Source organism: Pogona vitticeps, chromosome 6, assembly GCF_051106095.1.
Source record: "Pogona vitticeps strain Pit_001003342236 chromosome 6, PviZW2.1, whole genome shotgun sequence".
Taxonomy (NCBI): domain Eukaryota; kingdom Metazoa; phylum Chordata; class Lepidosauria; order Squamata; family Agamidae; genus Pogona; species Pogona vitticeps.
Window position 1 is genome coordinate 10,512,777 of NC_135788.1, and position 144,179 is coordinate 10,656,955.

A 144,179-nucleotide genomic window follows, 5' to 3' on the forward strand; every position below is an offset into this window, starting at 1 on the left:
CTCCAGCGTGACAACCTCTTTGGAAATGACAACACCAGTGGATAATAAGAGAGGAGAAAGACTGTAACGGGCAGCCATGACCTCCCCTGTCCGTCACAGCTGGGCAGTGAATCATCAGCCAATGGTGTGACGGAGGGTGGAACTGAAGGGGAGGAGCTGGTATAAAAAGGGGGGAGGAAGAGTGTGTGAGGTAGATTGATAGAGTGTTAGAGTGAGATCTGGAGAAATCTAGTGTGAGAGTGAAAGAGGCCTGCGTGCCTGAGGTGTCAGTGAGGGAAAGTCTATGTGTTATTGGTTAAATAAGTAGAAGTGAGTTACATTGTGATTATCTTCCAGTGATTTACCTATTTTATTTTTGTAATCAATAAACCAAGTTTTCTTTTTGAATGAAATCCTTGTCCTTTTTATTTAAAGGAAAGGTTGGTGGCAGCAAGTTTGTGAAGTGGTGTGGTGACCACTCTCTGAGGCCTGAGTTAGCAGAGGCTTGAGAGTGGCCAGCCGCGTTACAAAGACATTTTACAATAATCTGCATTTACTAGAACATTTTGTATAGGAACTGGAAGAACATCGAGCTCACCAAGAGCTCTAGTAATTATTAGGGAGGTACGTAGCTGATGCTTAATGGACATCCAAAAAAAAAAACCTCAGCAGCTTACACTGTGATCACTCTAAACCAGTTATATACTCAATGTCGCAAATCTAGCTAAGGATACAAATGCAGGACTTCGCTTCTTTCATCGGATTTCTATTTTAGCTGTGCATTTTTTTCCCCAGGCATTGTAATCCAAAAACATAAATATGCATACCTCTAATTTCCACCAGCTCTCTGCCAGTTTAAGATTAATTTATCTGTCTTGAGGTGTAGCTGTTGGTACTGCTTTGCTATTATGCTCCCTACCCACCCACTGCTGTAAGAGGTAATAATTCACAGTTCATGCTCTTATATATAGGATATTTTAATAGTTTAAAGAACAGAAACAGGAGGTAAAAATTCAGTCTTACAAAGAGGAAAAGCGGTTCTATTTACACTCGGATAAGTAAATATCATAAATCTGTACATTTTGTAAAAAACCAACAACATTCAAATAGACAGCAATCATTTACATCATGGTTTACTGTATTTGTCTTGGACAGGGTAATGGTGGGGAGAGGGTTGGCAGAAGATCAAAGATAACATCATAACCATCTTTACTTATGAGATTACTACTGAAAACCTGGCAGGGAATATTCACTTCAATGCGTCTTGTACAGAGATACAGCCTTAGTATGTTCAAATGCATATTGTAATGATCTGTACCAGTAGTCTTTGGATTTAGCACTAAGCAATCAAAATTGTCTGATCATAAAAGTTTTGTCAAAGATGCCCACAATCAGAAGCTAGATAAAAACTCACCCAGGAAATGCCATTTGAAACTCTGAACCAGGAGTTGGGAACACATGGACCTCCATATATTACTTGACTTCCATCAGCCTCAGCAAGCATGTTCAGTGGGGATGATGAGAGGTGCTGTCGGGTGACATCCCATGGGGAACACCCGTGTTCCCCATTCCTGCCCTGAACCCTGAATGTATTTATTTTCTTTTCAACTATTGTAGAACATCCTCTACTAGTAAACAAGCAAATCAATATTCTGACTTCCTTTGCAACCTTACATATTAGTACATTTTCGGTACATACTGAATAAGGTCATGGAATTCATATTGTAGAGAACACAGGCATTAGCTAATGTTCTATCAGCAAACGTTCTGGGTAGTGTTAGGTTCTTCATTGACATAACGCCATTTAAAAACTCTCGACTATCCAAGCTAGCTAGTGTGGGAGTTGAAGATTACTATGTTTGGAAATTCCCAGGTTAGGAAAGGTTGAGTTGTATCGTTAGGGTCACAGAATAGATATATGAGTTTCTATCTCTCTTCTGTAGGGTTTTTTTAAAAAATAAAACCACTTTAAATAGTACCTATATAGGGATGGGATGAGACTGATATAGACAAATGGCTATATCAGAACAGGGGAATAGATCAGAACCTTTCCTCTATGCTGTTTTCCAGATTTCCCTTCTGAATCCTAGAGTAAACAGAAGCTTTGAAAGAAGCGTTTTTGATTTGAGAAGTGGGATATGAGAAAAGGCTTTTCCTTTAGCAACAAATGTGTTTGCTGCTGGAGCTATGAGTTAAGGGCCCCCCCCACCTGTTTGTTGCAACCGTCTTTAAAAGAATTCTTCAGGAAATGATGACTCTTGCATGTGACACTGAGTTTGCCCTTTAGAAGCTGTAGTCAGGGTATATTTCTCCATGAAAGTACTCATGTGTGTCCTTAAATCATTCTCAACACTACACGTGAACACTCAAGCATAAAGGACCAAGGCAGGAACACAGTGAGCCAGCAGCTTCACAATTAGACATGGAACTGCCTTAGGAAAGAAGGAAGGTCTGTTTTCTTCCAATTTTTTTTTTTTTGCAGCTATGTAAGTTGCAAATTAGCTTGCTTTTGTGGGTAACATTTCATCAGCAGGTAAACATGGGGCTTTGTTTGAATGCTGACATTACAGCTATGGAAATAATGAAGAATATTGAAGTGTAACATTTCCTTCCCTTCTGACTATCGAGCTGCAATCTCATTTGTTTCTGCTCTGAGCAAGCCACTTACTCTCTGAGATAAATTAGGTGTTTATAGAATTAATGGGATTTTTTAAAAATATAAATCCCATCCTTGGGAAAGCCTAGAGGTGGCATTTAAATATTTCCTACACTGCTGCAATCCCAGCAAAACTCACCTCTTCAAAGTTTATACTTGCATTTCAAGCATATGTACTCAGTGGTACCAGTTCAAATAGGAAAGGCTTAAATATTTTCTCAATGCAAACAACTGCTCCTGAGCACAGGCTGGAATGTCTTTAAAAGGAATTAGTCACATACTTGGCCAGCTGACTTGTTTGATAGCGTGAAAAAGAAGAAGAGAAAACAATTGTTGAAATTATGGAAGAGCTAAAACAGGTAACAACTACAGCAAAGAAAACTGAAAGATACGAGGGACGCTTGAAACAATATACGGAAAACACGCAGTTCCGAAATAACCGATTCTTTTATAAATCGCTAGGAAAAAATGCAGAGCAAAGGAAATTAGGCCAATGCTAGGGGTTTGTGGATTCAAATCTTTTTATCTTGTTTTATCCCAAATTGATTTCTTGCAAATAATAAACCTGCATTTCTCCCTTTACCTCATGACAGGCCTCCTGAATGGCAGCTCCTAATTTAGAGCTGTAAGTCACCCGCTAGCCAACATGATCACCACAATTTCCTCACAAAGCCTATCCCATCTAGAGTGTGCTGGTTTGGGGGAAGGTTTCCTCGCCAGCTGTAGGGGCCAAAGATGTTGTGCAGATCACTTTATCCTAATCTGGTTTCACCTCTCAGCCAGACTCGCTTCAAATAAAAGTACTTGGAAGTAGGAATGGAATGATGTTATATTAATTAAAATGGTTATAGAAATGTGACTTGAGGTGGGGTGTCGATTTTTCAAAAGTACTGGGCTTGTAGGCAAGATTGGTACAAACCCATGCTGGCAAGAAAAAACACATGCCTATTGAATGTTATGAGAGTTATAAAGTTGTAAAAATGTTGACAAAATTAAAATGGGGGAAGGGAAGAAAAAAAGGCAGGAGCTTGGGAAAAAGGGAGAAAAATGACAAAAATATTGTGGCACTTTAAAGACTAACAGATTTGTTTTGGTGCGAGTTTTTGTGAATCAAAATCTTCTTCTGACAGTCAAGCAGATATTTGATCCATGAACGTTCACACTGGATTTTTTTTTGTTAGTCTTTAACAAAACAATGGTGTTGGTTTTGGAAATATTTCGATTCTCCCCAAAGGTTCTCTGAGGCTCCCTTGGGACCTTTTCCATTGTGAGGAAGCCATTGGGGTGCTACAAGGTGGATTGGGGAGCCTTTAATTTCCAAAACTCTGCTGCAGCTGAAGTCATCATCCTTTCGCAGCATAAAGCTGCGCAACAGGATTTCCGCCATAGTTTAGGAGATAACCCAGAAGGGAAAGGAGAGGTTAGGCATTTACACCCTCACACACAAACACAAAAGCAAGCCAACTAGCCAAAGACTGTACTGTTCTGAACAAAAATAAACAGGAAGTGACAGAAATGTTATTAAACTAGAGTTACCTGAGGTAATATTGTTGCAGCTCTAATTAGTACTACCCAGCACAGCTAATAGTGTGGGATGGTGGGCACTAAAGAGGAATAAAGTCCAGCAACATCTGGAGGGCTGTATATTCCCTGAGGGACAACTGGAAGGACCTATGGGTCAAGGGCAAGTTTGGTCTTCCAGATGTTTACTGGACCACAGCTTCCAGCATGCTTACCATGGGCTAGGCTGGCTAGGACGGATGGGAGATAAAGTTCAGCCATATCTTGAGGGCTCCACTTTGCTTATCCCTGGCCTAAGGCTTTGAAGGCATCTTTCTCCTGGACTGATAGGAGAGCCAAGTAAAATGAAGAAGCAACTTGTATGCATCCTTCAATCTCGAGAGACAATGGTAACGTGCTCTGTATGGAGGACTTGAAACAGCATCTAGTGTGGCTGAGAAGGCAATTTGAGAGTGACCATCCTTTCCACACTGAAGATGAATACAATCTGTCCCCTGTCCAGCTCCCTGGTTTTGCTGGTTTTAGGACTGCCTCTTGGCCTCGGCCTGCTGGACAAGGGTTTCTTCAAATTGGGAGAGGCCGCAATGCACCGCCTGCCTCCAGGCTGAATGCTCAGCTGTCAGGGTTTCCCATCTGTTGAGGTCCATTCCCAAGGCCTTCAGATCCCGCTTGCAGATGTCCTTGTATTGCAGCTGTGGTCTCCCTCTGGGGCAGTTTCCCTGCACTAATTCTCCATACAGGAGATATTTTGGAATCCGACCATCAGCCATTCTCACGACATGCCCAAGCCAATGTAGACGTCGCTGTTTCAGTAATGTATACATGCTAAAAATTCCAGCTCGTTCTAGGACTACTCTGTTTGGAACTTTGTACTGCCAGGATACCAAAAATGTGTCGGAGACAACGCATATGAAACGTGTTCATCTTCCTCTCCTGCCGTGAACAAGGGGACCAGGACTCACTGCAGTACAGGAGTGTGCTCAGGACACAGGCTCTATAGACCTGGATCTTGGTAGATGCCGTCAGCTTAAGGAACCAGAAAAGAATATGCCTCTTTCATGTCTTGTGGGATAAGGGAGACAAAGATGTGATGGAACTGCTGTCCTCCCTCAAAACCTAATTACTGAGCACCAGTTTGCTTTTGTGGGAGTATGTTTCAAAAAAGATTGAGTAACTCTGAAATCATGGCATGACATATATCAGGGGTGGACTGAACTAACAGCAGTTGAGGAACACTCATGGTAGCTTAATTAAACACGTCACTGTATGAGGAAAAATTGCTTATTTGGCAATCCATAGGGGCTGTGGTATCATTAAATGGCTTCAGTAATCTGTCCCATGCTTGTGTGCTAAAGATTCACATAAGGTGAACTTAGACATATGGACTGTGTCAAGTTTTTTTCTTACACAACCCAGGGGGCTATGCTTAAATCTTATGAGAACCTGCTTGCTGTCATTTTTTAGTTAAAGGGTCTCTAATCTGCTCCCTGAACAAATGGAATTTTGAACTAGTTTTCTAGAAAGTTCTGCCTGTGCTGTTTTGCTAACACTTCAGTTTATGAGGTAAAAGGAAAAAAAAAGGGTCCTTGTGGAAGAAGAACACAGCAGCATTCTCATTTATTATTTAGAAAATATGTGGTCAGAGGCGACGACAGAAGTAAACACAGCTATGTTTCCTTCTTTACAGATTGCAGGCATGGCACTTTTATATTTATAAGAACCTGTCAGCATCGTGTCTTTCCCTGTGCAATGGCTGCACAAGGACAGGAGGTTAAAATAAAAAAGCCCCGTTCAGTTTATGCCTTTTATGGCGATTAAAAAGGGGATCACATGAGGGCTTTTTTCCTTCTCTTTTGGCCTTGTTAGGTCTGAAGCTGTAGTGAGCAGCCCACAGATATGAAGTGGTATTATGGTAAAAGTATTTACACAGCCCATTAAGCTTGAGCAATATTTATAATTTGATGCGGTTAGATATTTGGTGCTGAACATTTATGAAGCATTTTGAGGGGAAAACCCTATACAAAACCACTTTTTTAAAAACATGAGCTCAAAAATCACTGGTATTGATTGCATGACAACTTCTGAATGTCAGTTTGCTTTAAATGTTGCCATTTGATGTGATGGAAAAATAAAACAAAAAAACAATACAGAATCTTGTTGATATCATGCAGTGTAAACCAGGGATTGCATGACCGGTGTGTCTGATTTTAATCTTTTTTACACCTGCTGACATGCCCAGATTGTGGAGCAGGCCCTGCATTTGGTTGTATGTCCAGTTGCATAATGAACAGCTAGCAAAATGCAAAACATTTGTGCAATTGCTCTTATGCAATTCCTCTTGCTCCTTATAAGAGATGGGGGTATTCGTATTTGAATATCCCCGCACAGGTGGAAATAATGAGGGTTTGGCCCCATGGGTCCACTTATGATTTCCCCACTGGCGCTGGCTCTGCAGAGGCTTGTCATCCCGCCTCCTGCCAGGAGTGGGTAATCGATTGCAGATAATGGCATGATAGGAAGCCTCTGCAGAGCTGGCGGCAGCAGCAAAATCATGAGTGGACAGTCCAGCCCCATGGGGCCGGACCCTTGTTATTTCCACCTGTGCAGGAATATTTGTATACAAATACCCCCATCTCTACTCCTTACGTAGCATTTTCAGAAGACAAGAGGGACTACGGGGAATTGGGAAAGTTGCTTCCACCAACTTACATAAGCAGACCTATATTTAGATCCAACTAAATATAGGTCTGCTATATTTATAACATTGTGAAAAGTTCACAATATTCAGAAGGCATGGTGCTTTTCACCCTCTTCTTTCTCATACTTTGCTTTGTACAAATGGATTTAAGTATGAGCACAGTGGAAAAGACAGCTAGGTAAAAGGGAAATTATAAAAAGAAGAATATTCAAAGTGCATTAGAATAGTTGTTGCATCAAGAAGGGGTATCACTAAAGCACTACGGATGCAAACCAAAATTCTGCTTTTATTGTAAGTTCATTTTAAAAAAAACACCTCACTTGTGCAAGCCATGTTCTTTGATCTGGAAAACATGATCTTATTCTCAACCTGTTTTGAAGGTGATCTGCAGCTACATATTAATAGAAATTCACTTTGAATATAAGGAAATGCTGTCATACAACAATTGTGATACCATGTATACACAATAGGGTGTATCTCCAAGTAAATATGCACGACACTAGTGTGAGAAACTGAGCTGTGAATTGAGAAAATAATAATTTAACACAAATGCACAAAATAGACTTAACAACATTGCTTCTTCCTCTCAGTTCTCAATCAGTAATGTGGGGGGGGGGTCCCACAGGACTGTGTAAAAATCCCAGAGAAGATGTAGAAGAAAAGTTCTAAATACTGGAAAGCACTATCAAACTACTATTATTATTACAATTATTATTACTGTCTGCTTGAAGGTGGCATGTGAGAAGGAAATGGGGTGCCCTCGAAAATTTTGGGAGGTCCTGGTCCATCCTAATCTGTGATTGCTCACAAAACTTGTCTAGCTGAATCAAACTCACAAACACGTAAGCTGACAAAAAGGCAAACTTAAATCATGAAAAAGAAATTAGACATAGAGTATAACGGTATGATGAAGTCAACTGAAAATGAATATTATAAATTGTTATCGAATAGAATTATCAAATTGGCACTGAAAATAGACAAAATTAGAATTTCAGGGTTTTCCCCGCCACATAATTTAAAAAATATCAACACAATCACTCCAAACACAACTAACTGCAAATGCTACTGTGTTCTATTGTGGGTGCCCGATATGTGAGTGACGGTAGTCTTAGTGGTAACCTATAATATTCCCAACAAGAGGTTGGTTCTTTGGTCAATTTAAGGCCTAATATTTTCACCACATACCTACGTCCCACGGACTTTCTCATGGTTAGTAACCATTTGATGGAAACAGTAGGGCTATTTGCATAGTTACAGCTAAATGATAGGAAGAAGACGGGAAAATGTTCCAAGCAGGGAGTAAGCATGTACGTCTGGTCCTTCTCACAAATTTGGACTAGATGACAATCTTTCTCTTTAGACCTGCTTTCCCTTTAGTGACTGACTTGAGAGGGCATTTTAAACAGAAGGTTGTGCCTTGTTGCTTTGAATCTGGTTTTGGCGTTGATATGTTTACCATTTTTTTCTTGTGGTATTTGATTCTTTTTAAAATATCCGCATAATACTGTTGTTTTTTAGTTTTTAAACATTGTCTTTTAATGCTGTAAGCCACCTTGGGCCCTTTTTAGGGAGAAAGGGTAGGGTAAAATATTTTAAATAAATAAATAAATAAATCATAAGAACTCCTTGTCAAACCTATGAATCCTTCTTCAGCTTTTCACTCAATACGTGGAAGCTTAAATGGTGGATCTAGCAGGCATGACCCTGTTCTCCTCACCATGTTAGTGTTAACTAACCAAGAGTGAATGCTGGCGGGGGGAGGTATACAAAGCTAAGCATCCAAACATGTGTTCCTTCAACTGGAAACAATTCTGTACAGTACGAGAACAACTTAACAGAGGGACAGATCATGCCTTCGGTCCATGAGATGTACGTGTCTTACACCCTCTCCCCTTACTTTTCATACAGAATGTTCTTTTTAACGGAAAAATCCTTTATGACCACTAATAGCTTTATTTTATTTTATTTTTAGTGCTCCAGCCGTGGCAAAATTGGACCATGTCACAAGTGAACTTTTCAGATTTTATTTTAAAGGGAGGGAATTCAACCATCTTCTTTGAGTTGTGAAGGGATGCATGTTGCCCATCCTGACCCACTGCTTTAGAAAGCTTCAGAAAGATTTGGGATATTGCTTTCCTTACAAAACATCACTTATTTTGTGAAGGGACCACAGAAGCCACAAAATAATAAATTCATTCAGAGGTGGAATTCAGCCCCTGGGTCACAAGATATCACTATGATTACTTCTGTAAGATCTCATGGAGCAAGGCTAGTCCAGCTTCTATAAGAAAAGTAAACTTGGCGTGAAGAAGCTGGTAAAAGCTAGGATCCTGGCTGCCACTGCTTCCTGAAGTCTTAGAAACAGCACCTCCTCCAAAGGACCAGCACATATTGTAAGAGGGCAGATCTTTTCAGCTAATGTATGAAACTGATTGCATGTTTACAAACGAATCACCCCGCAGATAAGATAAACTCAGAAAGCTTGCAACATTTTTCCCTTTTAAATTTGTATATATTTGTATATTTGTTTTGGCAGACGTTCTTCTATACAGTTAGCAAAATCATTTGCAAATTAAAAGTGCGAACAATAAATAAATAGGGACAGATGGCAAATTGTTGGCGTAGAGAAATACAAGGGTGTATCGTTCTGCACACAGAAAGTCAAAATGCATAGTTGAGTTAGATCACACTCATTTCTTCCTCTTTCTCCCGATGTGCAGATCTTTCAAAGCTAGTGCCTGACACAGTAAACAAATAAATATAGCTATGCTTATCCCAGGGACCAATTACAAGACAAAAGCAAGCTAATTTGTAGACTGAGGCAAGCTGATGTTGGAATAAACAGTGTTTTACCTCTTAAGGGAGATCTGTTTTCAATCGCAAGGTAACTGTGCTTTCTAGTTTGATCCTAACACAAGCTAAATGCTGCAACTAAGTGTTGTGGAAGAAGCTCATATTTATTTTTTATTTCTTTGAGCTGCAAGAAGGATTAGTATTTGAAACTGGACTTGTACTTCAATCAGAAAGGTTGTATTACCTAGCCCAACTACTTGCTTCTTAAATTTTACTAGCTTTTTGTCTATTTACTAGACAATGGACAAAATGGCATTCTCTCCACACTATATACTCAAATGCTGACTGGATCTTATTTAAGCTCTGGAGACGGTACAGTATCTTACATCACACCTGGGACAGCAGCATCATTCAGAACCCCGGGACATACAGCAGGGAACTAGAGAGGGAGGTGAGAGGAATAACTACGTAGCATCCCTCTTGTCACGTCACTCTGCCCAGTGGTAAGGGCTGTTCACCAAATTTGAAGCTCTCTCCACATTCCAGAGCTTACCTGTTACAAATGCTTCCAAAGCCTTGACCTGCAGTCCTCTAACAATGGCAATTATAGCTGAGGACGAGGGCTAGCCTGTCCCTGTAAGGTTGTTACAATGGCCTGTCTCAACCCAACTGGGCAGGTCTCAGGTTTATGATGTTTCACAGTGGCATCATTCAGATGTAGAATCATCGGCAGACATAACCCGGAAATAATCTGGGTTCTGGATAGTAAAGAACGACATACCCACCGATACAACTGTGTGTTAGCAGCTGCACCCCTAGATGCTAGAATCCTGTTGGCAAACATGGACAAGATTCTGTTCAGAGTGCTCAAAGTTTGCCCTGGTGACCTGTGGCTTTCAGTTACGCAATCCAGAGATCACCCTGTTAAAAACAAGATGGATTTCCACTTGATCAAGGAGTTAATGGATTCTTCCATGCACAAGCAATGAGGAAGATCTGGGCACAATTCATTAAGCAACAGGATACTGGTATCGAAGTTAGTTCAAGGGTGGTACCCTATACACTTCTGTTGCACACCTAGTTGTTCAATCTTTATGCTGAATGGTGCACAACAGAAGAATGCAATACAGCTGTTCTAGTGGGATTTTAATTCTCCTAATGTTACACCAAATTTAGGCCAATATGTATACTGGGCACCTAGAAGAATCGTCCACATGTATTCCACAAAGTAACTTGTCAGACTGAATGCCAGGAGATACAAAGAATTTCTTCTTCACACATTACAGTGGCACTAACTTTATAGGGCATTAAACAAATGGAGGGATGATATCATAATGTGTCTAGACATAATGGCTAAGCACAGGCATCCGGTGCAGAAGCAATATATTTTGAGATTATCATTAAAAGGAAGAGGACTCTTAGTGAGGCTTACCAGAGGCATCTCTAGTCAACCACCAAAGCGTTTCCCATATTCTTAATCCAGTCAATCCCCATTATTTTTCAGACAGAAACTGGCAAAGGGAGGGCAACCCGTGGACACACTAGGTGTACATTTCATACATTTCAAGGATGAATCCCTGTACTTGGAAATAAATTCTACAGTTAAACTCAAAGGATACATTGCACAGCACTAGGCGATCCCTGCTTCTTGACATGTGGGGCGGGGGAAAGAGTACAAACTTTGCCAAGTTAGAAAATATCACATTGACTGGGCTACACACATAAGTGATATTGCCCAAAGTCTTCTGTAGCCTCCTTGAACGCTTATATCACTGTGGTTTCTGTCTGGACAGAAAACTGAGTTGCTGAATTGCGATGCAACTGACAGATGCTTTCCGAGCCATTTCGAGAAATAGAGGAGCTGTGAAGTCTGTAATCTCGGCCCATTCTTTGGTTCAAACACCAGCTCCGCCATTTTCTTTTCAGTTCGCCTTGTACCTAAATGTAAACAAAGCAAACCAGCGTGCAAATTCTTAGCACTGTATCAGGAGAAGTGAGCATCAAAGTGCAGGCTACCAAAAAACTCCAGGATGTTGATGGTGTGTTTGCTTTCTAAGCCAAGTTTGAACACAGAGCACAAATGTTTACCTTTTCATACCCCACATTTCTATTAAAAATAGTGCTCAGCTATTTCTTTAATAGTTCCTTTTTTAGAACGCCAACTTAAACACACAACATTAACAGTAGATCTGATCCCTGAGCAGGGGCTTCTTGATGTCTGAAGGAAATATGGTGACCTTGGCTAAGAAGGACATCTAGAATTACTAGATGATGGGTTATGGAAAGAAGCAGCATAGTTGAAAAAGGGCTACTGGCTGAGTCTCCTTTTTATTCCACTTTCTCAATTAAACGATGCTCTTGTGTGGGTATCAGGAAGGGAATAAAAAGATGGTTGGTATGCTGGCTGTAATTGCCAAGCACTTTTTACCTAAAATATATACTGAAGCTGCACTAAGCAGGCAAACATGCTACTTTTTTACTCTGCCTCTGATTCTATAGCATTGGGGTGAAATAGAAGTCCAACGTCACAAGAAGTTTTTTTTAATGTATATGTAATTGCCTTGCTTTCATTAAATATAAATATGTAAGGAACGGTAAAAAGTAATAAATACAAACTTACTTCACTGTTCAGAAAGCAATATAAGACTGCAACAACCAGACCCTAGAAGTAGGAAATACATCAACAATTTAAAACAGAATAATCAACTCTATGAGAGGCAGTGTGACATAGCAGACAGGATGTCAGGCTAGGACTCAGGAGACCTGGGTTCAAATCCCTGCCTGACCATGGAAATTCATAGTGAACATCTTACACACCTTGGAAATGTACTAGGGTGACCCTAAGATGGAATCAATGCGGCAGCACGTAATACAATGAAGTACAGAATTGGAAATAATATTAAACTTGGAAACACGTTACCTGAAAAGATCCGAGACATAACTCAAAAATGATCTGGTAGTTACTGGAAATGGAAATAGGAAGTATAGCAAACACCATGTAGTGAACTCCAAACAGTGGAATGAGCAGCAGTGTTGATTTTGCGAGTCTCCTTTAATTAAAGAAAACAAGACAGAAAACATTTACACAGAATCAGAAGATTACCCTCCCAATTATTTACTTTCCCCTCACAATCCCCAGTCAAAAGTAACATGCATGGACTTTGCATGATGTTTTCACTCACTTGTAGTGGCACTGGTCGTTGCCTCCAACATCTGGTGACCTCAGCTTTTGTAGTAAAATTCTCATAATACTAATGAAAAGTAAAAAATTCACCTGCAAAAGAACCAATATGACCATTGATAAGTCTAGTTTTCTGTTGCCCAGATAATTCACTACTCAGTTAAGCAGTTATGTTTAGAACCAGAGAGAAGACCTCCTACAGAGAAATCTTGAACATTTTTATTAAAAAGGAGGGTTTTTATTAATGAGCTGGTACCGTTTACTGCCTGTAAAATGCAGCAAATACTGTCCTTCCTTCAAAGTCAAAGAGATATATGTAGGTCCCAAGCCAATCAAATCATTTTAACATCTGGGGGGGGGGAAGCCCTGGATCATCTCTGCAAGACTGCTACATCCGATATTTGTATTACTGTACAAAACCTATATAATAAAAGCGTTGTTGGGCTCTTTCATGATATAAAATGTGTCCTCACTCCCACTTTGACCAACTTTGGTCTGGTAAACCCACAGACGTTTTCTACAACCATCCAGCAAGCTTTATAGCTAAGTGAAGATGCAATTTTTGAAAACTTTCTTTAACATTTTTAGGGCCAGGGAACATTCCAACTGTAGCACATTTCTCACCAAGAAAACATCTACATCATAATCAATATATTTCAAGGCAGCGTCAATATGAGGGTTTTGGACAAAACAAAAAGCCAGTCACAGTTTAACAGAAATTAAATGATTTGCTAGTGAGAATTGCACATCCCCACAAAATTTGTTCATGTTTGTTCTCACAAATCAAGCTGCAACATTTTTTAAGAGAGAGCAACATTTAGAATAAAAAGTCAATCTTTTTCTCAACTATGTCAGTGGTTCTCAGACTGGGGTTCCCAGATGTTCTTCGACTACAACTTCCAGAAGCCTTCACCACTTGCTGTGCTGGCCAGGATTTCTGGAAGTTGCAGCCGAAGAACACCTGGAGAAACAAGTCAGAGAACTATTGAACTATGCTACAAATACGATCAGACCAAGACTTTACTGTCTAGCTTTCCCAAACAACATACAAGTTTATCTGTACCATTTCAGACCCTTAGCAGGTACTTAAATCATGAAACCCTCTCCCACTGTGAGCAAATATCACCGACAACATCCATCCACAAAGAAAATTTGGATTTTTTGGGGGGAAACTCAGGATCTTTACAGGAGCTTACTGAAGAACGAAAATGCTTTCCTTTTTTGTTCAAGTTAAATTTGCCACCTCATTTGTTGTTTATGAGTGAAAGTGATGCGCAAGGGCCCTACAACTGGAGATGAGAACTGCTAGTTTTTTGGAATGACAAAAAATCATTGGCCTGCATCGCCAATACTTATGGGTTTGGATAAAAAAAAACAATGCTCCCCACCTCTGCCTGCAATGCAGTCCTGAAACAGATATGAAGAAGGAAATTCTTAACTAATATACATATTTGAATGTCACAGCAGAAGAATGCCACGCTCACCATGTGGGTGATTGGTCTTCATAATTTAAGCATGAGCTTCCTTTGAAGCCTGATTTTACAAACACAAAAGTACTGCCTTAATCACTTATTTGTTTTCATTTCTAATTGTGAGCTATCTCTGATGGCTGTCCCTCGTTCATTCCTAATTTTAGCATCCATCTGTCACAGGTAGCCATCACCCAGTTCTGCAGCCCAATCTAGTAGCCTTCTAATGAAGCATGCCACATGCGTCACTCTTTGGGCCATCTGAGGGGCCAACGAGCACCCGGGGTGGCCATGGTAAAGTAATTATTAGCTTGAGTAAATGATGAAACAGTGCTCCACTACACTTGTAGTGCAGTGGCTAAACTGCAATACTGCAGTGAAGGCTCTGCTTATGACCCAAGTACAATACTGGGCTCAGGTAGCCAGCTTGGATGTTGACACAACCTTCCATCCTTCTGAGGTCAGCAAGCTGAATAACAAGTTTGCTGGAGGGGACAACGTCTAACCTGCATCATTAAACTGTAAACACTATGGGGCGGTATATAAGCAGCACACTTTATCATCATCCCTTCCTCAACACCAGCCACCTGGCTGGGAGGGGAGGGAAGCTATAAAAGCAAGAAGCCGGTGCCAGGGCCCTCTGAGAGCAACGTTCCTGTCGTTGGGGGAGTCGCTGGTAACATCTGCCGTCCCCAGGCACTGGGTGAGAGACAGTGCCTGGGAGTATTTCTGGCCTGCACTCCCCTACCCTTCAGGACCGGGACCCTGCTGCTGCTGCTGCTGCTTTGGGCTACCCCACCCCTTCTGCAACACCGGCCATCTGGCTGGGAGGGGAGAAGGGGCATTAGAAGGGTGTGTGGGTTTGTTTTGTTTGTTTTTAACTATCATTGAGTTGCATAGAGACCCACAGTGGACCTGATGGAACAGGAAGGGGGGAGGGCGTTGGAGGGGGCAGCCATTGAGGTGGTGCTGGGTAGGGGAAGGAATGGCGGTGGGGGTAGAACATGCCCGCGTAGGAGAAGAGAGGTTAGATATCTTACATCTATCCCCTCTTCTAGTCCTACCTCCAACCAGATGGTATCAGGCGACCATATCAGCAAACCCTCGAGCCACACGGTGCTGTTGATGAACGCCAGGTCAGTACAAAACAAAACTGCCCTCATCCATGATGTAATTCTGGATGGGGGGGCTGACCTGGCGTGCATTACTGAGACCTGGGTGGGAGAGGAAGGTGGTGTCCCCCTCTCCCAGCTGTGTCCTCCTGGGTACTCAGTCCAGCACCAGTGTCGCTCAGAGGGTCGGGGAGGGGGAGTTGCTATAGTCTATAGGAGTTCTATCTCCTTGACCAGGCTTCCTATCCCTTTGAGAGGAGGTCTTGAGGGCCTGTATTGTGTGTTGGGCTCACGAGACAGATTAGGGATTCTGTTGGTGTACCGCCCACCCTGCTGCGTACCAACAGTCTCCCTACCTGAGCTGATGGAGGCAGTCTCGGACCTGGTGTTGAGGACTCCCAGGCTGCTGGTGCTGGGGGACCTCAACATCCATGCTGAGGCTGCCTTGACTGGGGCGGCTCAGGACTTCATGGCCGCCATGACAACCATGGGGCTGTCTCAATGTGTCATCGGCCCGACACATGAGAAGGGCCATACCTTGGACCTGGTTTTCACAACGGGACTGGAAGGTGGTGGTTTGGATGTGGAGGGGCTGGTCGTGACCCCATTGTCATGGTCAGACCACTTCCTGGTCAAATTCAGTCTATTAGCTTCTTCTTCCCTCTGCAAGGGTGGGGGATCGATTAAGATGATCCGCCCCCGGAGACTAATGGATCCGGATGGTTTCCTGAATGCTCTGGGGGAGTATCCGTCTGATATGGTTGGCGCTCCTGTCGAAGCTCAGGTCACCCTATGGAATAGGGAGATGACCCGGGCGGTTGACACGATTGTGCCTAAGCGCCCTCTCCCTGCTCGCCGAGCCCAGACAGCTCCCTGGTATACTTCTGAACTGCGGGCGATGAAGCGAGAGGGGAGACGGCTGGAGCGCAGGTGGAGGAAGTCCCGCTGGGAATCCGATCGAACACGACTTAGAGCCCATTATCGGGCCTATTTCGTGGCAATACGGCTGGCGAAACGGCAATATTTCTCCAGCCGTATTGCTTCCTCAGAATGTCGTCCAGCAGAGCTGTTTCGGGTGGTCCGGGATCTTCTTCAACCGGGAAACCCGGTGGAGGTCCCGGACTGCTCATCAGCTCGCTGTGATGAGTTTGCTATTCATTTTGAGGAAAAAATCGCTCAGATTCGCAGTGGGCTGGACTCCACTGTTACTGCAAAATCGGAAGATGTGTCCAGTGTGCCGTGCTTAGGTCAAACTTTAATGGATGAGTTTCAATTGTTGAGACCCGAGGATGTGGACAGGGTGCTTGGATCTGTCCGTTCTACCACCACGCCGCTCGACCCTTGCCCATCTTGGCTAATTGGAAGATCTGCCAGGGGGGTTCGCACTTGGGTCCAGGAGGCCGTGAACGCCTCTCTGAGAGAGGGAGTGGTCCCTACCACCTTGAAAGAGGCGGTAATTCGACCACTCCTTAAAAAGCCTAACCTGGACCCAAGGCTGGTGGTCAACTACCGACCAGTGGCGAACCTCCCTTATTTGGGCAAGGTGTTGGAGCGGGTTGTGGCCGGGCAACTCCAGGCGCTGCTGGATGAAACGGATTTTCTGGATCCATTTCAATCGGGTTTCAGGCCGGGTTTTGGTACAGAGACAGCCTTGGTCGCCCTGTATGATGACCTTTGCCAGGAGAGAGACAGGGGGAGTGTGACCCTGTTGATACTCCTGGACCTCTCAGCGGCTTTCGACACCATCGACCATGGTGTCCTTCTGGATAGGCTGGCTGGGTTAGGAGTTGGGGGCACTGTTTTACGGTGGTTCCGCTCCTTCCTAGCTGACCGTATCCAGAGGGTGGTGCTGGGGGACAGTTGCTCTGCCCCATGGCATTTATGTCATGGGGTTCCTCAGGGCTCGATACTGTCCCCCATGCTGTTTAACATCTACATGAAACCGCTGGGAGAGGTCATCAGGAGGTTTGGGCTGAGGAGTCAGCAATATGCTGACGACACTCAGCTCTACCTCTCGTTTTCCACCAATCCAGGTGAGGCGGTTTCTGTACTGAACTCGTGTCTGGACCTGAAATGGACTGGATGAGGGTTAATAAATTGAAACTCAATCCAGACAAGACAGAAGTGCTGTTAGTGGGTGCTTCGCCGGCCAGGTTGGAGGGCCACTTCCCTGTCCTGAATGGGGTTACACTCCCCCTAAGGGACAGGGTCCGCAGCTTGGGGGTGCTCCTGGACCCCAGTCTAACACTGGAAGCCCAGGTGGACTCGGTGGCCAGGGGCGCCTTCCTCCAGCTGCGGAAATTATACCAGCTACGGCCCTACCTGGACGAGCGGAGTCTCATGACAGTTACACATGCACTGGTAACATCTCGTATTGATTATTGCAATGCGCTCTACGTGGGGCTGCCTTTGAAGACGGTCCGGCGACTGCAACTGGTCCAGAATCGAGCTGCGCGGCTGGTGAGTGGTGGGGCCGCCAGAGAGCACATCAAGCCGATTCTGTATAATTTACACTGGTTACCAGTTGCTGTCCGGGCCCAATTCAAAGTGCTTGTTTTGACATATAAAGCCCTAAACGGCTTGGGCCCTGGATACTTGAAGGACCGCCTCCTTCCATATGAGCCTACCTGGCTGTTAAGATCTTGCCAGGGGGCCCTTTTGAAAGAGCCATCCCTCAAGGAGGTAAGAGGGATGGCTTGTAGACAAAGGGCCTTCTCGGCAGCTGCCCCCAGACTATGGAACGCCCTCCCAACTGAAATTCGCCTGGCGCCGACACTGATGATATTTCGGCGCCAGGTCAAAACCTTCCTGTTCCAGAAGGCTTTTAATTGAAATAACATTAACTGTGGGTCTTAACGATGGCAATTTTAATTGTATTTTTTAATTGTATTTTAATTGTATTTTAACTGTATTTTAATCATTTTATTTTACTGCACTGAATTTTAATTGTTGTAAGCCGCCCAGAGACCTTTGGGTAGAGTGGGCGGCATATAAATTAAATAAATAAATAAATAAATAAATAAATAAATAAATAAATAAATAAATAAATAAATCATCGTTATCGTTATTAATATTATTCTAGTTATCTTGTGGGGAAAAAGAGGTAATTTAACTAGATGTCTTTCTGTGTAACATATACCGAATTTTTCCGTGTATAAAGCAAACCTTTTAATAAAATAATTAGAGGAAAAATGGAGTGTCGTTTTATACACGGAAGGAGGCAGTCACACGTGTGCTCAGGCACCTCTTGGTGCCGCTACCCAAATGCCTCTTCCAGAGCTTACGGCTTGTCCCGTCTGGTGGCCAAGGCAGCAGCAGCAGCAGGAGGCAGAGATGGAGGCAAAGGAGCATTCACATGTGCTCGGGCGCCTCTTGCTACTGCCTCCCCCGCCCGCCTGATCACCACCTCCAGTGGGACTGATGGGACTCTGCTCACGTCGCTGCCTTGTCCCCTCTGGTGGCAGAGGCAGCAGGAGGCAGAGGTGGAGGCAAGCAAGCACTCACGCACGCTCGGGAGCCTCTTCTTGCTGCCGCTGCTGGATCACCTCCTCCAGATTGTCTCCTTAGGGCAGGGGACAAGGCGATGAGGTGAGCTGAAGGTGAGCCCCAGCAGTCGCACTGGAGGAGGTGATCGGACGGGCAGTGGAGACAGCAGCAGCAGGAGCGATGGAGGTAGAGGAGCAGTTGCCCATTAACTGCTCCTCCACCTCCATCAAGGGTCAAAATTAGGGGGTTATTTTAGACACTGGGGGGTCGTATACATGGAAAAATACGGTACTTGCTATTTATCATTAATCTGAACTTAGGTTTTGCCCTTAAGATTCGTGAAGTAAACAAAGCTCATTGATCTGTGAGTAGAAAGGAGGATTTATAGACTCAACGCCTATGGTTTGGGGACAGTCTGGAGTTCTGCCACTTTAGGCAAACTATTTACTTTTACCATTTTTACTGTTATATTTGTTTGATTCTTTTTGAAATATTTGTGTACACACTTTTTGGCTTTTAAATATTGCCTTTTAATGACGTAAGATGCCCCGGGTGCTTTTTTAAGGAGAACGGCAGGATAAAAATATTTTAAAATTGATAAATAAATTCATTTGTGAGTGGCATAACGCAAGTGGGTCATTTTCATGAAATGACAGCTACTGCCAACAAGTGTGGTAGCTGGCACAGGAAAACTGTCATTCTGGGTTAGTCGATCCTATGAAGTTATTTTGTAAAGAGGAATTCACTCATATATCTCTATCTAAGTGTTTAGAAACTAAGTTATGTCTGTCTATTTTGAAAATAATTTCAGAACTGAACCTGGCAGAGATAGGGCTGTTGGATTTCCTTGTTGCTCTTTAGGGGCTTTGTGGAAAGTTAGAACAGTGCTGCCCCTAGTGTTCGGCAGAGTGTAACACAGCTCCCTCAGGCAGGACATACAGGTACGGGGAGGAGATTGGTCTGCTGCGGCGGTGCCACGAAGAGTTAAGAGCAGGATAGTTCCTTTTCATCTTAAGCACTGAGTTTACTTACCAAAATAGAAATTATGATTGGTAATCTTATAACACACCAAGGAACACTGTGATCATTTGTATCCCAGCAACTGTCAGGAAAGGGAGGGAAAAGCACTGTTACTATTATTCCTATCAGGCAAAGCTATCAAAAAAACCCCACATTATTTATATACCGCCCAACTGACAAGTACGTGAAATTATGAATATTAAAAGAACAATACATAGAATCACAAATGAATGCTCAGCAAAAATGCCAAATAAATTAGGAACGGTGGCAGGGCAGGCGGCTAAAATCACTGGAGGGTTGAGGCAGGCAATGCTTTTACATTTTTCTTCTGGAAAATCAGCACAGAATGAGCCTGCAGCAGCTATGACAGCAGAAATCATGAAAACTTAGGCAACCTCTCCCCTTTTAAACAGGTTCTGTTTACTGGGAAGTTGGGGTTGCCCAACTGTTGCCTCCTTAAACCCCAGTTGCTCCCCTATGAAGCAAAACAAAGACCCATAGGCATGTCCAGCCAACGGTATCAGGGGACACTGCTCAGTTTAATACATCATCCAAGCCAACACACATCTTTGTGTTAAGAAGGGGAGAGAAGGTTGTATTGGTTTGATTTTGCCCAAACAAAATTTGTATAATATTAAAGGTTTAACATTCATTAAAAACACGAATCTATCATTTTCTACTCTCTGCCTGCCCCGATATTAAGGTGTCTCTGGGGTTGGGAATGGGTTCATGATAAATTTTATACTTCTGAGCCTGCTAGCTGTCCATGAATTGGCAACCTTGGACAGAATGCAGCCACAAAAGCAGCTCTCTAGTGAAGCATGCAAGCATAAAGTTCGCTCTTCTTTTGTCCCTTACCCTGTATCTTCAAAATAGACCCTGGATATGATCCACATTACAGTGAAAACTGTAGGAATTCCTGTGGGGGGAAAAAGACATAGCAGAGAAAGAAAAAAGAGAATGCTATGAAATATATGACTTAAAAGAAACTCTTGCAATTATCCCATTAAAAATCCATAATAGACCAAACAATGCAAGAACTAACTGTAAAGAAAGCACTATCCAACCACACTAAGATGAAACATGCATTTCCAGTTTCTCAGGGGTAAACCAGATGGTTTTTTTCCCCAGGCAGGTCTGCCAGATGTTACTTGGAGAAAACTAGTTGGGCAAGGAGATAAAGGGAAGTGATGGGTCAAGATTAGAGATGGGCATGAATTGCTGGTTCGGCAGTTTGTGCATTTGGCGTCTGAACAGGTGCCTTTTGGAGCTTCCTAGCTCTGTCTCCTCCAGCAGGAGCCCACTCAGAGGCAGCATCCCAGTGCTGAGTGTGTGCTTGCCAGAGGAGGCAGGGCTGGGAAGTGTTCAGACACTAAATGAACTGGCATGAACCACCGAACCAGTGGCTCATGACCATCTCTAGTAAGGACGGGAATAAGCATTTTCTTCCTGCTCCATCCTTCTCATTGCAAGAACTTTGGAAGCTTCTATGAGAAAAAATACCATATTTTTCAGTGTATAAGTGGGGCTTAGCAAATGTAGGGGGAAAGGGATCAAAGCACTGCAGGATCGCTTTGATCCCTGCTTTCCCCTCCACTTCTTTTTGTTCTCTCCTCAGCTTACTTCCGTGTATAAGATGACCCTCAATTTTTAATCTAAAGATTTTAGACAAAAGTATAGTCTTATACATGGAAAATATGGTATATGTTTTGTTCTGTGTGAGGTTATTTTTATATTATTATTATAAAATAACCTCCTTACATGCCAGTTCGTTTATGAGCTGAACAGGTGCTCAGCATTTCAAAGCTCTGCCTCCTCCAGCAGGTGCCCACTTGGAGGCAGCAGCCTGGCTTCTCTGCCCCGCCTCCTCCAGGTGCTGCCTCTGAGTGGGTGCTTGCTGGAGAAGGCAGGGCTTTCAAGTATCAAACTGTTCAGCTGATAAAACCCCCCGACACAAACTGCCAAACCAGTAGTTTGTGCCCATTTCTAGTTTCTAGGCTAACTTGGGGATTCTGCACCCCATCCCTAGGACAATGGTTCCCAACATTGGGTCCCCAGATATTCATGGACTAAAACCCCCACAAGCCTTCATGATCAGTGGTGCTGGCTAGGATTTCTGGGAGTTGTAGTTCAAGAATATCTAAGAACCCATGGCTGAGAGGCACTGCTGTATGGTAATAAACTAAGGGTGGGAAGGTAAGCCAACAACACCCAACTCTGGAAATTCTTAGCATTCTTACCCAATCCTTTTGGAATCTAAGTCAGACCTGAACACTGCCACCCATCAAAATAACTTTCAAGCTCTGATATGATCCACAGGGGGTCACCACCTTTCCACTTTTTTTGCTACCTGTATAGAACTGCAAAAATAATACATTTAACGTGTGTTTAGTGTGTTGGATTTCATGTTGTGGACATCTGATTTGGGGCTACCATACAAGGTAGCCAAACTCTGGGAGGCAGTGGAAGACAGGAGAGCCTGGCGTGCTCTGGTCCATGGGGGTCACGAAGAGTCGGACACGACTTAACGACTAAACAACAACATACAAGGACCCAGTATAGTATAGTAGTGAAAATGAGAAGAAGAAAAAAACAAGATTGTATAGATGTTCTTACCCCATCCCATAAGGAGATATAAGGTGAAGTGTCTGTTAGGAGAAAATATGACCATGAGGAGGATGTGGAGATAAAGTCCTTCAACTAAGAGCCAATAAAAGTTGGCCATTACAGAGTAATGGAAAAATATCATGCTAGCCTTGCAGCCGACCTAGAAAGTTACAAACCAAGGATGAAACATTTGTGCAAATGAATGACTGTAACACAGTAAATGGCTTCCTTTGTTGAAAACCCTTTTTGATAGATACAAGCTCTGACATAAGAGACTTTCCCTGCCATGAACTTCTCTCCTGGAAACTTGAATGGCCTCTTTCTATTGTTCAGACCGATTTCAAAATATAACGTTTTAAAATAATAAATAGGAACAAATTACAAATGCTTCTCTAAACTAGGTCCAAGGATGATGTATTTGCTAGATGTCTGTCCTCCTAAAACTATTGTGTGTGTATAAAGTATTTATTTCCTACCAAATCACTGTCTTTTCCCCTCTTGCTTTTCAAGGCCAAACATTCCAGGGGGAAAAAATTAGCACCATCAGTGAGGTTAAGATGGAGCAGGGAGATTATATTCAGGACCACCAGTTAACCAGAAGTAATTTATTTTACAGAACATGGATCATCTTTTTTTTTAAAAAAAGCTAGTTTATTCTATAACAGCTGTGCCAACAGCAAAAAATAACTCTGTGGAATGTGTAACGCCAAGGAGAAGCTCAAAGTGCTTCCTAACTGTTATGTAACTAAATTGGGATATGCAGAAGCAGCAGAAGCAATTCTTTCCTGCAGATATTACATCACCTGGATAACCCTGAAGCATTTTGATTTACATCAGTGTAACCGCACTGATGCCAGCTGTTTCGATCTTTGGACGGATAGACAGAAAGAGCATGTCCTAGATCAGCCGGACAGAACAAAAATAAATATAGTCCTTCCAACCTGAATTTGCAACCCCAAAACTGCATACAGTGGGGTCTCTACTTAAGAACTTAATCCGTATTGGAAGGTGGTTCTCAAGTTGAAAAGTTCTTATGTTGAATCCGCATTTCCCATAGGAATGCATTGAAAACCATTTAATCCGTATCTGCTCTTTTCCGTCCATAGAAACTACAGTGGAACCTCTACTTAAGAACTTAATCTGTTTTGGAATGGTGTTCTTAAGTTGAAACGTTCTTAAGTTGAAGCAAAATTTCCCATAGGAATGGACTGAAAACCAATTAATCCGTTCTGGTTGTTTTTTTGTTATGTAGAGGTGCGTTCGTACATTGAAGCATTAGTTCCCATAGGAACTGATGCAAAGCTGGTTAATACGTACTCTACCACTAGGGGGAGAATTTTTTTTAACCTAAGATGACCTAAGGTTAAAAAAAGAGCAGGAAAGGTTTTTTTCCCTGTTCTTATCTTGGATTTCTGTTCTCAAGTAGAAGCAAAATTTAGCAAATGGAGCTGTTCTTAAGTTGGATTGTTCTTAAGTAGGGACGTTCTTAAGTAGAGACCCCACTGTAGTGACAAAAGACATCTGTTCTCTATGGCAGTTCTCTGTCACTGAGAATTTTTCTGGGAGGATTATGAGTCTATCCATTACAAAATTACTCTGTTCACTGGCTAAGGTGAATAGAGTAGAATCTTCAACGCTGGAGAAATGAAAACATCCTCAAATCAGAGAGTTCCATAGTATCAGTTACGCACAGAAAGTGACATGCTGCAAGTGATGCCATGTTAATACTGTCAGACCATTGGCTCCTTTAATTCAGACATCCCCATCTCTGCTGATCCTCGCAATGCTACATGGGATTTATTTTGCAGGAGACAGCAGATGTGCCTGCATTCACCAAGTCATGCTCACAAATACCCCAACTACAGTCTAGTTCTCTCTCTCTCTCCCCCTCTTCCTGTGTCTGTAGATATGCGTGGACATCCCTCTGTCGTAAACAGAGATTATTTCCAATTACGCGTGCTTAGAAACATGGCCTTTATTTCGCAAGAGAATGGTAATAGGCAGACATTCTAAATTCTGCTCATACATCTTCATAGAGTTATTTCATGAGTATACAAGTAAGTGTCAGAGTTCATCTTTCATGCCCTGAAGGCCCTTCCCAATCGATGTTGTATATTTACGATAGACTGTGAAATTCAGAAAGTGCATCACAATTGTACTGACCGTCCAAACTCTTTGACAGAATTGTGATGAAGACTGAATGCCCGTCCAGGGTATGGAGCGTTTTCATCCTGGCCGATGCCTCACCCCCCTCACCCAGTCGTACTCCAGCTAGCTAGGCACCCCAATGAATGAACTCTCAGAGCTGTGAAAGTCACCGACACCATGAGGCATTCTGTAACGATGCCTGGGGCCAGCCTCCTCATCTCCCATACCCTGCTGCCAGGCTACAAACAAGACTTTGTGATAAGTCAGTGGGCCCTCGCTTATGCTGACATGGGATACGATAGGTCATCATTATTTCAGTGAAGAAATGGATTCGCCCAAAGCTGCAGAATGAGTATATGGTCAAAGAGAAAGCTGAACATGTGTCTTCTAGATCCCATTTCAAGTTCTGTCTTCTTATAGCCTCCTTCCTCCCCTTTCATTTTAACATTCCAGAAACCCTGAGTGCCTGGTTATAGTTGTCATGATGTTCTGAGGCCTGGTCTATCATCTGGCATGAATCAGAAATCTAATCTTATGTGTGCTGAATCCTAACGGGTTCAGATTAGAGATGGGGGTATTTGTATTTGTATATCCCCCCCACAGGTGCAGATAACGAGGGTCCGGTCCCCTGTTGCCAGACTGACCATTCCCCATTCCCGCCACTGCTGCAGGCTCCTTGCTCCGTTGCTGGCGATGGATCAGCCACTCCTGGCAGAAGGCTCGTCTGCCAGGTCACAGAGTGGCTAATCCATCGCCAGCAACGGAGCGATAGAAAGGCACTGTGGAGCTTGCGGCAGTAGTGGAATCGTGAGTCGTTGGTCTGGTCCCTTGCCTTCTTCTACCAGCTCGCTAGACATCTCTCTTTCCTGTGTCCACCTTAGAGCCTCAATATCTCAAGGCCAAATCAGTCTTTATGCAATGTGTCTACTACCCACATAACGAGTTGTATCCCAAACCATCTGTCCACCAGCAGAACCAAAACTGGGTGGCAGAATGGATTTTGCTTCCTTTCCAGCACCCTTCAAATCTGAATCAGGTTTTGGGGGTGTGGGGGTTCAGGATGGAGGACACCACAATAAGAAAGCAAATCTGCGGCCAGATGGAGCACAAGGTTTCCCTGTCCTCTATCACAGCAAAAAGTATAGCAAACACAAAAAGTACATAGTAATATCACTGCATTCACCTACCCAGGATGGATGGTCCTTAGAGCACTTATCTGTGTTAGGGTTGGAATAAAGGATATCATCCTTAATTAAGACAGAGATTGCTTTAAGGATGAAAGACAGGAACAAGTTCAAATGTATGTAGTTCCGAGTGCAATGAAGTTTCCTACAGATGGTAAAAGAGACACTGTCATTTCTGAAACAAAAGGGCATCTGAAGATTCTTCCAGTTTATTTATTTATTCGCACTTTGCAAGAATCTCTGTGAATTAATCAGTTAATCTTAGTTTGTCTCCTAAACCAGTCAAGGCATCCTGAGATTTCCTCTTCCAATGGCCCTTGAGATCTTTTTGCAAAAACTGCAACACTTCTCTTGTCTCTCCTGCAAATCCTGAGTGGTGTTGGAAGATAACAGGCTAAAAGTCAAAGGACTTTGAACAAATCAGTAGTTATGTACACGCTCACCACTTCTGCATGATGAGATGTTTCAAAGGTATGGTTGACTTGTTACTTAGTATAGAGAGTTCCACTTGAATAAAGTATTAGAGCTCTATGGAATTTGGGTGGAATTTTATTTGTCAAGACCCAACTGGTAATTTTGGTGTGTGCAAATTAAACTTCACAACTTGCTATAGCAGATTGCCACTAATTAACAAGATGCAAGTCACATCACTGGACATGCATCTTTTGGGCAGGCACCTTGTAATGTGTACTTGTTAGTTAACGGTAATTCATTGTGCTGAATTATGAAATGTAACATACACACCTGCAAACTGACCAATGTGTAAAATCTATTATTTATTTACACTCACACATTTAAAGGGTGTATCTATCCTAGCAGAATAACACTATTTTACCCATTATGGCTTCAATATTAGAGAATTCAGCTTCTCTTGCACAAAATTCTAAGTCCTTTACTAAACTACAAATCTCAGAATCCTGGGGATGGCACTATGACAATTAAATTAGCTTCAAAATGCTGTGTAATGTAGACACACTCGTATAAGGTGAAAGGAGATGAGGATTTCATTCTAATATCTGCTACTTCTCAATTGGGCTTTGAGATGTCTGTTGCCCTCTTAACATCTTTCCAGAGTTGTAAAACCAACGTCTTCTTACTATGTTCAACTACTAACAGTTGCTCACAATTTACACAGACGAATTAGCACATTCATCAGGGAAGAAGAATATGAAGGAGAGGTATTCTTTCTGATACTCCCGACCATTAAGAGACACAAGTGCAACTCCCGCCCCTAGAAAAAGAGGAGGAGAATGTGGTGCCCCTCCAAAGGAAAGCTTATACTTAAATAAAAAGAAAAAAGGGATGATGAAGAGGACCAGGAGGTACTGCAGTTTCATTTCCTAACACACATTAATAAGTTCACATCTAAACTTCAGTGCTCTCCAAATGATGATGCCCTAGTGCACAGCCCAACTGTAGTTATAGCTCTGCATGCCATTATATTCATGGTCCTTAACAGTCATTTTCTTTGTTTTGCCTGAAAAGTCATCTTGATCCCCATCCCCATCTCATAACATTATTGTTGACCAAGTGAATTATTGAGAAGACAATCACATATGCGTGAGGCTAACAGAAGGAGATAGCAGTGGCAGTGAGTCATCACTGACCTTGGCTCCAGGTTCAGCTGAGATCCCACTCCCTCCAGCACTTTTGAGGTCACCAGAGGGACAGGAAGCATCAGCCCCTTCTATATTAGGCTTAGCTCCAGCTCCACAACCTGTTCATTTCTTACCTGAAGGGCTTTTCCAGAGAGGAAAGGAAATCAACTGAGAAACTATACTCGGGAAGCAAGGCTGTGAGAGATGCCTTCAGACTATAACGGCCCTCAGCCCTAGTCAGCATAACCAATGGTGAGTACTGTTGGGAGCTTTACTCCCAACAACATCTGAAGGACCACATTTTACACAGCCCTAGTGTAGGATAATTGCATAGAACCGGGGCAGGGACAGACAGCAACTGTGATCTGTCATCACTAGTTTTTATTCCCACTATTACTATTCCCACTGATTTGATTTTAGCTTTATATTTACTTGACTGCATGTTATAAGCTAATGGGGAGGTTTTCAATAAATTCCATTTGCTCTCTTTATTTGACATGTTCTTCTTTGATTAATTTAGGAAAACTCACCTGAAAAGGCAGAGAATGATGCTGCCTGTAGTGAGGGCAATGAGAGATGCGCTGTGCCCGAAGGTGTAAATGGCTTTCACCAGAACATAGAACATCTACAAAGAAAACATTTCCATTTGTCAGCTATCATAAGAGGTCATGAATAAAACATTTGCTAGCAGGGCATTATTTTAATTAATGCTCTGAAATTAGACACAGAATGACATCTGCACCTCCCATATACAGGCTTAAGTGTCCCTCCACTCTCTAATACATGATATACAGACAACACTCTTTTAAATTACTATTATGATGGTAAACAAAAAAGAATGTTCCTGAAGTAGATACAACTTGGATGTTTGCTCCAAGATATCTTCCAGTGGGTCCAGGCATATATTTTCAACCAACATTATTATGGTATTGTGCGTTAATGATCGTGTGTTGGAACTGTGGTCAGTATTTTTTCTGCCACTTTGAGCATCTGTTGAAGGATCTAGTTTTCTCTTCAGGCTGTGAAAGCAAAAAGCATAAGCCAGTGACTCTTCCTCCACTTCCTTCTTCCTGCTCTCTGATATTTTGTTAACACTGGCCCAGTCGTTCTCCTTGACTTGAAGCAACTGTCTCCTACTAGTAAAATTCATGGATGAACCACATGTCATGCAACCCCACTTGCTTACCAGCAACAGCACAGTGGAGCTAGACCTTGTGGTGGCGAAGCCCTGGGAGTTTTTCAGTAGCGGGAATGATGAGATTACTTGCCCCTGCTCTCTCGCCACCCGCTCCCACACAAACTCAGGCTTCTCTGCTCCCTCTGGACGTAACCGTAATCTCAACAGTAACTGGTAAGAAATGAATTTCCCCAGGAATAGCATATTGTTGCAAGCTTTTCCTTTTGTAACATGGTACAAAAGTCCCAACCACAAAAGGGTGGTTTGGTCTTTAACAGCAATTAAGGACCATAAACTTTATAAAAGACCTGTTCCTCAGTGCCTACATTTCTGGCGTCTCCAGCAGGGAGGGTGGAGGACTGGCTATGAGGCCTGATGTGATGAGCACCGCCACTTCCAAATTTAGTATTACACTGCTGCTCACCAAGAAGAGCAGTACCTACTGCTCTCTTTCACTTTCTATCTCTCATCCTGATTAGGCATCCTTCAGAGACTATGGTATTGTGCTCTGTATGGAGGACTCCGAAAAGTGTCTAGTGTGGCTGAGGAGGCCAATTCGAGAGTGACAATCCCTTCCACACTGAAGACAAATACAGTCTGTCCCCTGTCCAGCTCCCTGATTTTGCTGCTTTCGGGACTCCCTCTTTGCCTTGGCCTGCTGGACAAGGGTCTCTTCAAATTGGGACAGGCATGTCCCACTTATCTCACCCTACGTTGAATTTTCACATCACGTCAGGTAATTCTCATGATTCATGAGCTTCACGACTAAAGGTAGAAAGATTAAAAAATCCGGCAGTGCCATGGCATGGGCTAAATGATCTGAATATTTAAGAATGTCATACCCCTATATGGGTTATAAATTCATCAGGATAGAAATCCATCTTTTGTTCCTAAAACATCTTGTAAGCTAATGGAAAAGGAAGGCAGTAGGATCACAAACGTTTTCATGAAAAATGGCAAGACATTCTGCAATTGTTGTTTGGCAGTGAGATCACAAACAGATGTTGACATGATCGTTCTATGGCCACGGTGTTGTTCCTGTGACATTTGAAGGGATCAGAACTCATCGGCAGGATCAATTTCACATGGCCCCAGCACTGTTAGACCTGGTTGCTTTTCAAGGAAGCAAAGAAGCTACTTTCTGGGGATGTTTCAGCTTATTGACACTGAGTTAACGAAGTGTAGTTACTGTGGTTTAGTCACTGGTGTGAAATGATCAAATACCCAAGGAAATGCAATGGCTGCAACTCTGGGCATTACTCTGTTCCTCCGTATATGGGTTCTTTCATATAATTGGCACTTATTGATCTGGAAGCTATTCTCAGCTGTTCAATACATTGTGGCCAATATACCTTTATTTTTAACTGCCAAACTTTTGCTTTAAAGATTATCTAATCAGAAAATGAGAGAATCTACTCCGGATTTCTATTAAAACACTTGCTGGCTATGATATGCTAAAGTGAGCTTGCTCAGGTTTTGTTTGATACTGTGCTCTTTCCACTTCAAAGCATATTTCTCATTTCAGTTTAACACAACAAAGAAGTTGCTAGGCAAAAGGCTAATTTGCTGCTGTTGGGGTGTGTGTCATGAAGCCTTTTGTAATCTGCCAGATGTTAACATTTTCCTTTCTGAAATAAATTGTCAAGTTTGAGGTTCAGAACACCAAGAACGGTCTGTTGGGTCAGAACAGACGTTGACTCCAACTCCTGCATCCCAGAAGCATATCAGCAAGACTTAACCAAGAACCTTCATTCCTCAAAAGATGGATGAACTACTATTCCCATTGTCCCCATCTACTATTCAGCTGTGTAGGAATGATGAGATGTTCAACAACAACTAGAAGGCTACAAGATTCCTACCAAGGTAACTGCAGTTCCCTGGACATTCATCCTCAGATAGCACTACAGTTCCACTAAACTTTCTATAGAACTATTGTGGCTATCAGCCATCATTAGAATAGTTTTCTTTCAAAGCCACCGAAACCGTAAACCATCACCACATTTTATGCCAGTAAAGCCCATGAATTAATCATGCACTGCATGAAGAATTTTCTCTGTCTGCCAGAAATTTACTGTCAAGTTTACTAGACAAACTCAAGTTATTAATATATTCAACATTAGTATGGTGGATGATTGTTATCTACCATATATCAGTGTTTTGTCTTTTAACAGAAAGCAAAGCTGTGTGATTTACAGAAAGCAAATATACTCTTAGTGTAGATGCACACCTGTCTCCCTCTAGAGTTTGTAACACAAGCTTTTTTACCCACACCTGTCTAAGGAAGTACAAAGTGGTACCTCCGTTTTTTGCTTATTATGTAGTAGAAACACTTCATGGTCTGTGCTTAGGGGTTGGAAGGATTAATCATTGAACTCTTTGTTTTCATTAATTTAGACTCCTTTGATCCAACCAAAAAAAAATTCAATGAGGAACTTTAAAGCTCTTTAAAACTAATTCCTCTTTTTTCCACCTTTAAGCTCTCTGTAATTTGTGTGGTTTGTATTATTTCCCTTCAGAAAGCAAAAGGTATCGGTGGAGGGGAGCACTTGTGTATGTATGTATTGAGTTTTTTATTTGTTAGTTTTATATTTTTGTGTATTTTAGAGTCAATAAAAAGAAATTTAAAAAGGAAGCAAAGTACACAGAAATGCACCAAGTGTAGAGGGACTAGCTGATTGGTAACAAAAAATGTGAACAACCTATCTAGTGCTTCAGATTATCAAATATAAAAGCAATCAACCTAGTTTTGGCCAATCTATGCAACTTGTGAGGACTTATATCCCAGGATGTGCAGACTGCAGAACGTGAGTGAATTTTATATGTTGCATTTCACAGGCATGTGTTTTGTTGACTTCCAAGATTTGGGTCCCAGCAGCTTCTCAATGTTGCTGCTTTCTGTAGCTAGCACAACTCTTAATTTCTCACATTTCTTATCTAAGATAATAATAACGTAGTGTCTTCGTTATGAAGCAATAGTAAGCACTTCCCACCTGTGCTGAATATTTTGGGTGGAAAAAAAGTTACTATCCCTTTGTAAGATTTCACAAATATACTGTATATATTTATACACACAAATATACATTATGTGTGTGTGTGTATACATAAGTATATCCTATTGGTAGTCGTAACCAGAGTAGACCTGTTGAATCCCAGAGATGTGCATATTGTGACTTACCATTCAACAACTGATTCAATGGGTCTACCCGTAAGAGACTGCCAATAAGTTTCTGGCTACAATATTTAAATATTTATTTATTGGGTGAGGAGGAACAGGGGATGGGATTTAAGAAGGCTAAAAAGTAAGACTGGTTAAAATAAATAAATAAATTAAAAGACAAAACAAATTCAAACATTAAAACAATTACATTAGAGACACAATTTTGAAAGATATCAATTAAGATCCTAGAACACCCATCTGGCAAAAGAATATTCTTCCTCAGCAACCAGCTGCAAAAGCCTACCTAAATAACAAGGATAAGGACTGATGGCAGAAAGACAAGTAAGAGGGGGACAGCCTAGTCTCCTTGGCAGGGAGCGCCCAAGGCTGGGAGCTGCCACCAACCCCACTCTCTTGTGCCCTCATTAGATGGTGAGACAGACAGATGGGACATCCACCAAAGATTTCAAAGCCACACATGCACATATGGCAATGTATAGTCTTTCAGACAGCTGGAATGCAAGTCTTCTGCAGCTTTATAGATCACAGTAATTTAATTATTACAAAACAATTTTCTTGTCTGGCCAACTGACATTTGTTTAGATTTTAAAAAAGAAAAATAATGAGCTGGTACCATGAACTTGAAGTGCACTCATGTTTATTTTCTATTGTTTTTTCCTAACTATACCTCATGTACGCCTTTTGTAATATCATAATTTATTGCCTGTTTCATCAGTTCTTCAAGTTAACCTTGATTCGTTTCTTGAGAATGCTTATTATATTATTTTATTACTATTATTTTATATCTTTAATGCTTGTTTATATGCACTTACATGACATGCCAAATACTGGTTTTTAAGACTGGTTTAATCTATGCTTTTGTGTACAGCCTGATTGGCTACAAAGCAATAAATTATTCGTAATGTGAATTCTTTAAAAAGTGATCAGGTCAAAAAAGTTGAAATGAAAATGTCCAAAGTATCACATGATGCAAGTGGACTAAAAATAGGGTTCTCTTATGTAACCCCCCTTTTGTGAGGGTATCCAGTTGAAACCTAGGCAGCTCCTGACAGTTAAATTGGATTGTTGATGTCACCCACACATGGCTATGTCTGGAACATCTCCTAATAAAGTTACTGAGGTATGGGCCAATCTATATGAACCAGATGGAGATATTAGGAAGCAGATGTTTGCATTCATAGGACACCCTGCTTGAGGTACATTGGAGGATAATTCAAAATAACAATAAAACAGCAAATGTGAAGGATATAAACTACATGCTGAGCCAAAGACAGCAATGGCCTCCCTTTTCTACCACTGCGAAGCATGTAGCATGATGCTGTCTTTCGGACACACACCCAGGACAGTTGTGTGGCTGTTATGCATGCTAACATTTCCACAATATCTCCACAATACCTCAAGTATTGCTGAACAGCAGGCACCTCTGGCCAGCCTGGCTACATGGCCCATGTGGCGAAGACTCTTGGGCAGACCTTATCCCCCAATAGGCCTGCAATGCCAAATCTAACCCTCTCATTCATCTGCCTTTCATATCCTAAGCCTATATGCCCGTCTTGCAAAGCAGTGGCTTCCTAACCTGCATGCTCAGTCAGGCAGAGGCTCATGGCTGCCTCTTTATACACCCTGGCTGCATGACACTGACCTATCAATGAGAAAGGGCACAATCCACTTAGAGGTTCTTCTCCATTACTTCTTTAAAATGCATGGAAACTACCATGCTATTGTCAGCAGTTCTTACCAGGGATGTGAGGGAAGCTCATTATATCTTTCAACAGGTTGAGACAACCTGCCAAGCATGTGCTGACCTATCATGGGATTCCTCACATCCAGCAAGAGAACAAGACGAATTGGCGAATTTCCTACCTTTAGCCTGTGTCTACAGAATTACTGCCTTTTTCATTTGGTGACTGTCAAGCATACACACGGAAAGTGAAGACGGTCTGGTTGTTGGATCCCTAAAAGGGACTCAAATAGCCTGTCAAATGCTTCTATTCTTTAAATATCCATGGAAAAAAAATAGAGGAATCAGGATGCCCAATGTGCACAAAAAGGTCACAAATGCACGAATTTGCACTGAAGGAGCAAATCTGCACCCAAGGCGGGGGGGAACGCAACCCCAAGACACAACTCCACTTTCTCACAGGATAGGAAAAAGATGTACGTTCTTTCTTGAATAAGGATATTTATCTTGAGTCCTTAAGTCCTTATTCATGTCTATCTATCCTTTTCAGGAGAAACTTCTTTTGAATTGAACTGCAATTCACTACAGCAGCAGCTCTGCACACAATAATATAATCTGATGCGCAACACGCAAAAGGCAGAAAACCTCCCACAGAGCAAGAACTATTCTGATAACTTTCATATCTCAGAAGAATATATATAGATAAACTGCCTTCCAGCTGGAAAACCCAAAATGTTTCCATTCTGTTTCCTTGAGAACTTTATATTGTTTAGTTTTTCAAAATCCCTTAATTAAAGAAACCCACATGAGATTCTTTTTATAAAGGCTCTCTCTCTGTGTGTGTAATTAGAATGTAGCTGTTCTTTAAAAGGGAAGAAAAGGCCTGCAGCTGCTATATACATATGCAAGATGCGCAAATATGGCTCTACAGATCAAAATGAGAAAGACCAGAAGTGACCTAATTATAGCCAAAACTCATAAGAAGAAACATAGCTGAAATTTCTGCCCAAAGGTCACTTTTGAAAGATATATTGAGCAAAGCATCACAGATATGTGACATGTGGGTAGGTTGCAAGCCTCCAGACTGGGGATACAAGGCTGTCTTATCATCATTCTGCACATTTTACAGAATGAGGGAACAGACTGTCGAGGTAGGAATATACTGAGAGAAAATATTTTGCAATGCTCCTGTATGTTAACGTAACAACAACTAGAGGTCTGCAGGTTTAGGCTTTTGGACTACAACACCCACCTTTTATTTATTTATTTTTGGCTAAGGCACCCTAGGGCTGTCAGCTGTCGTGAGGCAGAAGACTGAAGCGATGGAGCCCCCCCCCCGAAACACCTGAAAGCCTAGGGTCCCGGCCATGGATTAATTTGGCATCTCCACAGCCTCCTCCATGAGCTGCTGATTAAGAAATAAAAGATAGGTGGCATTATATGCCAACTGGGCTTAAGCTAGAAGCTGGCTTCTCCTCTCAGGCATTGTCAGGTCCTTCAGGAGCCAAGGCTGATGGAGTGGATATCCAGAGAAATTGCCTGGACAAAAATGGCACTGGTGATTTCTCTGGAGGCACCACTCATCTCTGCCTTACCTGGGAGAGCAGGAAAGAACAAGGGGGATCTAGTTTCAGCTTGTTGCCTTTCTTTCTCCATCAGTGGAACTGAATAAAGGTTGCGGAGCTGCTGCTACTAACCATAGAGCGTGTTGTACACCTGAATTTCAGGCACTTGGAACAGTATGAGGTAGCTGACTAGTGACAGACCTCCCAAGTAAAGGTTATTTACCTCCCGTAACACTCTGCCACCTGAGATCACAACGGCTTCAACATGGCTTCACTATTGCGACTGTAATTCTGAACAATAACTTTGGCCGTCTTACCGAGCTGTCTTCAACTTCTTTGTATCCACAAGCAAGGTAGACATGTGGAAATGTCTCTGACCAGCCATGACGTGTACAATTTCTGCTAATATTTCCTGGGGATAAAAGAAGAAGAAAGAGGAGAAAAACTCAGTTTTTCCTCACCAAAGTCTTTCCTTTTTTAAAAAAAATTTAAGTCACCACAACTCGTATTCTGGGTACTGGTCTCCACCAGTTTCCAACATCCCTGGACCACCAAAAGATTAATGGTTGCAAATGACTGGATTTGTAGTTCGATACACCTGGGTGATCCTTCATTTGGAGATGGCTGCAGCAAAAAGCTAGTCCTAAAGAGGAGGGCCAGGATCTGTTCTCAGTTATGCCAGAATTCAGGACACGTAATGATGGGCTCAAGCCAGATTTAGGCTTAATATTAGGGAAAACGTCTTAATTGTTAGAGCAGAACAACAATGGAATCAATTCCCTCAGGAGATGGTGAGTAATCCAGCACTGGAGGCATTCAAGAAAAAAGTGGACCATCATCTGTCAAATCTGCTTTGATCTGGATTCCTGCATTGAGCAGGGAGATGGACTTGATGGCCTTAAAAACTCCTTCCAACTCAATTATTCTGAGTCCATGATTTTACATCTATTCACAGTATTGTCCTAAAAGTTATTCTAACTCCAGAAAAGTATTATAACTTCTAAAAACACTAGATATTTATCTAAGTCACTACGGATAGTTCATCTCCAGCTGTCCAGGAAGACCTACAAAGCATCATTAAAAATCACTTGAAAAGTGTGTTATTATCTTCAAGTCTTTCAGAAGACTAATTGGGGACTATAAGTGTGTTTGATATGAGAATAACATGAATGAAATTGTCTTTGTAAAATCCTCTCATTACTCTACAACGTTGTTTAAAGTGATACTGAATGATCTGTGGCAGAGTTATTAAAACTATGAAGACTGGTAGCCACAAACAGCAACCGAGAGGAATCCACGTACCTCTGACACATCACAAATTCCAAATCTGTTTGTAATGAATTTTTTAAGCTTTTGTGCAATCAAGGATGACCAGCAGGAGAGAAGACAATGAGGAATTGAAGAGCTTTTCTACCAGCCTTTCAGAACAGATAAGGAAATTATTGCCTATTACTGAAATAGGCATCTGCTAATTGTGTAGTGCCTTCACAAGCTGATATATCTTTATTATGACATTCTGGGGGGAAAAAACCCTGTTGGGTCCACATTTAATTCCATGGGTTGCAAATCAGAAAAATCTCGTATGATCAATGGGCTTGGTCAGACAGTACTTGTCTTTTGCATGGAGTGGGGAGCAAGAGAACAATTTTCTCTCCTCCTCCTGCGCCTAATCATCATCTTAAGAACTGCAGAGCTGGAAGGGTGCCTATGGATCCCTGAGACCATCCCTTGTCAAGGAGATGTAAAGGGGAACTAAACTCCCAACTTCTGGTCTGGAAGCACTAAGCTATCCAGCAGGTTATAGGCATACCTGTTCTGCTTCAGATGTCAAGCTTGGAAATCAGTACATTTACGAGCTTGCAATCTAATCTGAACAGCAGTAAAAGGGCACATGAAATGCAAAAATCTGAAAAATGCCACCAAGCATCTTTATCCTCTAATGGGATAAAAATGCATCTATTTGGGGAAAATTTCACATCTGCACATACAAATATCCATGCGTATTAAAAAACACACCCTTGCAATCCAATATGGATCCGAGAACAACTTGCTGTTGCTTAGTCGTTAAGTCATGTCCGACTCTTCGTGACTCCATGGACCAGAGCACGCCAGGCCCTCCTGTCTTCCACTGCCTCCCAGAGTTGGGTCAGATTCATGTTGGTCACTTCGGTGTCACTGACCAACCATCTCGTCCTCTGTCGTCCCCTTCTCCTCTTGCATTCACACTTTCCCAACATCAGAGTCTATTCCAGGGAGTCTTCTCTTCCTATGAGATGGCCAAAGTATTGGAGCCTCAGCTTCAGGATCTGTCCTTCCAGTGAGCACTCAGGGTTGATTTCCTTCAAAATGGGTAGGTTTGTTTTCTTTGCACTCCTGGGGACCCTCAAGAGTCTCCTCTAGCACCACAATTCAAACTTAGAACAACCAGTGAGGTGGAAATCAAAGATTCTCAACAAGCTCACATTTTGATGAGTTGTACCTTTCTCAAACTTGCACAGTAGTTAATAAGATTTCAGCCAGTCCTCTGGGGTTTCCTGTATCCACATCAAAAGTTATGACTTTGTATACATTAGTGTTGGCACCAGACAAGAGAGGAAAGTGGCTTGGAGTGTTCTAGTGTGCCCAACAGACACACTCTTGTTGTGTGCCTTGCCTATGGGATGAGTAGGTATCACTAAATCGGACTTGCAACCCGTACAAAAGAAGGCTTGTATAACTTGCAGCTACTAGCCAAACGCTGTCCACCAACCATCTATTGTATGGAGTAGCAGCTGATGCGTCTGGTCTGTTTTGGAATTCCTGGACAGGTAGCCAAACCAGGCCTTACTACACAAGGCCAGCAAACTGTGTCTGTTTTGGTGGGTCATGTACTACACAGACAAAAACATTCCTAGAGAAAATGTCACAATCATAATAATTGGTCAGGATTACTATCTTAGACTGCATGGTCAGCCCATCTGAAATGGGAATTTTACTCATCTTGGGATACTAGCTTCAAAAGAATACCCTAAACTTTTACATTAATGTCCCTTTCCCTAGGTATGCTGATGGTCACCAGTTACGAAATAAGTTTGAAATAAGTTATTGACTTCTGGCTGTTTTTACTAGTGCTCAAGATCCCTAAATAAAGGTTTTAAAACCCACATAATTTTACTGATATTTCAAAAATAATCAAAATACCTGGTTTGCTGAAATAGTAGCTAAAGATTTTCGGACAAGGGACTGTCACCGTTTCTCCAATTTCTGCAGTGTGCCAGCACGTAAGGTTATCCCAGAGGCCAAGACATCCTGGAAAAATAAGCAGAAAGCATTTAATTTGAATCGCCTTGAGTGGTGTTAATCTTTCTAGTACAAAAATCAAGCTACTTGGGGTTAGAGGAAAGGTGCAATTTATGGAGGAATATCATTCTTCTTCCTCCTTCCCCACCCCCGTATCATTACGGCATTAAGGAAGCCTATTAATTTTTGGTTTTTGAACATACATGAAACAAATACTCTGAAAAGCAATCTTGCAAAATACACTGGCTTTCTTTTCCTTCTTCCCTTGGTTTAACCGAGTCATATATTCAATAGGAAGATAACAACCAAGTTGTACCAAAGAAAAAGCACAAAGCATATAATATCAGGCAGAAATATTCTTTCAAATACAGTACTCATGGAAGTGGGGTTAGAGACTTGTTTTGAATCTTTAGGGCTATGGTTCTTGCACTTTAAATAAACACTGCTGGATCAGTCCAAAGGTTTATACCATATTTTTCCGTATATAAGATGCCCCCATGTATAAGACCCCCCCACTTTTCTAACCCAAAATTAAGAAATCTAAGTGGGGCTTAGCAAGTGTAGGGGGAAAGGGATCAAAGCGCTGCAGGATCACTTTGATCCCTGCTTTCTCCCTTCGTGCTAAGCCCCGCGGGCTTAGCAACAGGAGGGGGAAAGGGATCAAAGCAATCCAGCAACTGCACGATCATTTTGATCCCTTTCCCCCTTATACAGCCATGGGATTGCTTTGATTCTTTTCGCCTTCCTTTTGTTAAGCCCCATGGGACTTAGCAAGCAGAGGGGAAAACAGGGATCAAAGCGATTCTGCAGTACTTTGATCCCTGCTTTCCTTTTGCAAAGGATTAGCAAGTGGAGGGGAAAGCAGGGATCAAAGCCCTGCATGAACAATTTGATCCCTGCTTTCCCCTCCACTTGTTTTTGTACTCTCCTCAGCTTACTTCCGTGTATAAGACAACTCTCAATTTTTAGTCTAAAAATTTTAGACAAAACTATAGTCTTATACACGGAAAAATGCAGTATATATAACCTAGCCTCCATGTTCCTAAAGGCTCATAAGCAGGATGTGAGCACATGAACACTAGAGCGCTCTCCCACTCTTGTTCTCCAGCAACTGGCATTCCGAGGACATTGCCTCCCAACCTGGAGACTTCATGTAACCATCATGATTACCACACACTAAAATCCTTTTCCTTCATGAACTTGTCTACTCCTCATCCTGCGGCCACTGAAATCATCCAAAAGGAGCCAGAGTCTTTCCACAGCAATGGACCAGAGCTTCAAATACGGAGATGGGAAGTATGTTCTTTTTGGATTACCATTCCCAGAATCCCATACATAGCATGGCCAGCAACTTTGGTGGTTGTGGAATTTTGGGAACCATATTCCAAAAGAGAAACATTTCTCATCTCTGATTAAATGGTACCAATGCAGTAGGCTCAAATAAGTCCACTGAAGCTACGGACCCATTCACGGGCACTCCCTATGAATGAGTTCGAAGCACTTTCAATTTTCAGCTTCAATCTCTAATCTGCACATTAGGAAGAAGAACCGTCAGATTTACAGCATTATCTGATATGACAGGAAATCACATTGAGTAGAACATTCATCATCTTGCTGTATTTGTACATCCCAAAAGAGTGGCAATGTAAATGGCCAATGAACTGTTCTCTCCATCAAGAGCTGCCAGACTCCCTTCCTTGCAAAAATCCTCTGATCTCTCCGAAGGTCTGGCCACTGCAATGAGTGAAATCTAGAAATACCAAAACCCACAGGGCATTTTTAGGATACTCTGCCTCAAAGACCTTTCTCTTCAGGCAAGCCTTCCCTCAGTAATTAGCTACCTGTTTCTGATTTTTAGATAGATTTTTATGAATTTACTGCTTTGACTGGGATTTTAGTACTACTTCATTTTTGTATTTTCCATTTCTCAGGGTGGCACTTTTTTTCTTTTTAATATTTGTATACTTATTGGTCTTAGCTTTAATACTGCTTTTTTAATGATGTCAGATGCCTCTTTATACTCGTTACTTTTAGCTTTAAATATTGTATTTTAATTATGTAAAGCACTGTTGTATTCTAATGGTTTTCAGCTTTAAACATTGTCTTTTAATGTTTTAAGCTGCCTTGGGTCCTTTTCAAAAAGAAAGATGAGGTAAAAATATTTTAAACAAACAAACAAAAAACAGAAATTTACAGATGCTCCAAACCAGGGTGGATCCGATTTTTATTTTTGCAATTTAAATTTTAAAAAAATCAAAATTTAAAATTTAAATTGTGATTTAAATCAATTTAATTTTTTAAAAAAATCATTGATTTTATCTGCCCCGGTCCAAACATCTTCCTTTGCTAATTTTCCCATGCTTTTCCAACAGGTCTTTTTCATTAGAAGAAAAATCAAGGAGAAGTACCTTGGAAGTACCATTACAGGTTATGTTTAGTCAAACATAAGTCAACATTCCTTGAACTAACCTAGCAAAAATAAATAAACAAACCATTTTATTGACTGCTTACTTCAAAATTTAATTCCTGTAAATGCATCAACATTCAATAGACCTGATATTTCTGTCAGGAGAAATGGGAAGTACAGTATGGAGACCACAAGCAGATGACACATGCAAAATACAATGCAGGCAATGATAAGAAAGGTACACACCATTGTAGTTTTACACACAGAGACACTTACTTCCTCAAAACTCTTGAAAGCTAGTATAAGCTAATCCTACCTCCAATTTCCCTCTAAATTTGTTGGCCCTGCTGAATTCGATTTTAGACTGTAAGCTCTCTGAGGCAGAGTGTCCTCTTACTTTTTGTAATTTATATAACCACAGTGGTGCCTCGCAAGACAATTTTAATTCGTTCTGTGAAAACCATCTTGGAAAAAATCGTCTTGCGAGGTTCCCTATGCATCGGTCTCAAAAAAAGTATTGCGAAGCATGGTCATAGAAAAAAACATCTTGCGAGACACCATAATGATCGCAAAAACCAATCGTCTTGCGGGTTTTTTGTCCCACGAGGCAATCGTCTAGCGAGGCACCACTGCATATGCTTTCAAATCAATTCGGACTCATGACAACCCTTTTCAGAGTTTTCCAAGTAGAGAATACTGAGAAGTGGTTTGCTATTCCTTTCTTCTGGGGGACACCCTAGGACCGTGCGGCTTGCCCAAGGTCACACAGGCTGGCTTCTTTCCCAGGAGACACAGAAGGGAATCAAGATCCCAATCTCTGGCTCCACAGCCAGATACCTAAACTACCGAGCTAAAGTATCACACATACCAATGGAGCCATGACAACAATGAAAACAGTACATGCCGAGCTGTCCTCCTGTCAATAGGCAACTGTTGAGAAGAATAACAACAGGAAGAGAACAATGAGGCAGCGTCTCTCCCATACCCTGCTCTGCATCTTCTAAACAAACCTGCTGTCTTTAGATATCTTCAGGATTCAAACCACTTTCTGAGAGGTTCCCAGAGAATTCCCTTCCATTCTGAAGAATGCCTGCAGCCATAATGGACTGGAAACATTTAAAAACATATGCTCTCAGGATGCCAAATTTTGTGCTAGGTATCAAATTCTACAGCAAAATTCTGGATGCCAGAAGAAATTTAGTAAAGGTAAAGGTTCCCCTTGACATTTAGCCCAGTCATGTCCAATTCTGGGGGGCAGTGCTCATCCCCGTAGAGGAGCGTTTGTCCAAGCGGTAGAGCCAGCGTTTGTCCGAATACAGTCTCCGTGGTCATGTGGCCAGCATGACTAGGCACAGAACGCCGTTTCCTTCCCACCGAGGTGGTACCTATTTATCTACTTGCATTTACATGTTTTCGAATTGCTAGGCTGGCAGGAGCTGTGACAGGCGATGGATTCGATCTTACGACTGCTGGTCTTCTGACCCTCCAGCACATAGGCTTCTGCAGTTTAACCCATAGCGCCACCACATCCCCAGAATAGATTTACCTGCCTACAAATAATGTATCCATTGTAACGAGTGATCAGTGGAAAATCAATATATCCTCTCTCTTGAGCACCTAAAACTGTGATGGTGTTACACTGTTCATTATTGAGATTTCCAAACTCAATAATGAACAGCACTGGCTGCCTTATGTCCTATAGGACTTCTATATCAACAAATTAAGCAGTCTTTTATCTTTTCATAAGTATACTAATTAACAAGATACTTCGACAATCATCTCCTTTGTTTGCAAAATGTGTTTGTTTGCAAAGATCACTGTATAAACAGTATCATAGCTTAGCAATTTATGCAACTGACACCATTTATGTTTTTTTAAAACAACAAAAACAATAAAGGCAGCAAACTTTAATGAACCACTTTAACAAAATCATATCTGTTAGTGAGAAACATTTTGGAAACTTATTAAAAGGGCCGACTACTGGGAAAATGATACCAAGCAAATATGCACCGAGACAGATGTTATCTCCGGGAATAATCCTACAGGACACAGCATGGTATAGCTGTTGAGATCTTACAAGCTTTTTATAAACATCTTCCATTGTCTTATTAGCATTGTTATCCTTATTCAACTGATGACAGAGGCTGAGAATCTCATTAAACACAGAATTACAAGAATGCCACAGGGGATTTGCAGGGCTCATTTATCATAGTAGCTATTTATTTAAAATATTTTTACCCTGCCTTTCTCCTTAAGAAGCAGAAATATACAGCTAGGCCCCTGATCCCAGACATTCTAGCTTCCTCTACAGGTGGACTCACTGCTCCATACGGACTTTATGGCTCTGTTCTTGTCCCCTAATACTCTCCCGTGTATTTGACTTGACTAAAATCATTCCTTCCCCCTTAACAAGGTCAGCCCTTTCCTTAGACTAGGGGTGCCCAACCCTCAATCCGCTGGGGCGGTGGTCCCCAACCTTGGGCCTCCAGATGCTCTTGGACTACAACTCCCAGAAGCCTTCACCACCACCTCTGTTGGCCAGGATTTCTGGGAGTTGAAGTCCAAGAACATTTGGAGGCCCAAGGTTGGGGACCACTGCACTGCGGGATTTTCTGGCCTTTTAGATCTTCAGAGGATCTTCAGAGGATGTCCTTCTCTCCGTCCCGTTTCCATCACAGGCATGTTTGATGGGGACACAAGAGAGGGCCCTCTCTACTCCTCCCAGGTAGTAGAATAGCTCTCCTTCTGGAGTTTATGTTAGTTCCCTTTCTTTTGTCCTTCTGACTGTTGGAAGATCCATCTTTTTAGGCAGGCTTCTAAAGACTGTGGCCGACTCGCTGGGTGCCAGCTTTTTTTGCTTTTCTAAGTTTGCTTTTGAAGTTTTTATTATTATTATTATTATTATTATTATTATTATTATTATTATTATTATTATTATTATTATTATTATTATTATTATTATTATTATTATTATTATTATTATTATTAATAATAATAATAATAATAATAATAATAATAATAATAATTGTTTGTTTGTTTGTTTGTTTGTTTGTTTGTTTACAGTGGGGGCTTGACTTGAGTACTTAATCCGTATTGGAAGGCGGTTCTCAAGTCAAAATGTTCTCAGGTCAAATCTGCATTTCCCATAGTAATGCATTGAAAACCATTTGATCCGTATCTGCTCTTTTCCGTCCATAGAAACTAATGGGAAGCTGCTATTCCGCCTTCGACCACTAGAGGGGGATATTTTGTTTGTTTTTTCTTAGGTCAAGAAAGGTTCAGGGAAGGCAGGGAAAATACAGTCCAGGCAGTACAGTACCAGGCAGTCCGAAGACTGTCTCCCAATCCACTCTCTAAACGCTGGGAGGAGTGAGGAAGCAGACAGGCACCCTTTTCACTGGCCAACAGTTAACTGAAAGTTCAAATTTTGCACTTTCCCTGCCTCCCACGTGGTTTTTTTTTTTCAGTTCTTAACTCAAATCTAAGTATGTAAGTCAAGTCAATATTTTCCTATGAGAGTGGTTCTTAAGTCAAAATGTTGTTAACTCAAGCCGTTCTTAAGTCAAGACCTCACTGTATTTATTTGATTTATACCCCGCTCATCTGGTCAAATCGACCACTCTGAGCGGCTAAATGATTTTAATTGCTTGGTGGTTTTTAAATTATTGTTGCAATTCATTTCCTTTTAAATCTGCCTTTATTACATTTTGGGTCTCAGATGTTCTTGCACTGAAACTCCCAGAAGTCTTTACCACGGGCTGTGCTGGCCAGAATTTCTGGGAGTTGTAGTCCAAAAAACCCCAAGCCTGGGGAGGCACTGCCCTAGAGGTGGTTGCCATTTAGTGCTTACCAATCTTCCTAGCCTGGCGTCCCTCAACACAATGGATGGGGGGGGGGGGCAGAAGCTTTCAGAAGGATGGTGTAGACAGTATGATTTTAGACAGTGCAACAATCTGAAGAGTATAAAGCAATTCCCCATCTTTTATGCATATATCCAATCTAGGGCACTCCTTGTCATGTTTGACTAATTATGCATGAGTGGAGCAGGATGTGGGCTCTATTCCCAAGAAACAACATCAAATGTGAACACTGAATCTTGTCTGATTCTATTCCGCTCTTTCTAAATAAAAGAAATATATTAAAAAAAAATGCTCAGTGCCTGCTGCTTGAGCAGACATACAAATCTTCGCAAGGACAACAGCGCTGATCCAGCATGGTTAGCATGACATTTTGCAGTCTGGGACAAAAACAAAACAAAACAAAACAAACAAACAAACAAACCACTAAGTTGATGCCTTCCAATTCTTTGTATGAAAGCAACCTTGATGAGCAGGTGGAATTTTAACTGAACTTTTTTGGCAAAAGCACCATGTCCTTCACTCTCTTGTAAGCAAGAGATCAAATTGTGGGAAGCCATGGAGCATGCATGCACAGTAATGTCCTCCTTCTAAAATGAATTAAGAGTGTACATCAGATTCTGCAGAATTAGATAGTAGCAGCAACCATGGATCAACAGAATGAGCTGCTGTGTGCAGCAACAGACCAAATAATAACTCTCACCAGCAAGAACATCTTTCTGATATTATGCCATATATGGTAGCATTATGCTGGTGATAAACTGCTGATGCACAACATATAGTTCCAGTAATAAACAGAAGGCAATGGCCATCTCATGAGAAGAGAAGACTCCCTGGAAAAGACCCTGATGTCGGGAAAATGTGAAGGCAGGAGGAGAAGGGGACGACAGAGGCCAAGATGGTTGGACAATGTCATCGAAGTGACCAACATGAATTTGACCCAACTCTGGAAGGCAGTGGAAGACAGGAGGGCCTGGCATGCTCTGGTCCATGGGGTCACGAAGAGTCGGACACGACTTAAAGACTAAGCAAACAAACAAGCAGGGTAATTTATACACATGTTTATGGAAATTACAAAGATGGGCAAATTCGGAAAGAGTTTCTTGAACTGCTTCAGTGCAAACATTTAAATAATATGAGCTGTATAATTAAAGGTCAGTTTGTTCTTGTCAGCAGAGGACATCAAAACCTGATTCAGTGCACTACAGACTACGAGTCTGTCTACAGCGATTGTGATAGAGGCACAGTGAGGTCAGGAGAGAGAGTACAGATAGCCTAGATGCAAAATATGAAAAGAGAGAAAAAATGAACTGAGATGAAACAGATCATTAGAATACAGTAATTCTGTTCCCCCTCCCCATCAGCACATTTTCATTATAATGAAAAGGAGTATTTCCAGGCCAATGGTGTTTCTTGATAGGCATCAGTGACCTGGCATTTAGATGCAATTAACAAAACTTCTATTTCAAGAGGGCAATCAATTTGGGAGAAAGATTCTGGCACGAAGCAATCTATCTACTCAAACTGATTTGAAAAATTCGCCGTTTGCATCCAACATCAGCAGGATCTTAAAACATTCTCATTCTGCGACCTGCACCTGTGGAAATCTGCTCTGATTTTAAAAGCTTAATACCTCTTGTTGTTCACCACTTGTAAAATCGGCAGCTAAAGAGCACGCAAGAGATCGAACATACTTTGGAATCTTGTTTACTGGTGTTTTTTTTTTTTTTTAAATACTTCATTAATAAATCCTGGCAGCTTGTGATGGGATATCTCGCACCCAGGTCAGCAGGCCTCGAGGATAATGTCTTGGCAGGCAGAGGCAACAAAAGCAACCTGGCCTTGGGAGCCCAAAATCAGATGATACGATACAGAGATCTAGGAAATTAAATCCTACTGGAGACTCAAAGGAAAAGGCATATCAGTCCAGTTGCATCAGAAAACTAACAGGGGGAGAGGAAGAAGTATAGTCAATTCGTCTTTTTGAGTATAGATTGCCCTGACTGCTACAGGGCAACCCAAATTCAAAGATATGTTGGCCACAGTGGCACAACCTCTTGCGCTAGCTGATCTCAGATCTGTCGGACACCTGGATCTGCCAGCACAACTGCTCTGATGAGATGAGCCAACAGAAGAGCTAAAAAGGATGATGGTGGAGAAATGGAGGAGTTCAGTTAACTCCTCTCAACCTAGACTCACAGCTACTATTCCAGCACAAAGTTAAGCCAGAGTGACGACACTCCCTAGGTTGGGAGGTGTTTGGATTCTAGGTAGCCACAGCAGGCTTAGTGCCAACTCAGATAGCCCTGAGCCATCCTGGTTAATTTGACCAGTTTCATTGGAGATGAAAAGACAAGCTGTGTGTCAACGAACTGGTGGTGGTTGAGCAGGAAGCTTCTAATTCTGCCATGGTGCTTTGGCATGGTGCGTCTTCCATTGACACCACCACTATCTCAACTGCTGTATTACTTACTAGAGTCCAGACTAAAATACAAGTAGCAGCTGAGAAATCATTGCTACAGTGAGTTCAGCTTGTCAGAAGGTGTTTCTTCTTAGAGATATGTTCCTAGAAGAAAGGATAGTGTCTATTAAGAGTTATTCCATTATCTGCTCCCTTATTTTTTCTCCAAATACATTTTGTCTTGAAGAAGTGTTGTGTCCAACTACTGCATTTCCAAGAACCCAGCCCTAAATTTCATAGAACTACTGGGAATGAAATGTTCTTAGCAAAACGGACATTTCTTTCCTGAAAAGATAAAGTAGAATTTATTTAAATGATATTATTCAGTGCAACCATAAATTAATATGAGTCTCCTGGACTGTCTCAGTCAGGCAAGATAAAACAGGTTTCTTTGTCAAGGAGCCGGGTCAAGAACAGGATGGGCCAAAACCGGACAGGATCAAAAGAAGGAACAGCCTTGGAGAAAGAGCAGAAACATAAAAAGATATCTATGATGTGCGGCAGAGGCCCCAAAACAAGCAGGTGAAGAGTATGGTCAACAGCTGCTCTTTTCAGTTTTTATTTATTTATTGAAATTTAAAGGTATGTATATGGTTGGAACAGGAAGTTGGTGTTATCATACGCAGCAAGTGGATGTAAAAAAGGTAATACAATATATGCAAAAAGCATTAGCCAACAAGAACAATTCTGTTATTAAGCAGTGGTTACTTGAGACCCACCAGATGTAACTACTGTACTATCAGATCTAATCAGAACAGCGAGTGATGATGGTTGGTGAATCTTCTCGTCCAGCAGTTCCCAACCTTGGATCCCTAGATGTTCTTGGACTAAAACTCCAGAAGCCTTCACCACTAGCTGTGCTGGCTAGGATTTCTGGGAGCTGTGGTCCACAAACTGAAGACTGGGAGCCACTATTCTAGCCCAGCAACCAAAGTAGAGCATCAATGAATACTGGAAGGCAATAAATAGCATTATTAGTGATCTTCTCCTTGCATTTCACACATCGGCCATGATGTCACTAGATCCTTTAATACGTGCAACTTAACCATGTAGACTTTGGCACCTATTTGAATTATACACTCATTCGCATTAAATCCCAATTAAAAATTATTTATGGAACAGGAGCTAAATAATTTGTTACAGCGACAAAGAAGGAATAACTGAATATAGTAACAGAGGTAATTACTTTGATAAACTGATCACCAAACAAAGAAACAATTTTCAAGAGATTGCAATAGTGGACTGGAAATCAAAGTTAATTCATATTAGATTGAATCCTTTGAACGTTATGGAAGGAAAGCACCCTATAACAATAGATATAAAATCTCCCCAACCATGTCTCTGTTACACCAAACCGTGCTGCTAATTTTATCTCCCCTTACAGGCACACTTATTAATTTAATTATTTGACTTCAATTACTTTATGTTTGCTCTGCTCTGAACATTAACTAGTTTTTCTTAATGGAGAGTAATTTGTGGGGGGAAATGATTTGCACTGGAATGCAATACTATTAAATCAGTATTTCTGTGAAAGTATACATTAGACTCTATTGTGTTAGGTCACAAACCCACACTCAAGACTGGGGAGCATAGCCCCACAGTTCTAGTTATGGCAATTATTTGATTTCCCTGTCTTCACTCAAAAATGAGAAGGACTGAAATGTTAAATTCTAGATCTTCCACTTCTTCAAAAGATTAGACTTTAATTTGAAAGCCCACAACACCGGATTTTCCAGTTCGTACATCATCTTCCCCTAAGTTGGCTCCTTCTGAATGACCTGGATCACAATACAGTGGTGCCTCGCATTATGACGTTAATTCGTTCCAGCGAAATCGCTGTAGAATGAAAATGTCATGAAGCAAAAATAAAAAAGCCATTGAAACGCATTAAAACTTTGTTAATGCGTTCCAATCGGCTAAGAACTCACCATCCAGCGAGGATCCTCCATAGGGGCGGCCATTTTCGGGTGCCTGTGCAGCGAAAAATAGCTCCTAAACACAGCGGGGAGCCATTTTGAGCACCCGGCGGCCATTTTGAAAACCCGACAATCAGCTGTTTTGATCGTCAGGAAGCGAAAATCGGTTCCCAAAACAGGGAACTGATCATCACGCAGCGAAATTCCCCCATTCAAAATGTTGCAAAAACCTCGTAATGGGGATTCGTTGTTAAATGGAGCGCCCATCTTGCGAGGCACCACTGTATCTATAATCCCCAAACAGCACACAGTTTGAGAATGATGGAACTGGTTGCCCCAAATATTAGCCTATCATTGGCTACTTATTTGGCAGAACTTTGAAAAGGGTTTATTTGTTTTAACTAACTTTCTCAGAATGGCCAGCCCCCATAGCTAGCTGGAGGACTCTGGCACGTGTCATCTGAAGAAGCCTCTAAAATAGCTTTTCTAAGCTTTGGCATATAGTAGGTCCCATCACCTCCTGGCAAATAGAAGGGGAAGATATGGAGGCAGTGACAGATTTTACTTTCTTGGGCTCTATGATCACTGCAGATGGTGACAGCAGCCACAAAATTAAAAGATGCCTGCTTCTTGGGAGGAAAGTGATGACAAACCTAGTCAACATCTTCAAAAGCAGATACATCACCTTGCTGACAAAGGTCCACATAGTCAAAGCTATGGTTTTTCCAGTAGTGATGTATGGAAGTGAGAGCTGGACCATAAAGAATGCTGACTGCTGAAGAATTGATGCTTTTGAATTGTGGTGCTGGAGGAGATTCTTGAGAGTCCCCTGGACTGCAAGGAGAACAAACTGATCCATTCTGAAGGAAATAAACCCCGAATATTCACTGGAAGGACAGATCCTGAAGCTGAGGCTCCAATAATTTGGCCATCTCATGAGAAGAGAAGACTCCCTGGAAAAGACCCTGATGTTGGGAAAGTGTGAAGGCAAGAGGAGAAGGGGACAACAGAGGAAGAGATGGATGGGCAGTGTCATCAAAGCTACCAACATGAATTTGACCCAGCTCTGGGAAGCAGTGGAAGACAGGAGGGCCTGGTGTGCTGTGGTCCATGGGGTCACGAAGAGTCGGACACAACCTAACGACTAAACAACAAACATATATGGAGCTTTGGGATGGTCAGCCTGCAATAAAGTTTGTCTCCTGTGAAAACTTTTCCTTCCTAGTTTCTGCATACAAGTTGAAATTAAAAGCACAAGAGCAAGCCAGAGCAAATTTCTCATGATTAGTTGGCAACTCAAGATCTCTTCCTTTTAAGGAACTGAAGAACCTGCATAGCAACTACAGGGCATGTTTTGAGCCTTTTATCTAGCCACAGTTCATGGAAAGCCATAGGGGAGACAACATTAGTAATACACATGTACTTTTCAGACAGTCTGGTTCTGCAGTTGTGTCATAAACTCTCTGAAAGCAAAAACTGCTTTGATCCTGCAAACCTCAATACTTAATACAGTACCTAAATTAATGGCATCTACTTCTAATAAAAAATGCACGGGACTATGCTGCATATCTTATTCTCACAAAAACATCACATCTTTATTTTTATTTTTTAATGTACAGCTGCACACTATTAGCAGAGCCTACCTTACCAGAAAGAAAATAATTTGGCTTGCTGTTTAATATAGATCAACCTAATTTATCCAAAACTAAAAAGAGGTTTCACACTTCTCCAAATTTTGCAATGCAATTCTCCACCCAAAAATGCATACATTAATGGAGAAGTGTGTACAAAAGCGTGTGTGCTGGGAGAAGGTGCTTGCAAAAAAAGTGCATAAAAAGGAGGGGGGACGTCATATTAAAATGCGTTTAAATTTCCACATAGACTTCTATCCCATTCTTCATGAATGAACGTGTGCTTCAAAAAACCACAGGCATTATAGAAAGGGGAATGACAGGTTCATCCATCCATAGCTATCAATAATCTATTTGACATGATGGTTGTCTGCCCAAAGATTTTCACACTCTTTTACTCTGAATACAAATTTACCCTTGGTTTCCCTTGGCCGGAAAACACAGCTCTGTCTAATAAATAAAACTGATTCCGGGATGTTAAACATTATAATAATCATCTTAGAACTGCAGAGATGGAAGGGACCCTATGGATCATCGGGTCCAGCCCCTGTCAAGGAGACACAGTGGGGAACTGAACTCCCAACCTCTGGCTCCACCGCCAGATGCCCTCAACCACTGAGCTATCCAGAGTTCTTATATGATTTTTGTGGTGTGTGATCATCTTCTGACAGACTGATTGAGCCAAGTGCAAAACCTCTCCTCTCCTGCAGACTTACTCTTTTTATCCATACAGGTGCACCAGAGTAATATTTAGAATGATGATGCTAATATATACCATAAGCGAGAGAGCCATAAGTGCTGAGAACAAATGTGATGTAGTGGTCGGAGTGCTGGACTAGGACTCAGGAGAACTGGGTTCAAATCCCCTCCCAGTCATAGAAACCCACTGAATAATAGCATTGGTAAAAATCACTCCTCAAGTGTCTTCTCATACCGTACCTTGAAATCCTGATTAAAGTCATCTTATTAGAGTACCACAAGCAAGAAACGTCACGGCAGTCATGAGGAGGGAGGTCATTTGCGTATGCCCACATATAGGCTTGAGGCAATCAACACAGCTAGCAGACTCCAAGGGACTTCTGTCAGACTTGGATTGATTTTATTTTTAAGGAAGGAACAGAGAGCATATCACAGATGGGTCCTGAACCCGTGGCACCTCTTGACCATCTGTACTATCAACAAAGATCCTCTAAGAGTTCCCCTTCCCGTGGTGAGATGGGAAAGCTCCAGGAATCTTCTCAGACAGAGTATGGTTATCTAGGACAGAAGGTTTGCCAGTCATGTTAATCAGAAAGCAAGCAGGTGCTTAGAATCTATGCCATAAAGTATTCTATCTATTCCTTTTATTCCTTCTAGTCAGCCAGAGCTTCCAAAATACTTTATACCCCTGGTTCTGAGCCCCCTTCTACCTACGTACTTGGCTCTTGCAGTAGCAAAAAACTTTCCCTCTTTGGCATCAGACAGTGGCAGCGGGTGAATCTCATTTTGGAGGTACTGTACATCCATTCCAGGTTTTAGTCTGGACTTTATGGGAGTTATCTAAGGTGCTGAAAGGATTTGGGTAAGGTTCAGCACTGTGGACAGTTCCTGTGAACTAAAAATCTGGACTGGATTTAAATCACCTCCAAAATGGGAGTCACCAATCACCAACTGGTGCCGCGAGTGCTCTTACACAATCACATAATGCACAAGTGGACCGGGAACTTTGTGACTGATACCTATAATGGTTACATTTCTCAGACCTTGTTGTATATCCCATATGCTGGGTAGCAGGATGCTGAAGCAAGAGGCAAAGAGTTCTTTCAATCCTGCCACCATCTGCTATAGCAATAGCCAGTTAAGTCGACAGAAGAAAAAATGTTACCATAAAAGAGATTAAAAGCTTGGAGGCTTTCTGTATCAGAACCATTTTTCCTTTTGCTTGTATCAATATGGGCATGACAGAGCTGAGTTATTTATGGGAACAGATATTGTTTAGCTTTCTGAGCCTAAATATAACCTTGATTTTTGAGGGCTGGGTGGGCAGTGCTCCATTATTAATTGGAGAAACCTTTTATTTAGCTGTCATTAGTAAAGCCATGTCCCTATTTATTAGGACACCTATAGCTAGCACGTAAAAGAAGATTCAATCCTCATGCAGTATTTTAGGCCAGACTTCCTTTTTCCACTTGATTTTAAGCCAAGAGCAGCATTAGCAACCTGACATACAAGAATCCAAAAAATAAAATAAAATAAAAATAAAGACAATAAATCTATTTTTAAAAATATAAAAAATGAAATAAGATTTGGCAATGCTGATCATTATGCGCATACTGAAAAATGAGTAAATCTTTGGCTCTGACGGATGCATAATTCATAGCAGTGGTAAAGGACAGAAGAATAAATTATTCCTTTCGCTCCAAAGCTATATGGCTGGATCTGTCCCAAATCCGAAGGGCAAAGGCCCATATTTCCCTCACCGGTGGAAAATAATTGAAAGATGTTGCTGGGAAGGTTGCATTTCTTCAGATGTGCACTGACGGAGCTGGGCTGTGGGCAGCAGGCTGAAGTGAATCAAATCTAAATACCAGTCAAGATCAATGGGTAAAACATGAATGAGGACCAAAGAACAGGAACAAAATACAAAATATGACACGAGCCTCAGTAGATTTTGTTGCCCAAGGGCAAAACTCAGAAAGACCCTGATCCTAGCAGCAAATTACATCTGAGTGTAAACCATGTTAAAAGCAGAAGCATGGCTGATCAATGAAACTGAAACACCAACTTCCTTGTATGGTCTGATTGTTGAACTATGCACAACAAAGAAGATTCTGTCATTTTAGGAAAAATGTTGCAAGAACAAGAATTATGCATTTCCCCGAATGTTTGTTTTACCATTATGACATGAAGCCAGCTCACACTCAGGTCTGCCCAGAAAGAGCCCACGGTCAGTTGGCATAGATGGAGTCAATACAGAGCCGGAACGCTTTTTACTGAGAAGCTGCATTGATACCACCCACCATCTTTTCCTCTCCCTACTCTTTGTCCTACCTTGTAGAAAGTTTTCCCTTTATGTAAAATTGTTTATATATATATATTGTTGTATGTTTTGTTGTAAGCCGCCTAGAGTGGTCTTAATCGACTAGATAGGCAGGATATAAATTAAATAATTAAATAATTAAATAATTAAATAATTAAATAATAAAATAATAATAATAATAATAATAATAATAATAATAATAATAATAATAATAATAATAATAATAATAATAATAATAATAATAATAATAATAATAATAAGTAGAAGAAGAAGAAGAAGAAGAAGAAGAAGAAGAAGAAGAAGAAGAAGAAGAAGAGACAATGGGAATCAGTTCTTTATGTATGAATTCTAGATACAGACACAAGGGTACATAAGTGCTCTTTTTTCAGACTATCTGGTGCTACTGAGCATCCCTAGTTGATTCAATCATTAGCATTTACCAGTATATTACAACGGTGTGTATGAAAACTGATTAAATGATATTTTCTTTCAAAAGTGAACCTCAAAAATTATATGAAATTTGTAACGATAAGGTTGTCTATGGGGCCCTCATGAAAGTGTGCAGAGGCTCTCTCCTTCAAAAAAGACAAAAGTACAAACTGATGTACTATGGTAAAGCATTCTATTGTTAGTTTTTACTACTGCCAAACAATCAAACATGGGTTACGATGAGCAAGGTAAGCAAATGATTTCCTAAAAATATGCACCCCATATAATTTCATGAGGGGAATGAGAATAATTAATGAAGATTGCTATTACGAAAAGAATGTGAAAAGTGCTTCAAGTTTGATTTGTGTATATTTTAGCAATTCGCTTATTATTATACTGTACAAGAAATTGGAAAAAAACATCAAAGAAAAGAAATATCCAGAAGTGAATTATCATAATGGCAAGATCTATCTGCTAGACAGGAGGGCCTGGCATGTCAGACACAACTTAACGACTAAACAACAACAACAAATCTGCTATTCAAAATTACATAACAGAAATACTGCATTCTGTAAATGCTGAAAGACCAAAGTGTAGAAACATATTGGCTGAAGCCCATCAGGAAAGCACAGCTAGAGTAAGCCCATTGAATCAATAGCTCTTATATAAATGTTGATCCACCAAATCCCCACCGATTCAATGAGCCACTCTAGCTGGAACTTACTACTGAGTTTCAGCCATTTTTTGGACATCCGTACTATTAATAACCATCCTGTAAACTTTATTTTATATTCAGTAGATGTAGATAGTTACACTGGTTAGGAGAACTCATTATTACAATGGCCCAAATCCTCTTGCCCAGTTATGTACACACAGTGAACAGCATAATTTTGGAGGCAAATTGCCTTAAGTTAAGAAATCATCAGAGACATTACCTGTTGCATACTGCATTGTGAGACTTTGCATGCAACTGAAAATATCTATGGTTATTATTTCTTAACTGGGTCAATTTGCCTCTGGAAGTTTTATGGCAGCCATTTCTAAATGCTACCAAGTTTAAAAACAAACTTAACTGTTCTTTCTTCTACCTAAGAGATACATGTCATGTCCATTTTTAAGTCACTGACCCAGTAATTAAATAACTATTAGACGTTTCTTCCAAATTGTTCCTAAGATATGGAGTTGGCAACCTATTGGTTGTAGTTTGGTCCCAGGACCAACTTCAATAAGTACACACAAACTTGTCATCAAAGAGGTGGCCACCAAGCAATGAAATGCCCATGATAATGATGAGATATAATTATGATCTGCATGGGTGGAAGGAGTAACTTGCACCAATGAAATCATGGCTGATCAAGGTATCTAAACCCTAAACCAACACACCCAAGCTCAGTATTCTGGCTGTAATTAGTACACAGCCTGTTCTTATTCAGTGACTGGGAAGAGTAGTTTGGGTTGAGGTTTTTTTTTTACTATAGTTCCCAGGATTCCTTGCCAGCCCAGAGGAATTCTGGGACCTCGATGGATCATTCTGCCCAATGCTAGCTGGAGAACAGTGTAGGTTGTAAAAAAAAGATCAACTTTTCCTATATCTGCTCTTATGTGACTCTACACAGCATGCATAAATTCCAAGGACTTACGTGGATGGAATTTCTAGCCAAGAGCGTCCACAGGAAATTTTCCAGGGGGCCTACGTAATGTCATCTTAACATACCACTACAACACTGTGCATCTGTCTGTGTACATTAAAACAATAAACAAATTTATGATTCCAGAGAGGGAAAGCAGACGTATTTCTGGCCGCATTTTTCTTACAACTGTTCTTCAGGCAGACGTAAAAGGACAATCCAAAGGGAAACTTAAAAGTCCATTCCATCCTTCTATGCCTGAAATCCAAATCAAGCTAACATGGGAGTATAAGAGTGCTTTCTTCAAGTTAAGCATTCAAAAACATAAAGGTGTTTGTGCAGCTCCAGGCTTCATGAACACTAATCATGTTCTGATGTTGAGATCTGCCCTTCTACAAGCTTTCCTATGCAGGTTGTTTTTGAACCAAGGATAATTCATAAAAGCAATGTGATGGTATCTGCATTTAAATCAATGAACTCCATTAAAGGTGTAATTTATTCATGGCTGAGTTAAAACAGTATACATATGTTCTATTAATAGAACACATTAGGGACAGGAGGTCATAATCCTTCATTTTTTACTTTCCTGGAGTTCCCACCCTCTCCTGAAACTGCATGCTGGAATTCTTTCACCCTGTTAAAGGTGTAAGCAATTTTAAGCCAGATAATGCCACAATTCTGTCTCCAATTCTAATTTTCTTGGGTGGGGTGTGGTCAGCGTCTGGTTAAATTAATTTTTTCTAAAAAAAATTAACATGCCCAGTTTCTCACCCATTCCACATACTCCAAGCCAGAATAAAATGGGAGGACACCATGTACGTTGAATGTATAGAATAGAAATGAAATGATTTTTAAAATAAAAATATCACAGACCAGTAAATGATATAAGCTTTCCCACTGTCATTGGAACATTGGTTCTCTGCCACTGGAAATTCCTTCCAGACAATTAGCTGATGCCCAGTTCACCTTTCGAGTTGGCTGATAATGCTATATAATCCTTGCAAAATGGGATATACTCTTGTCAATTAAGAAAATTGTACAATACACTTCAGAGTTCTGACTCACAACACCTAGAACAATTTAATTCATTACTACTGATCTGTTTCTTTCGTGCTATTGGGTCACTGATTATTTTTCTGCCTTAAACCTCCTGATATATGTTTTTGTCTCCCCGCTGGAAACAATGAAAACTCATTTATTTACACTGTGAGCAGGTGGCGTTGGTTGAGGTGCTTACTTGTGGAAAATGTCTGTACTGTATTTGCTTTTTGATAAACATTTGCTCCACTCGCACTTAAAGCTGTAGTGAAAATTTACTGTAAGAGCAAACAGAACAGGAGTGGAAACAACATTTTCTTTCCCCACTGCCTATAAAAAGTTCTAACAACTTTCAAAAATATGGAGCAAACTTTGGAAAGGACAGTAAAAATGTGAGGATGTTACTCGTGTCAGAATAAATATTATACACAATCAGAGCTTGGAAAAGTGCCTTTTTTGGCTAGCAACTCACAGAATCACTCTGTCAACGTGGTAGCAGTAGAACCTCCACATGTGAATTTCGGGGGCCCCAAAAGGCTCTCCACTGCTCGTGATCTCTGGGACTGCCCAAAATAAGAACCTTACCTACTCTCCTCCTACACCATGGATGAACGTTGTCCCTTGTCTTGGGCAGCAAAAGGTCTTGGGTGAGTCTTAATTATACCTTTAGGTAAAGGCACTGCAACCTTGTGTCACATCATGTAACACTCACATAATATACAGATGTAAGTGAACCAATACAAAACTGTTACAGGCAATCTTACCTTTAAAACCCACAGTTTTGGCATTCTGCAAAAGCTCCGTACACTTTATTTCCTCCTGATAAATTTCCAGCTGTAGTCTGCATTCTGGATGGATGCCACCGACCTGTGAAGATAAGAGCTGGCTGTAACACATTTGGATTCTATAAAAGGAATAAAGCCATCGGTTTCAGCATTAAAATTGCAATGAGAATAGCAAACATTTATATACTGAGTAGCACAAGGGAGAGGAAACAGATGTTGACAGAATACCAAGGTGTTGATGAAATAGCACTGTTGTCATCATCCATCACCAAATGTCACCATCCGTCACCAATGGTCATACTAGCAGATGCTGATTGAATATGGGATTCAAAACCATCTGGAGGGCCACCAGTGGCCATACACAGATCTGGTACTTCACTTATGTTATCTCAGCAGCCCATATATCCCTCCTTGACCCCGGGTTTTCTTTTATAAGTCTAAGGTCAAGAAACAATGGCTTTCGTAAGAACTTAAGAAGAGCTACACTGGATCAGACTGAACGCTCATCTCATCCAACATCCAGTGGCCAACCCTAAGCCTATAAAAAGCTTAGAGTCATAAAATAAATGTAAGCATACTCGCAGTTTCACATTTTACAGCAGCCGACGGCCAAACTGTATGATATTGCACCCTTAGAACGTATAATCTGTTAGGATTCCAGTGACATGATTCAGGGAAAACAATCTCCAAAATGTTCTGTCCTCAGCTGCTCTTCTCAGCTCTTGTAGACTCAAGCCTGTGGCTTCTTTCAGGAAGTCAGACCTTTCATTTGGTCTTCCTCTTTTCCTGCTGCCTCCTCCCTTTCCCAGCATTATTGTCTTTTCCAGAGATCCCTGCCTTCTCATGATGTGCCCAAAGTAGCCTCAGTTTCAACATCTTTGTCTCCAGAGAGTGCTGAGACTTGATTTGATCCAGGATCCACTCTGGCAATTCAAGGTATTCACAAAGTTTTCCTCCAACACATTTCAAATCAATCCATTCCTCCCCACCCCCATCAGCTTTATTAACTGTCCAGCTTTCACACCCATACATGGTGATCAGAAATACAGGAGTGTGGATTATCTTGTTCTTGGCCTCCAATGATACATCTTTACCCTTGATTATCTTTTCTAATTCCTTTGTTGCTGCTCTTCCAGTCTTCTTCTGATGTCTTGGTTGCTGTTTCCATTTGGATTTATGAGCCAATCATAAAACATAGCAAATTAATTTGTAAACTATGGGAAGCATGAAAAGCTTTTCTGTGACATTTAGATGGTCCTCCAGATTTAAGAGATCTCCTTTTCTAAACACAAGCTACATTGTTGGCCTTCTTTTAAAAAGGCATTATGGAGGTGACGTATTGACATTGTGGTGCAGTGTTTAAACACAGTATTAAAGTCAAAAATCTGCTCATGTTCAGTGTTTGAGCCAAGCGGATTCTGACAGCCAGCTAGAGGTTCACTCAGCCTTCCACAAGGTCAGCAAAATGAATACCTAGCTCGCTGGAGGATGGGGTTGTGTAGCCTGTATAATTTAAAAATATACATTACTATTAATCTGCTCAGAGAGTGCTTTAAGCATTATGGGGTGGTATATAAGCAGCATGCTTTGCTTTGCTATATGGAGATGATATATAGATACTAGAGATTAGATATTCATATTCATATCCCTGGGGGTAGGAATATGAATGTTGCAGGCACAGGTGGTAGGGAAGTCCAGTCCCACCCACCCTGAATTGGCCTGTCCACTTTTGGGTCACTGAGTGCCACGCATGGCCAGCAACATCCCGGTTGTGCCAACTGTGGAAGTTGCCCAGCTGGCACTTCCCCTCCTTCATGCATTGCTGGCCAATCCAGCGAGGAGGCGGGACGAGGAGTCTGCCCGCTCAGCTGCTAAGTGGTCAGCATTGCAGAGAAGTGAGGAAGCCGGTGGAAGGGGAGTGGGATTGGATTTCTCTGCCACCTATTTCCACGATATTCATATTTGTATCCCGAGGGATACGAATATCTCATTTCTAATAGATACATATATATACTGATAGTTGTCATTTGTGGCCTTTCCCTCAAAGTTCATAGAGTAATTTCAGAACAAAGGAAACATTCAAACCACTAACTTTCTAGTTCACTGCTTTTAAGCACCAGTTATCTGCATTTCTCCTAGTTCCGGTCTGTTACCCTTTAAAATCAGTCACTCTTGTGTTCGTCAAGTCTGCCAGATGAAGCTTTCAAATCATATTCTTCTGTGCAAAAGAAAACCCTTGATTCCTGCCTTGAATGCACCACACTGAACAATGCAACTTTAAGGAACAATCAGTGAACACCACAGGGTATTTGACAATGTTGATTGGACCACCTCTCAGCTTTCCCAGCAAAACCTGAAATAATGACAAGCCAAGGAAATACAAAGGCAAAAATGTTCCATAGGGTGGGGGCTGAATATTTCGCTGAGAAAACCTGAATGTCTAAATCTTAGTATGATAAAAACAGTATCCTTTTTCTTTGGATCTGTTATCTGCCAAAGTTTTCAAAACACGGTATAAACTAAAGATTACATAACAGACAAATCAATTACACAGTGAAAGCTTTTCTGTTATTTCTTACATTAATTATCTTTTGAAATTGGAATACTGAATAAGTCCATCCTTGATTCATAATGCTGATTTTGCAAACAGAATTCCTAGTCTCTACCCCTGGCCCCATCCCGTTGTGTCTTTGGGTCCCCGTTTACAGAAATGTAGCAGAAGAAGCTTTCCTTAGCATGGAGAGGAAGTAACAAGAAATGCATCACGTACTTAAACTCCACTTATCTGGCAGCTACTAAGATAAGTGGAGTTAATCTAATGGGTGTTTAATTTCTAAAATGGACCATGTGTTTGATTTGATGCAGTGCATTCCCCTCTTTTCCTTTTGAGGGAAGGTCAAAGGACGTGGGTAGCCCAGACTTCTTAGAAAGACCACAGTTCAATGGCAGAACGAAAGTTTTGCAGATGGGAAATCTCAGCAACAAACCAGCCATTTCCAATGAAAAACAGAGAGAAAGTAACTGATTTTTTCCCTTTGATGGTGGAGAAACACCACCAATTAGAGATTAAAGCAGGCAATTTTTTTTCTGGACTAAGGGTCTCCTTTAAATAAGGTTCTTCTTTGACGCTGGTCAGCCTGTGCATGTGGCATGTGGAGGTGGGTCGTGGCCATTTGACTCAGAAAGCAAAATGTCTAGGCCTTAGATAGTTTCCTGTATTTAACCAGTGAAAACCCACACTCTAAATAAATTCTTACCCTTAAACCAGAGGTGTTTTGGCCCAGGACTGATTTCCAATTTGGAAAAGTCTTGGGGTGAATTTCAGCAGTAGGTGGGGTTCAGGGTGGGGCCAAAGCAAATGGAGAAACTCAATATGTAAATCTAAACTTCCGTGGTGCCCCGCAAGACGATGTTAATTCATTCAGCGAAAATCGCTGTCTTGTGAAAACATCATCTTGCGAAATGCAGTTCCCCATTGGAATGCATTGAAATCCGTTTAATGCGTTCCAATGGGGAAAAATCGTCATCGTTTTGTGAAAATCAGCCATAGAGAAACTGTTTTGCGAAACGCAGATCAGCTGTAAAAATTGCTGTCTTGCGAAAAACTGTCTCGAAAACACCCGTTTTGCAAGTCGCGGACTCAGCTGTCAAAATCGTCATCTTGCAAAAAACGGTCCCAAAAAGAACCCGTCTTGCAAAGCACGGTCCGAGACATCATCCAGCAAAAATTGCCCATAGGAAACACTGTTTTGCGAAGCGCTACAGCAATCGTAAAAACTCATCGTCTAGCAAATTAACCGTTTTGTGAGGTAATCGTCTAGCAGGGCACCACTGTATATACTTCAGCTTTTTCTGGCATACAAAACTTTCCTAACCTGCAAAGCCGAGCTCCTATTCCACACACACTTTCTATGGTCTGCAAACCAGAGGTCATATTCCAGAGCTTCCGGAGCTGCAAAATAGAGCTAATTAAAGTCAAATACTACTCTCCAGTGTTCATTACTTTGTTATCTTCATTCCATCACTGATAGAAAATCAGAAAAAAAATCTCCCACTGTTAGGGAATCTTCCTGGTTTGCATTAGACGAGAAGTCAGAGAGCTTCCTCCCTCCCTCACCTAAACTTACTGAGCCATCATACATCACCTTTGGATGTGCTGATTGGGGCTGATGGGAGCTAGAGTCTTATAACCTCTGGGATGCCACAGATTTGGTGATCCTGACCTAGCCTAGCAAGTCTAACGTAATTTCTGCACAGGTCCCCAGCCAGAAAGAAAGCTGACAGCCACAAAAAAGCAACAACTTCTAGTATTGTCTTCCTCTCCGTGTACACATCTTTATTTAAAAATGTATAATGGACACATCCATCCCTACTTCCCTACTATGATTAATTACAATGAAAGGCACAAAGCACAAATCCAACATGCAATTCATCACAAGCGGATTGTGAATCTCAAAGCAATTCTCTATCATTGTTAATTAAACAACTTATGACATTATTTCTCCTTTTTCACAACTCTGAAGAATATATTTAAATCTTGTCTAAACAGGAATTTAGTACAGATGCGGGGAGTCTTAGAAGATATACACCAGCCACAGACAAAACTACTCAAAGATATGCAACTCATTCTCTGAATATTTCTTGCATGTCACATTGTGTAAGAGCATTCGTTTTCTAACAAATGAACCAGTTTAATTCATCTGTGAAACCTTGAGGCGGCAAATGTCACCACACTGTAGCGGAATTCACCATGCAAGCTTGGGGTTCAGACTGCCTTCCCTAGGCATGTTTACAAAAACAAACAAACAGTCATTTCAATAAGTAGGAAATACAGATTGGTACCGCTTGGCTGGAAAAGACCCTGATGTTAGGAAAGTGTGAGGGCAAGAAGAGAAGGGGACGACAGAGGACAAGATGGTTGGACAGTGTCATCAAAGCGATCAACATGAATTAGACCCAACTCCAGGAGGAAGTGGAAGACAGGAGGGCCTGGCGTGCTCTGGTCCATGGAGTCACGAAGAGTCGGACACGACTTAACAACTAAACAACAACAACAACCTCTTGGCTATGGTACAATTATCTGGAGTTTAGCCATTAAGGTTCAGTGACCTAAATGCAAAGAAGGCAAATGAAATTTCCCCTAGTGCAGCTAAATTAGATCACATGGGGACACACCCATTCCCGGATCTTGGGGGGCTCACCTCACCCCCACTGTTATCTTACAAGAATCAAAGAGTTACAATAAAAGCCCTCTTGTGCCTTCCAATGACCACTTTCTTCAAACAAATTGGGACTCCACGGGTGGTCGGGTTTCCTTAAAACATGGTAAAATTGCTCCCCGTGAGAACAGGACATTTTGGAAATTCCTTAGTCATAGAATCCTCATAAATCAAAGGTGACGATGACACATAACAACAACATACCCTGGTGAGAACAAGGAAACTTCAGAGGGGGTCATCTGGGCTACATGTTGCCCATTCGTTGCACAAGCAGTTGTGCCAGGATTATGACCCCCTCATGCAACTAACTGTGAAGATACCCTTGTACTAACTGATAGTTCTTTCCTGCCTGTCTCCAAAGTCTTCCTTTCCCCCCTTTGTCTGTTGAAGTCTCTTGTTTGCTAGTTTTAAAATGGCTCTCTCGATGCCAAAGTGGCTTCCCACACATAAGAGCCCTGCCGCTCACAAGTGTCTCTTTCCAGAGTTTTCAAGAAACAAAAGGAAGGACCAGAGGAGGGTCTTTTCAATGTAGAAGTGTGGTTCTTTCAGCGGCAAGTGAAACAGAAAGGACAGGCTAGCTCGCATAAGAAGATGGAGGATGGACTTACATACAGGATTCAAATATTTAAAAGGATTCCATAAAACGAAAAAGGATGAACAACATAGTTAGTGGGAGTCCAGATGCATTATGGGTATTTAAACATTAACCTCTTTCAGTTGTGCAGTATATTTTTTCCTAACTCATGGACAGGGAGTGGAACTTACTTAATTTACACCAGGGTGGGATCTGATTTAAATTAATTTAAAGGTTAAAAATCAGATTTTGTTTGACGATTTGAATTTTTTTAAAATGCTTTTTAAAAAAATTTAAATTGTGATTTAAATCAATTTAAAAGAGAAGCACACACAATGAGACAGGGTGGGTGGAGGAGACGCCACTTCAGCAAGAGAGTGTGCTATCCAGGACCTTGCTGAACATCTTCTCTTAAGTTTTCAAATAAATAATAATTTATATGAAATATCGCCTGTTGGAGATGTTCCACATGCAAAGCTTTAAATGCTATTTTATTTTAATTGTTGGTAAGACAATAAAAAGATATGTTGTCCTTCAAATACATCTGACTGACAAATCCTTTTCTGTTCCTCATACTGTACACACAGACTACTGACAACACAAAAAGGGGGGGCAAGCTGTTCAGTGTCTTGTGATGAAAAATTGTAAAACAAGAGACCTGAGCATGGGAATCAATGAGACCCCTCATGATTTTGAGATTCTTACCCCTCACTTCAGTTTCCTACCTGTTTCAGAGATCAATAAAAATAAATCATTAAAACAAAATCAAATTGATTCAAATCACGATTTAATTTTTTAAAAAATCATTAAAAATTTTAATTGTGTTTTTACCTCAACAAAAGTATCACTGAAATCAGTTCCTGAAAGAAGAATTGGTCAGAGACATGACACCGCCTGAAGCAGAGGACAACATGATGACCAACCCTGCATGTGCTGCCTGAGACAGTTACCTCAGTCCTCCAGACACGCTAAAGACTGGCCTTTAGGTTTATTCAGATGATGCGGTGCTTCACACATCATGGGTTTTATTTTTTCCTACGTTGGAATAATCTCCAAGGAGGGTAAGGGAGAAGTACACTCCTAAAAAGTTGTTTGGGATATTGCACACCTCTTCTTTTCACCCAAAGCTCCTGAACAATGTCCAATCAGTTCATGGCAGAGCCATAACTACCAATTTTGGTACAAAGAGCTTCACTGCCCGTAATTCAGCTTGGGTCACGTGAGATCGGCATACCTGGGGAAGAGAATGGAGGATCAGAGAGAAACGTCTGGCAGCAACCACAGTTTCCACACCAAGCCCACTAATCTTCGGCATTCTTCTGCCAGGGAGGAGCAACCAGGGATGGTATACAGTGGACCCTCGACTTACAGACGGCTCGACTTACAGACTTTTCGAGTTACAGACTTCTCTGGCTGCAAAAATTAGATTCGACTTGCAGCCAGAGAATCGACTTACAGACCAGAAAAAAACCAAAATGGAATAAAAATAGAATAAAAACCACTGGTTATGGGATTAATCGGTTTTCAGTGCATTGTAGGTCAATGGAGATTCGACTTACAGACTTTTCGACTTGCAGCCACCATTCCAATACGGATTAATTCCTTAAGTAGAGGGTCCACTGTATGTATTTGGCAGGTAGGTTTGCCACGTTCTTAACACAATAACCAAAGAATGTGTTCATCTCTTCCAGCAGCAGAGTTTTCAGTAAGTGAGGATGCGGAAGCAAGTGTTGAGATAATACCATTTCTGAATCTTCTTCACCTATTAAAAAGTATCTCCTTCTTATCAGAAAATAGCACAACAAGACCTGGACTGGGAGAGGACTTTCCTCTAGGTTATCTAAGCTTTCTCCCCCTCTGGCAGAGAGTTTTGCGCACAGGGAAGGATTAAATAATGAAACACCATCTGAAGTGGTGGCGTCTACTCCAATTCATTTTGGTGAATGGATAGAGGAACATCTGTATCACCTTAATGCTGTTTCTGGTCATCTGATATGGATGAGCTGTGGAACAGGAGGCAGAAACCCAGGGCCATCATCCAGGAAACACAAACTATAAATCTAGCACAGCCTTTGCTAACACTGTGTGCGTAAACACCTCTGGCTCTAGTCCTCAAAAGCATAAATTTGTACATGTTTAAGATGCCAAAACGCTCTTTCTTTCTTTCTGCGTGCCTCTCTTCTGCAATACTTGAACCAAACTAACAAGCACGCCTCTATTTCATGTTCAGAATTACTGAGGCCGAATAGAACTGTCGTTCCAACTAAAAATGTACACTGGAAGAAGAGAGAAAATGACACGTTTATCTGTTTGTAGTTATCTCTATGTTGAGTAAAAAAAAAAGGGGAGCTTGATGTGAACTGTGAGGATGTAATGGTACACATTGCATTAACTGAACCTGAAACTGCAGCTCCTAATATATTGAGCCCTGGGGGGTAGCCTAACTGTGCCATTGGTGCGGAAGGAAGGCATGGTGGCCACGGGGAGTATTTTTGTTTACAGTGGTGGTGACACATAACCGATTAATGCCCTCTGTTTCATACAGATCTTCCTCCATGTGTTATGATACGATCCAGAAGTTTACTAGGATGGGGAAATACCTCTAGGGAACCCTGGGTGACATTGTGCTTCATTCTTCATTTCTGTCACAGAAAAACAGGTATCACATAATACTGAAATATATGAATTGAGGCAGCTTTTTCTCTAACCAAGAGCGAGCCTACATTTCTTTCTTTCTGTCTTTGATCTTTACTTTCCCCCCTTTTTAATGTATATTTCACTCAATTTTAATTGCAATTCTAGCATGCCTTTCCTCCAATGGCCTCAGGCTCAAAGTGAAGCAGCATCTCCTTCCCTATGGAGGAAGTTCAGAGAGAATGACACCCAGGGTCATCCCATAGGCTTCATGAGTTAGTAGGGATTAGAAATCCAAGCTCCCAAATCTCATTACTTCACACTATCTCTACTTGTATTGATCATTGGAGCAGAATTATAACCTGTTTTTCTCCTAGGAGACAGATGGCTGGATAGCTCAGTCATTTAGGAGCCAGAGGTTGGGAGCTCAATTCTCCACTGTACCTCCTGGAAGAAGAGCCAGCCTGTGTAGCCATGGGCAAACTGCACAAACTGCACCCCTCAGAAGAAGGGAATGGCAAATCACTTCTGAGTGTTCTCTACCTGGAAAATTCTGAAAGGGGTCCCCATAAGTCAGAATTGACTTGACGGCACATAATTATTGTACAGCTGGCAGGATAGCTCAGTGAGTTAGAGATCTGGCTTGGGAGCAGAGGTTGAGAGTTCGATTCCCCACTGGGCCTCCTGTGAGTAGAGCCAGCCTGTGACGCCAGAAGAAGGAAATGGTAAACCACTTCTAAGTATTATCTACTGAGAAAACCCGAAAGAACGAAGCCATAAATTGGAACTGACTTGATGGCATTCAAATTATTATTTCTCCAAGGATTGGGATCCAAGATGGCTCTTAACAAGTTTCCCTACCTAGGTATAAGGGATGTGGTGGCGCTGCGGATTAAACCGCAGCAGCCTCTGTGCTGCAAGGTCAGAAAACCAGCCGTCGTAAGATCGAATCCACATGACGGAGGGAGCTCCCGTCGCTCGTCCCAGCTCCTGCCAACCTAGCCATTCAAAGGCATGTAAATGCGAGTAGATGACTAGGTACCACTACGGTGGGAAGGTAATGGCATTCCGTGTCTAGCCGCGCTGGCCACGTGACCACAGAAACTGTCTTTGGATAAACGCTGGCTCTACGGCTTGGAGACGGGGATGAGCACCATGCCTTAGTGTCAGACACAACTGGACTAAATGTCAAGGGGAGACTTCACCTTTACCTTACCTAGGTATATTTTGATAGCTAAATCTTCACTCTGTACTTGTCTGCTGGTACAGTTCATCTCCTCGCTTTCCCTAAAATTCAGCAAGCAAGGTGTCTGCTTTTAATACTGTGCTTAAAAACAGTTGCAACGAATTAAATCTCTCTTAATGTGCACGTGAGGGAAATGCGGTCTTTCCAGACACGCTTGGACTGTAGCTCCCCTGATGTGCAACACTCCACCTCCACCGCAGCAGAGCCAGTGATGTGACAGGAGCTGACACTCCCACAAGTTCCTGAGGGCCACTCCTTCCTCATCTGCGCAAACCTGATGGTGATCCGTCTCTCTTCACAGACAATCAAGGCGGCTAACGGAAGGGTGCCAAAATGAAGCAGAAGTTCTACTCTATGACATGTTGAAAATATGGAACCGAAAGAGGCTTTGAGGCACTTGGGTTCGAAAAGCCAACACAGAAATGGATGGGCCTGTGAGTTGGAAAGTACCTCAGCAGTTTTTACCCACCCTCCACCTCTACGCTATAATGTGTGCGTTCCGGGGGGGGGGGGATCCCATATTAAAGGGAAGGCCTGCAAGGGTGCCCCCTATTCCTGGTGGGAGATTTCCCCCCATTTCACAAATGAGGCTGTAAAACAGAAACCACCCGCCCCATGATCGGAGCTGATCGGTGTCTCCCAGGAGAGGGGAGGGGATCTAGGGAGGGGATCTAGGGGGAGAAATGGCTTTTAAAAAATGGCCCGTTTTGAATTTTACGAAAGGAAACGTGCTGGCACCTTTTGTTTCACACCCCGCTGAGGAAAAAAAGGGGGGGAACTCTGCACATGCTCGAAAATTCACCTTCACTCGCTGTCCTGACTTCAAAGCCAGTACCGGGCGGGGTAGGATGGTGGTGGGAATCAAGTATAAGAACCGGGAGCAGAGATGAAACATTTCTTTAAATATTCTTTTTTTCCGGAGGGGGGGGAACAGGGGAACATTTTTTTTCCGGAAAAAAAATGGAATTTTTTTTTTTCGGAAATGTTACCTCTCTCAACCGGGAGATCTACTTACCAGCCCCGAAGTCCACCAGCAGGAGATCAAGAAGAGAAGGCGAGGCGGGCTGAGCATCCCCGCCAAATGCAGGAGGGGGTCCCCGAGATCAGCTACCCGGAGCCGAGAAACCTCAGCGATCGGCCAGCAGGACCATAAAGGTGGCCAACGTGCGGGGGGGGGGCGCTTCCCGCCTCCGGCCCGCGGCGCGCACGTGGGGCACTCCGCCTGCCCCACCGCCGGGCTCCGGTCGCACCGCGCGGATCGAGTGCAGGAGGCGCCGCCGCCGCCGCCGCTCAATCCGGACTGGCTCCGCGGCGCGCTGGAATGGTGCGGTGCTATCCGACAAGCCACCCACCCGGACGGCTCCTCCTCCTCCGGCTTTCTTTTGTCACACACACACACACACACACACACACACGCCCCCCCTCCTCTCCACTTCGCCGCCCCGCTCTGACCGCCGCCTCGGCTTCTGACATTCACTCATCTAGACTTTGCCACCTTCCTTCCCCCCACCTCTCCTTCCTTTGAATAAATAAATTCCTCCCGTTTTCAAAGCAGCCGCATGGTGTGCAGAAATACAAGTACTGTTACCTGCGGCATGGTTGGGTTACTTTATGTTTAAGGAGATCGCGTCTTGGATCGTTGGCCATTCTAGCTGGCGTGTTCCCCAGAGATTTCCCCCTCCCCGCCTCGCGAGTAAGCCTCGGACGGCCCTACTTTGCCAAACTGTTGTGTGTTTTGAAAGGGGACAGGCTTCTCCCTACTGCCCTTCTGACGAGTTTGAAGGAAGAGCGAAGGGCAAGGAAGAGACACCATCCCTTGGAAGTCCCCCCATGATTTCACTGGGTTTCCATGTGAAAAGACCTAGAGAACTATTCATAGGGAGCCACAGGTGCGCCTTTCATCCAGGATGCCTACAAGAGGCCTTTAAAATGGTGCCACGCTAGCGCTTATATCAGTAGCAGAAAATATGTTCCCCTTCAGAGTTTTAGGACTACAACTCCCATCAGTATAGCCACCCTATTCAGTTGTGAGGGATGATGGCCGCCTGCAGTCCAAAAGCATCTGGAGAAAACATATTCTGCATCCTTTTAATAATAATAATAATAATAATAATAATAATAATAATAATAATAATAATAATAATAATAATAATAATAATAATAATAATAATAATAATAATAATAATAATAACGACGGCGATGATGACGACGACACTTGGAACTTACTTTGTGGGCAAGACTGATCAACATACAAGATGGAAAACTGTAACCAGACATACTGAAGAAAAACTGAAGCCCGCATCAAATGGCTAGTCTCTCCATTGATTCAAATCCATTGAATCAATGCGGTTTACAAAAACGTTAGATTACTCTTCAGCAGTTGATTTAATCAGTCTACTCTTGGTGGGACTAGATGGTGTGAAATACCATAGAACTTAAAGAGATGTGGATTAAATCAGATTCACTGTTTTATTTCCCAAGACGGATGGGAGGATGGAAAGATAGTTGTCTGCAGTCTCGTCATATAGCAGTGCATATGTTTTCCTGATGGATGTTAAAAGACAAGTTCGCTGAAGAGATACAAAATAAAAAGGACTGTCCAGTCTCAATTTAGATTAAAAAAATAAAGGAGAACTGCGGAGAGTTGTAAAAGTCTGCCCATAAACCTTCGTATCACCCAGTCAACAGATTGTGTTAGTTTACAGGCCAGCCGGCCAGAATCTTACCCAGGACAGCAAAATATATCACATTTCTGCTTAAATTATATTGTTTCCAAACTTATCTCTTTGTATGCAAAGTAGCATATGAAAAAAAAAATCTTATGCACACATTTCCCTCCTTTTTGACTATGCATAAGTAGCCACCCTAATAGTTTGTTGGCCAAATGCTGAAATGTGACCTAGAACACAATCCTCCTCTTGAAAAGGCCTGGGGTGAAATGTTTCCTCTTTTATTCCAAACCACTCACCAATTCAGAATGAGCCAACGGCCAGCCGGCTGTAGGCAGACCGCATGGAGCTAAGAAGAGAGGTGCTTGCTTCAAGAAACAGGAAAGCCTTTTTTCCCCCACTTCTTTGCTGCCTTAAGGGCTGAAACCTGTTTCTAATTGAGACAGGGCATCAAAAGCAGTTCCTGCAGGAGGGTTATAATTGCTTGTATATTTGTTTGGAAGTAAATCCTACTCAGTATACTGTATCAGATTTACTACTGGACAGAGGTTGCCCGATGGTCTGAGCAGAAGGGGAAACTTCAAAAATTTTGGGGTAAGGCACATGCTTAGACCATGTGGCAAATACACAGAGGTTCAGATGGCAACAGAGTTTCTGTCCATCGCCTCTGCTGGAAGACCAAAGCAATTTGGAAAGGTTTGGTCCTTGAGAGTGGTGAGGAGGAGACACTGGCAAAGATACTTGTAACAGGAAAAAAAATCAAATATTTTAAGAAGAACCCAATTGTAAAACATATGTGCGCTTTACAATTGGGTTTCAGATGTATACCATTAAAGAAGTGTGTGCAGAGGAAAAGGAAAGGGGGTCAGAGGGTTCAGTGTCCAGTCACTTAGTCATAAGAGATGACTATGCTTTTGTGGCTTTCTGCCAGAAAAGAGAAATAAATGCATCTTGAACGTTGATAGCTGAACTATTTCAGAGTCAGGAACGGTTCCAAGTTTCAGGAGTTTGTGGGCCAAAGACATAAGAAATGCTCAGTTTTCAACTACTCTCAGAATGCCATAGGCCAGTACTGTAATTAGCTGATGTGTTTAGCTGGCTGACATTTTTATCTGGTGGCAGAAGCATACCTCCAAGCTGCCCTGACCAGACAGAGTTAGTGCCCCATAACAATGTTAGTCAATGGCTTTGCAGGAAAATTAAACGGTTCCCCCCCCCCAAACAAAATAACATTAAAGTGTGGCTGTGATGATGATGGTGACAGTGGTACCAAAGGACAGGATTTGCCTGCAAACCTGCTATAACATTGCAACTCTCTGTTTCCAAGGTTGCCAACTACTGGGCTAACTCTGTTTCAGAGTCATGGTTTGTAAAGTTTTGCCTTTTTGGACCAAAGTTTCAAAACCTCAGTCAGCTAGTATAAGCCCTATGAAATATTGGTTCAGGCCAAAGAGATGGGACTAAGAAAGAGCAGGGCTATGAGGAAGAGATTTGAATCAGAAAGAGTGGGAGAGCTCAAAAGATCAGAGCTGCTATTGCCACCTATACTGCCAAGGCCCTTGCCAAGTTGGTCTAGGTATAATTCCTATATGTTTGTGTTGGAGGAGTAAATCCACATAGTGAATTAATGTACAGTATATGCAATTGAATTGTTATTTTATTATAGAGTTTTGAAGATTCTGCATGTGGAGCTGGTTCTTCTATGGTATGGATACCCAGACCAGTTGAGGAAGGTATTGTTCTGAGTTTTAATTCAAAATAACACCTGGACTTTGCAATTCTACAAGCAATTTCTGTACGTATTAGTGCGGTTGCCAAGAATTTGGAGACACAAATTGTAGCATTTTGTTATAATTGCTCACACTGTCTGTTATATAACTGTGAATCAGAAGAGACTCATTTTGTGAAATTGTGTCTGGAAGGTTCATTGATAGATATTTTAGCAAACAAACAGCCCCATGGAACTTTAAAATATTACACTAGGCACTCTAATGACTGTGATAGATGGGAGATGGTCACATTGCTAGTCTAGAAAATTACTTTCTAGGAGTAAACTTTTTCAAAGCTCTGGAATGAATAAAGAGAAGGGTGGCCACGTGCAAATATTGATCAGCAATGTACCTGGAAGAGAAATGGTTACAGTGAGAGAGGCAGAGCATGCTCACCAGATAAAAATCCCGAAAGGCCTTCAGTCTGGCTATGGCTGACCGCATCATATGTTCTAACAAGCTTAGGACAGGAGTCAATCCGCAATCAATAACTTTTTTCAAATGTGTGATTTCCAGATACCTTTTCCTATTAAGCCACTGACATGCTCTATGCTGAGCATGGGAAAGTTTCTCTTCCCCTATATCTCCCATAATGCCTGAGCCATCCAATAGGGACTTAAATATGATCTCTTTTATTTAGAAAAATTAGGCAGCTGGGATAGTATGACAGAATAATAGTTATGACCTGGGTTCAAACTCAACTTCACTGTGGACACATATGGCAAACTGTCCCTTGACTGTCTCATATATCTTGAGAATCCTATTTGGAAGTTCTCAAGTTACTTCAGGTTGGAAGTGACCTAATGACGCATAATGAAACCATTGGTCAATAAATCTATATAATGCAATTCATAAAGAAACAGATTCTGACTTTAATCTATGATGGGGTTATTAATTCATGCTGCTTTATATCACTGATCACCAGTGCTGTTTCTTCAACATGCATCTGAAATAATGTTGTACCGTAAGGTAGATGCTATTAAAAACATATTGTGCTAATCACGTTCAGTAATTTGACTACATGCAATCTTGTTCCTCCAAAGAGGCGTACGGTAAATATGATTTTGCAGAAGCAAAGAAGACATTATTAACGGATATGACATAAGAATTCACAGACATAACAAAGCATGTAGCGTTATATGTGTCCCAATTTCTAAAATACATAAAAATGCAATTTGAGACTTAAGTGTACTTGTTGAATAAAAGTATAAGATATAAGGCAAAGCAATTTAGCAAATAAATAATTCAGACTGAGGAGATAAAAATAAATATACAGGTTGAAGCAAAAGGCTTATTCTGTTATAATGAATACAATAAAAGATTTAGGCCATTGTTTGGGTGCCAAATAATGTAATTAAATTTAGTAGATACATTATGAACTTCCCTCTTCCTCTTTTTATCCCTTTCCTTCTCAATGATGTTGCACATTGCAGTCCATTTACTTTGTCTTATACACATGAGGAGACCTGCTCAAAGCCAAATTGGTTACTCCTTCCGTACTTTTGCCCTGTGCCCTTAATGGGAATTGTAGTCTATGATGAAATGTTGGGAGAATGATATTACATTATGAAACTGAGATGGAGGGGACAGTTGTAAAGGAAAGCAATTAATGAATTATCTAGTAACAACGGTACTGAGTGATATTACATTAAAACAAATTAAAATTTGAGCTTGGTAATCATAAAGTAATGATGTTGTAATGTGCCCCTTTGGAATGAATGCTAATGTAAGGAAGTTGCTTTTTAATGACATTTGTAAGCTATGTTACCATTTTAGTGTAATGAGTAATGTTTATTTGCTACATCTGTATGTGTGTGAAATCATTTGAGCTGGGAGTTGGCCATCTTTGGCTATCTTCATATTTTTAAAATGCCTTGGGACTATTAAAAACACATGTAACAATTCTCCCTTAAGTAGTAACACACTACTACCGGTAGAGAGAAATGTAGCAAACTACTTGAAATAAGGGGGACGTGGTGGCGCTGTGAGTTAAACCACAGAAGCCTCTGTGCTGCAAGGTCAGAAGACCAGAAGTCGTAAGATCGAATCCACGCGACGAAGTGAGCTCCCATTGCTTGTCCCAGTTCCTGCCAACCTAGCAGTTCGAAAGTATGTAAAAATGTGAGTAGATAAATAGGCACCACCTCGGTGGGAAGGTGACAGTGTTCTGTGTCTAGTCATGTGATCACGTGCTGGTCATGTGACCATGGAAACTGTCTTCGGACAAACACTGGCTATACAGCTTGGAGATGGGGATCAGCACTGCGCCCTAGAGTCAGACAAGACTTGACTAAATGTCAAGAGGAATCTTTACCTACTTGAAATAAAGAACAAAACAACAACAAGGAATTAGTCTTTTCATACATGAAGGGAACAAATTACGGTACTTTTCAAAGGTAACATCCTAAGGTCTGATTCTATTATTCTGTTATTCCCCAATGCAGGCACAGCAAATACAGCCATTTTGAAAGCTTTTGAATGTGTTCTACAGCTGAGTTGACCATCTGTGACCATGGCCAAAATCCTGTTCCTTAGCACAGTTAATAGCACTAAATAGGTTCCATTGAATTAATGGGAGTTTGACGAGTTGTTTCCTCTGTAACAGGCCAATTCTAACTGTGATTTACTATCCTAAAGTAGTTAGAATAGGCCCATTTGAACCAATGGAATTTATGGAGGAGGTGACTCACTAAATCCCCATTGATTCAAGGGACTACTCTAGTTGCAATTTACTATGCTAAGCAAAAGGATTTTGTTCCATGTGTCATAGATATATCACTGCCTAACATTTCTTATTCCTACCCAGTTCTTTAGGGTTCTTGTCATTGCTTTCCTATCCAGGCACACAACCTTTTTGCTTCCAGTAGAATAATCAACTGTGTTGTCCCCTTAAAGCAACTGTATTGTCCCCATAATGCAAATGCATGCCCAGTTCCTACAGTAGGAATAAGGTTGGTTTATAGCGCAGGATAGTGCAGTCTCCTCTTAAAAATACAAACTCATTGTACGGTATATGAACTCTTCAATTTGATGAATATCTAAACTGTTTTTTTTTTAAGGGGCAAAATGCTATAAATAAGAACCTAATCTAAATCATTCTGTTTAGAAAATTTGCCTGTTGTTTACCCGCTTTGTCCTAGCACAACCTGCTGAACTTATTCAGAAATTGCATGCCTTTAATAACTGCCTGTCAGAGAAACGGATGGCAGATGGCCCATGTTATGCATTGCACCGTGGGAAATACAATCTCTGTGGAACTTCTGCCTGCCTTAAGAGTTCCAAAAGCAATAGGAACCCAACTCAGCTGAAATTTAGAATTTTGAACTAGATACATACCAAACAGTAGCAGGACACCTTATCCTGCTCAGGGCTGGAATCATTGAAGAAAGGGGGTATTAACTGAGTCCACTTTCTCCCCAGAAAAGTTCTCTGTCCTTTAGTGCATTTAAAAATATTAAATTTTACCCCATTGTAATGATTTGGCAACCCTAACCATGAGCCTGCAGACCAAATACTGTTTTAGGAGATGGGAAAGAATCGTCATTTAGCATAGGAACAAACAATGAGCATCCTCCACAGATTTTGGACTATGACTTCTATAGTAACTTAACTTTGACTTTGCTGAGGAGTGTCTATGGGCAATGCACTCGAAAACATCCTGGATTCCCCTATGTTCTGAGAGTTTTAATCTAAACAATTCATTTTTTCCAAGCGATGAAATGTGATGGATTCAATACAGAGCGACAGCAAGGGTAATGTATTTATCAGTCATGATTGCAACACACATTGACTTTTCCTAAACATCAGTTTTCTAAAAAGTATTGTCTGTGAACACACAGGCTAGATCCGAGGTGCAAATTCTAATATGTGTGAGTGTGTGTGTAATGGTGCACAGCAGCAGCAACAAAATTATTTAAACCTATTTATTTTATTTTAAATCATTTTACCCTGCCTTTTTCCCTAAAAAGACCCGCACCCAAACATTTTATCTAGGAGAAGATAAGTGTATCTCTGAAGTCCACTTCCAAAATGCATTAATAAAATATGGAAACAGTAGAGATTGGGTTCTTTACAGATTTAGTAACTATTGCACCAGCACTGAACAGCTAGAGATTCATTGTTCTTTGTTGCAGATGGCCTGGTTCCTCTCCCTCTTTCTGGAAATGCTCTAGGTCAAGATCTAGAACAATGTAGTGTTTGCTTCCTGTTCATAGCATCAGTTCCATTGATTCATCGGCTCTACTTCAGCTGTGACTCAGAACTGGATTTGGGCCAAACCAAAAAAACAACAACTCCCCAACCAAAAAATAAAACATAAAATCAGAATTAATAACAGATCATTAAAGAGAAACAACAGCTCTCTTCAGCTGAAACCCAGCTAGATGCCAACAACCTGTTTGAATAAGATTTCTGCTTGAAGCTGGAAGGAACAGTTATCAGCGTGTGACTACCAAAGCAGCTGAGAGGGGTGCTTTTCTCAATGCCAGCAATAAAACACTGGCCACAAGAGAAGATCTATAAAAGGTGCTACAGCAAAATAAAGATGGGATTGGTTAATGGATCTGTAAAGTTGGGGTGCCTGGTTACATCTTTGGCTGCAAATTATATATAGTTTATTATATATGGTTTATATATATAAGGATGTAACCAGATGTAATCACTAAAGAGAAATTATATATAGTTATATATATACTGTATGTAAATTAATATTTTTAAATGCACTAAAGGACAGAGAACTTTTCTGGGGAGAAAGTGGACTCAGTTAATACCACCTTTCTTTAATGATTCCAGCCCTGACTATATATAATTTCTCTTTAGTGATCTGTTATTAATTCTGATTTTATGTTTTATTTTTTGGCTGGGGAGTTGTTTTTTGGTTTGGCTCAAATCCAGTTCTGAGTCATGATGTTTAAATGAAGCTTCCAATTACATCAATAGCTAAGTGTATTATTATAATATGAATATCAGATTGACCTGGCTCACTTGTTTCATATATATATATATATAATAGTTATATAATATATAACTATATAATATATTTAATATATAAAACAAGTGAGCCAGGTCAATCTGATATTCATATTATAATAATACACTTAGCTACTGATGTAATTGGAAGCTTCACTTAAACATCGTGATTTATTATCCCTTTAGAGAGGATGGAAAAGAAGTCAAACTTTTTCATTTGGGAGGCTAGGAATACACATACGCACAGTAAGGTGGGGACTGTCATTTCTTGGCTACTTATCTTGATGTGTTGCTCTCTCCTCCAAAGCCAGGGCAGCTTGATGCCATCATGCCCTCTCAGTTTAAACAGCTTCATTTTGAGTGATTTCACGTTGTACTTTGAATTAAGCAGTCAAAACAAGTTAAATTTAGTGTCTTTTAAACTTTGAGACATCCTTGAAGGCAGGGGGCTGCCAACTTCTGGGTTGTGTGTTATAGGAGTGGGGAAGATGTTGGGATGTGACATTTTTCTGACAGGTTTGAGGGCTGCATATTTTGTCACATATGTTGATCTTCTCACAGAAGTTCTGTAATAGCTTGTGAGGATCTCCTGTGTCCCTTCAGACTGTCTTGAGCTCCCCATCCCCCATCAGCCCTGACCACCAGGGCCCAGCAGGGAAACATGTTCAGACAAACATCTGTGAAGTTGGTTTCCCGTATCTCTACTCTGAAACAAAGCTGACGAGCGCCACATCTAGCATCAAGACCTTCACAATGATAAAGATCAGCTTCTTACAACATTGAGTCCTCTAGATGTCTTGAACTGCCTCACACTGATGATAGAGGCAATGCTTATGTTAGTTAAGGATGATTAGAACCATACATCTATACATCTGGAAGGTCCCAGATTTCAGAAAGCTAATGTGGATAATGCACACATACCAAGGAGAGGTATTTTCAAAATTGCTTTTTTTAAACTTAGGACTGAAATTGTTCACGCCTTTCATTGCATCTTGATCAAAACTTGTTAAGGCTGTTAGAGGCAGAAAAAAGGGCTGAATTTAGCTTATGTTCCACAAACTGGCCATTTCTCCTGTAAGGCCCATTCCTTCTATAAATACATTGTATAATACATTTTCTTTATATGGCGTGAATAAGATGATGCGTGTGTGTGTGTTTAGTCGTTTAGTCGTGTCCGACTCTTCGTGACCCCATGGACCAGAGCACGCCAGGCCCTTCTGTCTTCTACTGCCTCCCGGAGTTGTGTCAGGTTCATGTTGGTTGCTTCGCAGACACTGTCCAGCCATCTCATCCTCGGTCGTCCCCTTCTCCTCTTGCCATCACACCTTCCTAACATCAAGGTTTTTTCCAAGGACTCTTTTCTTCTCATGAGATGGCCAAAGTACTGGAGCCTCAGCTTCAGGATCTGTCCTTCCAGTGAGCACTCAGGGTTGATTTCCTTTAGTATTGATAGGTTTGTTCTCCTTGCAGTCCAGGGGATTCTCAAGAGCCTCCTCCAGCACCACAATTCAAAGGCATCAATTCTTCGGCGGTCTGCTTTCTTTATGGTCCAGCTCTCACTTCCATACATCACGACAGGAAAAACCATAGCTTTGACTATTCGGACTTTTGTCGGCAAGGTGATGTCTCTGCTTTTCAAGATGCTGTCAAGATTTGTCATCGCTTTCCTCCCAAGAAGAAGGCGTCTTTTAATTTCAGTAAATTAAATTCAATAAGATGATGCAGTGACACCAATATCTGGAAAAACTGAGCTGATTCCAAATGTATCCTTCTGCAAATAGAATACTGTATTTTTCCATGTATAAGATGCTACTTTTTCCTAAAATCATATCACTAAAAATTGAGGGGCGTCTTATACACGGACACTGAGAATACGGAGAAAAAAATGGCCTGTACCTTCCCTCTGTAAACAGGCTTCCTTAAATCATGAGGTTTTGCTTCCTACAGTCAGGAGACTTAGTTTCCTTCAATCACGAGCCTTATGGAACTGACGTCAGCTGATGCTGAACAAACCAATTGGAACACACCTTGTTGGAGGGAGATAATATACAGCCTTGTCGTACTCCTTTCCCAATTTTGAACCAATCAGTTGTTCCATATCCAGTTCTAACTGTTGTTTCCTGTCCCACATATAGATTTCTCAGGAGAGAGATAAGGTGGTCAGGCACTCCAGTTTCTTTAAGGACTTGCCATAGTTTGCTGTGGTCCACACAGTCAAAGGCTTTTGTGTAGTCAATGAAGCAGAAGTAGATGTTTTTCAGGAACTCTCTGGCTTTCTCCATAATCCAGTGCATGTTAGCAATTTGGTCTCTAAGCAATTTGGTCTTTAAGACTGGTTGTCTTAGAAATCCTATTCATCTAATGACCGACATTTCAGTCCTAAGCCCTCAATGACTTATATGCAAAGCTTACAAAATTCAAATGTCAAATAAAGGTCAATAGGTGGTCACACACATTGTGTATCCCTTATTGTAGCTACGAAAGCTTTTTAGGATCTTCTTTATTTACTGTCATTTGCAATTTTACTCTTCATCTAATTAATGAATATTCAGATCTTTATGTGTGGATTTTCACTGAAGTGAAAGGAAAAGTTACCATGAGTAAGGGAAATCTGTCTGCCTTAAGTGTCTTTGTGCCCAAAAGAGTTTGTTGTATTGGGCCAATAGTTTGGAAATACTCATTGTATTCTACAGCAGTGGTCCCCAACCTTGGGCCTCCAGATGTTCTTGGACTACAACTCCCAGAAGCCTTCACCACCACCTCTGCTGGCCAGGGTTTCTGGGAGTTGAAGTCCAAGAACATCTGGAGGCCCAAGGTTGGGGACCACTGTTCTACAGAATTGTGCCTGCAAACACAGTTCTTTCACTCCCTGCTGGATGGCAACTGGAAGAGTTTAATGTTATAGGTTTTGATCAGCTTTTCAAAGAAAACTGGGGAAACAATATAAATTAAAAGTGAGTTTAGCCGTAACTAATTCCTCTGGGTTCAATATATAGTTCAATACATTGTGGGGAGTGTAACAAGTGTTTTACAGTGTAAAATGTCTTATTTTTGGAAATCAGTTCAGCATATAGAGCGTGATCTACAAGGAGAATTTGTTCTTGAATGGAGCCAGTGTTCCTAAAAACCGTGTTTACAGTTTCCATGCAACATATTTCCATAATAATTGCTGAAAGACAAATCCAGTTTCAGACCTTTCATCTTCACTCTAAACAATCCAGACAAACAACCATAAACTATGGAGGAGGTGCACAGAGGTTAATGAAAAATATTATATACTAAATTGTAAGACTTATATGCTAAATATTATATACTAAATTGCAAGACTTATATACTAAATTGCAAAAAGTATAGTTGGGTAGCTCAATGAAAAGTGTAATATGAATGGGAAATACTTTCTGTATTCCAATGTGAAGTTGTTGTTGCTGTTTTCATTTTCATTCAAGACAAATATAGATAATTTGTCATGTTTCTTACGAGATCTGGTTGCACCTCTACTTGTTTCAACAGACAAATTGTAGTTTGTGTCCCAAATACGTCGTCCTAGGCTGTTTATTTTAAATCATTGCCTTGGTGTCTTCACTACGTACCTCCTTGGATCTGTGTGGAATGTTGTTCAATACAGTGGATGCTACTATGAAAATAGAGTGATAATAATAGCTCACAAATATTATTTCTTGGGCATTTGTGGAATTTGTCCCATACTGTGAAGAAGGGCTGACCGGATATTACTCTTTCTCTAACCAATGTGTTTTGTATAGCAATTGTATCATATTCTTAACAGGCATGAAAATTTCAGCTGCTACTTTAAATGCACACATTCTCTTTCTGCCATGCTTTAAAATTGTAATTTTGAAATAACACAGTTACACTGGTGTGGTAATTGCAGCCTCTTTGTTCCAAAACACCAGTGACAAAATGCTAATTTTTCAACAGATTTACACTTTCCCCCTCTTCCCTCATAGATTCTGGTTTGATGTATTAATTTGACTGCAGAGATCACAATATGATTCCATAAACTATGGCATATTCCATCTTACAGAATTATAGAACTGTATAGCAGGGAGACCCAACATCACCATTTAGTCCAGTGGTTCCCAATTGACATGAGCATAAAGCACTTCATTGTGCTTTGGCCCAATTTGTATGCATGGTCCCACAGGTGCCGTGTGTCTCCCCCCCCCCCCAGCTGCCTTCCCCACTCACAAGCTTCTACACACTGACTGGGTCGTTTCCCTGAGTCGTCTGTCCAGTCTGGGCAGAAGCCTGGGTTTCCATGCCTCACCTTCTCTGGCAGCTGTCTACTCAACAGCTGCACAGGGAGAATCACTGTCCCGTCTCCTTGTCTGAAAGGTTGGCTGCCAGAGGAGGCAGGACAGGGAAGCCCGGGATCCTGCCCAGACTGGACAGCCGACTAAGATGACAACCCAGCCAACAGACAGAGCCTTGTGAGTGAGCCAGCAGGCTGAGGGGTGGGGAAGGAACGGACCTGTGGTGCCACACATACAAACTGAGCTGAAGCGCAATGAAGCTCTTCGTGACTGTGTCTAGTTCCCAACCTTGGGTAAGCTAGTTGTTTTTGGATTGCAACTCCAAGAAACCATGGCCAGCACAGATGGCAGTGAAGGCTTCTGGGAATTGTAGTCCAACAACACTGCTTACCCAAAGTTAGGAAACACTGATCTAATCCAATCCTCTGTCAATTCAGACATCTACTATTCCTCACGGGGCTTGGTTTCCAAACAATATTGGTGGTCTCCTGTGGAAACTCTCTAGCTTGTGAAGTAGACAAAGACTGCCCAGAACCAACGGATTCCAGGTGAGATACAAAAATATGGAATAGCATAGGATTATTACTTCCCTGATCTGGACACTGTTCTTCTGTTGGTGTATCCCCTTTCCCTTTGCTGCATCACACCGTTACCTTGTTTAATTTGTGATCGACTAAGATATTTAGATTATTTTCTTTTAAGGTCATCTTTCAGAGCATTAGTTACCCTTCCCACTTTGTTGCCATCTGCAGATTGCACAAGCGCCTTGCTACTACTTCATCCATGTCATTTATTTTAATTGTATTTTAATCGTTTTATCTTTTATTGTATTTTAATTGTTGTAAGCCACCCAGAGACCTTTGGGTAGAGTGGGTGGCATATAAGTTAAATAAATAAATAAATTTATAATGGGGAGCAACACTGGGCCCAGGACAGAACTATGTGACACTTCACTTACTATTTCTTTCAAGGTTAAGGTTATCCTTGATGAGTACCTGATTCCTTTAGTCAGCTATAAACCCACCGAAATAAAGTATTTCACCAACTTGTCCAAAAAAAAAATAAATAGCGGAGTTTGTGGAAAGTCTTGCTGAAATCTATAGCTTTCCCTTTATCTACCAAGCTTGTAATTCTATCAAAGAGAGAGAAACAGGGATGAAAGGATTATTCTGATATTATTTGTTTTTGAGATACCCATGCTAGCTCTTTGTTATAATTGCTTTCTTATCATTGGTGGCACTCAGTCTTTGGAACACTTTTCTCTTCATCTAATTCAAAATTTAGAAACTGTATTGAGTTTTAAACACCCCCAAAATGCTTATTTATGCAAACTTGATAGTAATTCTTTTGGTATGTAGTACCAAATGTATGTACTTGCATGTAGCTGGTAGCATTTGTGTGTTACATTTAAATTGTTTTTATATTGTTTTACATATACTGTTTTATAACGTACATTTAATTACATATGTATAATTAAATATGCATTATAGATATCCTTATTACTCTCTTTCTATGTGATAGAAGCAAATTAATTCTTTAAAAACACAATCTGTTGCTTTCATTAATACCTTGCCCTTCTAAAGTAACCATTCGGGTATCTTAGCCATGTAAACTAAACCTGAATAATGAAATCCTAGTCATTGGCTCCAGAGTGAAAAATCACTAGTGGTGCAGAAACCACAGATTGCCTGTTGAACCTGTTTACACAAGAGGTGATCTCTCATGAATAGCACTTCAGTGTGCTCATGGTGACAATGTAAAACCCTTGTGCTACACTCTTCTGTAAAAGCAGTTTAACACCTTAGAATCCTGGCCAGGTTCTTTTCACTCAAGCCTCTCTTACATTACGAACACATATAAATAGATTGTACTGTATTAACACAGAATGAATGTTGGCCTTCTCCTTTCATAGAAATGTCAAGATATTCAGAACACATTGATTTCTGAAATTCTAAAGCCCAAACATGTAGCCAATTGTTGATCATGTGGTTCCTTTCTTCTTTCTGCGATGTGTTAGTCCAAAAAGGAGAGTTTTGGAGTGAGGAATCGGACAAAGGTCAGCTGACATGATTCTTTGTTTGCTGGGTTGTGTTTGAAGAACAAAAGGTTTCCATACAAAAAAAGAAACATAAACATTGAGTTGTTTCTATGAGTCTTCTTGATTGCTTTGCCCAGTTTGTTCTTTGACGAGCCTTTAAATGCAATGGAATTCTTAGGAAGATGACCTGTTTCACTTCTATATATCCTGTTCTACTCTGTAAGAAACTAGAAAAGAATAGATGACAGGCATACTACAAATATCTCCCATACCAGCAACTTATATAGGGCCAGGATGTGTAGCTTCACCTGCAGTACTTCCAATGTACTAAGTTGAGTTACAGAAGCATGAAAAACCAACCAGCTCATTAGTGACAGAATACAGACAGGAAATCAGCTTACAAGACTCATTTTAGGAAGATCACAACCAGTTCAACAAACACAAATATACATACGCAAATATTTTTATCTTGTATGCTGAGTAAATGTCATTTCTGTATCATGATAAACAATATGCTTGCTCCTAGGAAACCAAGGCCTTTTCTGCTCTTATTTTTACCTTTACTCCTTACAAATCAAGGGCCCTATATTAAATAATGTTGATAGTGGTTGTCAGTTACAAACATCTCTCTCACGCTTCTTTCTTGATTAGTTTCAAATATATTTTATTTATGCTGGCTCAGTAGGGGCTGAAAAAACAGCCTGAAAAACTATCAATACTCAGTGCTCACCGAGAGCTGGGTCCATAATCTCAAAACCAGAGTCAACATACAATCAATTCTTAATAGCTAAGAAACCCACTTTCTAGAGGGAGGAAAGGGGCATATTTCTAACAGATGTGGACTGTCTCCTTAGCTGTTTTTCTGCTGAATAGTGTCATGGTTAATTGGAATATAGGGTACATTTATTTATTTTTCCACACTTATAGTACTAAATAAATAAACAAACAAAGTGAATGTCTAGTTTATTGATTAATTTGTTTTTTTATTCCTCTCCTTTCAGAACCAGTGTATCTTGTCTCTGAGATCTAGGTTCACCAGATGGACCCTTCTGCTGACCTCGGGTCTTGAAACAATTAGCAAAAGTATAGGTTTTTAAAAGTCGGGTTCACTTTCATGTGTTTGCATTGGCTGGATCCTTTATGAACAACAAAGAGAGAAACCTGTATATGAGAGAGAGAAAAATGTTTTTGTGTTACAGACTGTCCAGGAGCAGAAATTATTCAAGTGCCTGCAAAAAAAACAGTTCTGAAATGATTTTCTCTGTTACAAACCAGACTGGTTGAATATTGGCATGTAGGAGGTTTCCAAACATTTTGCAGTGGTGTGTTCTCTATTGTCCCATTGATTGTTCTTGGTGACCATGTCAGAAATAGGATTACAAGACACTTCATTTGCTGGTTAATTACTCTATAATGCTCTGCTATCCTGATCAATGTTCAGTACTGTGCTGAATGCTGTACACACTTCTGCTATTGGTAGAGTTTTACTGTACAAGACAAGGGAAAGGTAAAGGTTCCCCCTGACATTTAGTCCAGTCATGTCCGACACTAGCGCGCGGTGCTCATCCCCATTTCCAAGCCGTAGAGCCAGCATTTGGCTGAAGACAATCTTCTGTGGTCATGTGGCCAGCGTGACTATACACAGAACACCATTACCTTCCCACCGAGGTGGTACCTATTTATCTACTTGCATTTGTATGCTTTCGAACTTCTAGATTGGCAGGAGCTGGGACAAGCGACGGGAGCTCACTCCGTTGTGTGGATTCGATCTTACGATGGCTGGTCTTCTGACCTTCCAGCACAGAGGCTTCTGCGGTTTAAACCGCAGCACCACCACGTCCCACATACAAGACAAGACTGGGGAGTAAAACTGGATAGGATCGCAATCTGCATTGAGGAAATCTATGCCATGTTAACTAGCTTTGGGAAACCAAGCATAGCTAGGTTATTAATCAAACTCTGCTTACCATCTGTACAAATCATTACTGGAATTAATGAGCTGTTATTAAAGGCTTAATTTTGCTAGACTATATTGGTGCCAGTTGTAACTGAGTTTACAAGTGAATAGTGCTGTGCTATTTTTGATTTTTTTAAATTAATGAGAGTCTGACATTTTCTATGGTTGAATGTAATCAATAGTAATAGAGACAGTGTAAAGAAACCAAGCAAGGAAATAAGTTTTACTCTATGTATGCCAAATCATTTACTATATTAAGTACCGTATATATTTTCTGGGTCATAGAAAGACAGCAAAAGTGTTGCATACAATCCTGCATGTGAATAAATCAGATTGACTAGATGTCAGAGAGGATTACATGACTAAGGTAACTAATTGGAGAGCAATGATTTAACCATTTGTAGGATTCTGTTGAACATTAAATATGACACAGATTTTTAAATTCTTGATCAAAGTTTAATTAATTGTGCTGTGGTTGGCAGTTTTACATACAACAATTCCTCGCACACACATATCTGAGAAAATGTTTATTTTTCTTGAGTCAATGAGTAGTATGGAAGCTTGAATAGAGATGTGAAAATCTCTTCACTGTGATTATGTGACATTTCTCCACTCATGCCTATCTTTCTTCTTTCCTTTGCCTTGTATCAGCATTTACAGCCATACAGCTCTGCCAACAGGATTCCAGCTGCTGTTTGCTCATATTTTCTTTTTGTTATTATTATTAACATTTTATTAGTTTTCACTATATCTACATTCAATTCGTGCTTGTTAAACATTGTGTTACATGGCTTGCTTAATAATTAATTATTTTTGTGTCTTGGTGTTTTCTTAGTTGTCTCTTCAAAATCTATACATTTTTTTTAAGTATTTGACCCAATCATGTGTGTATTTTAGTGTATAATGCTGACTACTAGGGCAAGAGGAGAAGGGAATGACAGAGGATGAGATGGTTGGACAGTGTCATCGAAGCGACCAACATGAATTTGACCAAACTCTGGGAGGCAGCGGAAGACAGGAGGCCTGAGGTGCTCTGGTGCATGGGGTCACGAAGACACCACTTAACGAGCAAACAATAACAACAAAAACTATCATAATATTGCTCTCATTTTCTTAAAATGTGTCTATTTTCATACAGTCATGCCCTGCTTAACGATTGCCTCGCTTAATGAGGAAATCGCTTTATGATGAGGTTTTTGCGATCGCAAAACGATTATTTAAATGGAGGAATTTCGCTTAGCGATGATCGGTTGCCTGCTTCGGGAACCGATTTTCGCTTTACGACGATCAGCAAACAGCTGATCGTCGGGTTTCAAAATGGCCGCTGGCTGAAGAAAATGCCCCCCCACTGTGCTTAGGGACGGATTCCTCGCTGCACAGGCATGGAAAATGGCCACCCCTATGGAGGATCTTCGCTGGATGGTGAGTTTTCAGCCCATTGGAACGCATTAACCGGGTTTAAATGTGTTTCAATGGGGTTTTTTATTTCGTTTGACGATGTTTTTGCTCTACAGCGATTTCGCTGGAACAAATTAACATTGTCAAGTGAGGCACCACTGTATTTTACTGAATATATTAAATTATTAACATGCAGTGGCTAAAATCCTGTTGTTTAGTATAGTAAATTGCACTGGAGAAGGCCAAGTTAATCAATTGAGATTTGGTGAGTAAACTTCTCCATAAGTTCCACTGATTCACATAGGCCTGCTTTAACTTGGATTTCCTTTAGGGTAGTACATAACAGTTAAAGAAGGCCCATTTGAATCAATTGAACTTACAGAGGAGCTGACTCACCAAATCCCTATTGATTCAATGGGTTTATCATAGTGTGATTTACTACACTAAAGAAAAGGATTTTCATATGTGATATACACATTGTCTATCAAATAAAGCATATTTGTCCCAGTTTTAAAAGTTGGATTTATTTTAGTTATTCTCAGTTTTTCAAACTGGTGCATTATCTTGTGATGCTTCTTTGAACTGCTGTACAATTTGATATGCAAAACCTCAAGGCAAGATTTATTCTCAAAACAAATTTTGGAAGGTGCAAAAAAATGTGGAACTTGATGAGGCGGCTGAATCCAACAAATTCTCACAGAACTTTTCAACAGAAACTGAGAGAAAAAAAGTAATTTTTATCTTCGGATCAAGATTTCTCTGAGTGAAATCTTCCACATCCAACAGATCTCATGAGAAATCTATATAGGTATGACTGTGGCCCAACAATGATATGCTGGCAAAATTTATGGTAGTATAGTGCTTGAATTGCTGTTCTTGGTCACAATACCATATATGAGTGTGTGCAATAATAATAATAATAATAATAATAATAATAATAATAATAATAATAATAATAATAATAATAATGATGATGATGATGATGATGATGATGATGATGATGATGATGATGATGATGTGCAGACATTAGCAACTTAAAACACTTGAAAGGTTCTAAACTTAAAAATTAAAAATGTAAAAGCCAGATTATGCAAAATATATGATCTAGAAAGGAAAATAATTGTTAAGACTATGGAAGAATTAAAACAACAGGTAACAGCTACAGAAAAGAAAATTGAAAGCTAGGATGAAAGAACATGGAGAAAACACACAATTTCAAAATAATCAACAATTACTCTATACATCACTTGGAGAAAATGCAGAGCAAAAAAAATTAGGCCTGTGTAAAGATTATACTCGAAAATTTTTGGAAGAAATTTGGGAAAGCCCAACTGGACATAACAAAAACACCTCACTGATTAAAGGCATTTGTAAAGAAGTTCAAGGAAAACATATCGATGATATTAGAGTGCACCTGGTCCAGATGAGTTGCACGGATTTTGATTAAAACATTTATGAACTCTCCATCAACATGAATGAAACATACCTCAATGGTCCCCATCACCATTGGGGGCTTCGGAAACTACAGAAATTTTACACTGTATTTCAGCCGGCATAGCCAATGGTCTTATTAGCTTGGTTTTCTTGAATTTCAAATCTCAATAGATCTTACTGTCCTTCTCTAGTTTCTTTCTTTTTTTAATACCAAGATAAGCCTCTGTGCTGCAAGGTCAGAAGACCAAGCAGTCGTAAGATCGAATCCACGCAACAGAGTGAGCTCCTGTTGCTTGTCTCAGCTCCTGCTGACCTAACAGTTCGAAAGCATGTAAATGCAAGTAGATAAATAGGCACCACCTCGGTGGGAAGGTAACGGTGTTCCGTGTCTAGTCGTGCTGGCCACGTGACCACAGAAACTGTCTTCGGACAAAAACATTCGCTCTATGGCTTGGAAATGGAGATGAGCACTGCGCCCTAGAGTCAGACACGACTGGACTCAATGTCAAGGGCAACCTTTACCTTTACCTAAGCACACTGTGAGCACAGACAGTGTTACTTCCAATTAATTGTGCATGTGATTGGACTGTATTCTGTTAAGCCAAAGTGGTTGAATAAATGAAATCCCACTGAAGGTAAAAGGGCCAGCTCTTACCAAATTGTTTCTACTGAAATGTGAACTAGGCTGTAATATGGCAAGCAATAAAAAAGCACCAGCTTTTCCTCTATCCCTATGGGTGAACTAGTTAAGGAAAAGTTGAGATTCAAAACATATTCAACATATAATTATTAGTCATGAAATGTGATGTGGGCAATGCATTCACTCTTGTCTATTTCTTCCTTCCTTCCTGCTTAGCATACTAGATGGCTGATTTTACAGCCATTTTAATACTGAATCATCTTAAATAAAAACAACAGCAAGAATAAATAATAGAACATCTTCACAGAAGATTAAACACAATAGTTTAGAAATGAATTTCCTTAAAGGTGAACTCAGATTTTAAAATAAGAAAATAAATTACAACAGGAGTGTAAATTGAGTTTTTTAATGGTCGTTGTAGGTTTTTCGAGCTGTTTGGCCGTGTTCTGGAGGTTTTTTCTTCCAAACGTTTTGCCAGTCTCTGTGCCTGGCATCTTCAGAGGACAGGAGTTATAACTCTGACAGAGTCAGGATTTGCGAAACATTAGGAAGGAAAACCTCCAGAACACAGCCAAACAGCCTGAAAAACCTACAACAACCATCGGATCCCGTCTGTGAAAGCCTTTGAGAATACATTGAGTTTTTTAACTTTACATTTTTAGGGAGAATTGTTTTTCCAGATTTTTTTTTAAAACCGATAAATCAAATATGAGTTTGTGTGTATGTGTTGTATTTAAACCATATGGCTTAAAGTGAGTAAGGTCTCTATGTGATAGATTTATGTTCTTAAAAAACAGCTGAGTGTTTCAAGTTTTTCAAGCCTAATTAGAATCAGAAGGAGCTCAGCCCATGGAAGGAGGTATATAACTGTATATCATGATGCCACTCTAGAAGTTAACTGCATGTGGGAAGAGCTTTGGAGTAAAACTGATCATAACTGAAAGGTCATCCAAAATTCTGAGTTGTTTCCTCACCATCCGGTAAAAGTACCATTGTCTGCCATAAGGAGACTTTCCAGCACCAAATTGCTTGCGGAGATTTTGATGAGTTTGATTTCTGGAGAATGGAAAACTAGAGTGCAACAGATCAAAGCAAGATTTCAAGAAGCAGTAGTTAGGCCAGGTGTAAATAATAAATCTGATCTTAAAAGCAGCTCTTTACAAAGAACTAGTTACCTGTACGTAATTCATTGCAGGTCCTCCTTTAAAAGAGGACAGAGTTCACATTCTGTTCCTTTAGTAGTTTTGCAGAAGGATGTAACTTTACCTGCAAGCAACATCTAATGAAATTTCCTCTTCTACAACACTATTACAAGTTTAAGAGCCCTGGCCTCTTTTGCATCTGCCCACCTTGCTGATAGGCAAGTTTGATTCTCCTTATTCAGCCCTTTCCTCATTGAAATACAGTTGAGGGCAATTTGAAGCAACAAGTGAGAAAAAAATGCTACAGTATTGTTGTTATGTGCTGAGTGGGGACTCGAGACTAGGTGCTCTAAGTCAGACCATTACTGTATCAACTACTACAGCACAGAGTATCAAGAAGGGTCCCAATTTTCCTACCACATATCAATTGCAGTTACCTTTTCCCATTTTTGTATGCTGAATAATGCAGAAACCTATGCAGTGTAAGGGTCAGAGTATGATTCCTCACAACTTGGATTGCAGGTCCACTCAGCCTTTGCCAATGTACCCAATGGTGAGGAATCCTGGCATTTGCACTCTAGAGCAGGGTTACCCAACCCCCGGTCCGCAACCTGGCACCAGTCCGTGGCCTGGGCAGGACTGGGCCACGGACACAGATCTCCTGCCCCCACAAGCACCCCCCCCAATGGTGCCTTGCGCATGTGTGAGCGTGCCATGCCCCATGAGTATGCCCCGCCCCTGCATGAGCACACCATGCACTCGCATGAGTGTGCCACGCCCCTGCAAGCATGGGCTCGAGCACACCACGCCCCCCACATACGGACCCCCACCCCCCAACCGGTCCACAATTGGGAAAAGGTTGGGGACCACTGATCTAGAGGGCCACAATGTGCCCACCCATTGGGTAGAGTGTTGGCTTAGTTCCATGTTGAAATCCCCAATCAGCCATTAAGCCCACTGCTTAGATATGGCCGTTGAATTTTCTCAGAATCTAAGCTACCTCCTAAGGCTGACAGGAGGAAAAATTGAGAAAGAGAACAACTGTTTATACCACTTCGGACTTCCTGAAGCAAAATAGCAACAACGACATCAACAATATGCTCTCAAGTCAATTCTGACTTACGTCGACCCTTTTCAGGGTCTTCCAGGTAGAGACAATTCAGAAGTGGTTTCCCATTCCCTTCCTCTAGGGGCACCCTAGGACTGTGCAGTTTGCCCAAGGCCACCCAGGCTGGCTCTTCTCCCTGGAGACACAGAGGGAAATCAAACATCTAGCCAGATACCTAAACCATCTAGTCTGTAGCAATAGTGAGATAAAATTAAAGTAAATGTATAATTTTGCCTGAGATCATTTGAGCTGCACCCTGATGACACTGTACTGGAAGATCAAGCCCAAGAGCCACAGGCAGTTGAAAAGAAAAGAAAAATTAGATATGAGAGACGACAGGGTTGTGTAAAAGAACAGGAGACACGGTGCTGCTTCATGCATACTGCTTAAAATCCTCACATTATCTCCCCGCTCTAGAATGGAAAAAAAATGTGAGTATGTTTCATTTCACCCCCTCCATACAGCACCAACCATCTGGCAATGGGAAACCGTCAACTCAGACAGCAGATTGGTGGGGTGGGGGAAGAATATGCAAATCGTTATGTTTTTTTGTTATTTGATTTTATATGGACAAGGACGGGGAGGGGTGTTCATGGTCTCTCTTTTATTAACCAAAATAACTGAGCTGTTTTGGGATCCTCCTTTAATGGGGCAGGAGGGGTGTGTGCCATTTGCTGGTCTATCTCAGGGAGCAAAATGTCTTGGGTCGGGCCGATTTGAGGAACTGGGAAAAAAAAGTTGAGCTGAATAGGGAAAAAAACCAACTAGAAAGGAAAAGCCTAAATAGTCTCTTCTCTCCATTTGCTTGCTCATCCATTTATTTATTTAAAATATTTTTATTCCATCTTTTCCTTAAAATTAAGGACCCGGGGTGGCTGACATCACTGAAAACGCAAGATTAAAAAGCGAAAACCAGGAAATCATTCAAATATTTTAAAAGATTTAATAACATTATATTAAAAATGTTTAAAAGGTTAGGTAAAATAGCTGCCTGAAACTGATTTTCATTTTTTTTTTTGTGTGTGTGTGTGTGTGTGTGTGTGTGTGTGTGTGTGTGTGTGTGTGTGTGTGTGTGTGTGTGTGTGTGTGTGTGTGTGTGTGTGTGTGTGTGTGTGTGTGAGAGAGAGAGAGAGAGAGAGAGAGAGAGAGAGAGAGAGAGAGAGAGAGAGAGAGAAGCCAAAAGCCCTTTAGGCCGACTTGAAATATGTTTACTTCAGTGGAGCTGAAGCAGCCTGTGTGACAGATTGAAACCCATGTTGTGACACCGATCAGATCCATGGGGGTCGCTTGAAGCATTGTGTTCAACCTAACGCAAAACAGAAGACACAGCACCTAAGGGAATGTTACTTTATTTATTTATTGCACTGATAATGTATTAAGAGACGCTTATCTTCTTTTTTTCATTGAATCATTGAATCACAAAATTGTCGTAGGGTTGGAGGTCTTCTAGTCCAACCCCCTGCCCAAGGCAGGAGATCTCATACCATCCCGGACTTCATACCTTTAAATCAGTCTTGAATACAGACCTGGATGCTGTAAATACTTTACCCAGCACTGTATATCATAAGAATGCTTTTGGGCTATTGCTCATTTTGTCTTAACTTAAGCCCTAGCTCATTCTGTTTCATAGCTAAGCCACCATCTCAAGCAGATTATTAACATTTAAGAGAAATTGTGCTGGTTTTTTCCGTCCTCTCTCTCTCTCCCCCACCCCACTTTTCCTCTACTTAATGTATGCAATTTCCCCTAGAGAAATACTTTTCTGTCTAAGGAATTAAAGCTTTTAAGTAAAACACGATTCTCCTGTCGGAGGGAAAGCAAACTCTTGAGGTAACAGCTCTTTGAAAATGGTTGCATTGAAAACGGATTTGTAGAGCCAACATAATTCCCATTCACCCCAGACTGTGCATTAATACAGTGCTCAAATTTGCTGGAACTGTGACCAATTCTGTAAAAACAAATTACACTCTCTGAAATAACAGTACAGCCTCAGGTACACAGACGTAAGAGACAGAATGAAAAGAATGTGATCTTTAACATGAAATAAACAGTTTTCTGTGAGGATATGTCAACAGGAAATTGAGGAGAGACAGAAAGTCACTGTGAGATGAAGGAACAGTTTTTGGCAGAACAGAAAAGCAGGAGGCTTTTCTGCATTGGGTGGAGAGAAGCAGCAGTATGGGGAGGAAGAATGAGACCCTTTAGGACAATGGTCATTTGGTGATGTAAGTTATGCATTATTCCAAGTGTTATAATAATTTGACCAGCAACAAGATGTTGCTAAATAGAATATTTCAGGATTCCTTCCAGCCAGTGATCATCTTTCCTTAAAAATGCCATTCCACTGTCATTCCTCCTGCTTTTCGATCTGCTACCCAAAATTCAGTCGGATGTGTGTAGGGATATGGGATAATAACCCCATAATTCTCCTTCCTGCGTTTCCTATCTCACAGACATCTAAATTGTGCTCACCTGAAGAGAAGGCCTAGTCCGTAACCTTCATGACTTAGATAGGCCTTACTTCCTGTTTGGACAGGAAACCTCCCAGTAACCATAAAAACTACTTATTTTAAAAAAACAGGAAGTTAGACACGTCCAAAGCTTAACGCTTGCCAGCTCTACCATCTTTCCTGGTGGGCACAATTTAGGTGTCTGTAAAATCTGGATCCTGTAAGTTGGAAACCCAGAAAGGAGAATTATGTGATTGTGTACTTGCGAAGGTTTTCACGGCCGGGATCTAATGGCTGTTGTGGGTTTTCCTGTTTGGACAGAGTGCTACTCGTGTCCTCTGAAGATGCCGGCCACAGAGACTGGCAAAACGTTAGGAAGAACAACCTTCAGAACACAGCCAAAGAGCCCGGAAAACCCACAACCATATGTGATTTGTATTTGAAAAATAGTTGTGACTGTTAAACATGATTTGGAGATGAATTTGTGGTGTTTTTACTTGTATCTTAAGTTTTCCCCTAAAAAGAATGTTTGTGCTAATGCAAACCTTAGATTTGCTTGAACCAGCTGATACATCCATCTTATTTCTTAGCTGTTCCGTATTACTGACAGTTCTGTTAGTATTCACATGCTGACTTAATTCGTTAAAAATCAAGTGATGTATACTTCCATATTTCTGGTCTATCTGGAATCTGAAGACTGAGTTATTTTCAGACAACCTATTTCCATGAGGAGCCAGGAGTACCTTCCATCAGTTTCAACATGTGCACCAACTGTGAAAAAATCTGGAGAAATCAAAGTAGGTCTCGGTTACCCATTGACTTTTTTTAAAAACATCTTCTTAAATTTGTGTTTTAATCCCTGTGGTTTGTATTTAACTTTAAAAAATTCTAGCATTTGTCATCCATAATGTATTTTATAGTTTTTAGGTTGCTATGTGCTTCTGGACTTTTTAATCTGGCACTGCGGGTTAAACTGCAGAAGCCTCTGTGCTGCAAGGTCAGAAGACCTGCAGTCATAAGATCGAATCCACGCGACGGAGTGAGCCCCTGTTGCTTGTCCCAGCTCCCGCCAATTTAGCAGTTCGAAAGTATGCAAAATGCAAAAATATGGGTAGATAAATAGGTAGCATCATGGTGGGAAGGTAACAGCATTCTTTGTCTAGTAGCGCTGGCCACGTGACCACGGAAGATTGTCTTCGGACAAACGCTAGCTCTGTGGGTTGGAAACGGAGATGAGCACCATCCCTTAGAGTCGGACACGACTGGACAAATTGTCAAGGGGATCCTTTACCTTTTTTAATATTTTAATTATTTGTAGGCTTCATTGGATGCTATTGTGTTTTAACATATAATAGGATGTTTGTCTGTCTGCCTTTATGCAGTACCTAAGACAATCAATCAATCAATGAAAATCTGGGCTAAACTTTAGTAAAGTGCTGTAGATGGACCTGCTTTTAAAGTCAGCTCAAAGTCTAGCTGGTTTTTTAATATGGCTTCCAGGTTATTGACGATATAAGCCAGTATATATCTCTTAAGTATATCAATATTTATTACACTTTACAAACTGCATTGAATATCAGTTTGTTTATTGTCTCATTTTAAAGTTCTAAAGCCCAAATCAAATTCAGCATACACTAGCATAAAATCAGTATTGGAAACCAATACTGGTAGATGAGGCTTGCTTAGTTTTAATTAGCATGTTTTTTGAAAAACAATAAGATTGGTTCCCATCTGTTTCACCTATATTTCTAGCAACAACAGAAGTTTGGTTCTACTTATTCAAATACAGATACAATTAAAGCACATTCATCACATGAAACAATGTCACACTAAGATTAATTGTGTTTTACCATAGGATTGGATTGAAAGGGCTCTGCATAATATATGTTTTTAGTGTGTAGCTGGTAGTGAAAGGATTCTTATCTTACAAACAAACAAGGTAATGCTTTTGGACAAAAATTAATTTCCTGTGTAAACATGCAGTTCTGTTTAATATAAACAGAGGTGGCAGCAGCAAGAATACTTGAAATTTCTATATTTCATGAAATGTTATTCTAGTCTAGGTGCAAAGTAATCCTGAGTTACAGTAATCACGAAGAAAAGAGGCAGAATCTATACAGTTTTAATTAACTCTTGACCAATGATGAATTCCAACAAAAAGAAAAGATACCAGATCAACTTTGTAGACTTCCCTGATTTTTCCCTTCCCCGTTTCATACCCTAGTACATTTTTCTGAAAGTTTCTACATTTTCTGAGTCTGGATTTTGCTTTTGCTTTGTTCTCATGGGCCAACATAGTTATTTGCTAATCTTTTATTTGGAAAATACTCCCTTTTAGACATTCAGAGTCGAATTATCGCTGAAGAAAGAAGATTTACCATCATCCAAAGAAGGACTGGGGAAGTGCTCTCTTCCAGTCTAGAACCCTAAGTAGAATTTAAACTTCAGCTTTAACTATGTGAAGCCTGTGCAGTTTCTTAGTATTTCTGCCACTTCAGAAACCTACACGTTTCACTTAAGGCAAGAGATGGAACTATATTTGGCTTTATATTTTCAGAGAAGGAGGCCCACCATTTCTTCTCTACCCAACAATGCATTATTAAATGTAATCTGATCCCTGGACATCTACCAGTGACTCCTCCAATTTGAAATACAGTGGTGCCTCGCTTAACGATTGCCCTGCATTATGATGAATCCGCTTTATGACGATCTTTTTGCGATCGCAATTGCGATCGCAAAACGATGGTCTAAATGGGGGAATTTCGCTTAGTGGTTATCGTTTCCCTGCTTCGGGAACCGATTTTCACTTTACGACGATCAAAAACATCTGATTGTCGGGTTTTCAAAATGGCCACCGGGTGCTTAAAATGGCTCCCTGCTGTGCTTACGGATGGATTCCTCACTATACAGGCAGCAAAAATGGCCACCATATGGAGGATCTTCGCTGGACGGTGAGTTTTTACCCCATTGGAATGCATTGAACGGGTTTCAATGCATTTCAATGGGGTTTTTAATTTCGCTTTACAATGTTTTCGCTTAACGGCAATTTTCCTGGAACGGATTATCGTCGTTAAGCGAGGCACCACTGTATTTATCTAGGACAATGGATTTGCCTACCTTTGGTTTAAAGAACGGGTTTAACAGTAGACTTTATGGCCACAACAGCATCTTGGCAAACACTTGGACTCACTTACTCCATCATTCATTTTTTAAACTACCTAGCCCAGTTGTTAGGTATATTATTCATGTCTATGCTAATGTGGTTGAGAGGCGGAGCCAAGAGAGAGGTTAAAAGGTGGAGCCTGAGAAGAGGAGAGTCAGTCAGAGTGAGTTGGTGAGAGAGAGTTAGAGTCACTGAGAGTTAGTCAGAAAAGATAGAGTTAGAGACTGGTTAAGATAAATAGACAGAGAAGGTGGAAATTATATGGCAAGAGAATAGTATGCACGTCTGAAGAACTTCTGTGATTAATAAGCTGGCTCCACTTTAATAAATAAGTTTTGTTTGCATTCACAATATAAGAGTCTGATCAAACGTCATTATTTTGTGGATTGAGGTAATCCACTGGTGGCAGTGAAAGGAAAACACGACTGGAGCCTTTGTGAGGGCACAAAACGTAGGTGCCTCAAGGAGGTGAATGTCACAGTTGGTACCTGTAGTCTCCCATGTAAGTATTTGAGGGTTTTACCTACAACCTCCCCGAGCCCTAGCCAACATGGCCAATTGGAAAAGTTAATGGGAGTTGTAGTCCAAAAACAGGTTGAGGGCCACACTTGCCAACTCGGACCACAACTGATTAAAAGACTTGAAAACTTGCATGCTTCTAAGGAATCTTAATTAGTCCTCACAAACACATTGTCTACTCATGTAGTTGAGTTTCTCTCTCTCATGAACAAACATAGCTAATTTTGCTTAAATCAGGTATTTTGACACTGAGAAGAACACATGCAAATTGACGGGCCTTATTGATCCTTGCTACTTTTTCATAACCGGCTATGAAGCATCCTTGACACATATTTTTATTCATATAAAAACAGATATTTTGCAGAATGTTTGTTACTTAAATGTCTGCAAGTCACCCCCATATCGCTGGTACAGTAAAGCCCATCTGACGTGTGTGAAGGACACAGTGAAAAAAATGTACAAAGTAGTGCTTAAACACAATGTCTTGTCAACAGAGACTTAATGCATCTAGGATTTAGTAGATTTAAATGGAAATTTAAGAGGGAGAGAAGTTTAATTTTTTGAAATGGAAAACTGTGTTGGCAAAACCATTGTGGAGAAGGACCAAGGAGATCTTAGTAATATGTTATTCTGGCGGGAAAAACACAGAGTGCAGGTGGTGTGGTGGAAAGTACTTCAGTATTCCAAGTCTCATTGGAAGAAGATGTCTTACAGGAAAGAATAAAAATTTTGAAATGTCCATTCCCAGTTCTCATGCAGAAAGTATCTAAAGCAGAGTAGAACAACCTTTGAAAGTTTGGGGGTTTGTGTGTGTGCACATAATCAGCCTTGGTTCTTGGAGCGCTGCACCCACTCCTGCAAACCCAGTCCCCCATATTTTCCCACAAAAATTGGATTATTATTATTATTTAATTCAAGAAGCCCCTTTGCTCTGTCTGGTGACCAAAACAATATGTATGTTTTTAAAATAAAAAATTGGAGGGCTATTATGGCCTCACAAATTTCATCTCTTCCAATTCCTTTAGAGGGCATGGGGGGGATTTTGAGCAATTAAAAAACTTTGGGGGGGAGTGTGGGGTGCAAGGAGATACTTTGAGGCCCTGGGAATCCATATGTAGCTCATGGATTACTTGCTGCCAACTCTAAAGGTATGTACCGTATTTTTCACACCATAAGACGCACTTTTCCCCCACAAAACAGGGGAGTGGAAAGTCTGTGCATCTTATGGAGCGAAGAAAACAGATTATATTTTCCTGTTTTCTTCTCCTAAAAAATTGGTGCGTCTTATGGAAAGGTGCGTCTTATGGAGCGAAAAATACGGGTACTCTGATTTACAAGTAAGATGCATGAGCTGAATAGTTGTGAGGGTCAAAGCCTGCTTTAGAGGTCACATTGACCATGTTGACTAGACTGACTGGGACCTCTGATATGAGTGAAACTGTGTTCCATAGAGACCAAGATCTTCAGCAGGACTGTGACCTGTGACCGTCGTTGCCTACATATGGACCAGGAAAAGGGACACTTCACCCCAATTTTTTAAAAAATTTTTGTTTTTCCTTACAAAGGTAGGGTAAGGTAAGGGGCAGCTAGGATGGGGGTGGATTTGAATGGATACATTACAAATCAATATTTTTCATAGTAATTCTACACATTCTCTTGTAGTAATAGTTCCACATATCATAAAGAAATATGAACAGTAAGTGAGAGGGAAAAATCAAATTCAGACAGATATATTGTTATTCTAATTATTGATTATGTAGCTGATAGTCTTTATCCATCATTTATTCTGTCTCTTATGCAGCCATACAGATAACTATGTATCAGTCCACTATTCTTGTAACCATGTATATAATTGTGACCAAATTTTCCAATTGTCTTTTTTCTTTTTTATATCTAGCCAATCTGATAGTGTGTCCATTTCTGCAGTTTCAAGTATTTTATCTATCACTTCATCATTTTGCAGTGTTCTAGGTTCCTTCTAGTGTTTCGCAAAAACTATTTTTGCTGCTGTTATAATATGAATAGTTAAATATGATTTTTCAGAATCTAGTATATCTGGCAAGATATTTAATAGGAATAGTTCCGGAACCATCAGTATTGAAGTTTCTAATATCTCTTGTAGCATCTGATTCACTTTACTTCAGTATCTTTGGGTGTCTTTGCACATCCACCACATGTGACTAAATGTTTCTTCTTTCTGTTTACATTTCCAACATATATTTGAAATCTGGGTGCTTATTTTCGCCGGTGTTGTGGGGGTCATGTACCATCTGTAGAACATTCTGTATATATTCTCTTTAAATACAACAGATTTAGTTAATTTTATATTTGTTTTCCAAATTTGTTCCCATTGATCCAGTTCAATATTATGTCCTACATTCTGTGCCCGTTTAATCATACATGCCTTTTCCACTTCATCTTGTGTTTCAAAATCTGACAGAAAATTATATAATAATACATTTCCCTCCAATTCTAGATGAATTCTGTCGAAAGGGGTATTTTCTAAGTAAAAGCTCTGTTGAATTATCTTTAGCAAACTTTGATAATTATTGTGATCATGCCCACCAATCCACTTCGATGCCTTGATCTACTAACTCTTGTTGAGTTTTGATAGAACCATCAAGATTTAAAACCTCACTATATCTTACTATTTTCTTGTTTTCTCTCAGATATGGTAGACCATTCATTCACTCTGCAGCTCATGCCCTCATATAAAAATGTTCACATTTGCTTTCTTTTCTCAGCCCCTTAACATGCTGTCTGTGAAATCCTCAAACGCTGTGTGAGGCTGGAGAGAAACTTAGGTGGGGCCCCTCTGCAGCTGAGAAGGGGGTGGGGCGGGCTGGACAACAAGCATTTTAGCCATCCCTGCATGTCACTGAAAGTGGTCCGCACTCTATACAAAATGATAGTGTAGTTGTATCCATAGTCTACAAGGGACGTGGTGGCCTCTGTGCTGTTAGGTCTGTAGATCTGCAGCTGTAAGATTGAATCCACGTGACAGAGTGAGCACCCATTGCTTGTCCCAGCTCCCACCAACCTAGTGGTTCGAAAGCATGCAAATGTGAGTAGATAAATAGGGACCACCTCGGTGGGAAAGTAACGGCATTCCGTGTCTATGTCGTGCTGGCCATGTGACCACGGAAGATTGTCTTCAGACAAACGCTGGCTCTATGGCTTGTAAACAGGGATGAGCACCGCCCCCTAGAGTCGGACATGACTGGACAAATTGTCAAGGGGAACCTTTACTCTTTACCTTTACCTTTATCCATAGTCTGCAATTATATTAAATTGTACATTCATGTATAGAATCTCAAATCCTTTGTGTATGAATTTCCACAATGAATTTTCTTGAGAACACTAAGAATGGAAAGAAAAGGAAGACCGCAACATAGAATGAACAGGATGGCTGGAGTGGGAGAGAAGACGCAGGTTAATTTTTGCTGCTATTTTTTTTTTATCATAGCGAATATACTGCCTAGAGACAAAGGAAGTACAGTACTTAGATTGAATTGAGAGTCATTTTTGTCAGAGAGCTCTCACCTCTAGGCGAGATATCCCTGCAATTTCTCTGTGGGGATCTGTTCCTATAAATATACTGTAGCACCATGTCATAAAAAGAGAAAGGCAGCTAAGGAAAATAACACTATTGTTTTAAATGGGAGAAAATGCCATTCCCAATGTTTTCACCTCAAACGTGTGTGTGTGTGTGTGTGTGTGTGTGTGTGTGTGTGTGTAAGAAGCATCTATGAAGTTGACTATCCGTGAACATACCTTCCAAAATACAAATAATATCAGAATGCTGAAGTATATACTTCAGTTGATAAAGGGGAAAAATATTGAACTTTGTTAAACCCCCTAAATCTATGATGAATCCTAGATAAGTGTTGGTCCCTGACAATTCTTGTCACTCAGAAGTACAATGCCTCTTGTAGCATTGTCTTAGGTTAGGAAAGAAAGAAAGGAAAGGAGATGTAGTCTACTGGAGTTGGCCAAAAATGTATCATTGAGTAAAACGTATGCGTGTCAGCAATAAAAGTTAATTGAAAGCTTACAGATAGTCATTGCTTCCATGAAGCATGTGGCACAATAAACCAGCTTAAGTGGAGATTTGGCTTTTAGATCAGACAATTTAATTGACTTTCTTAGAATTTAACAGCATTGCATTCTTAAACTTGTATTCATATGTTTGCTTTCCTCTGAAATAATGTTCCCCAATTTTGCCAGGAGGATTCAGAGGATTATCTTGATACAGCACGGACATCATTCAACAAGAAGTGTGTCATGGGGATGTTGAGTAGTCCTTCTCTGGTTGTGTGTGTATTCTTATTACAGTCTTGACAAAAATGACTATGCCCCAGCGATTACTCATAACCAAGGTAGGGGGACACCCCATCAAAATTCTGGGGTTTTCTAGGTAGAGAGTACTCAGATGTGGTTAACCATTCCGTTCTTCCAAGGGGCATCCTGGAGCTATGCAGCTTCCTCAAGACCGAACAGACTGGCTCTTCTCGCAGGAGACATAATTTAACCTGGTTGGAGTATATATATATATAAAAACAAAAACACATGGGAATTTGAGCATTCCCATACTTAATTTGTACACTGATGAAATTTAGTGGTACAAAAATAAAACAAAAGAATAAGTCAACAATTAGTTTGCCAGGGGAGCCATGCTACCAATCTAAGCATATTGAAGAGGTAAATAAAATAGAATAAAGATCATCGATGATGAGCTTTAGATTGAGACAGGCAAAACAGCATGGTGACTGTTCTCCAAGCCTAGCAGGAGACCTTCCCACCAGTATGAGAGTGAGACGAGTACATATTTCAGTATGTTTTCTGCCATTTGCACAAATGCTTTCGTGCAGAACCAGTGTCTTTTGCCCTTGTGGTGCTACATACACATGTACACCAAACAGAACAGGACAGGCTGACTATCGCAGAAATGCAAACAACCCATTCAACTATAGTTCTTTAATAATCAGTGCAACTATTAGCACATTTTAAAATGTTGTGTATTTGGGGGGGGGGATCTATCCAAATCAATCAGCCTGCTGATTGTGAGGGTTCAGTGGTCAACAGACAGCCTGAATAGGACCTGTTTAGGGCATGGGACTACTTCAAGAAAATGCTGCAGTCTACACACATAGGGCAGGTGTGCATATATTGAAAAGACGATGGTTTTAGATGAAGTGGCTGCTGGTTGTTACAGGCAAGAGTACATCTAGATCAGATGGCACATTCTGGAGTATTTTTGAAAAACTGTTATTCATGATGTTGTTACTTCATGAATTTACCATATGGATTTTATTCTCTAATAGGTGCCCACAAATTTGGGCAAAAGAATCACACACAGTGTGTCCCAAGACTAAAAAGTTAAACGTGCTGAGAAATGAATATACCAAGGGTAGAGGAGCAACAACAGCTATATGCAATAAAGCACATTTCCATTTATTCTACATTTTCTTGCTTCTGTGGTTAGACCCTCTACATATATATTCTAACGTATCATTATATTTAAGATAAACTGATTTTAGGAGTTCATAAAATAAAAGTCAGTTTCGGAAGAAGTTTCACTTTACTAGGGCTTGTATTTTTAAAAGGGGGGGTGAGTATTCTCATGTAAAATTTGCATGATGGAAGGAATGCTACAGACTCTCAAAATAATAAAATTAACACAGGATGTCCCATGTTCATGTAGATTGTTTGAATATATGATTCACTGGCTACATCCCAATCCCAGGACTGGTTATAATTTACAATTTAAAAAAACAAAACAAATCCCCCAAAACCGGTGTCATGTCAAGTTTAATCCAGTGATTTTCCTTCTGTGGCATAGTAATTGTTTTATTTTGCTTTGCTGTGGTTTCATACATGAATGCACATGTCATGTTATGTGAAGTAAACAACTGGGTTGCACAGCCTTCAATGTACTGTACCATCTATTCAAATGGCTACTGAAGGTCTTTTAGAAAAACCACCTGCATTTTCACCCAAAAGTACAGGATGTTTGCCTCTGATGTGAAACCTGCTGTCATTTCCTTTCTCAGCCTAAATTTTGAGTAATGTCTTCAGCCCCGTAAATGAAAAATATTAGTTCAGCAGGAAAAAGAAATAAATAACCTGAGCCTACACATGTTTCCCCAGAAATACATTTCACTGCTTTCATTGATGCTTAGTCACAACAACTATATGAGAATGTACCGTATTTTTCGCACCATAAGACACACTTTCCCCCCACAAAACAGGGGGGTGGAAAGTCTGTGCATCTTATGGAGCGAAGAAAACAGACTATATTTTCCTGTTTTCTTCTCCTAAAAAATTGGTGCGTCTTATGGAAAGGTGCGTCTTATGGAGCAAAAAATACGGTATATCATTGTTCCACGGAATGCAAGATTCTAGTTTAATAGTAATGAGAACATCTTCCACCATGGAAAGGAGTGTCATCTGGTCATGCGTAAGAGTATGAGAGAAGGGACCCCTTAGTTATAACCTATATTTATTGTTGTTCTCTGTCATCAAATCAGAACCAACTTATAGAGTGACTCTAATAGGGCTTTCAAGGTAAGTGAGATATTTAAGGAGTCTACTCCCTCTGTGAGTTTCCATGGCCAAGTGGGGATTTGAACCCTACTCTCCATAACCCTCGTCCATCATTCAGAAGACAAACACCACCTATCTTTGTTCTCTCGTTTTGCAAAGCATGTGAGGTATATTGATGATGCTATCCACATACTCTCAATCTCACTTTCCCATTCTATCCCTCTCCTTCCCCTCATGGCACTGTATATATTGATTTATTGCTTCATTAAAATCAAAAGAAGGCCTCGGGGACTGTGGGGTTGTAGTCCCAAAGAGTAATGTATCTGGACTCATATTTGTTTGTTTTCATGCCATTCATCCAAACTTTCTGAAGTCTAACCAGACTCCAGTATTTAGTTCTAGATAGCATTCCTGTTCATTTCCTTTTGAGGAAACTTAGGTGAATAAATTTTTTTATCTTCTACCCTGTATGGATCAATGACTATTCCTAGGTGTATAATAATTACGTTTCTACTAACTGCCTGTCTCCAGCACAGGTACAATAAATGATGCCTTATCCTTAATACCAATAAGATAAAACTCTCCTTTGTAAGAAACAGATATTTACTTTGAAGATCTTATACTGTCTTGTGTGTGATTTAAGCTGATTATAATTGTCTTATTGTTGAATCTATTTTATGTGCTTGGTTTTCAGCTTCTTCTTTTTTTTTTTTTTACTGTTTGTAAGCGTGAGCACTACTTTCTAGTGAATGCCAGAATAGAAAGGTCATATGAATTAATGGATGAATTTTTGTAAAGGCTGTACTTACTGATTAATTGCTATTCCTCTCTTGATGATAATTCTGTACGAAAGGTCTTTGCTTAAAGTAAAATATTGCGATAACACTGCTATTTTTCAAAATGCTGTAGTTCCAATTTCCCGAACCTACAGCCCTCCAGAAGTCTTTGACAACAATTGCCATCATCGCAGACTACTGATTTTGTTGTCTGGAACTGACTGGAATTGTAATTGAACACACCATGTTGGGGAAGACCACGGTGGGGGACCGTACAAACTAGATTAGTCTCCTGGCACCAACACTCTAAGCTAGACTTGTCTGAGCAGGTGATTGCAATTCCCATCATCCCTGACAGTTGGCCATGCAGGTTAAGGATGATGAAAGTTGTCATTACAGTAGTACCTCGGTGTAGTGTCCCCCTTTATTATGTCAATGGTTCATGGTCTGTTATGTTAATTGTTCATGCATATTCATGTTGCTGAGAGGTGGAGCCAAGAGAGAGGTTATAAGAGGTGGAGCCTGAGAGGGAAAAGGGCAGAGTAAGAGTCAGAGAGTGAGTTTGAGCAGAGAGAGAGAGAGTGGAGAAGGAGACAGTGTGTGGAGTTTGGGGGAAATCTGAGAGGGGATTGATTAGTTAGGAGTGTAGTATCAAATAGAAGATTGTTGTTAATAATAAATTTACCTATAGAAGATATTCATGGATCATTATCAATTTCTGCAATCAATAAACAAAAGTTATATTTAAAAGACTTTGAAATGTGGACCTGAATCTTCATCTTCCTGTAGTAATGGTGACTTAGTGATCACCTGGTGGCAGCAGTGTCAAAGAGAGTATTGTTTGTCTTCGAGTGCTGTGAGTCTTGACGGTCAAGCAAGGGGGCATGAGGGGCAAACACCACTCTCGGTTTACGAAATGAATCCGTCATCTGGGATGTTATGTAATTAGGAAATTATGTAAACAGGAACACGGATTGCCGTAGCAACGGGGGCGGTGCTAGAAACCTCCAGGTGTGATGCATCCTTTTTGTACAACACCCCCCCGTAAAAAACGCACACTCAGACATTATTCCTTACAGATTTCAGTTGTAAATCAAAAATACATAAACCGAGGCGTACATAAACCAAGGTACACCTGTAGCTAACATGCCAGAAGTTTGCTGGAAGCTTCTCTTGGCTATTTTACTATGATGTACAAGGAAACAATGTTGAATCATTCAACAACCAGCAGGTGCAGACACAATAAAAGATCAATTGCCTTACCACTTTTACAAACACATTAAAATTACTCAGCATCCCATTCATTGCCAGTGACAAAACATAGGGCATGTTGTCCAGTATTAAAGAACCAAGTGGTGGGAGGTTTGAGAATAGTTTTATTTGAGGTCCAATTGCTATCCAATTCCTAGTGTTCAGCAGCCAAGTCTTCCTCTCTTTGTAAACTATAATTTTTATTGAGAGACAGGTTTCCATTAGGCAGCCAGACACAGCAACTAACAGATTGATGGGGTGGGGGAACGAGGGCGTGCGAGAAAGAGAAGCTTGCTGTGCTTTTATCAACAAATGTTCAGTGTCCCTATTCTTTATCTGAAAAGGCAAGATATGGGCAGATCAGATCAAGTTCAAAGGGCAGTTAAGTAATGATTTTAGTAACAGGCTTAACAGTATACTGGATTGTTCACCAAGAGACTTGACCATTGGCTGCCTAACCCCATAAATAATTCTATTACATGGGGCATGCTTCTAAAACTTCTAATTGGATTCTTAAATCTGTTTTTATGTTGGGGATTAAACAGAGGAAGTACTGTTCGTGCTTTCTAATTTTAATATTTTGTTCTTTCCTGGTAAGGATTGACTGCTAATTAAATTTATCTCACTCTTCCTGTTTATCTCCAACCAGGATGATTATCAAAGACACTCTTCTTGCTGATAAGAGTCTTCCCCCTTCCACTGTTTCTATAAAATGTCATTGTGAACAGTTGATACTCATTGTGGTGACCGTTACAGATACTATCCTGCCACTGTTTGACCACTCTAGTCCAAGAAAGCCTGCGCCACAATAAATGTCGTAAGGGTTAAATGAAGGTTACACTAGATCTTAAATGGGAAATGTTACTTTTTTGGACTACAGTTCTGAGAATACCCCAGCCAGTTTGGGAATGCAATCCATAGGAATAACTTTTCTGATCTATGCAGATTGTTGTCTATGGAAGTGTTGTCTTTATAACAATTTGTATAACTACATTGGGATCCAGCTATATAGTTCATATTCTAAGGATTGAAGAATGCTGTAACGAATGAGTCAAATAAAAATTTATCTATCTATTAGTCTCCAGTGAAACCCTTATCAGTAACTCTGTGGAGATTTCTGTGAAGCGAATGTGCAAACAATCAGCAAATGCCTGAACAAAGTATTTTGCTAGAAGTAAAACTAAATCCAATTGTTTCAGCGCAGAATTACTTTTACACATAACACCAATGCCCACGTGATTGTAAAAAACATGTCAAGAAGACAATAGGTCTGAAATTACTGAAATGTGAAGTTCTTGAAAACTGTGCACAGCTCAGTTCATAGATGTATAACAGACACCAGCATGTTGCCAGTGACTGCTGAGTTCATGCTTATTGTGTGCATTTTATTACCACTAAGATCAATAAAACGTTGGCAACTGTGTGTTGGATTGTGGGCTATATAACATACAGTTACTGTTTATCCCGGCGGAGAACCAGTACATTCCACTGTTCTTCCATCCACATGGATAAATGAGGTAGTTCCTTTATGAGCAAAAGACTTCCCGTGTGTGGTTTCAGGGATGGCAAGAACAAAGTGACCTTCTCATTATTATTGCGTTACACGTACAGATGTAAAATGGCTCTGCAGAGTTTGTGACATTTTACATACTCTGTTGAAAATGACTTAATCTTTCCCAGACAGCCCAGCCAAGATGTGTTGAACTACAATTCCCATCATTCTCAGTCAGCATGGGAAATAAATGATCTTCGTCTGATTATCTATAGGCTTTCACTACCCAAGATTGGTGTTATGGAAAAGAGATCTTCTCCAGGCAGGTGTGTGTTTATGAGTGATCTTTGGATTAAAAAACAGCCTGCGGAAAGCTATCCATCCAAAACAGCAGCAATCATCTCAGGAAGGCACTAAGGCTGGAAGCAAGGCAAATGGAAACAGTTGCATCCAGATGGCAAATCCAGAGGCCTCTAGCTTCCCTCCACCAGCCTCATCTAATGGCTAGATGTATTAGATCCATGGTCTAAGCTTTTGGCCCTTGAACTTTCAGCTCTCTGGCCTGGGTATGCTGGAACTTCTGAATCTAAAATCTAACACTTGGAGGGCCAAATTCAAGAACCACAAAATTAGATTATACCTGACCACATGCAACTAAAAGAAAGTCACCACTACCCTCTACTTTTTCTGAGAGACTATCTAAATTAATCAGACAAGTCTGTTTAATAAGCAGCTTCCCTGTCTCTGAAATCAAGGCAATGACATTCATTCAAATAGGTCTTCTCTCTTATAATACTTGTGCAAGTGGGATGATAAGAAGGACACATGGAGAGAGCAACAGGATGGGCATTACAAGGAGAACATCGACAGTCCTAAGAGTAAGGGTGGGTACAAGGCTGCTATTTTCTAAAATACCTCACTTCTGGCTCTGCTGGCTAAGTTTGATGGGAGTTGAAACCCAACAACATCTGGAGGTCCATATTCCACCCTAAAGAATAAGGATCTTATGGGCACTGAGAAGACAGCTCTGGAGAGCTATAAGAAGAAGGCACTCTTTGATTGACCAACTGCCTGATTTGAAGTAAGGCAGTTTCCTAGGTTGATGCAAAATCATTAGATCTTGTTTCAAACCTGGAACAACATACTTTAATTCAAGCCCCATGGTACTCATGATAAGAGAGGGAGGAAATTTCAGGATCTAATTCTACCAGGAAATAATAGTTTCTGAGTGTTATTGGTCTCAAGTGTGGTTTTTCTGCAACACTTTCCAATGAAGTGAGTCACTCATAACACAACATATTTCACTCTTGCATTTGCAGTCATTAACTGAAGGATATGTCAGTGAAACTTTCTTTCGAAACAAGTTCACATTGATCTATGACTTGTACTTGTTTGAAATCAGTTATGTCCTGATTTGGGGTTATCAGCCTTTAAAAGAGTTTTTTTTTTAAAGTCAAGAACTGTTGTTGCTACATGCTGTCAAGTTGCCTCTGACTTATATCAACCATATGAATGATCTGCAAAATATCCTGTCCTCAACTGCCCTGTTCAGTTCTTGAAAATTCTAGCCTGTGTCTTCTTTTAGGAAAGCAATCCATTTTATGTTTGGTCTTCCTCTTTTCCTGCTATCTTCAACCTTTCCCAACATTATTGTCTTTTCCGGAGAATCTTGCCTTTACAATGTGCCCAAAGTAGGATAGCCTCAGTTTCAAAAATGTTGCCTCCACAGATAGTTCAGGCTTGATTTGATCTAGAATCCACTTCTTCGACTTTCTGTTCAGCCATGCTGCCCAGGTTTAAAGGGATACATTACAATTCCTAGTCTGTCATGACTCACATGTTAATTTGGGTCTCTCTCTATGTACAATCTATGCTTCATGGGAAAGTTCACGGGGCACTAGCTATCAATATCGTACCTTGAAGCATCTCTGGTTGGTAGATATCAGCATTCTACTAAAAGCCAAACCAAAATAGATCCTGGAAACCTGAAGTGTTCCTGCCTCTTGTTTTAAGCATTACTATGGGACGTGGTGGCGCTGTGGGCTAAACCGCAGAAGCCTGTGCTGCAGGGTCCAGAAGGCCAAGCAGTCATAAGATTGAATCCACGCGACGGAGTGAGCACCCGTCGCTTGTCCCAGCTCCCGCCAACCTAGCGGTTCGAAAGCATGCAAATGTGAGTAGCTAAATAGGGACCACCTCGGTGGGAAGGTAACAGCGTTCCGTGTCTACGTCGCACTGGCCATGTGACCACGGAAGATTGTCTTCAGACAAAAACGCTGGCTCTGTGGCTTGGAAACGGGGATGAGCACTGCCCCCTAGAGTCGAACATGACTGGACAAAAATTGTCAAGGGGAACCTTTACCTTTACCTTATGTTACTGGATGTGAAGGTTTCAACCATCAGGGAAAGCAGTTTTGAGTATTATCTCTAGACAATACCAATTATTAAATTATTACTACACTATACTGGTACAGTATATGGCAAGAACCAATACCATCCTGGTGAATAACAAGAAGGCAAGTGGCGAAGGTCATGTCTTTAGGTGAAGGCAGCTTTTGGCTCTTAAAAGACTGTGAGCAGCCTTTTCTTTTTTTAAGGTCAGGATTTGACTGCGCGAGCTCAAAAGCCTACAAAGTAAAACCAGCATTCAACGTAATTGTTCCCAGGATATTCTTTTATTAACCATTTGAAAAGAACAAAATTCAATAAACTCTGCAGAAACTATTGTCTAACAGGTACAAGGGGCTCTTGTAAAAAAAACCTGTATTGGCTGCTATAATTTCCTTTTCGCTAAATATAGCGCAATGAAATGTAACGAAAGCACCAACGATTCCTCTTTCTAAGTGGGCAAAATAATTTGTCTGCTTTTTTTGACTTTTTAAAAACTTTGTTGTTGTTAGTTGTTCAGTCGTGTCCAACTCTTCATGACCTCATTTTTAAAACTAGCTGTCACAAGCTATAGGGGAAAAATATTGTTTTAAATGGAAGATTTAGTAGCGAAACTCTCCCAAAAACTCTCTATGAAAAACTGGCTCGTAAGGAACCATGTGCAATATATTTTAACTCCCATCACTGATAACATATTGCATCTTCTTTTTCCAAAGTTGTCTTAATCTCTTAATACACATAGAAAATAAAGATGATGGCTGGGCCTCTTGGAATTAAACTCCAAAACATGACCAGACCTTATGCCCTGCTATAAATTATTGAGAATTGAACTACATGTTTAACCCCAAGGCAAGAGGAGAAGGGGACAACAGAGGACGAGACGGTTGGACAGTGTCATCGAAGCTACCAACATGAATTTGATTAAACTCCGGGAGGCAGTGGAAGACAGGAGGGCCTGGCGTGCTCTGGTCCATAGGGTCACGAAGAGTCAGACATGACTAAACAACTAAACAACATTGCTCAGAGTGTTAGAAAAATCACAAATGCTGTCCTCTTCTCAGCCAACCTCCACCCCACTGCACAAATAATCACACAACCTGTTGTCTTCTGAGCAATCACACCAGCAATGTGAGAGTGCACATGTGAAGGGAAGCTTGCTGGAACAGAGGGAATACCTTAGAGATAGGGGTACTAGTATACAAATACAAATATCCCCACACAGGTGGTGTGTCCATGGGGCTGGACCCTCATTAACTCCACCTGTGCAGGGATATTCGTGTTTGTATACTAATACCCCCCATCTCTAGAATATTTCATATTTGCCTGACACAGCAGGATTTTGGCCACATTGCAATGTATGTAATTTAAAGTTCATCTTTCCTTTAATCAAGAGTAAACATGCAGAGCCATGATCCAGATCTGGGGCACAATAAGGGAGGTTTAAACCTTTTTTTCTATCTCAAATTTAGTGAATAATAAGAAGCCATTCTGTAGAGGTTTTTAAAAGAAGGTAAAGAAACCTTCACTGGCTCCAGTGGAGTTTCTTTGTCTTTCTTTTAATTTAAACACCATGTGGTGGGGGGAGAGGGGGTTGAGAGAGAGAGAAAATAAAAAAGCAAGGTTTAAACCTCCCACAGCTGTTCCTCAGAGTGCTATACAGAAAGAGACAACAGGGCAGCATGGAGGATAGTAAAATAAAACAGATATGTTAAATATTTGATTGCCTATTTATTTTTCCTCCCTCACTTGCAGACTCCATTAATTCTCCCATTAAATGTACCTGCTTTGAATTGGTGGCCCAGCAATCTATATTCCGGCTATCAAATTACACAGTTTTATTCTTTTTCCAATCTGATGTTAGAGGTGTGTGTCTCTTATGAATAAAATTCTTTTCGTTTAAAAAAAAAACAGCTGGAAAGCACATCTGCATTTCCCCCACATGTATTCAGTTAGGCATCTTTTCAAAACAGAACTAGGAATTTAAACTGGATTTTAAAAAACATCTCAGATTTATTCCATGATATGCATTGCAATTACTTTTTATTACTATTTCTTTGTAACTCCTGTGTTTCTTACTCAGTTATAAAAGGAAAGGGTTGTCAGAGTTCAGTAGAAAAGGCACCAGGATTCAGTCCAGAGCAAAACAACAGGAACTAGTTAGAAACAACCCCACAGCTTGAGCAGAGACCAACCAGCTAGGCTGGCACACAGGCGAGGCGGGAATAACACCACAGCATGACCAGAGAACTTTGTGGCTGAGGCAAAGGTCTGTCAGAAAGGCCTCATATAGCCCAGTCCTCAGATTCCATGGGTGGCAACAGCTGCAGGGAAAGGACCCAGTCCTGCAATCTCTAGAGTAGTTCTCCCCAGAGGGATGGGGCCAATCCTGCATGCACTAAGACTGCATGGTTCCAGCATAGCCCCTGTCCTGAGAGGGGTACCTGTCAGTGGCGAGGAAAGAGCTGAAAGGTGGATCAAGGCTCATGTTAAACTTATCTCCTGTTATTTTCCCTCCAGACATGCAGCTCCATCAAAATTCCATAATTGAATGGTCATACTTAAAAAGCAAAGCAAAGCAAAAGCGTGCTGCTTATATACCACCCCATAGTGCTTCAAGCACTCTCTGGGCAGTATACAAGTTAAATATGCAGGCTACACATTGCCCACCCCCAGCGAGCTGGGTACTCATTTTACCAACCTCGGCTGAGTGAACCTTGAGCCGGCTACCTGGGATTGAACCGCAGGTCGTGAACACAGTTTTGGATGCAGTACAGCAGTTTAACCACTGCGCCACGAGGCTCTATCAAGGAAATCAAGGAAATATCCAATCACAAAATAAAAGCAAGTTAATTTGCAGCAGGTGGAATAGGTAAGTGTAACACTTTCAAGTTCTGTGGGGTGGTTTTCCTACTTAAATACCTCAGCTGGGCTGGGTGTCCAATGCGCAGAAGAATCAGCCCCATGTGTAGACTTTTCAAAATCTTAACATAAAACATACATTTAATTGTATGCAATTCATGAATTCACTGTGTGGCTTCATTCCTCCAACACAAACATACAGGAATGATACCTAAACCAAGTTGGCAAGGGCCTCAGCAGTCCAAGTGGCAACGGCAACTCTGACCTCTTGAGCTCTCCTGCTCTTTCTGATTCAAAACTCTTCTTCACAGCCCTGCTCTTTCTTAGTCCCGCCCCTTTAGACTGAACCAATATTTCATAGAGGCTCCCAAGCCAATTAAGGAAGATATCTTGAATTTTATTTGAATTCAAAGGGACATTTGAACTTCACCGTTCTACAAGCCGCTTCTATATTGGTGCTGTTGCCTAGATCTTGGGTGTATGAAATGTATCATTTTATGGTTGTTAAAATTGCTCATCTTGCCCGTTATATAACGGTGAATAAGAAAAGACTCATTTTGTAAAATTCTATTTGAAAGGTTCATCAACAGATATCTAAGTAAGCAAGTAGTCCTCCAAAGCCAACGAAGTGACATTGGTATCTGAGGCAGAGAATCCTGAAGGCATCTCTTGCTTCCTGGTAGTTAGAAAACATAATGATAAGAAAGTAAATAGTTAACCCTTTGCTTTCCTCTTATGACACCCAAAATCTGATGACTGTAGCAGTCTGCTTAATGTTAGGGTCTGGCATGCTGCTAATGCTATTGTTTCATAAGACAATGAAGCGATTGAGCAGATGACAGGAGAGGGTCATGCCGCAGGAAGCTCTAACTAGCCGTCTGTATTTCTATTGCCCCCTAGTGACACATAGTCACTTCTGCAAGCGTTGGCACATCGTTTTTCATTTTTAGCTTTATGAAAAATTAACAAAAGAAGCTCATAGGGTCAAGACAAGGTTGGTGAAAATTCTACTCTCTGCGTTACATTATCACTCTCTGGGCACTGTAATCTCTCTTGAACATAAAAAGATCCTTGCTGGGTCATGTTGTGTCCATGAATTAATCTCATCGTCTTTGAGTGCTGTTGGTTCAATTCCAGCCTATAACAACCTTTCTCGGGAACTTCTAGTATTCAGAACTAGTCTTTCCTTCTTTTGAGGATGCTCTGGGACTGTGTAACTTGCCCAAGTTAACTAAATATGGAGTGACAGTACTGTCATACAGTGTCAGACATGGACTCAGGAGATCTGGGTTCAAATGTGTGATGGAAACTCACAGGGAAAAGCGATAGTAAAGCATTCCTTGAACATCTCATGTGCCTCGAAATCTCTATTAGGCCTGTCATCGCTCAGAAGAAGTGACCTGATAGTACATAACAGGAAGAGTGTGACAAAAGCGATGTTAAATCATGTGGCAGCATGACTTCCTGAGAGGTCTGAAGGGATACTTATTGCTTTCCGCCTTCTGCAAAAGATGCTTAAGAATATTTGAAATGATGTTTCCATGGCCCAGTGGATAGCATTCATTTCATAGCCAGTTATAGTTTCTACAACTGTATTTATTCACAATGGATGGAAGTCTGATTTCCTTATTAAAAGAAATGGTGCACCACTTTTCCCCCTCATCTATTGTGTAGGCATCCTTTAGTCTCGAGAGACTATGGTAATGTGCTCTGTACGGAGGTCTTGGAACAGCGTCTAGTGTGGCTGAGAAGGCCAATTCGAGAATGACAATCCCTTCCACACTGAAGACAAATACAATCTGTCCCTCGTCCAGCTCCCTGATTTTGCTTCGATGCTGTATGTGAAGCTGCAGTGTCCTCTCCAGAGCCAAAGCCTGGGTAAAATAATATGGAGGATAGGCTGTTACCCAAGCAGCAAATCCCCCCTCTCCACATTGCTGAAATAGTCCAATGGAAAGGCAAGAACCAATACAACTGGTTCCAGCGACGTCGCAGGAGTTGGCAGAACGACACGAACGGCCTCCGGAACTCCAGCTCCGGATTTTGCCTCGAGGTTAACTCCTGAAGCCTTTTCCATCAGTGAATATAGCCACAAGGCAGTGGAGGTTTGAAATTGGAGTTTTCCTTCTCCTAGGTGGGCTGCCTTCCAAGGCTAATGAGCCCCACCTACCCAGCAAGTTCCCTCATTAAGTTCTTATGATTTTGCTCAGAATAAGTGAAATGAAAGCCCTAAGAAGCCCTGGAAATCGTTATTTGGGAAATAATGCGCTGGGAATCTTTCTGCTATGTCAACAAACATGCATTAAATGCTTTTGCTACATTGGTGGATTCATAATTTCCTTCTTTCTGTAAAGGGAACATCTTTGAACTTTCAGAGAAGCTGAGTCACATTTTCCAGCAGGAAACAGTGTCCATGCAAATATAGATATTTAAACCACCTTTGTTTGTTCTGAGCTGCCAACTACAATAATAATCTATACAGATATTATTATGACCATAATCTGCATATTTAAAAATAAGACCTAAGTGACTTGCCAGTTCATTACTACAGCTTTTCTTCTATATCATGCAGGTCAATGAGATGCCATGAGTTCTCAGGCATAATTAAGTTCTGTAGCGTGATTAAAACACCAATAGGTCTTGTTTACAACCTTCTCTTAAACTGGAGAACTATGCATGCCTGCACACACGCAAATACACACAACCCCTTTGTTTTCCGTTTGATAATCCCTCAAGCCCAAACTAACCAGCAATTAAAGCAGCAATTAAAATATTTTGGAAGAGGAGTATGGTTTTCGAATGACCTTTGATTCTAAATCGATAATAAACTAAACTTTGGATTCGCTTCTCGTGAGACAGCAAAAAAGGTTTCAGAAAGTAAAATTAGTTCTTCTTGTTAGTCTCATAGGAAAAATGAAAAGGCTTTTAAATAACTCCTTGAGTAAATGCTGTTGAAGTGACTTGGAAATGTTGGTCTACCAGCAACCTTTGTTAGATTATCCCCAGAATTCTCATAACTACTCACATTTTCACTTCGTTTTTTTACTAACTGCAGTTTAGTGTTATATCCAAACTTAGGGAAACTTACAATAGCCTTATCTTTGTTTTATGCAGCTGGCTTATTTGTGAAGCTGACTTGTTTTTTTTTTTTTAATAAACACAGATTAATCACAGTTTAGGATTCAGACACCACTAAACCATGGCTATTCCAGTCTCCCCCTCATAGCAGTTTAGAGGCAAACAAAGCAAGGAATGCACAAGCCTCAGTCTTTCCTTAGCTTGTGACCCTAATGAAACGCTACATCTTAGTGCTTTGCCCAAACGCACCTTGGCTATAATTTACATCACAAAGTCACAAGCACTGGGAAAATCTCTCATTGGTTATTGAGTCTGGTTCCCTGCTTAATTCAGGATATCCATAGCCAGCCAGCACACTTGTTCCTGTGGTCCATTCCAGAGGCAGCGGGCCTCAGTGTATGTACCTGTGAATATTTGCCTGCTTGCTTCTATGCATGTATCTGTGGGTGGATGAGAAACAGACAATATGTATCTGTATGTGTTCACAGCCATTGGCTCCATCCACCATTGGTTGCTGTATCTTTCCACCCCACCAGGCACTGTGAGAAACAGCCGCCAGTGTCTCACACACAAAAATCTTACTTTATCCTTCTCTGGCATTGCTTTGCTTGAGCATGGTCTCCCTGCATGAAGACCCTGGAAAGCAAAGGAATTCTCCGAGACCATAGGCAGCATCCCGAGGTCTGGCAGTCTTATCCATTGGCTTATGCATTTTCAGATAAGCTGAAATCAAATCTCCTGGTTTCTAATGGTGGCAATGTCTCATATACCTTGAAAAATCTTACTAGTCTTGCCAGAAACAATTTGTTGTTTTCCTCCACCCCTAAAACAATAATAAGAAGAATTCTCAACTATCTTTTATGATACGTTTGGGGTATTTTATTCTGTTGTTGGGTTGCTATTTTACCATATTACATACAGCACTTACATGATTCTTCGACCATACAGGCACCATTTCTTGGTTCAAGTAAATGATTGCTCAATTCCATAATTCTGGGCAGATCCTATCCCTTGGAGAATGCACATCATTAAGTGCAGGTCACTGGTACCAATTATCATAAACTTTAAATGCCAGATCTCCAGGGCCAAAACAGTGTGCTAGAGCAGAGCACTGCTAAAGCATGTCAGAGGAGCAACAAGACAGAGTGAGTCACATCCCACCAATTAATCCTTCAGTTTAAAGGCAACAAATGTGACTTCAGTGTTCACTTGCAATCTGGCAGGTTTTCATCTTAGAAGACTGTTGCTGTTGTTGTTGTTGTTGTTGTTTAAATGCTCGCCTGACAGCCAATAAATCAATTCCTCCAGCCTTGTGAACTTGCACACTCCCAAAATACAGAAACAAATGACGATAAGTATTGTGTTTGTTTACCTATTTTCACCTGAAGCTCTTGGTTGCACCAACCTATGTAGTAGATCATTGTTATTCTATCACAGGGAGAGGGGCTGAGACTAAGAAATGATACTTGACTTAAAAATGTCTACTTTACTTGCCCGTGTGAATGACATCTCCCATCTGTGCCTGCTAACACAGATAATTGAAGTTGATGGGAGCTGTACTCCAAAATGTCTGGACAACACCAGGATGTGTGGAAGGTTACTGAAGTACACTGTAGCATAGGTATGGTTTCAACTGGACATTTCCCTGGATTACAGTCCTGTCTGGAATATGAATATGAATAATTTAAAACTAGAATAATCCACCTCTCTTGTTACTACAGCAAAATACCAATAAGGTAAAGGTAAAGGTTCCCCTTGACAATTTTTTTGTCCAGTCGTGTTCGACTCTAGGGGGGCAGTGCTCATCCCCGTTTCCAAGCGTTTGTCTGAAGACAATCTTCCGTGGTCACATGGCCAGTGCGACTTAGGCACGGAATGCTGTTACTTTCCCACCAAGGTGGCCCCTATTTATCTACTTGCATTTGCATGCTTTCGAACCACTAGGTTGGCAGGAGCTGGGACAAGCGACGGGCACTCACTCCATCACGTGGATTCGATCTTACAGCTGCAGATCTACAGACCTTACAGCACAGAGGCTTCTGCCTTTAGAGTCATTTCTTTCTCATCAAAGAAGGGTGCTCATTCATCAGTACAACTTTCCAGTGTGTACAGGGAATATATATTCTCTGTAATTGTCATGATCATATATATTCCCTCTGATTATAATGATTATCATCACCACCATTTAAACTTTATTTGCTCACTTAAATATTAAGGCCAGAATTGTTGTGGGTTATGTGGCCACATGGGGACGTGGTGGCGCTGTGGGCTAAACCGCAGAAGCCTGTGCTGCAGGGTCAGAAGATCAAGCAGTCGTAAGATCGAATCCACGCGATGGAGTGAGCTCCCATCACTTGTCCCAGCTCCCGCCAACCTAGCGGTTCGAAAGCATGCAAATGCAAGTAGATCAATAGGGACCAACTCGGTGGGAAGGTAACAGCGTTCCGTGTCTAAGTCGCACTGGCCATGTGACCACGGAAGATTGTCTTCGGACAAAATGCTGGCTCTATGGCTTGGAAACGGGGATGAGCACCCCCCCCTAGAGTCGAACACGACTGGACAAAAATTGTCAAGGGGAACCTTTACCTTTACCTTTATGTGGCCACATAAGGAAAATCTTGCAGCCACTATTTGCCAATTGTCTTCTGTTTTGTACAGTAGCTCACATGACCAGTCATGTGACTGACTGACAGCCAAGAAACCACAGGAACTGATTGCCCTTCTGTGCTGGGTAAAACACTATTGGATGTTGGCCTAAATATTAACATTTAAATTCCTTGTTTATTTAAAGATTAATAGGATATTTTGAAAAAAGCAATTAAAATTTTTATTTGAAGAATTTATAATCTATTAATTGCGGCTCTGTATTCAAATTGTATAATTTGCATTAGTTCTGAGGCATTTAACTCTTTCTACTGCACCATGAACCCAGTAGAGAGAGCGAGAAAAAAAATCCTTTAAAAAGAGACATATTATGTTGAGAAACCCAGTTACAGATTTGCCCCAGAAACCATTGTTTGGCAGTGAGATTCTGAGGTAAAAGCTATGGCCCAACATGTGTGGTCAAGTGGTAATGATGTGAACTTATCTAGGCATCCACATAACCAAATACTAGCTGCTACTGGAATGTGGAGGTAATTTGTGGTCCACCAGATATTTTTGGATTCCAGTTCACAACAGCATAAATCAGCATGGTCAATGACTGTGGAAATAGTAGCCCAAAGAGCTCTGGAGGACCATCGTTGACTTCAATCACTGACCTTTTCTTTAGCCCAACAGGGTCCGAAATTGCTTGGAACTGTTGTCCTTGTGGATTTCGGACTGGGCAAAATGTCTTTTCCCAAACCATCCAAGAAATCATATTCTGTGTCTATGCATTTAAATACACTTTTAAAATGTCTGGACTACATTTGACTTTTGCACTAAAGGCTCCTTAAAATATAATGTAATTTAATTGAATGTTTAAAATTCCATTATTTAAAAATGGAAAACAAAACCCAGCCACAAGCCATTTCACACAAAGTAATGAATCTCACAATCCTTTTAAACAGATAACACTTATTCTGATGCCAGTTAGGTTTATGTTCCTTTCATGCTATTTCATTTATATCCAAATTTAGACAAATGTTTATCAAGCGTAGGGTTTTTAAAAGATAGATCAAAAACGTATAATCTTTCATATGCCACAACTGTCCAAATTTCCTCTGGATTTTTCTCAGTTACTGAATAGAGGCCTGCCTTGCTCTTTACCCAATGAAATTTACAAATTCCCAAGTTTTATTTTCTTTTTTCCAAAGTAACTCTCTCTCCTAGGGGTTCCCAACATTGGGTAACCCAGGTGTGTTTTGATTGCAACTTCCATAAAGTCCAGCTAGTACAGCTGGTGGTGAAGGCTTCTGGGAACTGCCGTCAAAGAACACCTGGGTTACCTAAGACTGGGATAAGTGATGGGCTCAAAGCAGCACCTGGTGAAGGCAGGGAATCCAGGGTGTCTCTCTGGCCAGAGGTAGCAGGACAGGGAATTGCAAGATGAACCACTGTTCTATCCCATGTAGAAGCTGAGTTATGAGATGAAACATGTTAAGTTTTGCACTGAACAAACATGTGACTAGCTTTGAGCATGGATAGCCAATGAACAAAACCATGGACAATCTACTTAGAGAAATTATAAATTAAAAAATAAGTCTCTTTGATCCAAGTTCTATATAAATGGATGCATGGCAATGAAGAAAGGTATAATTGCCTTCTTACCCAGTTTCTTCTCTACAGTAAGTCAGATTTGGCTGAGATGCAGTGACTAACCCTTACATCGTCCAATAAGTGTTGTGACTAAGCAGGGATTTGAGATCCAAGCAGTACTGTCTGATAAAGAAAGGCTGACCGCCGAAGAATTGGTGCTTTTGCATTTGCGATTGCAAAACGATGTTTTAAATGTTTTTTTTCTCGCTTTGCGAAGATCCGTTCCCTGCTTCGGGAACCAATTCTTTGCATTACAACAATCAAAACAGCTGATCGTTGCATTTTCAAAATGGCCGCCGGGTGCTCAAAATGGCTCCCCGCTGTGTTATTGGACAGATTCCTCGCTCTACAGGCACAAAAAATGGCCGGCCCTATGGAAGATCTTCGCTGGACTGTGAGTTTTCAGCCCATTGGAACGCACTGAACGGTTTTCAATGCATTTCAATGGGCTTTTTAATTTCTCCTTACAACGTTTTCGCTCTACAGCGATTTCGCTGGAACGAATTAATGTCGTTAAGTGAGGCACCACTGTACTGTACTGTATTTCTCTCAGGATAAACTACAAAGTTGCTGGGCTACCTACCACTAAAGTTATACTACCAGTTAGTCTATGGTTTACGTTAAGAGAGGTTTTCTAAGAGATACATCACATACCTTAATATAAATACATGGGGGATTTGGATAATTTAATCCAAAGAGTCTTATGGGCCTTTAAAAAGTGATGAAACTCTTTCCCCCTTTACTGCAATGGCTTTGAGACCTCTCTTTCCAAATCCGAAATGGGGCTGCTGACAGAAGCACTCAGCAAGCGGTATATTATTCATGTGTTTCAGGCGCAGTGATAAAATCAGGTCAGGACAGAAACACTGCCCACCCCATCCCCCACCAAACCTCCAGGCTTGTTATTTGATGGTCAGCTTACTGAGAAACAGCTGCACATCATAAACAAAGTATAGTTTCCACAATATGTTGTCTGAGATTCGTCCCTGATGTTCTGCACTGTATTTGCCCTCTTGTAGCAAAGCTGTACTTTCCTCATGAAACACTTGAACAAAGAGCTCAAGGCTGACTGATATTCCTTAATCTAACCCTGGCTTCAAAATATGCCTGCATCATTTATGACTAGATGCATATAATACATAGGCAGCGTTTGCTTATCAAATACACCTGTGCAGAGATGCTCTTTTCTGATATTTATTGCCTCCATAAACTGCTTCATCAGATATGTGTCTTTCTCAAGTTCTTCAACAGCCCCAAAGAGAGGTTGGCTGGGCTTCCTTCCGGTTTTCTTTCTGCCTCCAAGAAAATACTTTTTATTCAGGGCAAAATTAAAAAGTTACTCTTTTGAACTGCAGCTCCCAGAACAGCCTAGTCAACAGTGACTAGGGTGGCCACAGTTGGTGTTTTTGCAACACCGTCCATGCTACCTTTAGTAGATTTGGCTGGGAGGAAAATTTCTGAGCTGGGGTTACCTCTAAATTCCTGTCTATGAATTCAAAGAGACTCGTGCATTTCTTTTCTGTGTTTTTCCCTCTCTAGAGTCTGTTGGAAGCAGTGAGTCTGTTGAAGTCTGTTGCTGAAAGCAGTCTTGTTGGTCAGTTTGCTATTTTATCTGTTCAACTGTAAGTAAGCTAAATGTTTTTTAATTCTTTCTCCTACTAATCTCTCAGAATGAGGTATTGAGACTGTATGTGCCAGTTGATGAGAAATCTGGGGAACTTGAAGCGAATCTGCTCTGTGAATCCCTGCATTTCTGCTGAAATTTAACTGGCATTCAGAAGTCTGCATCAGTCACAATATAGTATGAGTTGTAATCCAAATAAGTCATGTATCTTAGCTCTGGGTAGGCCTTTGATAACATAGCTCTCTCTGGAGGGAGCTTTCATTTGAGTGAAATATGATTTTTCTCCTCTTTATGTGTTTCTAAGTTGAGTTTTAATTGATTGATGCTTTTATCTGTCTTCTGTTTTAATTGTTCTTATTTAATTGTAAATTGCCTTAAATATCATGAAATACAAAATGGAAAGTAGGAAATATTTTTGCAGTTTCTTCAAGTGGCAGTGAGAATCAGAGGAGTTTGCTTGATTTTTCATAAAACCCCTGAAATGGTATTTAGCAGAGCATTCCTGAAATAGTATAGCACCTCATTTGGAATATGTGGACTTTTCATGATGAGATGAATAAAGTTTAGCCTTCTGGCAGCTGTTGGACTGCAATTCCTATCAACCTTTGCCAGCACAACCAACTATGAAGGATGCTGGGAGATGTAGTCCGACAATATCTGGAGAGTGAAAAGCCACCCCCATGTTTTTAACATCTGTATGAACGCACTGGTATGTCATCAGGGGGTTTGGAATGAAGGGCTGTTGGTATTCTGATGGCACTCAGCTCTCGCGCTCTCTGTTGACTCAGGTGAGGTTCTGCAGCTATCAGCTGGTAATGGACTTGGACAGGAACCAGAAAACCTAAGTTGAATCCTGACAAGATGGAGGCCCTGTGAGTAGTCACTTCTTGTACCTGGCAATTGGGTGTATATGCTGCTCTAAATGGGCTTCTAGAGCCCACACAGAAGTGCGTCGTTTGAGCAGTACTCTTTGCCTACCACTGTCACTCAATATTCAGGTGGCCTCAGTGCTATGGTGTGTTTTTAACCAGGTAGACGGACCGGCTGAATAACTAGACCAAGACATGCTCTGTAATTTCCCTGCTCTGGTAATTTCCCACAGATCCTTCTGCACATTTCTTGAGAAGTGCCTTACAAAACACACACACAAATGTATTTATATTGATTCATTTAAGTACATTGGGGTGACTCCCAACTTAACACTACTGTGCAGTGAGCGCTAGACATTTTATAAAAAAAAAACTAGCAATTCCATTATACTTTATGTGTTCTACCTATATTTGGAAGAGCTCAAGGCGAAATACATGATTCCCCTCCCCCTCCAATTTTATCCCCACAGCAACCCTACGAGGTAGGCGAGGGAGAGGGATACCGACTGGCCGAAGGTCACGCAACAAATTCCACAGAAAAGGGCAGATTTGAATCTGGCAGTCTTAGTGTGGCACTTTGTTTACCGTTATCTCTTTCCATTGCCAATGCTGTTGTCAAAGAACGTCTGGTGATGGAAAATGAAAATATCATAATAGAAGGGATGGATGGATGGATGGATGGATGGATGGATGGATGGATGGATGGATGGATGGATGGATGGATGGATGGATGGATGGATGGATGGATATGTGGCATCTCTCAGTTTGCCTGAGTGTTTTCCTTCTAGATGCTACACAATGATCCTATAAGCACGCCTGACAATGTTTAGCCAACATTAGGATGAAAAGGCCAAAGAGAAGCATGACAGGGACAGAGCTCATGTAGACTGTATCTTAGATCAAATGCAGAAAGGTTGAAGGGTTTTGAATCTCACACAACTGGATATGAGACAATTAAGAAGCAAGGGCTATGGGAACAAATTCCCCAGGAATCAACCACTGGGTACAAATTCTCTGGAGGAATATAGTTCAGTTTTAAAAAAACACTAAACAGAGGAGTGTAAGTTGATGTGTGTTGTAACTTGTGCATAGAAAAGGCTCAACTATGAAGACACATAACATAGTGTCATAAAGGAAATGAACTTCTACCAAGCAAAGGCTAGGGTTCGTTTTCTGTGTCAAGAAACTGTCCCTTTCCAAAGAGCAAATGAGTTCTCATGTGAGGACAGCAAAGTACAGGTAGTTGGTGTTTCATTTGTAGAAGAAGAAATTCTACAGGTCCTACTGCTGGCTTTGCATCTTGGAATAAACCTTCCTTCCTTCCTTCCTTCCTTCCTTCCTTCCTTCCTTCCTTCCTTCCTTCCTTCCTTCCTTCCTTCCTTCCTTCAACATGCTTACATATTGTTTAACTGTTGTACTGCAAAACAAACACAACTACATTTTTAAAAAAGTATACAAATAATACAAATTATCCATGTGATCATATACGTATATATCTAAAGTAGTTAATAACGGTGCATTTGCAAGAAAGCAACTGTGTTCGTTTGTTTCAGCAAAAACAGTTAAGACCTCTAATTTTTAAGAGCATAAGCTTTTGTGAAGTGTAACTTGCTTCGTCAGAATGCATGGAGAGTTCAGCAATATTCTTGAACCGGTAACAAATGCCAAAAAGCCTGAGTTAAAAGAAGAATTTCTGGCATGCACCTAATTCCTATAATGCTTGGCACATGCCATTGGTCCAGAAGGAGAGGTGAAAGCTACCACTTATCTGCTGGACCCTTGCCCTTCCTGGCTTATAAAAGCTGCCAGGGAGGGAGTGGACCCAAGGGATAGTGAATGCCTCCTTGCAGCAAAGAAGGATCCCAGCATGCTTAAAAGAGGCAGTAATAAGACCATTATTGAAAAAAAAAAGCCTCTTTGGACTCCATGGTACTGGATAATTAGCAGTCATTCTCTGCTATCCCTTTTTCGGGCAAGATGTTGGAGTGGGTTGTAGCTTCTCAGCTCCAGGGATTCCTGCATAAAATGGATTATTAAAATCTATTTCAGTCTCGCTTCCACCCTGGTTATGAGATGGAGATTTCTTTGGTCACACAGGAAGCTAGGTTGGCCCCATCTTTGCTGTCCTTCCTCAAACAAGCAAAGACCGTTTTCTTCAGGCAGGCTTTTCCTTTATGACTGGTGGTCTGAGAAGGATTTTTAAAATGGATGGTTGTGCTCTGTTGTTTTAAATGTGTTTTAATATTGGTTTTATTTACCATTTCTCATATAAAATTTCTTTAATTCTTTTAAAATATTTGAATATTTACTGTTTTTAGCTTTTGAATATTGTCTTTTTAATGATGTGAGCCAACTTGGGTCCCTTTTGGGGAGAAAGATGGGCAACCAACCAACCAATATATATATTGCTCTAACAGTTAAGAGGTTTTCCAGCTATTCAGCTGAATAAGAATATTAGTTATTCTTATCATGAACAATGTGCGTGGCCTCGCTATTTACACAGCTTATAACATTCAAACAGTTTTTTAAATAACTAAAATATCCAGTTTTGAAAAATGAAAGGTGAGGTGTTCACTTTTTGAAAACTTCACTCTAAAAGCAAATCATTTTGAGACCTTTGGAACTTGACTTAACTAGCTATTTTTTTAAAAAATAGACTCCGTTCTGAATTGTGTTTGCAAACCCAAATGTCTCTTTAAAAAGATCTAGGGAAAATGTTTCTATTCCTAAAAGATTTTTCAAGTCCATAAGTGTCACATTCAATATTCTTTATAGTGTTTAGCTGTAGCACTTACATTCTCACTGAAACTTTGATCTGGTCAGCCTAATGATGAAATAACTCAAGTTGTTCTGTGTTATCACTGGGAAACACATGTTTGTGTTATTCTTCTTCATCTGCCTGTACACCACACATCGACCATAAATATTAGCAATGGCAAAACAAAACGTTTGAGCCTGCTAGTAAAGCAGCATGACAAATGTTTGAATTATATATAATGTGGAAAGTCTGGAAAAATATTCTCCTTCTCTAAACTTGGCTTTTTGCCTTGCATACACTCATGGCCAAACAACGTCCATTTCGATAGACATTTGTCATGTTCTCATGTTATCTTACCACTACTTTCCCATAAGTTATGGTTCAACTTGATGGTTTACTGAACTGCACAATGCTTTATTAGATGACAATATGGTGGCACATATTTTGAGGACAATACAAGCACCAGTTAAGGATGCCATTTGGTGCAATACTCACAACTTCAAGAGACCCCATGTGGTCCACAGCAGCTTGCTGTCAATTTGCCAATATTGTGAAGTGGCTTAAGAAGAGAGCTAAATTGGGCAAGTTCTTGACTGGATCTTGAAGAGAAAAGTACTGTAAAGAAAAATTCCTCTCCTTATCCCCTCCCACCCCCCATCAATTTGGCTTTTACTCTCTTTTTTTGAAGGGATGCCACACACATGCGCTGCCCTAATGTCCTTTTTTTATTATTATTTCCTCAGTCCCTCCATGGGAAGTGTTTAATTTGCCAGTAGCCTCTCTTCTTAAGGCACTTCACGATATTGGCAAATTGAAAGAGGTATCTTGATTTGCGTCCTTATCAGCAATTACACATGCTGGAAAGAATACAAATCAGAGTGATCCTACCTGCACTGGAGGGGGGGCCAGACGAAGCCCTGCGACAGGTTCCAGAAATGTGTTTTACGAATGGGGGTGGGTGAATAGACTGGTCTTGTCTGATCACCATCTTTAGGAGTGAACTATCCCATCCCTGTATAAGACCAAAGAGCACACTAAACACCTGTATGGTCAACCTCTCCATCTCTCTTTTATCTTGGTTGCTATTTTCCTTGTGCTTTTGACCTAAGTAAAATATTTTCCTATTAATATATGTTTTCCTCTAGTTTCAAGATATTCTACAGTATCTAGCTCTCAGATTCTCAGGAGAAATGGTATTTTCTACTTCTGAATAGTTGAGGAGTAAGACTTTTGACTGCTTTGCTTATTTGGGCAAAAAATTTGAATTGTGAAATGTCACATTTAAGGAATTCAGATGAGGGCTAAAGTGAAAATGCCACATCTATGCATCCAGGCAGAGGATTTAACATGCCTAAAAATTCTTTAAGAGCATCATTTCTGTCACAGCACAAGCTTTTGTGAATACACAGTCCATTTTGCATAAATAGGAAGCAGGTTTGGAGGCTTTAGAAATGTGTAAGTTCAGTGTGACTTCAGAGATAGACAGATATACAAACTTCATTCGCTCTACTGTCTGTCTATACACCACTCTCAGACATGTATAGATATATGTATGTAGACGTAGATACACAGAATACATATGACTGGTGTGTACGATATAAACAGTAAAGCAAGAGTTAGTTTACATGCAAAATAATTAGCAGTGACAATAAACATCCTAACATATTCAGATAATATGACCTGTAGTTCTTTCAGAATCCTTTAAATTGGATTTCTGGACTATTAAGAAATGTCTCTCTTAATTTTTCCACTTCTTATTGTTCTCCTCTGTTTCTTTACAATGATTATTATCACTGAACAGTTGCATTTAGGATTCTGCATCTATTCCCATTGTCTTTTATTTTTACCTCTTGTCTCATGTCAAGAGTAAGAATTTAACATTTCATTGAAGCTCTTCTTTTTCCTTGATTACAGGAACGGTCTTTTCATATTCCTCCTTCATGATATCCCTGGTGTAACTCCATCGCTCTTTTTTATTCATGATCAACTCAGTTTAATAATACATGTCTGTTCTGTGTACGATCTTTACGTACTTCAGAAATGCTCCTTAAATTACATTTTGATCTGTACCACAGCCCATTCCTGGTCCTGCTTTTGCAGAAAGAATAGAGATTATCCTATTATATACATTGGCCATTCAGTGACATCCTTGTGTACAACAATCTGTTACACTGCCTAAACTACAGTGTGTGTTTCCTACAGAGAAACTATTGGCTTCACATAATTCAATGTACTTCCCTCTTCCTTCATTTCTGACCTAATCCCCCAGCAATAATTGGTTCTGCTTAATTTCCTACTTTTGTGTTTTAGTCCCCTATGAACATTGGCACTGGACACCGCTTTCTGTTTTTTCAATGTCTGTTGTTATGAATGATTATTATACTGATAGTCTTTCCATGAATCTGATTGACACTGTTTGTTTGTATTAACTGCTTATGTTGTGTATCTTACCTCATCATGAGAGGTGCACAGTTTTTTCTAAGTTTTCCATTTCCGAAGTAAATAATTCTCACTGAAAATGTCCTATTCTAATCTCTTTTAGTTCACCCACTCAAAGTATTACAATGCTTAAATGTTCCATGTTGACTGGGGGGTTCTGGGAACTGCAATCTGAAAGAGAAACGTTTTCCAAATTCTGAACAGGAGTGGATGTAGAAATCAATGGATAAATCCCTGTAGGGTTCCTATACAGGGCTAGCAAGAAGACATTGCGGATCACAGCTCCCATTATCCCTTGGTGGTCATTTAGCTGAGCAATTCTGGATGTTACAGTCCCATAAAAAAATCATATTTCCAAGCTCTGGATGAAAAAGCATGATGAATTTGTAAAACAAATCTCTGCAGTGATCCTGCCAAGAACTTAGAAATATTTAAACACACACACACACCCTACAACTACTAGAATCCCACTGTGGCCATGCTGATGGGGTCACTTGAACTTGTAGTCCAAATTTTTCCAACCTCAGGGTCTATCTATTGTGTGCTTTGAAACTTTTCTGTCCATCCTCTGTTCTCTTCAGTTTCTTGAGGTGCCCAAGATGTCCACCAATTGTCTTCACATCCACGTACGGCTGATATGACAGTATTCATCGCTTCCACGGTTCAATACTAGGAAGCCTGTTTATAAAAACCTGGTTAAAAAAATCTTCCTGGGAGATAAAAAATGGAAAATAACATCAAATTCCAAAGATGCCTTTCTATTTAGGCTTTTCTACCACCCACTTGAGTATCAAAGGAATGTGTAATTAATGGTAACACAACATAAATTAGAATAAGACAGTTAACATAAAGTGTTACCACATTCATAATCTCTAAAAAGGCCATGTAATATTTTCCAGTACACAAAAGCAAAAAAGAAAAGATGACCTAACTTTTCAGACTCTTCACTGGAGAATGCTGAAGATTTTAAAATAAACTACAGAGAGTGAGAGAGAGAGACAGCGAGCAATGCATAAATAAAACAGCTGGACCTGCTCATGAGAAACTGATAACTGTGTGAATATATGCAGTGTATGGCTGCCCTTCCCAATCCAAAGTTTAAACGTATAGAAATGCTGTTTACAACATGGTAGATGGAAAGTCTGGCTTGAAATAAATACAAACTCCTTCTTATCATCACCCAGAAACCGGAATATTGAAATACTGTATTCTCCCTAAAGTGAAATTCCACTGTGAATTTTTTGCATTCAGTTGTAAGTTTATTATGCCAAAATTTTAGGTTTTGTGGAGCTTGTGAGCATGATTTAATTGGAACACGAAGCTCTTTTATACTCCCTCCTGTCCAGGAGGGTACAGAATCACTGAATAGTTCAGTGGCTTAGGAGCCAGAGGCTGGGAGTTCAGTTCCCCACTGGGCCTCCTTGAGAGGGACTGGACTCGATGACCCATAGCGTCTCTTCCAGCTCTGTAATTCTAAGATCATCAGCCCAGGTAGCATAGTTCCATCCATGGCCTAAGAGTAATTACTGTCTGCCTGTGCAGAAGCTGCAATGTTAGGTCAACTGCGGATAAACTCAATCTATTCCTATTAGGTATACAAGCATCCAATCTATTCATTTTTCAATAAAAAAAATCAACTTTCTAGTTTTTCTAACTGTTTGATTATCCTCTAACTATCAGCTTAAATTTACGTTTTAGTTTAAATGTAAGTTACTCCAACACTATCAGGAAACTGAGACCAATAGTAAAATACATCCCCTCTTTCAATTTCCTTCTGTCTTGGACATACGTTCAGCGTGCCTGAAAAACTGCCCATTTATATCACTTCCCATATTTTCTCAGTACACTTCTCTTGTTTCCGTGACTCTGTTTTCTTCCAGTTTTTGGAAGATAGGGATAGATCCAGGATGGTAATCCAATTTTTAACATCACATTTTCTGACTGTTGTAGCTAAATAGCTCATCTCTTAATCCCATCTATGTTACCTGGCATCGCACTCAATAAAAGCAGTTCTGGTGTTAGCACAGTTTCCTTTAACTGTTGTTTAATATCTGATGATTCCTCTTTCATCAAATCTCCCATCTGTCTGAGACTCACATTTATGTACCTGCTGAAATCCTGTTATTATTATCATTTGCATGGTAACCTGCCATTCTTTATCTGGCAAAGGGACAGGTTAGTTTTCATTGGTTTTTTTCTAATTATTATTTTAGGTCTTTCCTACATTTTTTATATTTTACTAACCCTGGAACTCCTTCCCTCTTTTGTCTCAGAGCCACTGTTTGGATACAGACTTGCTGGCATTCACCAGCAAGTTTTTGCAATCAATGGGAATAGATAGTAGCTCCCGAATTTACTAATTTTATTCTCCTCCTTAATTCCCCTTTCAATTTTGTAGTGCTTGCCTACTGTGTTATAAGATGGTGCTATGCTGAAAGATCAACCTGCGCTGATTTTAATTTTCATGTAATGTCTAATCTTGGTTATTAAATAAATGAACAGTTGCCCTAGAAATCCTTTTTAAAATGGGCAGTCATAACCAGTCCTTTCACCATTTTAAACTCAGTAGGTTATTACACCATATACTCCAGATGAACAAAAAATAGGTCTTAATGCACAGCTATAACCCAATCTGCAAAACTAGCCCAAAGTAATAACTGATTTACTTTTGAGAAACAATGAAGTTTTCATTTTAAAACAGTAGGTATAATGGTAAGCAACAACTTTGGTCCGATCTGTAACAGTAACTACAGTAATTCCTTTTAAAATGAGACTTTCCAATCTCTCTTTGTTTCTAAATCATCCTCCACCCCACTTCCACTTTGCTAGTTCAAAGATAAAAAAAGAGATCTTTTGCAGGGAGAATGTCCAGGTTCAACCCTCAGCATGTTGCATTGAAAGGAGCAGGTAAAAGGTGGTGTAAAGCAGTGGTTCTTAACGTGGGCAATAATGCCCCCCAGGGGGCGATTTCATTTTTCAGGGGGGCAGTAGAACGAAAAGGGGCGGTGTGGGGGCGAAAGAACAGAAGGGGGGCAGTAGGGGGGCGCTGGAGTGAGCCAAACCTGTGAAGGCGACTGCAGCCGCAGTGCTGGCAGTAGATCCGGTGCTGCTGCTGCCGCCAGATGATCCAGCTCTTTCTACCTGCCATGTCTCACCTTTCTCCTTTAGGGGAGCACTGAGTGTGGATCGGGTGGAAGGAAAGGGTCTCTTGGGTCCTCATCCTCGCCCTGTGAAGTGCTGCCTCACACCCGGGTTGGGAGGGAGACTAGGTAGGCAGGTAGGTAGGCAGGCAGGCAGGCAGGCAGGCAGGCAGGCAGGCAGGCAGGCAGGCAGGCAGGTAGGCAGGTAGGTAGGTAGGTAGGTAGGTAGGTAGGTAGGTAGGTAGGTAGGTAGGTAGGTAGGTAGGTAGGTAGGTAAGATATCACCTCAGGGAGGGGGGCGATGATAAACTTCCTCACTGGCTCAAGGGGGTGTTTCTTTCAAAAAGGTTAAGAACCACTGGTGTAAAGGATGGTGCAAGTGACCCCCAACTGGAGAACTTGGGACACTTTTTGACACTGAGACGAGACAATACCAGACCGGATGGAGACGGTGAACCTACTTTGGAGCAGACCAGACTGTTTTCATAAAAGCTGTTGTATTTTTTTTTCTCTCCAGGAAAGGGATCCCATCACCCTGATCATCTTCATTATATGTTTTCTACCACATTTCCAGCTCTGCAGTACCCTTTTCCAAGCAGAACAGCACACTCTGTACACAGCATCTTGTCTGTGTGTAATGGCATTACAATCTTGACACTTTTATTTGCAGTTCCTTTTGTAATAATCCCCCAGCAAAAAAAAAAAACAACCTTGCCTTTTTCACTGTTTCTGCTCACTGAGTTGACGTTTCCACTGAGCTTTCCACTGCCTCTCCCAAGATTTCTCTCTTGGTGAGTCATTGCCAGTTCAGAAAGCATCCGTCACCGCCCTTCTTCACACTAACCTCTATGAAAGAGGAACAAAATGTCACAGCTCTTCTCCAGACTTTAACTAACAGTGCCACCTTATGATTTAAAGTGGTAAAACACCTCAGGTCTGGAAAAATATTACTGCACAATGTTCTCTTAGGTATTGCTTTCATTGGTAATTAAGACAGGAGCGTAGTGCAGCTTTCAGTATTTTGGAGATAAATGAAATGTTTGAACATATTCCGACCCTAATAGGGCTTTCAGGTTAAGAGAGATATGATGTGTAAGGAGTGGTTTTACCAATCCCACCACCCCCTGATCTCCGGAGTGCTATTTCATGACTTTATCCACTACCCCACCCTGGGAATCCTGAAAATTCATGGGCTGGGTCTATTATTGTTAGTATTCCGGAGTGTCACAGAGGGACAGTTCATGAGAGAGAGGGCTGATAGGAGACGGCATATCATAATTGCAGAAGCAAATTGTTATGAAACCCCTGGACAGAATTGTATAGGTGATTTATAAATGTGTGAGTGGAACTGTAGTATGTTGTAGCAGTAAATTGCCACTAATTAAAGAGTTGCATTCCCAATTGCATGCTTGGAAGCAGAAGGTAAAGGTTCCTCTTGACATTTAGTCTAGTCGTGTCCAACTCTAGGGCACAGTGGTCATCCCCGTCTCCAAGCCGTAGAGCCAGCGTTTGTCTGCAGACAGTTTCTGTGGTCACGTGGCCAGCGCAACTAGACACTGAATGCCATTACTTTCCCACCATAGTGGTACTTATTTATCTACTCACATTTTTACATGCTTTCGAACTGCTAGGTTGGCAGGAGCTGGGACAAGCGACGGGAGCTCACTCCGTCGCGTGGATTCGATCTTACAACTGCTGGTCTTCTGACCTTGCAGCACAGAGGCTTCTGCGCTTTAACCCGCAGCACCACCACACCCCTTAGGAGCAGAAACTGACCACCAATTCACTAAGCATCCTAATGAGCTGTTATAATTACCTGTTTCAAATTGGATTTTTCCCTATACAGTGGTGCCCCGCATAGCGACAATAATCCGTTCCGGAAAAATCGTCGCTATCCGGATTCGTCACTATGCGAAAAGAAAAAGCCCACAGGAATGCATTAAACCCCGTTTAATGTGTTCCTATGGGCTTAAAACTCACAGTTATGCAAAAATCCTCCATAAGGCCACCATTTTCGCTGCCCAGTATGCGAGGAATGGGCGCGAAAACACTGCGGGCAGCCATTTTTTTCCAGCGGCCATTTTGGAACCGCTGATCAGCTGTTTTTAAAACATCGCTATGCGAAAAACGGTAAGCGAAACAGCTTACCGATCATCGCAAAGCAATGTTTTACCATTAAAAAAATCTGTCGCTATGCGGATTTGTCGTTAACTGAGGCGCTCATTAAGTGAGGCACCACTGTATATACAGTATATTGTACATGATTTCAGAACACCAGTAGAATTTTCACCCCTGCGTTCCATGTCACACTCACTGAGAACCTACCATACTTTTCTTGGCTTATGGTACAGCTATAATTCTGTGAACTTGTAACAGCAGGATAGTTAACTAATTTCCCCCTCTTTCACACTGTGGACCTAAGCTCTCCAGGGAGTGAGCTGCAGTTGTGGCCTTGTGACCAGTTGGCACAGCATCAGACAAGATCTCAGTACTGTAATTCAGGTCGTTTTCTGGGTGGTAAAGCAAAGGAGAGCAGGGCAGACTAAATATCTTGGGCGGTAAGGCCCAGATTCAACTAGAATCAGTCTAGACTTGCTCAGGACCTTGGACAGAGCAAGAATTGAGCACTTCTCCCTTACAATCCCCGGATCTGGAACCTCGAACCCAGGGAGGCTAGAAAGGTTCCTCTTAGCCGAATTTCCAACAGTATGACAAGAACACATTCTGGCATGCCTTCCACTTGCTATGAAAACGGCTTTCTACTGGATGAGTGCTATATTTTTCTTTTGCTCCTCTTTTAAAATGGGGTCCTAATTTTCTTTAAATGCTCAGTTTATATATTGTACGATTTTATTGTAAGCTGCTTGAGTTCCTCTCATTGGAGAAAAGTGGATTAGAAACGGAGTTATTTATTTATTTAAAGTATGTCTATCCCACTTTTCTCCCCAAGAGGACCCAAGGAGATAATGCAGATCAATTAATAAAGTAAGGGCTGTCGTCATTTCAACAATGCAAATCTTTTTGAGAGCTTATAAAGTGTTATGTACCTCATGTCGTACATCTTACTTGCTTGTTTACAGATTATTTTAAAGGTGTATACAGGTACTTTGCCTTTTGATAAAATCATTTCGAAGGAAATAGCCGATACAACACAATGGATAAAATCCTCTTACCTAGCTGCACTGGTGTAGCACAAATGGCATATCTTTTGAGGGTGAATTTCCCCAAGTTAAGAAATTGCCTAGACATTATCAGTTGTTCACTGAGTTGTATGATTCAGTGTGCGACGGATAGTGCCTACGATGATTTCTTAACTTGTGGCATCGTTTGCATGGCTACGCAAGAGGATTTTGGCCGTCATCTTCCATATTTGTCACAAGATCCTGCGACTGAGGTCATAATGTCCTTCTCTTCGCTCTGTAGTCTCAGGGCAAATGATCGTTCTTCCTGGATGTCAGCCAGACCTGTAGCTGCTCATTGTGTTTCTGTTAACACAAGCCAACTAGGTTTTTTTCTTGCCAAGTTACGATTCATGCCAGAGCGATAATGTTCCTAGTAAAGAAGGTCCAACCTCTCTTCCCAGAAACCCTTTTTTTTTTCCTGGCCAGTTACTTTTGCAGTCCCAGCATAACCAATATTTGCCTGTAAAATCCTCAAAGTACTTGTTGAGACTGAGATATAAATAAGCGCTACAATAATGCTAAGTTTTGTTAATACACTTGGGGGAAGATGAAACCTATCCACAAGTCTGCTTCCACCATTAGACAGACTGAGGCAGCTGCCTCAAGTACCACATTTTCTGGGTTATGATGGTCAGTGACTTTTTACTTGTCTACTTAGCTATTTGCTTTTTATACAAGGGATGGGGGGAAAGAGAGGTTTTATGCCTCGTGTGCCAATATAATTGGGCTTGCTCCAGGGTACAGTATTCTGAATCTTGATTTGTGTGATGTGAGGGACACCGTTTGTTGCTTCACCTCAGGCAGCAAAATATCTTGTGCCATCTATGTTTGCTCATAAAATATGAATGGGCCCAGTCTTTATTCGCGTAGGAGATATACTGCTTCTGTTATTATATTACTGATATCCTTCTATTTGAGAATAGTGACCATTCTTTGTCAAAGATTACAACCTGGCTTCAAAAATGGCTTGTGAAAAGGGGTGAAACTGGGAAATAAACCCTCTTAATCACCCAGAGGTAGCCCTGGACATTTCTGAGACATGGCAACAGTTTTAAAAAAATAACAGGACACTTATTATCCCATTAATGGATGGGTTCTGACTATAAGTGACTGCACTAGTCTTACATTCAGCTTTGCCCCAGAGGCTTGGAAATTTTGGATATTAATGCTACAAAGTCTGGCATATTTCCAAGTCAACTGGCTTCTGCCTGGTTTACATCATGCTCTGTTCATGAGCACAGCATGATCCTGGGGAAGGAAATCAGCCACGAAGTAGGTTAATCAGTAAAGGAATAGAGTTCTACACCAGGATGTTATAGCGAGCTCACAAACTGGAATTTGGTGTTCAAGCTTCTCTCTGCTGGGTACTTTTTTTGGGGGGGGGGGAAATGACAGTACAAATCAGGCATGACATCTTTTTGCATGGCAACAGTAAACAACAGAAAAATAACAGTACATAGGAAGGTTTTTTTTAATTATTTGGGGAGGATATGGTTAGTTCTTCAAGCAAACTGATGACATACTGTACGCTGAAAGCAACGTGAGTGGGCAGTTATAAAAAAGGAGTGTATCAAGCATGGCAACAGTTTATTTTAACAAAGAAAAGGGAATAAATAATTATCTAAATCCAATTGTTAATTGTGTAGGTCCCGAGCCTCTTCATGGGCAGAGAGAAGTCAAAGGCTCCAAGGGCATCACCAGAACAACCCTCTTGGCTGTAGTATGCTGCTGGGACAGTGAACTTTATTGTTCTTTATAGGTGGTCCTCACTGGTCCCAGGTACTCTTCTCAGTGAATCCCTCTGCCTTCCATGGTCCTTCTTGTTGAGTCTTCACCTCCTTCACTACTCCCTGGCAGGGCCAGATGGTGCTGACCCCATAAGTGTCCTTTTCTTGGGGCTCCTGAGCATGGAGGATCTTCTCCGGTTGGCAGAGCTGCTGGCTCTTGAAGGTGCCTAAAGGGTTTTATCTAACTCAAAATTCAACACGAAGGATATTAATTGGGATGATACTCTGGGAAGACAAGTTGCCAATGTTGAAAAATCAACGCTGGCTTTCAGTTGCATCCAAGTCCAATTTAGAAGTATGTTTTAGACCGCCGAAGAATTGATGCCTTTGAATTGTGGTGCTGGAGGAGGCTCTTGAGAATCCCCTGGACTGCAAGGAGAACAAACCTATCAGTTCTAAAGGAAATCAACCCTGAGTGCTCACTGGAAGGACAGATCCTGAAGCTGAGGCTCCAGTACTTTGGCCATCTCATGAGAAGAAAAGAGTCATTGGAAAAAACCTTGATGTTAGGAAGGTGTGATGGCAAGAGGAGAAGGGGACGACCGAGGATGAGATGGCTGGACAGTGTCTGCGAAGCAACCAACATGAACCTAACACAACTCCGGGAGGCAGTAGAAGACAGGAGGGCCTGGCGTGCTCTGGTCCATGGGGTCACGAAGAGTCGGACACGACTAAACGACTAAACACACACATTTAAACCTTCTGATGACTTGGAAACCAAGGGAACATTGAGGTCTGCTTTCTCCCATATTTTCCTGCTCAGACATTAATATCTTCTACATTAATCCTTCTCACAGTACCACTATAATCTCACATTAAGTGGATGGCAACATGGAAGGTGGAGTTTTCATTTTAAGTACAGTGGACCCTCGACTTACAGACGGCTCGACTTACAGACTTTTCAAGTTACAGACTTCTCTGGCTGCAAAATTTAGATTCAACTTGCAGCCAGAGAATCGACTTACAGACCAGAAAAAAACCAAAATGGAATAAAAATAGAATAAAAACCACTGGTTATGGGATTAATCGGTTTTCAGTGCATTGTAGGTCAATGGAGATTCGACTTACAGACTTTTCGACTTGCAGCCACCATTCCAATACGGATTAATTCCTTAAGTAGAGGGTCCACTGTACCATTGTGGTAGAACTCCTTCTTCCAAGGATGCTCAATTGGTTTCCACTTTATTAACATTTGAGCATGAGGTTGAGGTGTTTTCTGTTCTTGCAGAATAGCAAGTTCAGTTGACAGAACTGGAAATACGGGGACAGGTATTTGCTAATACCTTATAAACACTGTAAGGAAGTTTGTCCAGTCCTACCATGGCTGGATTATTTTATGTTGACAGAACTATTTATTTGATTGGTGTATGTTTTTTTTTACTTGTACTGATTTAATTCTACTGATTTGTTCCAATTACCCTTTTAAAACTTATTTTGAGAACCTCTCTGTGGTATATTGATCATAAAGATTAATATAGAACTGCTCTAAATAAATAAACAAATGAAAAACATTTTCCCCTTTTCATATAAAAAATCTCCTATTTATTTAAAATAATTTATCTAGGTAAAAAAAATAATATAGGGTAGATCTCAACTGTGGAACACAAACTATGTTGCAGCAGCTATGGCCAGAGTGGGTAAATTATTTGCAATCTAATAGAGCTGAGGTCAAAGTGACAAACCTACAGAATGTGAGCCTTCAGTGGGACATGCTGGTAGCCCAGCTGGGAAAATTTTTTATTTAAGATAGCAGAAGTTGCCAGGTAGCATGGGAGTCTGGGAACTGCAGTCCTCAAAAGGAACTTTTCTGAGCTTTGTGGCTTCCATGCACAAAATTCAGAGAGACCTTGAGTCTGGCTATGGCACACAGTCAGGTCAAATCCTTGTCTAGAGAGCTCACGACTGCTTCTTGCCCTCTCCACAACCCCCAGGCTTAGACGATTAAATATACCAAGGCACGTGCATGGACTTGAACTGGAGCACATTTAGCTTAAAGATTAGCTGCTGCTCTCTTAAACTAAGCAAATATCTCAGGGCCAAATGAGATGTGACAGGGCAGCCTGGATATTTTTTTTTTATGTTTTTGCAGCGGCATTCACATTTCAAGAGATGATGCAGGCAGCCTGTTGTAGAAGTGGAGCATGTGAGTGAGGGAAACAAAACTGCTTAAGAGGGAGTAGAACCAGTTAAACCAGTCCCAGAGCAGGTTAAACCTCCCCACTTTCTGTTTCAAGGAACTAGCGATCTACAGTAACTGTTTTATTGGAATACAGCTCTGGTTTGTTAGCCCTCGCTCATGCCAGGCTCCAATACTTTGGAGGCTCCAATACTTTGGCCCATCATGAGAAGAGAAGACTGCCTAGAAAAGACCCAGAGGTTCGGAAAGTGTGAAGGTAAGAGGAGAAGGGGACGAGAGAAGACAAGATGGTTGGACAGTGTCATTGAAGCTACCAACATGAATTTTACCCAACTCCGGGAGGAAGTGGAAGACAGGAGGGCCTGGTGTATTCTGGTCCATAGGGTCATGAAGAGTTGGACATGACTAAACGACTAAACAACAACAACATGCCATTACTGGGTCCAGACAACTAATTAGCATTTGTATTGTCATTCTGGATACAGCTGTTATGGAAACCTCTCCCAGCAGATGTACATACATAGATCTTAAACATCATGAAGACAGAGCCCTGGGGTGTTAGTTAGCACAGGAGTTATGGAGTGGTTGACCTAAAACACACCCTGACATCCATCAGAAGAATAATAGAACTCAGTGGTCTCTGGCTGCAAAGCCAGTGGTTGGGAGTTCTGTTCCTCACTGTGCCTCACTGACAGGGGCTGGACTCAATGATCTGTAGCAGTGGTCCCCAACCTTGGGCCTCCAGATGTTTTGGACTTCAACTCCCAGAAATCCTGGCCAGCAGAGGTGGTGGTGAAGGCTTCTGGGAATTGTAGTCCAAGAACATCTGGAGGCCCAAGGTTGGGGACCACTGATCTATAGGGGCCCTTCCAGCTGTGCAGTTCCAAGATGATAATGATCATGCCCTTACTTCTAAGTTCATGTCTCTCTAATTCAACTGGATCTCGTGTTCAGTGGTCTAATAAGCCACTGAAAAATCCAAGGGGACCAACTGGATCCTCTCAACATAGGTTACAAGTGCAGTTTTTGTATCAAAAGCAAGTGTGAAACCCAACTCACATGCATGTTGAAAATCTGCTTGATCCAAGAATAAACAGATAGTGAATATGTATAACTGGCCAGTAATTATTACCAATGTCCACAGATGTTTCCTTTTATTTTAACCACTGTTTCCTTCCTCTTGTGAGCAGGCCATAGTCTTAACCCCTGCCTGGTCTTAGCCAGTTAATCATACAGTACTTTGCTAGTTGTTATTAGCTGGAAAAGTCAAGGGTCAGACAAACAAGTGATGGCCTGAATCATCTCTCCATCCTCAGGCCTCAGCATCTGAAATTCATCCTGCAAAAACAGACTAGGGTTCAGTAGAAACCAGATACAAGATGTTTTCCCAGAAGATGCTTGAATTGTTTTTTAGTATTTCTTATTACTGTTTTTCTGGGAAACAATGCTTTGACTGGCTGTAGTGTTCTTTGATCCTGAAATCTCTCTCTTTAACCCTTTATCCTGCAAGAATGAGACTCACACATTCAGGAGAATATCCTAGAAAAACTCAAAGGAAATTTTAAATGCCCTAAACTTAGAGCACCATTACACAGATATCAGTTCAGTTAAATCTTTGAACTGTCTTGATATAGGAATATCACATCAATGCAACTTGTAACTCATCAAGCCAGGTGAAGCCTGCCTTAATATGGTATATCTGATTTTGGAAACTATCTAATAATGGGTGAGTGGGGCTTGTCAAACATTTGTCAGACAGAGCATAAAATGCATTTAATGAACTGCATTTGTCTTGACTGTGCAGGCTTGATGTGCAGGATCAGAATCAATGGTTTATAATCAAGCAAGGATCACTGTTGTGAGAAGCTAGATAAACATTGAAACATATTACAATTCAACAGTTACAATGCAAGGGTCAGTCGAGTACCGTATTGTTTAATGGTATAGAAATATGTTATAAAACTGCCTAGCTAATAAACTTGACAGCAATAGAATTTTCATAGTCAGCAGTTTTCAAAAAGAGATATACAAGTGCTTGTTAACAAGGACATCCATTTGTATATGGTGGAAAATCTGTGGAAATTATACATATTTTGTAGAATTTTGAATTACTGCAACTATTGTACAATATAGTCATACCATACAGGTTTCTCTACTTATTACGCCTATCAGCTGATTCATTTATATAAGCTGTTGCTATGTATGAGGTGTGCCTTTGAAATAATGGAAAAGTCAAATGCAAACTAGGAAGGAGATGCTTTGAGCACGGAGAAATATAATTTTTATATTTGATACTTAACGCTGGTTTGGATATAAAACTAAATCATAGTTCAACATTATGAGAAGAGATTAGTTTCCACACAAATTCAGGGACACCTCTCCACTCCAGCACCTGCAAGTACAAGTTCAAATTTACTTGAATTTTAGATCAGCTGTAGCTTGCCATGTTGTTCAAACACAGAAAGCTGCGGTTAAATTTAACTAGATTTTGGTCAAGGTCAGGATTTTTTTCACGCAGCTACTGACATCACAAAGATATGTCTGATGGCTTTCTTAGTCTTTCACAGAAGATGCATATTAAACTTTGAAACTTTGTGTGTACTTTAGGCATCAAAGATAATGTGAAACGTGTGGTTAATGAAATTGTGTATTCTTACAATAGATTATTCCTAATAGATTGATTTCTTTTAGAGGTGAAGCTTTACACTGGATTCTTCCTTTAGATTTACTGCAATACAAGACTTCTGTGTTTATTCAAAATGCATATCTTGCCCTTCAGTTAAAAAGTCTAAGGCAATGTACAAAATTAATTAAAGCAGCAACTAAAAGTCCACAGTATAAACAAAAAGTCATGGCAATTTAGGTACAGAAATCAGCAAATGCTTGTCCAAATAAATAAGTCATTCAAGACACTAAAACTATACAGTATATATATAGCATAGTAAAAGGGGGGGGGACACAGATTTTTTTTCACATGTATTATGAGAACTGGCTACTAGAGGACACCAGAGACCATGCTATGTATTCTTCACAAACAAATATTCATAGCATGGATATTTGGGTTTTTCTAGTGGCCATTTCTGGTAATACATGTGAAAATAATTTTTTTTCTGGAATGTTTCTTTTAGTATTTTTAATATTTTCAGACTTTAGATAAGTGAATCAGTGGATACTGCTGCTATGGATAAGGGGGTCCTACTGTATCAGGTTTAGCTGCTGTCCTCCTGGGGTTGGGAATGTAGACAGAATTTAAAAGTCAAGACATTACAACAGAAAAGTGCACACACATACACCCATCAACGGAACTACCTGTACGTGTGAAGGAATAATTGGGAACCCTCAGTCTATAGATTTCATGGAATGGGCAGGTTGGTATGGAGAGACATGTTCCTTCATATAATCTGGTGGTTTGTATGTTAATATATATCACCTTAAACTGGTTTGACAACTCACTTTCAACTAGTGCTGCTTGATAATCTGGTGGTTTGCATGTTAATACACATCATCTTGAACTGGTTTGACAACTCACTTTCAAGCACTGCAGTTCTTTTATTACGTGTGCAACACCTTGCGGTAGGACGCCTGACTCAATAACCTGCCTATTGCATTCTGCACTAGCTGCAATTTCTGAGCCAGTCTCAAGGGAAGTCCTAAAGGAGTGTATCACTGTAATCCAGCCTCACTGTATACTTCACTGTGGCCAGAATATTTTAATTCATCTATGTCAGACAATAAATAATACTGAAACAATAATTGTTACAAGATGTTCAAGCCAGCAGTAAAGAGGGGCATTCTTGTTTTTCCTACATCTCTAGGGAAAAATTAAAAACATACATTAAATACAATGCTACGGTCTCCACCAAGGCATTTTGAAGACCATAGGATTTTTTAAAACAGTCCCAGTGCAATCCTAAATTTATCTACTGAGAAGTACTTTCCCTGGAGTTCAATAGAACTTATTCCCCACTAAGTGGATGTATGCTTGCAGCCTAATTTACGGAAAAGGAAACAATTCTCTATGCCGTTTTAATACAGCATGTAGAATAGGAAGTTTTTTTAAAAAACTTTGTACTTAAAGTGCAAAAATGCCTTAGCTGATCTTCTTAGAAAGAACTCCCGAGGAAATGTCAATATGTACATTGCTTCCTTGTTTTTCTTTTCTCTGGAAAAAAAGCTACTCATTATGTTGCCTATTCTCATGGCACAGAAACTGACCAACATCAATATAATGCTTACTTTTAAAATGGTTTGACAAAACTGAACAGTTCACTGAACAGACAGTGCAATCTTAGGGCAGAGATGTGCCAGCTGTAGTGAATTTTGAATGGGCAGAAGCTTCTTGTGGCAGCTGCTCTTTTACCTACAGAACCCCCTTCTGTTAGCTGGTCTCTGAGATCCGCCAGCATACCTACTGTGCTGGCTAAGGTCAGCAGGCAGAAGCAGCAAATGATAGGGGAGAAGGGGCAGGGCAAGAGAAGAGCCAAGTTATACCAAATCCAGACCTTCTCCAAACCAGGGACACAACCACTATGCCAGCACAAAATTAGGCCAAGATTACGATGCTTTTAAATAATTTCCTACATCCCTAGGCAGAGAGGGGTTTAGATTCAGCTCAGCTTACACTGGCCTAGTGATTGTTCAGTTGGCCCTACTACCATCTTGGCTAGTTAGGATTGTGCCCTTGGGTATATTTGCAAATGTTAGTCAGTTAATCAGATGAGGGAGGAAACATTTTGACCAACCAAAAATATGCAAACTATTTGGGTGGATTAATGTACTGCACTACTTTAAAATGAACACTGCAGGATTTTAATATAATCTTAAAACAAGATGCATCTGTTTCTCACTCATACGGCGTGGAATATTTCTGCTGTACCTTTTATAGGAAATAGAACTATTGCTTTCATTCCGATGAAAAATGTGCAAGATGCCACTGATTATTCGGTGGGTGATGTAATTAAAACACTCATGTACATTTGTACATCTAGCACATTTATGTACATCGGATGGATTTGGTGATTCAGCAAGTAACATCCCAGATCACAGAAGGATGGATGTCAGTCAGTCAGTCGTTATTGTTTTGACCACTTTGGTCATCCAACTTCCACAAATTAAAAAGATAAGTATAAATATAAATATATACACAAGCTTGATGTCAGCTGAACATCCACAGTGCTAGCAAATTAAAAAGGATGGGTGTCATTTTTGGATCTTTCTAGAAAGAAATGCATAGTTTTAAGGAAGTTGTTAGAAGAAGGTTCCCAAAATTATTGTGGACATGGTGGAATTTCAACCTCAGAATACTGAATGCGGTGTTTGAGGAAAAAAATGAGAAAGGGACTCATAGAATGTACAGTACACTCTTCCAGTTTAAACTAACTCTTGGGTTTGTTGTGGCAATAAAGTTTTGGAGGGGAGAGGCCCCCCCCAGCCCTGAGCTTGCTTAAAGGATGATTGAATAGAAATAAACTAATAAATAATTTAACTATTTCAATTATTCAAACGCATCCAGCATTAAACTGGTTTCTGAGATTTAAAAAATATATAAACATGGATACATTACACCATTTCAGTAATTATAATCACTAGATGCAGACCTGAAGAGTTGATTGCTAATGGCAAATTGTTATTTTAGCATCTTATCACCCTCCACTGTAGCAATGAGAACCCACATAATGCAATGCACATTAGAGCAAGAAATTAAATGATCTTGATCAGTTCTTGATAAACACAGGAACACAGAGAGAGAGAGAGACACTGTTGCTCTCCGCTGTCTCCAGAAGCCCCATGTTCTCCAAACTGTTCTCTTAAAATGACAAGGATCGACTGAAATTTTATTCAGACACCTTGCTTTTGTTTTTGCAAGAAAACCACCCCATAATAGGTTTTCAATTGATTATGGACAAAGGACCCGAACTAGGGCAATTGACAAGGGACTGGGATGAGTGGCCGCCTTCTGCGAGGGTTAAATCGCGGTTGCGTCCAAAACACCGAATATTTCCGTAGTTGCTGAAGTCAGTTCTCGTGAATGATCCGTGCCTCCACCCCATATTATAAAAAAAAGGGGGGGGAATGGGAGGGGAAAAAAGAAAAAAGAAAAAAAAGGGGGGGGGGAATGAGAGAGAAACAAACAGCAACTCCGCCAGACGCCACTAGAGTTCTCCTTCTCCCAAGGATCCGTGGCTTCATCCTTAAATCCTGTTTACCCCCGGAAAGCTAGAAGTGTGGACAGCCAGGAGAAGAAGAAGAAGAGAGGAAAATTCAGACACAATAAAAACTCCGATGGGGGGGAAAAATATGTAGAAGGAGGAGGAGGAGGAGGAGGGAGCCGCGGCCTGGGGGAAGGGAACGAAAAGTTTCGCCTGGGTTAACTTCTCTTCCTCCGCCTGCAGCAAGAGAAAGCGCAGCAGTCAAGAGCACAAGGTGAGGAAGGCTTGGGGAGGAGGAGTGTAAAGGGTTGCGGGGTGGGAGGCACGCACACACACACATAGACACACACACACACGCGAGTTTGAATTTACAGCCTTGTGGAGATTATGTGTCTTCCTCCCCCCCCCCCCACGGCTGTGGGGGGCTGAGGGACGGGGACAGTGTCTCCATGCTGGCGGAAGGGAATCTCTCTCTCTCTCTTTTTTTTCTTTTTAAAATATGATGGAGGATTATAAACATGGCGCCTTAAAAAAAAAACCCAAGCCCCACGAAATCATATACACACGTTGAACCACAAGAGAGGGGCTTTCGGGGTGGGGTGAGGTGGCGGCTGTTGGAAAGGTGGAGTGGATGGGGTTTTGGTGGAGGTCTATTTATACGATATCCTTGTCGTGCCGTTCTCGGCGACAGAGAGAAGATTGCAAAATAAGAATAAATGAGGAGGAGGAAAGGGGGAAAGACCGTCGTGCTCAGTCTGAAGCA

General features: G+C 40.8%; 2 protein-coding genes across 18 annotated transcripts in view; one reads left to right on the forward strand and one right to left on the reverse strand.

The window, feature by feature from the left end:
* Window positions 1-9,810: 9,810 nt before the first annotated feature.
* On the reverse strand, window positions 9,811-68,640 carry VIPR2 (vasoactive intestinal peptide receptor 2). Its single transcript, XM_020779704.3, has 13 exons — window positions 68,192-68,640; window positions 57,483-57,585; window positions 38,234-38,341; window positions 35,371-35,465; window positions 27,983-28,077; window positions 25,858-25,999; window positions 22,532-22,682; window positions 20,774-20,834; window positions 19,928-19,997; window positions 12,830-12,921; window positions 12,568-12,697; window positions 12,268-12,309; window positions 9,811-11,585 (listed from the first exon to the last, which is right to left on the reverse strand). The coding sequence occupies exons 1-13, from the start codon at window positions 68,246-68,248 to the stop codon at window positions 11,412-11,414; spliced, it is 1,320 nt and encodes a 439-aa protein (XP_020635363.2). The 5' UTR covers window positions 68,249-68,640; the 3' UTR covers window positions 9,811-11,411.
* A 74,545-nt stretch (window positions 68,641-143,185) lies between these two features.
* The window catches only part of ZMYND11 (zinc finger MYND-type containing 11), a 99,197-nt gene continuing 98,203 nt past the window's right edge, over window positions 143,186-144,179 (forward strand). For 7 of the 17 annotated variants that reach the window (XM_020779692.3, XM_020779701.3, XM_020779698.3 and 4 more), the window contains exon 1: window positions 143,364-143,690. The gene's annotated coding sequence lies outside the window, so the exon portion shown is untranslated. Of the gene's footprint in view, window positions 143,691-144,179 lie in introns of all 17 variants that reach the window. The other 10 variants (XM_073002904.2, XM_078378526.1, XM_078378528.1 and 7 more) reach the window with 4 other exon arrangements.

Excerpts from the sequence above, each read along its gene's own strand:
- VIPR2 (XM_020779704.3), bottom strand. The coding sequence starts at position 68,248 with ATGCTCAGCCCGCCTCGCCTTCTCTTCTTGATCTCCTGCTGGTGGACT. Across the intron at positions 22,683-25,857 it reads CTAAGGACCATCCATCCTGG|GTCGGCTGCAAGGCTAGCAT; the intron begins GTAGGTGAATGC and ends GTAACTTTCTAG. Across the intron at positions 20,835-22,531 it reads ATATCTCCTTATGGGATGGG|GAATTCCTACAGTTTTCACT; the intron begins GTAAGAACATCT and ends TTCCCCCCACAG.